The sequence below is a fragment of the Condylostylus longicornis genome, unplaced genomic scaffold, assembly GCF_029603195.1.
Source record: "Condylostylus longicornis isolate FDR11 unplaced genomic scaffold, ASM2960319v2 ptg000337l, whole genome shotgun sequence".
NCBI lineage: Eukaryota > Metazoa > Arthropoda > Insecta > Diptera > Dolichopodidae > Condylostylus > Condylostylus longicornis.
Genome location: NW_026578299.1, coordinates 5,001 through 120,000, shown reverse-complemented (window position 1 = coordinate 120,000; position 115,000 = coordinate 5,001). Strand labels below are relative to the sequence as shown.

At 29.7% G+C, this 115,000-nt stretch overlaps 1 long non-coding RNA gene across 2 annotated transcripts; it reads left to right on the top strand.

Moving 5' to 3' along the window:
• Positions 1-35,498: 35,498 nt before the first annotated feature.
• LOC129616955 (uncharacterized) lies at positions 35,499-95,769 on the top strand. Of its 2 annotated transcripts, none has more exons than XR_008697658.1 (3): positions 35,499-36,280; positions 90,790-92,419; positions 92,769-95,769. It is a non-coding gene; the product is annotated as an uncharacterized LOC129616955 (long non-coding RNA). The 2 variants fall into 2 exon arrangements; XR_008697659.1 differs by having other exon boundaries at positions 35,501-36,280; positions 90,790-92,256.
• The last annotated feature ends 19,231 nt before the right edge of the window (positions 95,770-115,000 follow it).

Genomic DNA, 115,000 nt, shown 5'->3' with positions numbered 1-115,000 from the left:
AAACCGATCATGCTCGGTTGGAATGATCGCCTCATGTTTAGTATAAGCATTTAGTTCAAGCATAATCACATGGTCATTAATTGTGTATTAATCTAATATAACACTTCCCTCCCTAGAGATTTCCGTCCCGGAAATCTTAGGTGTATGCATTTTATTTTTTTTTTGTTATTAGTTTTTAAATTTTTATTACATTTAGTTTTAATTAAAATTATTGAAATTACAATTAGAATCATTATGATTAATACGGTAAGAGTAGAGAAGGTTATAATAGAGGAGTTGTTTTTCAATTCTACATAATCAATTATTTTTCTATTTTATATATTTTAAATGTTCAAATTTTCTAGTGTTATGTTATCAATATTTTTTATAAGTGCTAAATTTTTAATAGGCATGATAATATGACTTTTAAACTCCTGTATATTATTAGAAAACGTGTATTTATATATTGTAAATAAGCATTTTGAAAATTTTATTACATTATTTCCTTTTATTACAAGTTTATGATTTGAACAGTTATTAGTTAAATTATCTAAATCTAGATTTCTTATAACAAGTATTCCTTGTTCCATTTCTTCAACAGTTTTTACTTTATTCAATTCAAAATGACATGTTAAATTATTTGATAAAATATTTCTAATACATTCTTCTTTAGGATATTTCAAATCTTTTTTAGTAACAATTTTAGTATTATAATCAAAAACTTTATTATTATTCATAAGAATTTTAACTATTCCAGTGTTAATTTGTTCATATTTTGAATTTGGGAAGGACAGTACAATGGCTTGGAAATATTTTTCTTTTCAAAAGGTTCCTATTGAAAGCACAACAATTACACTATCATCGTTTTGTAGTACGTCACTTTTTATAAATTGTAATGTATTTGCTGTGACATTTAGTGTTTCGATTTCCTCAATAGTCAAAATGTCATGTGGCAAAATATTCTGCCAACTGAATATAATTTTATCCTTTATTTGATCTATAAAGTCGTTTAAATATGAAATATCAACATAATTATGGAAAATAGTTTTCCGTTGGGTTAATTTGTCTAAAATTTCTGTTTCCCTGTTGATAAAATTGTTAAGGAATTTATCAATATTTTTGATTTTTGTTTATTTATATGATTAGTGATATTCTGAAGAGCAGACGACAGTTCTTTGTTGATGATTATTTGTTTGTTTGATTGTTCCACGAGTTGTTTAGAGTTCGTATCGAGATTCGTTAGATGATCATATATTTCTTGAGCATCTTCGGAATCTATGTTTCAAGTTACGAATTTAACAGTGCTACCGAGAAAGTTAATAAGCCCTCTTTTAATTCTATGTAAATGTGGTTTTATAGTCTTTATATTGCGATGTAAAACTGTCAGTTCTCTTTCAAGTAAGGTAAAATTAGGATTGTCTAATAAAAATAAAAATAAATAATTATAAAGTTGGTTGACATCTTGTTTATGTTTTCTATGAGGATTGTGTAAACATCATCAATTTATAAGCTTATAACATACAAAATTATAACAAAATTATTACAGGTTGCTCTTCCAACTTTAGTAGGGCAAAACCATGTTCTGTATAAATAGGGGTAACTTCTAGGTTTTGTGTTACCCCGCCGTATATAATTGCCAAAAGTATAATCAATATCGCCGTTACTTTCATGGTTTCTGAAAATAGAATTTATTTGATGATATTATGATATTTTATATTTCGTTTATTACTGGTGTTTATCACGTAATTACTTTCTTTAGTGAAATTTTTTAATTTTTTTTATTTTGGGGAACATTTTGCTATCTGTCTATTCTTAACTATGTTGTTTGTCAGTTGGAATTGCTGGTTCTTTTTTGCATTGAATTTTTCTAGCCTAGTTAATTTTTCATTTTCATATTTAGCTTTTAAATTTTGAATGTCAGTTGTATCAAAATTGTAAAGTCTATTGGTCTCAGTTTTGTTGTTGAATGTATCGTATTGTTGTAATAGGTGATTATTTTGTAAAGACGATAATCTAGATTATCTTTACTACGTTCGGCATTCATGATCCTTAGATGCTCGTTAAGGGTACTATGAAGCCGTTCGATATCACTATTACCCGTTTTTTTGCCTGGTGTTGTTTGGTGGAAGTCAATATCGTTTTCTTTCAAAAATAATATGACTGCCCTATATATAATACACGTGTCGCCGTCTGACACTAGTTTTTTAATTTTTCCCAAATTTTGTATCCTTTCTTTAGTATAGTCCAATATTGAGATTCAATTTCTGTCGTTCAGTTTATGTAAAGTCGCGTATTTTGAGAATTTGTCAATAGTTGTTATATACATTTTATTTCTTTCAGCATACCTAATGTCCATGTGAACTATATCATTGAAATTATGTGGTGTTTCGGAAATTTCAAAGGGTATTTTAGGAGGGTTTCAATCATGTTTCGCTATTTGATATACATCACAGTTATTAATTACTTTTGTGATTTCTACTAAAAGGTTTGGGTAATAATATTTATTTTTTATTTCGGAAAATACATCTGTTACACCCCTATGGTTTTTACTTAAGTGTTCAGATGAAATAATATTTAAAAGTTTTTCTTTCTCAGTGATGTCAATTAATTTAATTGAAGACTTTAAAGGTTTCAAATTTCTATTAGACGAAAAATATTTTACATATAAATCTTGAAAGTCGATAAAAAGTGAATTATCTTAACTATATACGCACATTAGGCCTTTGTCTAAAAGTACTTTTCTCATTTGTTCTAGTAAATTTCACTTGTTGTTTTTAACGGTTATAAAATTTTTTACTTTTTTATCAATAATTTTCATTGAAAAATTTTGGGTTTTTCCCCTGCTTAGAAATATTTGATTTTTAAATAAATTGGTAGGTTTCTCGGATATATAAATGTAATCTATTGGATCTTCATTCGCGCTATGGATTGTAGCACCAGTTGATATTACTTCTTCCTTGTCTTCTCAGTAAATCTCTGGCTTCTCCAATTATTTTATCTCTTAAATAATTCAGGAGAATCCCTTTATCGAGCATTCAGTGGCTCCATAATTTCTATTAATTTGTCAGCCCTGTTAATAAATTCGGGGAGATAGTTTTGGCCATTTCCATCGAAAGGAACGATCTTGTCTATAAAGTTTAAAATTAAGGTAATTTTTTGTTCTGCCATTTCCAAATTCAAAATTAATATTTTAAATCAAAACTGAATTATTAATCGAAAATTATACAGAATTGTTTTTAATATTAAGAATTTGTAATAGTATTAAATTATTAAATGGTTTACTAAAAGAAATGAAAGTATGTCAATATTTTATAACAATATTCAAATGTAATATTAAAACGAGTTATTCATTTTTACACACCATAAAATTATAATTTTTTTTGAAAATATCAAAAGTAATATTTTGTGCTTGTCTAAAAAAAAACTTTATGCTAAATTTTACTTATTTTATGCTAAATGTCTAAAGAAAATATTTTTTTTGTGTTTCAAGTCGATTATATAATATTTAATATTTATTGGATAAATTCGAAAATTTTAATTCATTATTTTATTCCTATTCTAACAACAATATTTTTATTAAAAGCAATATGTAATATTAATGTACGTACTTATATTTTATATATAAACAAGTAAAAACGTTTCAGTCGGTATGAACCGATTGAATTATACCCTGCACCTTTCATTGTTGTATAGCAATTACTCAAACCTGTGAAACAATTCTATAGAAACTTCACGGATATGTCTGATCTATAATTGGACACAAAACTGCCAAGTTTCATGAATCTAACTTTATTACTTTTCCAAATATTCAAAATAAGCTTTTGGACTTCTATGGGAGCCACTCGAACCTGTCAAGCAATTCCACCAAAACTTCAGAAATATCTTTGACCTATAATTGGATACACAACTGCCAAGTTTCATGAATCTGTCTTTATTATTTTTCCAAATATTTAAAATTAGCTTTTGGAGTTGTATGGCAGGTACCCGAACCTGTCAAGCAATTCCACTAAAACTTCGCAAGTATATCTGATCTACAATTGGACACACAACTGCCAAGTTTCATGAATCTAACTTTTTTATTTTTTCAAATATTTAAAGTAAGCTTTTGGACTTGTATGGGAGCTACTCGAACCTGTCAAGCAATTCCACCAAAACTTCAGAAATATCTTTGACCTATAATTGGACACACAACTGCCAAGTTTAATGAATCTGACTTTATTATTTTTCCAAATATTTAAAATAAACTTTTGGACTTGTATGGGAGCCACTCGAACCTGTCAAGCAATTCCACCAAAACTTCAGAAATATCTTTGACCTATAATTGGACACACGACTGCCAAGTCTCATGAATCTGACTTTATTATTTTGCCGAATATAAAAAATTTGCTTTTAGAGTTGTATGGCAGCCACCCGAACCGGTACAGCTATCTCATTAAAATTTTTAGAGCATGTGTAGAATATAATTGGACACACGTATACAAAATTTTATATTTGTACTTTTATTAGTTTTTGAAATAATTAAAATAAACTCTTTGAGTTGTATGGCAGCTACCCGAACCCGTTGTCCGAAATGGTCCAATAACAATAGGGTTCGTCCTTGGCACAAAAGAAGCAACTTGTGAAAGTTTGGTGTCGATTGCATTATTCGTTTTTGAGTTATCGTGCGATCGGACGGACGGACGGACGGACGGACGGACGGACGGACGGACGGACGGACATGTCTAAATCAACGCAGAATTTTACGCTGAGCAAGAATATATATATATGTCCATACCGCAGATGACTCCTTCAAGTAGTTACAAACTCCATACCAAAGTTAATATACCCTTCACGAAGTGCAGGGTATAAAAATGTACCTATACAACTTGTTTTGTGAAAGTACAAAGAAATTTTATAATTATTGGATTTATTTTTTCAAAAAAATTATTTAGAAGGAAAAGAATTTTATTTACATGCGTGTGCAAGAGAAAATTTTAGGTATAAGTGTACATGTGTTTCACATTATATGTACAAAGAATTATTATTATTTCTTTTTTTTCCTTGCAAATAAAATAGTTTTTGTTTCAACTTCTCTTTGAATTATCTACGATTGACACACTTGTATTTCTCAAATTGTTAAAAAAAATTGTATACGATCGGAGTATACATAAATAACAATTGCTGTTTAAAAATCTAAATTTAATTGAATTAGAACTATCTTACTTTTTAGCACTTTTCCAAAAATTTTTTGAAAGAAAGTGCTTATTAGTTTCACTCTGTCCGTCCGTTCGTCTGTCCGTGTGTCTGTTTACAAAACTTCTACACCCTTAAAGATAGAAATCTGAAATTTTATATGTACATAGATCTTTACTGGAAACTAATTTTCGTTGAACATAATTTTTACCTATCTCCTCCCCTCTAAAAGTTATACCCCACCAAAACCATAAAAATGTAATTTTTCAACTGTTTACTGTAGTTGAACCATATGCGTTTTTCAAATTTTACAAACGCAGAAAAGCAGTGGGATGCTTCTTATATCTCGGTATATTATACTTGAACTTTAAAAAAACAAAATGGCCGTTAAAATTTACCGTTACATAAAATCCATTGTTTTCAAATTTTTGATGTTGTTTTTCTTCTAGACCCCAGGATGTGGGAGCCTGAAATTTTAGTAGCTTTTAGGCACTTACAAATAGTTCATTTCGTTAGAAGAAAATTTTTTTCCTTCTCCACTCGCTCTCAAGTTATCGCCTCTTGAAATTTGTAAAATTTGAATTTTTGACACCTTATATTTCCGAAACCGCAAGCTTTTTCAAATTTCTATAAACGTAAAAACCTAACGGTAAATTCCATGTCATTAACAGATATAATTATTTTTCTTAACTCACGCAATTAACCCTTAAAATCGAACATTATGTTAATCCCTCTTTATACAAATTTTTGCTTTATTTCAAAAACTGCATTAATCGTTCATCCTAAATATATGCAATCCTAGAAATAGTTTCGTATATGAATGAAAATAATTTTGATAGTGTAGTAGATTGTTTTTCAAGTAAACATCGATTGTTTTTCAAAGCAGTATTTTCACTTGTTGAAGGGAAAAGTGCTACAATACAAACCATTGGTTAGTTCCAACTTTATTTTTTTTTTTTATAATTATTGATTGATGTTTATGACTCTGGAATTGATCTACAGATTTCAGCTACTGGGCGGGTTGGGCTGGCTGAGCTGGCTAGGTTGCTAGTTGAATTTCTTTGATTCAAAACAATTTTTTTTTGATAATATTATGTATTTTTTTTTCACTTATAGTTCAATCTTTTTTTTGTTTTCATATATTTTTTATTTTGAGTGTATTTTGGAATTGATATTCTATTTTGAACTCAATATTTTTATTTTATTATTTCACAGACTATTTTTTTGTTTTTTATTGTTAAATCAAAAATTTGATTAATAATTAATTTTTAGTAGTTAATTATTTTAATCGCGTAATACTTATACACAATCAATTTTTTTTTGTTTTTTTACTTTTTTCGTGTAATTCTCATACATTTCAAAACGTTTTACAGTTTTGGTTGCAGTTTACGCGAACCGATTTCTGCGCCAGTTATCTATGATTTTACAATAAAACTTCCTCGTTTACGGTTGAATCTTTTATTTTAAATTATACATAGGGGGCAAAAGTTGGCATGGGTCCTAGTCAGTCTCACATTTTCCTAACATGTGAAACTGAAAATGCTAGGAAACGCCCTCTGAAAACATCAGCTCTGCCAAAAACATAGTAAGGCCAACTTTTTATGTAGGTAACATAGTTATCTGCCGGGTGTCTCCTGGGCAACTTACTTAGTAAGGCTGACGAGAGCGGGTGAAAGCGAGTACTTGGCGCTTAATCCGGGTATCGTTGGTTAGGAAGCGCGCGGCCGAGGCGTCTGACCTAGAATAGGCGGCTTCCTGGTCTGCGTCTGATCCCTGAGGGACGGCAGTTTTTGAATCCTGACAGTAGGTATAAAATGCAGAATTTAATCATTTGTGCAATGAACAAAACAAAATAATTTAGTACCCCAGGTGGTAATTCAACTACGTTGGAGAATCCACCCTCTTCGGAGGTCGGCTCTACGGATTCTGGGGAGAGCCATTTATTGCATTTGATTGATCCGTTCAGGAGGAACGCGAAAACCCGGCGTTTACCACCTACATCTGATGTGCGGATTTTAGAAAAGAATAGAAATATAGAAGGTGGACTACCGAACATTCAAGCTCCACAGACCAATAAGGATATAAACATGAGTGAAGCTCAAGACAAAGAAAGTGATGATCAGAATGCTGACATACACAAAAGGATTAGCCAACTGGAGCTCCATGTAGCTTTGAAAAGCGAGGTTCTTCAACTGAGGGCTGAAAATGAGAAGCTAAAGAAAGAGGCAGTCATAAAGAAAAAGACGCTGCACCACGAGCAAAACAGGTGAGGTCAGTCATGGACGCCTACTCAACAGATGAGGAGGAATTCGCCAGAGAAACGGATTCGGTCCTAAAGCAAAAGAGGTCCAGTAAAAAAAGAAAAGCGGAATCATCTTCGGAAGTGGTACAGGTGAAGACGCTGAAAAAGCGGATGTTCCTGATTCTAAAAGTCGAGGCAATGTCACGAAAAACTCACACTTAACATCAGATTGTAGTAAGCCAAAGGGTACTGCAGGAAAGTGTTCAAATTGGAGGCCCACCCAGCAAACTATAGGGGATGCCTTGTAGCTAAGGAACTACAAAAACGTAGAAATAAGAACAACAACAAAAACTTGAAGAATTCTGGACGGCCACCGAGGAAATTCACCTCGAGAATAGTCTCAAAAGATGTAACATATGAGGACGTTCTCCAAACGAAAACCGATGACGGTGGCTCGAGCAATAAAGAAAGGGCCAGTGACGTGAATGTTTTGTATAAAATGCAAAATATGATACAGAACATGCAAGATATGATGGACAAAATCTCTCAGAGATTGAGCATTTTAGAGAGCGAAGGGAAAAAATCGAGTACCAAAAGACTTGGTAAATGATGGCACGAAGTAATTTTAAAATGGCAACATAGAATTGCAATGGTATTGCAAATAAAAGGGACATGCTTGAAGTTTTTCTTCATGCACAGAATATAGAGGTGTGCCTCGTAACTGAAACACATATCACCTCAAGAAGCAGGATTCGGTTTCCAGGTTATAGAATTTACAACTCGGACCACCCTGGAAATATAGCGAAGGGCGGAACGGTGATAATTATAAAAGAAAATGTGGTGCATTGCGATCTGCACCAGATGCAAACCGAGGGAATGCAAACGACGGCGGTTCAGGCCACTTCGACTAAGCAAAAATTTAGAGTGGCTACATTGTATTGTCACCCCAGATTTAAAATTACGGCAGAAATGTTTCAAGGCGTTCTGACAGACCTAGGCGATAGATTTATATTGGGGGGTGACTTTAACGCCAAGCACACTGATTGGGGTTCAAGGCATACCTCAACTAGAGAAAGGCGTTTTCACTCTACTGTGAAGCCAACTTATTGGCCACCGATGTTAATAAGTGTTCAGATTTAATAGATTTCTTCATAACGAAACGGATTGCGAAAAATTACATGTACGAGGATTGCGAGGTACATGATAACTATGATCTTGATTCCGATCATTTGGTGGTTATTTTTGTACTTAAGGAAAATATAGTTATGAAAAGAGCGAAACCTGCGCTGACAAATGGAACTACAGATTGGTCAAGATTTCGCTTACAGATTGAACGGCAAATAGATCTAAGGAAAAGAATAAGAACGACCCAGCACATAGATGAGGAGGCCGAAAACTTTACTAAAATTATTCAAAATGCGGCTTGGAGTAGTTCCAAAATTAGTGCTATTAGAAGGGAGGGCATTAACTATCCCCCACATACACTAGCAAAACTAAGACGAAGCAGGCGGGCGAGAAAGAGGTGGCAGCAAACGCGTGATCCTACTGATAAAAACCAGATATAATCGTGAATCGCAGCAACTAAGACGCTGTATTAAGTCCAATTACTCACTGTGGAGGGCAACAAAGAAAATGAGGCAACCAATCAAACATCTCGCTCCTATCAAAAACAAAGATGGAACGTGTGCAAAAACTGACAAGGACAAGGCAAATGCGTTTGCGGATCATTTGGCCGATATATTCTGCCCGCATGACAGCCAGGGCGTGGATGATAATGAAGAGTATACTTTTGTTGGGGATAGCGTGACTATTCCAATTGTCAAGGAAAGAGAGGTCATAGAAGAAATCAGGACTATTAAACCTAAAAAGGCCCCAGGATTTGACCTAATATCGGCCGATATTTTGAAAGAATTACCCAAAAGGGGTATAACGATGCTTACGGGCCTAATAAATGCGTGTATAAGGTTCAATTACGTGCCTGAAATTTGGAAAGTTGCAGAGATAATCATGCTGCACAAACCTGGCAAACCTGTAGAGCTGGCGACTTCTTATAGACCAATCTCATTGTTGCCTATGATTTCAAAACTGCTAGAGAAACTTTTAGTGAGAAGACTTCAGCCTATAATTGAAAGTAAAAGGTTAATCCCGAATCATCAATTTGGTTTTCGCCGGAGCCACTCAACCATAAATCAGATTCATAGAATAACTGACCTAATAGAAAATTCACTGGAAGAAAAAACAATATGTTCTATCATATTTTTGGACGTAGCCCAGGCCTTCGATAAGGTTTGGCATTGTGGATTAATAAAAAAACTTAGGCGATTACTACCAAGGCAGTATGTTGACCTGCTCGAATCTCACCTGACTAATAGGGTATTTTGAGTTAAACAGGAAGAGGAGTTCTCTTCGCTTAGGGATATCAGGTCGGGGGTACCACAGGGGGGTACCCCCGATACTATACTTGCTATACACGTGTGATATTCCTGAATCGGAAGGTATCGTCAGCTACATTTGACGACACAGCAGTAATCGCAATAGGACGAAATGAAAATGAATCTACACAAAAATTGCAAAGGGCCAGTGATGAGATCTCAAAATGGACTAGAAAGAGGAATATAAAACTTAACGAGGTGAAATCAATACACGTAAATTTCACTAATAGGAAAATTGACAATTCATTTTCAGTTCGAATAAATGGCGTCTTGACTCCGTGCGCAAGCACGGCGAAGTATTTGGGAATGACGTTGGACGCGAAGCTCAGATGGGAGGAGCACATAAAGAAAACTAGAGGAGGAATACAGAAAGTTTGAATGGCTTTTGGGGAGGCGTTCCAAATTGACAATATACAACAAAGTTTTGATATATAATCAAATATTTAAGCCTGTCTGGGCTTACGATATTCAGTTATGGGGCTGCGCTGCGCAGACTCATATCCAATCTATACAAAGATTTCAAAATAGGGTATTACGAGACATTGTAAACGCCCCTTGGTATGTCCGTAATGCCAATATACACAGGGATTTCACGATCCTAAGTGTCACAGACGAAATTAAAAAGCAAGCAGCTAATCATAAAATGCGTTTATCCAATCATGTTGTTTATCGAGGCGGCTCGATTGGTTGACAATCAAAACTTTGTTAGGAGACTTAAACGTACGAGACCTCTCGAGTTAGTTTAGAGTTTTTTATCTGGAACAATCAGTACTTAGTACGCTATTGTGCCAGATCAAAAGCTTGTAAATAATCAAAAAGGTTAGAGCAAAATTAATGGTTAGTCGTTTTCGACTAGTTTTATACTTTATTTTGAGGAGGGTGTTTTTTAGTGGATTAAAGTTTCACACTACTGCTTTTCGTCTGGCAGTGTCTTTCGAGATTTTTCACCCTTCCTCTCGGTAAAAAAAAAAAAAAAAAAAAATTACAATTACTACAAAATTACAGTTACTCACAATAATTTCGCTTATTCTACATTAATTTATAATAAAAACAAAAACAACAAACAAAAATAAAGAAATGAATGTACAAATAAAGTACAGGTGTTATTTTCAAAAAAAAAAAGGTAATTATAATATGCTCTGAGACTATGTGGAAAGCTTTACCGTGTGAATGCAAAAACCTTTATTCAGCAAAAACCGATCATGCTCCTTTGGAATGATCGCCTCATGTTTAGTATAAGCATTTAGGGCAAGCATAATCACATGGTCATTAATTGTGTATTAATCGAATATAACAATATGCTTTTTTCTGGACACAGTAAGATATAGAAAAAAAGTTCCGTATAAAATTACAATTTTAGGCAAACGCTTTTGAAGAGAATATTTTCCCACAAAAACTGTTATATTATTCCATTTTACCGACCGCAATTGCATACAAAAAGAGAGGTTATGTGATTGCAACAAATTTTGCATATCGAGTTTTCGATGGGAATGTACTTCTCCAAAGAAGGGAAGTGTAAATAAACTGTTTTCAGAGAGGTGTCGGTTTGTCGGTCTGTCTGTGTGTGAACGAGTTACGTACACTTCACAATATAAACTCTTATAAAGTATAACTTTCCTACACTATTAGCATATAATATAAATGTCTTATACTATAATCAATCATATTAAATCATATTACAATTATTTTCCCTGACTATGTACTTTCACAGCCAATTAAAGTCACATGTTCTAAATATATGTATTTAAAAGAAATAATTATATTCCCATAAATACTTTAAGTTATATATCAAATTGCAATGTTGTTTCTCTTACAATGTTCGCATTCAATAAGTATACAACGGTTTATTGTATAATTTATTTAATTCGGTTTGCGGTAGCAATTTAAAATTTTAAAAATAAATTATTTAAAAACATAAAAATCACAAATTAAATCTATGTCAATTTAAAACTTTGAACTTATTCAGTGAATGTTGTTTTAAAACTCAAAGTGTGATACAAACTTAAAGAATTTATTTTAAAGTGTGTTGTGTGTTGCGCTATAAATCAACGGATTACTGACTATTGAACTACAGTGTCAAGGGCATATAGATGCTGGTTCTGGTAACAACACTGCGGATTGCGGACTTCAACTTGGATTTCAATTCTTCATATACTGATCTAATGGACCTATCGAAATTAATGCTGGTAGAGTTAATGTAAGTGAATTTATTATCATTGATATAATTTCACATAAATTTTTACACAATATTGTATACAAAATTTAAGCAAAAAAAAAAAGAAAAAAAAAAGAAGAAAGAGATAAAAAAATAAAACATATAAATTTTTAAATTAAAACTAGAAATATATTTTCAATTAAAATAAAAAGTAAAATCAAGATAACTCTTTACGAGTACCTGATGCCATTAAGGATCTGCCACAGTTTCAAGGCGATTCCAAACTTTTATTCGATTTTATTAATAATGTAGAAGAAATCCTTCAACTAATTTCAAGTACACAAGGTACACCGTACTTCAAACTTACTTAGAGCAATTGGAAACAAAATAGTTGGTTCAGCCAATGAAGTTTTATATATGTATGGAACTTCTCTAGATTGGTATAGTATAAAACGATATCTAATATTACATTACTCTGATAAAAGAAATAAGACTATTTTCATTGGAGATCTGCATAGCTTAAAACAAGGAAATAAGACAGTTGAAAGTTTTTATAGTGAAATAATAGAAATCCTTGCTACCATAACGGCGCATGTACAAATGCATGAAGACGATTCAAATGTTATCAAATCGCAAAGGGATCTTTATACAGAAATGTATCTGAAAACATTCTTGGCGGGACTAAGAGAACAACTTGGGTCCGCAGTGAGAGCCATGAGACCTGAAAGCTTAGCAGTGGCTTTTTCATACTGCATTAGGGAAATATTTCATACTAGGGGCCCTTGTGGTTTGCCTATAAGCTGCATTATCTGTTGTAAAAACAGGATTGTGGCCATCAATTGAAAAGATAAATGAGATAGTTTACCGTTGTGACAGCACATGCTTTTTAATTCATCTTTAAAATGAACAGCTTGGCAGTGCTCACACTCAATGTCGAGAGGACCAAGATTATGGGGAGTTGGATAAAAGAAATTTGGAGCACTGAAAATAGCTGATTTAAAATGATTGTTTAAAATCCTTCTATGTCGGTTGTTAATAACTCGATCATTAATAACTTGATTATTTTCATTATAGTTTCTGAATTTATAATTTAGTATATCATTTCGATTTTGCATATAATATTCATGATTCCGAGTTGAAGTCGCTTCTGTATTTTGACTTTTTCGTTCGAGAATTGCTTCACGATTTGCTGCATAATAAGATTGCATTTGAATTTTAATTTTTTTAGAATTTTCTGTACGATATGCTTTCATATATTCTTTACGTTTGTTTTGTTTGTTATCCATTTTTTAAAAAGGAAAGAATCCGCAATTGGATATAGCACCTTTCACGTTAAACTTTAAAACCAAAGTGAATGTGAATTAATAAAAAATCAATGCCTCTTTTCTTTATACAGACCTGGCTTGGCTACTTACTCAACTGAAATTTCGCAAGCACACGAAGAATAATTGCCTTAGTACGTAACGTAACGTTATTCGTGTTCTTATATCTCTCAAAATTTTTAGTTTTATTTTTTTTTAATTCCATTCCATGTTAAATACAACAACAAAAAATTATTTTACTCTTACTTAACTCATTTAAATTTTTCGCTTCCTTTTGCTTTTTATTTTTGTTTATGGTAGTAAAGCAAAAAAACAAAAAAAATATTACTACTCTTTTTTTATTCTCTTTCGCTTTTCGCTTTTAATTTTTTGTTTTTGTTTTACAGTATGTATAATCAATTGAGTAATGTATCTACCCACTATTCTCTTTTGCTATTTTCATTTTTTTGTTTTTGTTATTTATTAGATTATATGTATACCTGTTCATGAACTGGAAAAATCTTGTAAAATATAATATAGATAGTCGACTGCAAGCACATCATCCTAGATCAGCTTCCACACATAAAACCCACACACTCATACAGAGATTTAATATATCTACAAATAACAGAAACAATTTTCAAAAATTTCATTCGTCAAACAGTGGAAATTTTAGCAGTAGAAATTTCAGTAATAATCAAGTTGATAGAAACCATAATTTCCATAATAATCAACCTAGTTCAATAAATCAATTCTCTAAACCAAATCAATTTTCAAGACCAACTAATCAATTTTCTAAACCCGAACCAATTTTAAATTTCTAAGCCACTAACTTGGCTGATGAGTTTGAAGGATCCTAACTCAAAGCTTGTTCCTTGGAAGCACAAAACGCTAACGCTGATGTACTTAGTACTAAAATTCAAGAGAAACTTGAAGAAAAAATTGAAGTCAATAATTCTGAAACTACTAACACGTCCTTTTCGGAGCCAGAAAACGTTTCTACCATTTACTCTGCTCAGGAAAAATATAATTACGGTATTTTGGAAAGAACATTAAACGAATTTAACCTTCAAATCATTAGACAAAACGAATAAAAAACCATTCACATCCCTTTCGAAATAAATTAAGTAAAACATTCAGAATTTTGAACCCAACAATAGATAACATAACAAAAATTTTTAAAGAACACTTAGCACCTAATAAACTTTCCGCAATATTTGCAGACGATGAAACATTTAATATAGTCCAATCAGTTTATTCTCAAGACTTTTCACATAGTAAAATATTTAAAGCAGTTCTGAAATTTTAACAGAGATTAAAGAAGGTTATGAAACATTTATAAGCCTACATTTCGATTAAACATTTTAAAAGCCTACACGGCGTCCTATCAAAAATTGCATGTGATCAAGGTACAGAATTTACCGCAAATATATTTAAAGACTTTTGTAGTCAATATAATATAAAATTGTATTATACATCCTTCCAACAATTTAGTAAAAATTTTCCAGTAGAAATATTTCTCTCTAGTTTAACTGAAATCTAGAGAATAATTCTGTACAAGTTCAAATATGCAAAAATGGAACATAGTCATGAAGACATTTTAACTCAAGCAATTATAACTTATAACAATGCCATTCATAGTAAAAAGGAAACTTAAATTTCAGAAAACTACCACTAATAATAACCCAGAGAATCGAAATTCCTTTTTCTTTTCTACTAGGTTAAAAAATCTCGAAAAACGAAGAAGGATGGCGCTATCTGCGTTTTTGCTCCAACAGAGGAGAAGCGTGACTCCTACCCTAAAAAATCACTTAAACTCTGAACGGATAAAATTAGTGCTACAGACCATGTATTACCTCTGCGCTAACTTAGTTTTTCCGTACAGGAATTAAATTTAATTCTAGCAGCCGATGTTTACATGCTGCTTCCATATTTACATGCTGTTCTAGACGAGTTTTTTGCAGCAAAACTCCTAATTTCATCCACAACCAAAGGAATTCCTTAGTCCCTGTGGATATCACTGTTACGTATATACCATGGCGCATTTACCCTGTCCCGTAGAACCTTATCCTGGAAGGTTTGAATTTTGTTAATGTGAGTCTTCTTGGCACAACCCCACAGTTGAATGCCATATCGCCATATGGGTTTAATGATTTGGTTATAAACTAATATCTTATTATCAATTGCCAAATTGGACTTACGACCTAGGAGCCAATAATTTTCTCTATATTTATTTTCTAATTCTATGTGTTTCTTCTTTATATGCTCTTTCCACCTTAGCTTGACATCTAAAGTCATTCCTAGGTACTGAGTTATGGATCGCTACGTTCGTTCCATTTACGTTAATTTGTGGTGGATTCATTATTTTCCGATTGGTGAAGTTTATGTGGACCGATTTTGCTTCATTCAACCTCACCCCCCAATCTCTAGTCCACTGGCTTATTTTGTTAATTGCCTTCTGTAATTTTTTTGTCGAATCGTCAATGTTCGCTCCTGCCAATATTGCAGTATCGTCAGCAAAAGTGGCTATCGTAGCATTTTCTATTTGTGGCAAATCACTCGTGTAAAGCTGGTACAACGTTGGGCCCAATATACTGCCTTGAGGCACAACCGCCTTTATTTCTCTTAACGTGGAGTATTCAGCGTCTTCTTTAATTCTAAATAATCTATCAGCTAAGTAAGACTTCAAAATTTTTACAAATGGCGATGGTAACATTTGCCCTAACTTAAACATAAGGCCCTTGTGCTATTCCTTGTCGAATGCCTGTGCTACGTCTAGAAATATAGAAGAGCAGATTTCCTTATTCTCCAAGTTTTTTTTTCTATAATACTCGTTATGCTATAGACCTGGTCTCGCCCAACTGCCATTTGCTTTCATCAGTGGCGGAACGTACCTAATCGGTATCTCTTTGCCGCCTTCCATAAGGAATAATTAGTTTCCTTCGTAGCTGGCAAATTCTTTATAAAATTTTTGTATGTTGCCGATTTAAATTCCTCTACTAAATCAGTTATTTCTCCAAGATTTGCTTTACTTTAACATTTTTGTATTGTTCTATGCAGCTTTTTGTATGATTTTAATAAATCCTTCTAACTCCAGATCTAATTGTTCTCTTGATTGTATATTAACGTCAATATTGTTTATTATTTAAAGCTCGCCCAATCTATAGTGCTATTTGTCAAACTGGGCCTAAATAATGTTTTATTTTCACTTAGTTTTAATATGAAAGCAGAGTGATCCGAATTAAACTCATAATTATCTTCAAGGCTTAGAAAGTTTTCTGATATTTTTTTTGTTATAAAGAAGTCAATGACATCAGGAATCTTGTTAGTGTCAGTAAGCCAATAAGTTGGAGTGCCAGTGGAGTGATAGCAACAACCCAGCTCTGGAATAGCTTTTCTTAGCTCTCCAGTAGAGGTGATTCTAGAACCCCAATCTGTATGTTTGGCATTATAGTCACCTTTTATTTGATATCTGTGTTCATGCTTATACAGAGATCCTTAAAAGTATTTTCCTTAATGCTGCAATTTGGTGCACAGTATACAGCACCAACATAAAGTCCTGTTTAGTCGATTTAATTTTTATCCAAAATAAGCTTAATTTCAGCCGTTTCTATCTTGAATTCTTCATTATGTTCTATACTTTCTTTTATTAGTATTGCACTACCTCCTCTTGGCTGATTGCTGAGATGTACCGCTTTATAGCAATCACAGCCTTTTATTTTAAGGGTCGTATAATATGTCAAATGAGCCTACGACAGCAAACAAATATCTATATTTTTCGTTTTGAGAAAACTCTTCAATTCTTGTTTCTTATTAAGAACACCATTAGCATACCAAGTTACTATACGTACCTCATTTACGTACATCTTTTCTTAGGAAATCCTTAACCTGTCAAATAATAATGGTATACTCCCACTGCGGTTAGGTTCAGCTAGAATAATTCAAAATCACATAAATTTCTTACACATAATAAAATTAGATCAATATAAACGGAACATAATTGAATTACAAGAATCTGTATACACCTTTAACACAGAAGACTCACTTAACCCTTCTCTTTTTTTTTTTTTTTTCCTTTGTTCACTCCTAGAAGGAGCATAGGGCTAGTGCATGATTTCACATGCACTAGTTTCATAGCGTCATAGGGTTTAACTAGTTAGGTGACTAGCCTGCCATAGTTTTTATTTATATATTAATTATTTGGGGTTATTAATATTTACTATTTATTTTTCTTAGTTTTTTTTTTTAATATCGAATATTAGGAATATTTGAAAATTACTTGTAATTTAATATTTTTTTTAGTATTGTATATTAAGTTATAATAATATTGAATATAATTTTTATAGTGACCTGACCGGGGTTTGAACCCGAGACCCTTCGGTTAAAGGACCGGTGCCATAACCACTGCACCAATGGTCAGATATTACAAACATACCCTTCTCTTAGTATTACAAAATTAAAAATTCAAAAATTACAAGATAAACTTCAAACATTAATGCCAACATCTAGAATAAAAAGAGGTTTTATAAACGGCCTAGGTACAATAGTTAAAAGCATTACTGGTAACGTGGATGCCAATTATGCTCAAAAATTAAATGAGGGGATTGAAGCCATAATCAAAAACGAAAACGATCTAAATAAAAATCAATAGTCTCGAAACTTAATTAATAATAATATGATAAAAAGATTTTAAAATATAACTGACCATATTAATGACCAAGATGTTTTAATGGAATACATAAGTAAATTTCAAAATCAATTGAAAAACTATATCAGATCGGAAGAAGCTAAATTTAAACTTATTCAATATCTCAATCACTAACAAAATGTAACTCTTAATTCTGATGAATTATTATAACGGCAATATATACATAATATTTATAACATACAAATTCCTATATTTTCCCCGGGAATCCTATTCCTTATTTTATTTAATTACACTACCAATCAATAAACACAAAACAATAATCATTGTTCATCCTGCAATATTCGACGTATTAAGTATCACATACACAAATAGTAACACAACATTCAAAAAACTAGAAAACTATCAATTTACAAAAAGAGAATCATTCAACAAAATTGAGTTTTACGATAACAAATTATGTTCAAAATTTAACATACTCGTAACTACAATTGGATTCAACATAATCTTGGTAATTTCAATAATCATTGCTTTAACTTTATATTTACATCATAACCGAAAAGTATATTTCTTCTTGAAATTTCTTGAAATTTCATATTTGAGTTCTAGTTGTTATCGAAACTTACCGGCGAGCTTTTCAGGGAGTAACCGACCGCAATGTATATTGTCTAGTTAAGTATGAGTATTGCAGAAGATTCTAAATATGCCTTTTAAACACTTCCCTCTAATTTTTAGGGCGTTAGTAAGGTTTTAGTTAGCATACCTAGAAAAATGTAAATTTGGCTCTTAGTAGAGTTTCGCTTTGTGCCATCCGAATTCCCTGAAAAGCTCACTAGGTTATATCGGTAACAACCAGAGCTCGAATATGAATTTTCAAAAGATGTACAGGTTCTTTGTTTTAGTACTCCAAATTTATATATTAAATTTCAACAAAATTGGTTGATTAATTCTCCTTATATACGCATAAATGTAAAATTGGAGCGCAAAAGCGTTCAGTTCCCGTGGTCTGATATATCCCAAAAGTTGACCAATCCGTGCCATAGTTGAAATAAACTTACATATAAAATTTCATCAAAATCGGTTCAGCCGAACTTGAGACTACCGCGTGCACACACAAACAAACAGACAGATAGACCGACAAACCGGTAGACGGACACCTTTCTAAAAACAGTTTATTTACACTTTCCTACTATGGAGAAATACGTTTCCACCAAAAACTCGATATGCAAAATTTGTTGCCATCTTATAACCTCCCTTATTGTATGGAATTGCGATCCGTAAAAATGTTATTGAAGTTGATTCCACAATATAAACAGGAAATCAAAATAACCTAATTTATAATATTAAATTATTAGACCCGTCACATGTCATAAAAAAAATATTGGCAAATTCTATAAATAAACAACTCGAACTAATAAAATTACTCATAAATAATTGAAGTTCTGCTAAATAAAATTAATTTTTTTTATAATGTGCTTTCGGTCGGTATAAGCCGATTGAATTATACCCTGCACCTTTCGTTATTGTGTAGCAATTACCTGTGAAATCATTCTATAGAAACTTCACAGACATGTCTGACCTATAATTGGATATAATCGGACACACAACTGCGAAGTTTCATGAATCTGACTTTATTATTTTTTCAAATATTAAGAATATTAGACTTGTATGTTAAGCAATTCCACTAAAACTTCAAAAATATATGTGACCTACAACTCGACATACAACTGCCAAGTTTCATGATTCAGACTTTATTATTTTTCCAAATATGTAAAATAAGCTTTTGGAGTTGTATAGCAAGTACCCGAACCTGTCAAGCAATTCCACTAAAACTTCACCAATATATCTGATCCATAATCGGACACACAACTGCCGAGTTTCATGAATCTGACTTTATTATTTTTCCAAATATTAAGAATAAGTTTTTAGACTTGTATGGGAGCTACGCGAACCTGTCAAGCAATCCCACCAAAACTTTAGAAATATATTAGACCTATAATTGGACACATGACTGCCAAGTTTCATAAATCTGACTTTATTATTTTTCCAAATATTTAAAATTAGCTTCTGGAGTTGTATGACAGGTACCCGAACCTGTCAAGCAATTCCGCTAAAACTTCACAAATATATTTGACCTATAATTGGCCACATAACTGCCAAGTTTCATGAATCTAACTTTATTATTTTGCCGAATATAAAAAATTTGCTGTATGACAGCCATCCGAACCGGTGCAGCTACCCCATTATAATTTTTAGAGCACGTGTAGAATATAATTGGACACATGTACACAAAATTTTATATTTATAGCTTTATTAGTTTTTGAAATATTTAAAATAAACTCTTTGAGTTGTATGGCAGCTACCCGAACACGTTGTCCGAATTAGTCCAATAACAATAGGGTTCATCCTTGGCACAAAAGAAAAACTTGTGAAAGTTTGGTGTCGATTGCATTATTCGTTTTTGAGTTATCGTGTGACCGGACGGACGGGCAGACATGTCTAAATCGACGCAGAATTTTACGCTCAGCAAGAATATATATATATGTCCATACCGCAGATGACTCCTTCAAGTAGTTACAAACTCCATACCAAAGTTAATATACCCTTCACGAAGTGCAGGGTATAAAAACCTACTCTAACATTTTAGGAACAAAAGTAAACAAAATAAATTTTGTAATACATCAGTACACAGGGTAACATTAGCATATTAAATTAACATGTGTATATAATACATAAAATATAAAATATGTACATAGTTCTTTGCATATGGACATTTAATACAAAAAAATATATTTTTCTTACTAAACAATTTTTCTAAATTGAAAGGATAATAAAATTCAAAATTTTAAGAATATTAAGCAAAATAAAAATTGACTTTTCTTTACTTGATTGACATAACTCTTGGCTAAGTGTCAATGCACGGCGAAGACTAAACTAATAAGAGGTTAAAAAGCTCTTACACATATAAGATGATGCTTAAAAGCTTTTTCCCAAGCCGTATAACTTTAAAGAAATTTCCTGAATTTATTGCGGCAGATGGAATTTCCTTTTTACATTGAAAAGTTTTGCTTTCAATCTAATAATTATAACTTAGAATTTGCATGCAAATCAATATTTCATTTATAAAAAACTCCTCCTAAATTTAAAACTAAACAATTTTTCACAACTTAAATAAGTAACTTTTGTTCTTTCAATATATTAACCATTTTCATATTGTTACATAGCAACAACAATTTTACTTACAAGTACTTGCAACAATTAAAAAGCTTTAGGTGTTTATTTTAAATGTAATAAAGTTGAAATATTTTTGTTTTGTTGAATAAACGAAGTTGTTTATTTTGACTTTTCTATTAATTATTGAAAAAAATTTTTATTGTATATTTCTAAGGTTTTGAGTCAGAAAATGATATCTACATTTTTGCTATTTCGAGTAAAACGCCGTGGAATTTTTTTTGGCGTTATTTTTGTTTTACTAAGACATTAACTAGTGAAAATTTAGTGAAGATCATTAAAAAGGTTAGTATTTTAAAATGTTGCTACTAAATACTACATAAATGTTGCTACTAAATGTTCTTCTTCTTCTTTGCTTTACAGCCCGGGGTGGGCCAATGCATCCTCCGAAATACGATGCCAATCGGACCTGTTGTGAGCAGCTCTGTTGTAATGAGCTACACCCATCCTAACCAGATCCTCTTCCACGGAGTCAAGCCATCTTTTTCTAGGACGTCCACGTTTTCTCTTTCCAACTGGATTACCTTTGAATATTTTATTTACTACTGCGTCGTCTGACATCCTTATTACATGACCTAACCATTTGATTCTTTGAGCCTTCACGAATTTTATTATGTTGCAGTTTTGACTCAACGACTCAAGTTCATGATTATATCTTATGCGATATCTCCCATTTTCTTGTACTGGTCCATATATTTTCCTTAAAACTTTTCTTTCGAAGATTGCAAGTTGATTCACTTCTGACGCTTTCAGTGTCCAGACCTCACAACCGAAACTAAGAACGGGTCTTACTAAAGTTTTGTATAGTTTTAGTTTTACATTTCTTGATAAGAGACCGGACTTAAGCAGTTTGATATTTGAGTAGAATGCACGGTTTGCTGCGTGTATTCGTTCTTGTATTGCAACTTCTGTGTCCTTATATTTATCAAATTTTACTCCCAAATAGGTAAAACTGTCAACACATTCGAAACTATGATTTCCAATGATAAGTCTTTGACTTCTGCTTTCTGAGGTAGAGCTTGATTTTAATAAATATTTTGTTTTCTCTTCATTAATTGCTAGACCTATTTTTTCTGCCAATTTTTCCATTTTGATAAATGTTTGCTCCAATTCAAAGACATTTCTCGCCAGTATTACCACGTCGTCAGCATATGCACATATTTGTACCGATTTGTTTAGTATGGTACCTCCAGGGTTCACTTCCTTGATGACATAGTTTAAAACCAAGTTGAACACAGTTGTGGAAAGTGCATCACCTTGTTTCACACCAGATATAATTTCAAAGGTATCGGTTACCTTACCCTGTACTGTTACCTTAGCATTCGTGCCTCTTAGCGTCATGAGGACTAGGTTAACCAATTTCTTTGGCAAACCCTGCATTAAAAGAATGTTTTCAATTTTACTTCTATTAACACTGTCGAAGGCTTGCTTAAAATCTACGAACAGGCAGTGTAAATTTAATCTAAATTCATGGAATTTTTCAAATATTTGACTGAGAACAAAGCATTGATCGGTGGTCGATTTGCTTCTTCTGAAACCACACTGATAGTTAGCAATTATTTCTTCAGCATAAATTTGTACTCTTTCGTACAAAATATTTGTAAAAGTTTTGTACACCGTGCTAAGAAGAGAAATGCCGCGATAGTTTTCACATCGGGTTTTATCCCCTTTTTTATGGATTGGGACTATGATGCTTGACATCCATTCATCAGGAATAATTTCTTGCTCCCAAATCTTTCTCATGAGCAAATGCACTTCTTGTATTAATGTATCTCCTCCATATTTAATCATTTCAGCAGTGATAGAATCTTCTCCACTTGATTTGCCATTTTTCAACTTTTTGATTGCATTTCTTGTTTCAATCAGTGTTACAGGTGTGACTAAATTATCAACTAGATGAAGTGGTTGTTCTTCTTCCGCTGGCGAGCCCGCGCCTTTGTTAAGAAGTTCCTTAAAAAATTCTCTCCATCTATCTAAAATTTTCTTTTCTTCAGTGATAACCTGACCTTGTTTATTTTTGCATATATTTAATCTGGGTTGAAAAGATTTTGTTTGCTGCTTTACCAGATACATTTCTCTGGGTTTTTGTTGCACGGATTTCTCTTCGATTAGTTTTATCTTGTCTTTCAGAAAAAGGGTTTTTTTTCTTTTCATAAATTTTTTTGCCACTTTACGTTTTTCTTTGTATTCATAATAGTTTTGGCGGGTAGAGCTATTCATGAATTTTTTCCAAGCTTCGTTTTTGCTGTTGTTTAATTCTCTGCATTGATTATCATACCATTCGTTTTCCCGACTCTGCTTTTTTCCGACTGTTTCGGTTGCAGCTTGTGTTATGGCTGATTTTATGTTCTCCCAATGAGATGATACATTCAACTCACTTTGCGGATCCAGCCGCAATTTTTGGGCGACACTCTCACCGTATCGCTTGGCAACAATTTCATTTTGGGCCAGTTTCTCAGAGTCCCATCTTACTTTTCTATATCCATTTGTGCTAGAAATTTTAGACAATCGCTGTCTGAGTTTTGCTGTAACCATATAATGATCCGAATCGCAATTTGCACCTCTATGACTTCTAACATCTACTATGGAAGTCGCATGCCTTTTGCTTACCAGCACGTGATCGATCTGATTAGCTACTAAATGTTACATATTATAAAAATTATATATTTTTCTGTATGAAATAAGATACCCTTTTTCCAATTGGCCTTCTTAGAAAATTTGATAAGATATACACTTTTTCACAGGCCTTCTTAGAAAATTTGATGATCTCGAGAAGTAAATTACTGTTGAAATTTAATTTTGTCAGAAAAATTTTTGGAATACGATTGGTTAGTTATAACGTTTTTCAAGAATTTTTTTTTAAAACAACTGGGAAAATTAAATTTTTTTATTCATCACTTTTGCTTGTGAAAAATATAGATATCATGTTCTGATAGAAAACCCCAGATTTATTAAATTGTGGGCTCATGGATATGCGTATTTTTGTAATGAATTTTCCAATAGCATTGAACTCTATGTGCGATACATTTTTCTTCAAAACAAAAAAAAAACAAATATTTTTATTTTTTTTGGTTTTGAATTAACTCCCATACATGCAAATTAATCAGAAAGTGATTTTAAAAGCTCTTGAAATATAATTCTTAGCATTTTTTTTTCCTTAATGACACTGAATTAATAAAATATAATATTAAAAGCTCGCGCTTACTCTCTCATAAAATTCCAAAATTTGTATATGTACATGTTTATTTGCATCTTTTAAATGAATTTATATACTTATAAATGTATTAATATATATATATTCTTACATAAATAACGTATTGTAGTAAAACAACATATAACATAAATACTTGAAATTTTAACAATATATTAATATAATGTATTTAAATATATGCATGTGAAATATACAGCATACACCTAATATATGTGTATATAAAATAATTAAAAAGCCCTATAAAATGAAAACTTGATCTAATTGCATCTCATATATACAAGTATACATAATATATAAATTTGGAAATATGAAAAGTACAATATTATTCAACGTTTGTAATGTATATGAGTATATATACATGTACGTTCGTTTACTGTTACTGCTAAATAAAAAAATCTTATTACCAGTAAATAGCAAACAGAGCCCAAACATCAAATTTCAGGAAATTCCATAGATAAACGTTATAGATATGGTAAAAAGTGTAAAATCGTCGATTAGTTTTCCGAGTCCTGATAATCCCAAAAAATCTTATAAGTTCCTTGTTTTAGCACCCTGAATTTGAATATTATATTTCAAGCAAATTAATTTATTATTTCTCTTTATACATACATATGTCCAGTTAATGATACCTGGTTTCTTAAAATTAGGTGGTTTTTCGCACCGTCAAACGAAGCTTATGTATAAAATTTCAAGTTAATATGTTAAATATTTATTGAAAATGGTCAAAAATGCAAAATTGGCCTGTTAAAAGGTTTACTTCTTGCCATTTTACTTCATCCCAAAAGTTAATTAATCCATGGCATAGCCAAAGTATATATAAATACACGTGTACGGTTCGCTGAACTTTGGTGCCATCGCGTCACCTTCCTTATTGTTCGCAATGCAGTCTCTAAATATTAAGTAAGTCATAATAATTATGTCTAACAACATAGTACCAATTTTTAAAACAAGGATATTTTTATTGATATACATATGCATTCATAACCAAAAGCCTATAATATGTATTATTGTAATAAATCATAATATTTTATATATAAATAGATTTATATAGGAATATATATATGTATTTAAATATTACTACAATATGTTTATACACACTAAGATAAATATGACATAAAATTTGCGCATGAGGAAAATCAAAAGTAATAGAATCGCAGAGTATAGCAATTAATATAAAGTTAAAGTACTACACATAACATACATATGTACATATGTTTAAACAAACATACTTATGTAAAGTGAAGAAGCAAAGTATAGTATAGTTATATAGGTAATTATATACTTACATACATACAAACACTTAATATATTTATTTTCCTTTACGTGTTTATATAAGTTTATTAAGTCTGCATTGAATGGAAATATATATGTATACATATATAAATATGTGTAAGTAAATATCTTCCCATGAACAGACTAATCTAACTTCTGCACATTTCTGTGTACTTCAAATCCATAATTGAAGGAAATATATATAAATACAAGTATACATACTTATGTAAATTTTATAAGGCTGCGTATAAGTAGAGGAGAATTTTACTTTTCATTATGAACCCCCATATTTTTTCTTTTCTTTCAAAAGAGCAAAAAAAAAAATAAAAAAAGAAACACCTTGCTATTAACGATACATTATATCACAGGCATTTTTATATATTACATTATAGGAGTTTAAGATTATATATATACAACTACATTATTCAAAAAAAAACATTTATATGTATATACGTTCATGTTTTGTAGTATGTTTAATTTAAAAAAATTGAGAGTTGATGCGTGGGAAGAAAGTTTGACAAAAATTGAATACTATAGATATTTTATGAAGAATTTTCGTGTTTTTTTTTCTTTGTATACGGCTCTGGAAAAAACTGAACAAAGAAAATATAAAAAAAGAGAGCATTGAAAGCATATAAAAATGTATGTATTCATAGTAGATTTTTTTGGTTTTTTTTGTTATAGTTTCAAACTTCTGTTAACTGATGATGATGATGATGTTGGTCCATGACCAGAGAAATAAATTTGCTAAGCTCATAAAGTTGCTAGGACATCTAGAAGTAAGACGGTTTTTTTTGTAAAACATGGTGTGTGTAAAAATATAAAAAAATTACAAAAGTTAATATTAAATATAAAAGAAAGAAAAGATATATGTATAAGAAGATCAATAAAAGAAAAAAAATTGATAAAATAAATAAATAAAAACAAAATATTAAAGAATTTTCTAAATCACAGAAAATAATTAAAATATTTTTTTTTTTGGAAAAATTTTTGAAATACATTTAATTTCTCTATCGTGCTTATGTCTATATACATAAAAAACGTATATACATATAGTATACATAAAATTATTAATATACATATATGTATATATAAAATATATTTTTTTGATTAAAATAAAATTTTTACAATAAAATTTGTCAAATTATAACAAAAATGCTTTGATACGATAATAAGTTGTATACATAAATTTGTTGAACAAAATAAAAGTTGATTAAAAAAAAAGACAACAGCTAAAGTAAGAAAAGAAAATAAGTCTTTTTTCTCTATTGAAATGAAACCAAATTAACAAAAAAAAAGTTAAATATGAATAAAACTACATATAAAAAAAAATAAAATATAAAAAAATAATTTCAAGGCTACAAAGAAAAAGAAAAAGAGTTTTAAATATTTTCCTTGTATAAATTTTTTTCCTTTTAAAAAAATTCACGATCCTTTCTTCTTTTTCATAATTTTTTCTTTTCTAAATGTAATTTTGAAGTAATATTTTGCTATATGCACTAAAAAACTAAAAATATATATAAATATGTTTTGTTATATTAAATAAATATATTTTTTTTAAATTTCGTTGATAATTAATTAATTTGGGTATATTTTTTTAAATTAATTTTCATTGTACAATATCTATTTATTTTATTAAAAAATATAAAACAAAATGTAGATAAAATATTTAATTGGATTTTGTTTTTTAAATCTGCATAATTTTTACATATATACCGTTATATAGGGTTCTATTGTCATACATATAAAAATCCCAAACTTTACCATATACATATAATATGTATACCTACATATCTATTAGATTGATGAAAATTACATATGTAAATAGTTTATTTAATGTAGTATATAATATATTTGTGAAATTCGTACAAGGACAACCCATAGTCAGGCAAAAAAAATAATTTACCATAAAAGAGAAAAAGGAAAAGTAACGATATTATATATAGCAATTACATATTATTTTTCACTAATTTCTTAATTTCATACTTGTGCACATGTATATATATGTATAAAACATTATTGTATTTCTGCGAAGTTCTTTTCTACACGTTTATAAATATAGTATATACATTAAAAAAAACAGTAAAATAAAAAAGATATTATGTTCAATTATATTGTTTTGGAAAATATCTCATTAAATTCTATATACAATTCTGAATTTTCTTTCAATAAATCGTTGGTATGTACATATAGGTACTTATTGTAATATATAATAAAAATACATATAGGTATATAAATACATATAATTTGTAGTTGTACATATTAATATGTAATTACAACAAATATTAAAAAGTTTTAAAATATTATATAATTTCTATAAAAATATAATTTATTTTTTTTTTTTTTGGAAAATTTTTTTCCAAAAAAATTAATGGAAACCTGTTGTACGAATGCAATAATTGAAAATGTAAATAATAAAACAAATTTAAAACCAAATTACTATACTAAATATGTTATGTGTTTATATAGACTTTACATTATTCCAGATAGTACCATAATTTCACTATATATGTATATATGTATATTTATATAGGTGTATATATGTAAGTTTGTGAAAAAATTAAAAGATATATTAAAATTTTAATAAGTTTTATGTTAATAATAATACAGTTAGTTATTCGTATGTTTATTAATATTAATATTAGCATATTAATGTGCTTTACATACGATTCTGGTGTATTATTATTTTATAATTTCTGTTTTTATTCTGTATAAGAATTTTTTTTCATAATCACAAAGACATTTTCATTACAGCAATGTGATTCATGTTACGTTATTCAAATAATGTCTACATTGCACAGCTTTATAGTTTGGAGAATACATAAGAATATTTTATTATTGTGTGAGGTTAGAATATTTTTTTAATATAAAATGTATGCATATGCACATTCATATTATACCTAAACATATTATACCTAAAATATTTTAAAAATCATAATTATATTGATTTCTTAATATGTTGGAATTTTTAAATTAAGGAAAAATATAACAGCACTATTAATAAAAATATAATTAGAAAACTTAAGTTATAAGAAAAGTATATAACAAAACATAAGTTATGCAATATTGAATTAAAAAGTGTTCTTTGAAAACAAAAAAAAGGATAATAAGGTTGAGTCAAACAAATGGTTTGTGATACTGCACTTTTCGCTTAATGTAATTGAAAATACTGCTTTTAAAAACAATCTGTGTTTTCACTTTACTTTATTAAAATTAGTTTGATTTATACACGAATATATATCGAAAATTTCATACACTTAGGATGAGCAATTTTTGCACTATTGATAATTAATATTTGATTGAAATAAAGTAAATTAAAGAGATGTTAACTTAATGCTCGATTTTAAGAGTTTATTACGTGAGTTAAGAAAAATAATTTTATTTTTTAGTGGCATGGAATTTATCGTTAGATTTCTGCATTTATAGAAATTTAAAAAAGGTCGATGTTGAGGTAATATTAGGTGAAAAAATTCAAATTTTGCAAATTTCGAGAGGTGATAACTTGAGGTGGGGACTTTTGAAAAATTTGTTAAAAAAGGATTTTAGATTACGGTAAATTTTAATGGCCATTTTTTTTTTGTAAAGTTCAAATATGGTATGCCGCGATAGAAGAAGTCAATCACTATCTTTCTGCATTTGCAGAATTTAAAAAATGTTTCTGCTTTTGCTACAACAATTACTTAAAAAATGGCATTTTTAATGACGGACGGAAATTACTTTCTTATTTGTTTTTTTAACTTTGAAAATTTTATACTAGCATATATAAGAATAAGTACGTAGTCTTCATATTTCTCTCAATATAAAAATTTTCATATTTCTCTCAATATAACAAAGAAAATTTAGTGGGAATTGAGGCACAAAATCTGAAACAAAAAAAAATATACATCTATATTTTATACGAAATTTTTTAAGTATAGTAAGTGTGCATATATTGACATGTACATATATTTTTACATACGTTATAATAAATGGTAGTTCATGCTTATAAATATATGAATAATATGTCCTAAATTTATATGTATATTCATACTACTTGCACCTGTTAAATATTTATGTAAGTCTTTTCAATACATTCATGTATTTGAAGTAAACAACATATTTTGAATCTTAAAGTTAAACAAATATTTATTATATATATTTTACGTATTTTTTTAATTATTAATTTATATACGATATACACCACATATAAAATATATATGTCTATGAATGTGTATTATTGAAGCATTTCCTTCATATACGTTACATTCATAAATATGAATCTATGGTTAATGACATGTGTTCAAGTATATTTGAAAAAGCATCTATGTATAAGAAAAAGATAAACTGTACAGCAAAACTAGCATTATTTTGTTAGTTTTCATTTAATTCTTTTATTCAATTTGTTTGTTTAAATTACTTTCTCTTCTTTTTAAATTCAACTATCATTAATGTTTTTCCATCAATTTAATGTGAGTAGATATTTAAATAAAATATTAATCCTAACATATTAACTATATATAACTAAGTTTGTTGCTTTTTTATTACATTCTTATTTAAAGGAGTGAACAGATCCTGTTGTTTTCGATTAAAATATATATAACAGAACATTGTATATGCACATTATCTGGTACTTAGAAATATAAATGAAGGTATATTTCATTTCTCCTTTCACTTTTTCTACAAAATTTGTGTAAAAAAGTACTTTTTATTATCACTTTGTTCGTCTGCCGCGTATGTGTTTGCAAAACTTCTAGATTCTTTAAGATAATAAAGTTGCGTCAAACCAATGATTTGTATTGTAGCACTTTTCCCTTCAACAAATGAAAATACTTCTTTTAAATACAGTCTACGTATACATACCACACCATTAAAATTATTTTCTTTCATATACGAAACTATTTCTAGGATTGCATATATTCAGGATGAAAAATTTATGCAGTCTTTGAAATACGAGTATACAAAGACGGACAGAGTGAAACTAATAAGCACTTTTTTCAAAAATTTTTGGAAAAGTGCTTAAAAGATGAAATTTGAAGCACAAATGGAAATATTTACTAAAAACTGATTTCTGTAGTACTTTAGACTTCATACTAGATGGAAAGATGGTGACGTCTGAAATTTTAGCAGCTTCTAAATACTAATAAATTGTGTAATGTCGTGTCTCAAAATTTATAAAATTTGAATTTCCCACTTCTTACATATCCGAACATGGAAGCTTTTTCAAATCTCTATAGAATCAGGAAGTTAACAGTGAATTCCACATCATCAAAAAAATATCATTATTTATTATAACTCGCTTAGTTAACCTTCGAATTCACTTTCTTCTTTCTTTTTTTTTCTTGCTCATCCTGTATATATGCAGTCATTTAATATATTCTTCGTATTCAGGAAGTACAAAATTTAAAAAACCAGTAGATATTTCGAAATTTTAGAAAGTCTTCTGTTTCTTAAAATTTACATTTTGTAAAAAAAGTGCTTTTAAAAGTTAACAATGTATTTGGTCTCCGAAAATAAACACTTTTCTTCTATATTGCATAACAGTCCAAAATATATGTATAAAGAATTGAAAATTTAATTCCGGTTAATTTGTTAAATGAAATATCACTTGTTAGATATTAACAATAATTTTTTAACTCATATTAATGTTTTCTAGCTTATTTAATAAAAAATGGATTTCATTTTTACCGTTTAAGCCTATAACTTCTGTTTTTTAATCCGTATAGTTTTATGCATGAAATTAGTGAAAATGTTCTTTCGAGATAAGAAATTCTTTTTTACAATCTAACTCACCATACATTTAGGAGAAATTACAAATAAAATGCTCACCGATCTCTTTTAATTATTGTCAAAATTTTAAATTTCCGAATTTCAGTTTTGTTTATTAAATGATGTAGAGAAATTGCGAAGAGACAGACAGATAAAGTAAGCCCAGTTTTCAATCACCTTATTAATAATTTAGTGCCTGATCGAGAGTATTGACTTTTTTGTACATATATAGATACACAAATTCAATTAATATTCATATAATGTATTAGATTACAAAATATGACTATATAATGTAGTCATAAATAAAATAAGATTATTTAAAGTGAACCATTTCAAAACGAAATTGACACAAAGACACTATGAAAATGTCTTTGTGTCAATTTAATTATGAAATGAAAAAAAATTAAATAACTTTAATTAAAAACCTTACGAAAGACATAATTTATAGCAAATATATTTCGTAATAAATTAATATAGAGGAAAATGGTTTATTAGAATCGAATAATTCTAAAAAATTTAATATATCAAAAAAATAAAAATGTTTGCGGTTATAAAACTAAAATGTAGGTGGTTATAAAAATACATTTCAGAATACTAAGTTTCGAAAATGCCAACTGATAATTTGTTCTTAGCTCTTGAATTTCTGTAAATTGTTAGAAATTATTTACATTTTATAAAGGATCTTATTTACCTGACAAAACATACATATTTGTAAAATATGGTACATATTTATGTACTTATGTATTTTTGATTTATAATTTTAAAAATTCAAACCATTAAGAATTAGAATTACTTATTCTATTTATATTTATTCTATTATTATTCATATCATTTATTTTACGTTGATTACCAGCTCAAATTTATTCATAAAGTAAGTTAACAAACTAGATAATATAAAGAACTTCAAAATATAATGTTAAAACCCAAGTTACGAGTATAGTGATAAAATACTCAAAAAAGGAAGATCTTGAGATTAATTTATTTAGAATTTGTTTAAAATTCTTTAAGTCACAATAACACGACCCAAATCATTAATTACCAGATTATACGGAAGTGACAAATTTGTAAGCAAGGGATCAAACCTAATGAAAAATTGTTATTGAGTTTGGAAAACCTATACAAATGGCGAAAAGTATAGAATGTCAAAGCTTTTAAATAAAGGCAGGGTATCCTTGAAGGATCGACCGATATTTCCTTGTTATAATTCTTGCAAATGTTTTTTTGAGCAACAAGAAGAGGATAACATTTATTAAATTAATCACCTCCAATTAATTTTACTAAACTAGTCATCTCCAATTAAGTTTCTAAAAGTTATAGCGAACACCTCGTACTGTTTAAATGATAAGCTTGGCTTATGACATTTTGGAAACAAGTTTTAGGATAATTGCAATGTGCATTACCACCAAAAATACCCGAATATATAAATTTATCAACAATTTTATTTTAAAACAGATAATGTCATAGGGAGAAGAGTAGTGAAATAAAATATAGGAAATATGACTTAAAATAAACCTAGATCAAACAGACGGTTTGAAAAGTCGCACCGTTTCCTTTAAAAATTGATAATACTGCTCTTAAAAACAATTTACATTTAAACTTTATTTCATTGATACGAGTATACAAAAGTATAAAGAACTTAGCAAAAAAATATAAGAATTGTTAACATAGTGGTTCAATTTAATTGTTACTTATTTAAGGAAAAGGTAAATAACTTCATTTTTCATGGCATGACTTTATTTTTATTTTTATCGAAGTTTCAAAAAGTTAACAGTTTCGGATATACGAGTATAAAGCGCTAAAAATTGAAATTTTACCAATTTCGAGAGGTCAAAACTTAGAATGGAGGGTGAAAAGATATTTTCTTTTAGCAAAACAAACTATTTACCAGCTTCTAAAACCTGCTACAGCTTTAGACTTCTACAACTACAAAAAAACGGGACGAAAAACCGGATTAAAGCAGAAAATCTGCTGCAATTTGGGACATATGAAACAATTTTAAAATTTAAATAAGGTTGGGTTAAACCAATGGTTTGTATTGTAGCACTTTTCCCTTCAACAAGTGAAAATACTGCTTTCAAATACAGTCTATGTATACCTACCGCATTACTAAAATTATTTTCATTGAAATACAAAACTATTTATAGGATTGCATATATTTAGGATGAACGATTTATGCATTCTTTGAAATAAAGCAGCAATAACTTTAAAGAAGGGTAATGCTCGATATAATTATGTTTTTTAATTGCATGAAATTTACCGTTAGCTTTCAGCGTTTATTCAAATTTGAAAAAACTTGTGCTTGCGGAAATAAAGGATGCCAAATATTCAAATTTTACAAATTTCAAGAGCTTATAATTTGAGATGGGTCGGAGTTAGCAAAAAAAAATCCAGGAATTTCTTCTAACGAAATAATATATTTATGAATATCTAAGAGCTGCTAAAATTTCAGACTCCTGTAAAGTACGGTGTAGAAGAGAAACGGTATTAAAAATTTGGAAAAAACGGCTTTTAATAGTGGTAAATTTTAACGGTCATTTTGTTTTTTTAAAGTTCAAAAATGGTATGCTGCAATAGAGGAAGCCTGCCACTATTTTTCTGCTTTTAAATAATTTGAAAAATGCTTATGGTTTCACTGCAATAAATGGTTAAAATATACCATTTTTAGAGTATTAAGGGGGTAGAACCTTTAGAGGGGGAGAGATAGGTGAAAATTTTGTTCTACGGAAATAAATTTCTAGTAAAGATTATATAAAATTTTAGCTTTCTATCTTCAGAGATGTAGAAGGTTTGTAAACAGACACACGGACGGACGGACGAACGGACAGACGGACAGAGTGAAATGAGCACTTTTTTTCAAAAATTTTTTTGGAAAAGTGCTAAAAAAATGATCAACAAAACCCAAACCAATTGACTTAGCACCATTTTATTTTTGTATTTGTAAATTTTAACTGTGTACATATTGTAGATTTGTAGATTTGTACAACGAGAGCAACAGCGCACTGAGACCACGCATAAGGATCTATTGTGCGCTACCACCCGAGAACGGGGCATGCCCTACAACACACGCTCGTAATCCTCCTTCCTGATGAACTCAAGCAACTTGTGAGGACCAGAAAAATGTAACTCCGCCACTGTTAGAGCAAAGCCCACCAGCACCTCCCCCCTTCCTATGAACAAGAGCATCACACTTTCCCAGGAGGCACACATCTCAAATATGTATACATATTGTATTTATACATATATATTAAAAGTTAAGAGATCAAGCCTGTTATCTGTACAGTCTTATATGCAAATATCATATATAAAATCTGATGCACAGAAATACTACAGAATATTTTAATTATTGTATTTAATTTATTAATATTGTGCATTTATTGTATTTAATTTATTAATATTGTGCACGTATATTTTGAAAAAAAAAATTATGTATGTACAGCATCCGTGTGTACAGGATTTATCGTCATTTAATATTGTGCTTCTTATTTAGTTTTTTCAGTTTTGTTATTTATATCTCTTTTTTTAGACTAACACAAAATTTAGATATTATTACGTTTTACACACACACACACAAAAAAATATAAGCAATCATTAAAAATAGTAAAGCAGAACTATCGAAAAAAATAAAGAGTTTTAAAATCGAAAAACAAAAAATCTTTCACTTGTATGTAAAAACAAAAAATGCATGTGAAATGAATATCCCAAGTTAAAAAACACTTAATTAAAACAATTTTGTTCAAAAATTTTGAAATAAAGAACGGGAACCTAAGCTTATACTGGAAAAAATATTTTTTTGGACTTAACATAATGAGTTTATATTATAAAGCATTTCACTATTCTTTATTATACAATTTTTTAATTGGTACAAAATCATGAAGTTGAATTCGAAATATATTTAATGTTTGGTTTTTAAGTTTTAATTTAAAAAAAAAATTATTATGATTTTTTACAATGATTAGACTAATTTTAAAAACTAAAAAAAAAATGTTAAAAAATATATTAATAATATTCATAAACTCCTAAAATTAATACATAAAATAAAATAAAAATTAAGAAAATTAAAAATAAAAACTAAAAATTAAGAAAAAAATATTTTAAAACTAAAATTTCTCAATACATTTTTATTAGGAATTTAATTTTAATTGAAAACTAAATAATTTTTCTGAATATAATGGTTTTTTCTTAAATACTTATTTAATATAAAAAACTAAAAAAACTAATAAAGCAGAAATCGAATAAAATCATTGTTGAGATCTTTTTTATTTCGTTACAAAAAAAAAATTAAAATAACAGTATAATACATTCTTTATGCACTTGTATATAAACATACATTGCATGTCATTATTGGTTACGTTCTATACATACCTCCATAAGTTTAATATGGTCGAATATCATACCCTTTTGCGTAAAGAAATTTTTACCATATTTATTTCTTAATGTGAATTATTATTTTCAAATTAAAATTGTGAACATGAAAAATAATTAAAAAAAAAAATTAAAAACGCTCAACGAAAAAAAATTAAAATAAAAAAAATTAAGTTAAAATTTATGATTTGCACGTAAAATTTTAAATCAAATTAATATAATAAAATAATTGAAATAATTGATTAAAAAGAAAAATAGTATCAAATTATAAATGTTTTTAACAAATAAAATATATATAATAAATTTAAAATGAAATAACACATTTACAAAAAAAAAAACAAAAAATTATATTTAGAATTGTCAAAAGAGTTTAAATAAATTGCATTTACTAGCATAAAGAAAAAGTGACTTAATTCTAAATTTAAATAATCAAAAACGATTAAAACAAAAAAAAATTTGTTACACATACGTTCATACCATAGTGGTTTTAAGAGAACTTTTAAAAAAATTAGGAGAAAAAGGATTATATAAAGGTATTAAACATATTTAACAAAAAAGAATTTCTAATGTATTATGAATTTACAACTAAATAATATGGAAAATTTTTAAATATTAAATTGTAAATAATTTCTTTTTAATTTATACACATATTTAAATATATAATATATACATAAATATAATAAAAATCAGTTAATCAATCATTCTTTTAATTTTAATGTATGACATTTTCAACCTCATTCCGCTACCAATCAAAGAGTCGATGCAAAAAATGACTACATTACTTTACGTTAACTTACCTATTTTATCAAGCATGTGATTATAGCACTAAAACTTTCACAAATTGTTTATTTTTTTTCCAGTACGCTTGCTATTATAATCGGATTTATTCTAACAACAAGTTCGAGTAACTGTCATAAAAGTCCAAAACCTAATTGGGAATATTTTACAAAGAAAAAAAATTGATATAATTACCGACCGTATTGTGTAAACAATAGGTAGGTTATGTGATGGCAACAAATTTTGCATATCGAGTTTTCGGTGGGAACGTACTTCTCCATAGTAGGGAAGTGTAAATAAACGATTTTTAGCAACCTGTCGGTCTGTCCGTCTGTCGGTCTGTGTGTGCACGCGTGTATCTCAAGTTCGGCTGAACCGATTTTGATGAAATTTTATATGTAAGTTTGTTTCCACCATGGCACGGATCGATCTTTTGGTATATATCAGGCCTCGGGAACTGCACCTTTTAGCGGGCCTGTTTTACATTTTTTGAAGAAAATATTCAACCATAATCTAAAAATATTAATCATAATCAGGTATATTAAATCATAATCTGATAAGAAATTTCTTTGCAAGGCCAGTTTATCTGTGATCTTAAGATCACAGGCATCTTAGTGATGAAATGTTATGGTGATGAAATTCAATAATGATGAATTGCTATAATGTTGAAATGTGCAATGATGAACTGCTATAATGATGAAATGTTACAATGATGAAATGTCTCGTATGATGAGATGTCAGGGAATCATTTACAACACTTCTATAACCTTGAAGATAAAAAGCTGAAATTGAATGTGAACATAGATCTTTACTAGAAACTTATTTTCGTAGAATTTTTACCTATCTCCCCCCCCCCCCCCCTCTAGAATTTATACCCCCCTAAAACAATAAAAAATACCATTTTTAACCATTTGTTGCAGTGGAACCATAAGCATTTTTCAAATTTTGCAAACACAGAAAGACAGTGGCTTGCTTCTCCTATAGCGGCATACTATAGCTAAAATTTAAAGAAACAAAATAGCCGTTCAAATTTACCGTTACCTAAAATCCGTTTGCTCAAAATTTTTGACCGCAGGTTGTGAGAGCCTCAAACTTTAACAGCTTTTAGACACTAACAAATAGTTCATTTCGTTGGAAGAAAATTTTTTTCCATCTCCACCCCTTCTAAAGTTATCGCCTCTTGAAATTTGTAAAATTTGAGTTTTTGGCGCCTTATATTTCCGAAACCGCAAGCTTTTAGAAATTTCTACAAACGCAAAAAGCTAATGGTAAATTCCATGACATTAAGAAATATAATTATTTTTCTTAACTCACACAACTAACCCTTAAAATCGAGCATGTTCACCCCTCTTCAAATTAATTTTTGCTTTATTTCAAAGACTGCATAAATTTTTCATCCGGAATATATGCAATCTTAGAAATAGTTTCGTTTAGAAATGAAAATAATTTTAATAGTGCGGCAGGTATACATAAATGGTATTTAAAAGCAGTATTTTCAATTGTTGAAGGGAAAAGTGCTACAGTACAAACAATTTGTTTGACCCAACTTTATTAAGAATAACATAATGAAAATTATAATATATGTATATGAAAATATTCAAGTAACTACAAAAAGCAGTAAAATTACAATTTCTGACTTGAACCAGTATTCCTTTTAAAAAACTGAAAAATAGAAATTTTCCATAAAAAAAATTATAAAAAGAGTTCTTATGTGTGCGTATATTTATGAAAAATACAAACACAAATACAAATTTATTTGTTAGAAATAAACTTCACCACGTACTAAAAATAATAATTTTTTTTAATATTGTTTTTTTTTTATAATAAAAAAATTATTCAAAAATTTTAGAAAAATTTAAAAATTTTTTATGTGATTTAATTTTTAACCCTTTTTTCCAAAAGAAGACTATGCTTTTTTTTATTATTAAAAGTACTGACTGTGTTAATATGCATGCATTTTGTCATGCTGTAGACACTGACACATAGATATTCGTTTTTTGTGAACAAAACAAATTATTTACAAATCGAAAAGATTTCTTATTAAAAGTAGCGAATAAAATTAATAAAGTTAGTTTAAACTTTAAATGGTTTGTAAAGCAACAATTTTCCAAGTGAGAATACTACTTTTAAAAAAACTAGATGCGTTAAGATAATGCTCGAAGTCAAAGGTTGATTACATCATTTATTGTTAGCTTTAATTTATAGAAATTTGAAAAAGATTAAAGTTTCGGAAGTATATGCCAAAAATGCGAGGGGGTGAAGTTTGGAAGAAATTTTTTTAAAGTTTCAGACTTTTACAACTGTTTTATAGAAGAAAACCGATATCAAAAATTTTAAAAAGAACGGGCTTTAGGTAACGGTTAATTTTAGCACACTTGTTTTAATATGAGGGTAAATCCACTGAAGATGCGATTTTAAAACTTTGTTCAGAATTATACTCCAGTTTAAATAATAGCAATAACACTGCAGCTCTATTTATTGATATAAAAAAGGCTTTTGACATCATTAACCCTGAAATTCTTTTAGATAAATTAGAAGCTGCTGGTTGTAGAGAAAATATTTTAAGATTCTTGGGCTCTTAGCTGGAGGATAGAATACAAAGAGTGAAAGTAGATAAATTTCGCAGTGGTCGAGCTTATTTAAATATAGAGGTGCCTCAAGGCTCCGTTTTGGGACCGCTACTTTTTTTAATTTACATCAACTCACTATTTTTGCAGCCCTTCAGGGGGAAAATCACGGGATTCGCGGATGATTGTTCTATTTCTTATAGTGAAAAAACTACATTTTCCCTAAAGGAAAATATAGATTAGGATTTAAAGTTATTTAAAAGATGATTTTTCTTACATAAACTTATAATAAGTAGTAAAACTAAACTTATGATATTCCAACTGAGGCATTCTCGTAATGAGAATCTAAATTTTCAATTTCACGCTGCTGATTGCCAGAATTCCATATGCGAAAAATGTGATCTTACATCTATGTCATCAATTAACGATTGTTCGAGGAATTGCTTTGGTATTGAAATAGTAGATAATTATAAATATTTAGGAATAACTATATACAACAATTTGAACTGGAAAGCTCATATTAATAATATTCATAAATATTTGTTATTATGCATCCGTAAATTCTTTGTACTTAGGAACTTTTGTTCTAAAAGCTTATATAATTAAATTTCACTATGCGGTGGTCCAATCCAAACTGCAATATGGGATTTTAGGTTTGGGAGGAACATATTTTAACACAATAGAAACCATTGTAATTGCTCAAAAAAACGTTATGAAAATTATCTACCATAAAACTAAAACATATAGTAGTTGGTCATTATTCCAGGAATCGTTTGTACTCCCGCTTAGACATCTCTATGCTTATAAATATTTTAAAAATATTTTTAAATCAGGAACTTCATTACGTATACGTTGTTGCAATTATTATAATCTTAGAACAAAAAAACTTAATCTAGCTAGTATTCCATTTAAATCGAAAACTCATTATAAAAAATTCTTTGAAATTTGAGCGCCAATTTATTTTAATAATCTTCCTCTTCACATTAGAAATGAAACTGTTTCTCATAAATATTTAAAATTATGCAAAGCTTGGCTATTATCAATTAATTATTACGACTTTGAAAAACTTAATTAATTGTGGAATTTACTTGTTGTTGGTAATGGAAATTTTCCTAAAGTATTCTGCAAATAAATTCATTCCGTGAACGTTTCCTTTTCACTCTTTGTATTTCTTCTCTTATTCTTTTCAATTTTGAAAAGTTATATTGGGCTGAAAAAACTCAGAAGAGGGAAAGTCCTCGGGTCACTTCATTAATTTGAAATGACCTATGAGATAATTTAAATAAAGATTTAAAATTCTGATTTTTAATAATTTTAGATGCGCCTAACATAACACCTACAAATTGCTTGGGGGATGTCGCGGTGGTTTACAATAAAAAATTTATCAAATCAATTAGTATTCATGGCAGATCTGTTGTTGATATAAGACCCGACATTGATAAAGGGTTCTTACCTTCTGCACAGCACTTTTTCGAACAAAATCCTGCTGTCAGTTGGAAAACATATTATTAAATGCTGATAATCTTCAGTTGTCTTTCCTTAAACCTGTGGACATTCCTCCTCAAGCTTCCTCAAAAAAAAATTATAATGCAGTATCATTTCACTATAAAGAAGAATCCAGCTCTTCAGAGATAAATGATTATAATGTCTTGTCAGAAAACTATGATAGAATTAGTCCTGCAATGCTCAAAATTCCATATTTCGTTGTTAAAATGCATTGGAAAGAATTAGTGATAAAGAAAATATTACCCTTTTTAAAGAACGTATTGCTAAGAAGTACTTTAAATGCGACTATCAAACTTTGTGAAGAATAAAGAAATTTAGCAAATGATATTAAATTACTTATGTTGTTCTTTCTATCCAATGTGTAAATGCATGTTTAAAAAATAGTATCTGATTTGTTATGTAAGAATAGATATATAAAAATTGATATAAATATAAAAAAAAAATTTTTCTTAAATCCCACATTTACTTTTTACTATCTATATATAAATTGTATTAAGATACAGCTATGGAACACTAGTGAATTTCTCACTACTGCATAGTTTATATTTTTGTTTTGTATTTTATTTTAATTTTCATTCAGATTTTAATATTTTGTGTAACAATATAATATTGTGTAATTTTAAATTTTGTATTAATTAAGTTTTGAAATAATTATAAGTTAATAATAAATTGTTATATTATAGCGTACTTTTATTAGACCTAAAATATTATAATCTTGAATACACATTGTAAATTTGAAAAAAAAAAAATATTCAGTTATGCCTTGCCGCTGCAAAAAATGTCAGCCGCTTCTTTTTAGCGTTTGTAAAATTTTAAAAATGGTTTCTTTGCCATAGGTCTTTGAGAGGTTAAAATGTTTAGAGGAAGGAGGGAGATAGCTAAAACTTTGTCCACGGACAGAGGAAAATTATGAGCAATTATTTTCAAAATTTTTATAGAGTCCTAAAAAAGTGAAATAGATATAAGTAAAAGACTAAATAATCAATATCATTAATATCGAATTTGTCGAGATCATTTTTAAAATTATTAAAATATTAAAATTTAAATTTTTTTTGCATTTTGTTTTTGTGAATTTTTGTTGTTATTAATTTTTGGAAAATTAAATTGGAAAAAATATAAAATTTAATTGATAATTTATACATTAATCGTATTTATTGAGTGTATAATTGATTATCGGTCTACATTGGACAGAACTTATGGAATGTATAACTACCAAAGGAATCGCGACACTGCACTCTGTAGTTTAACCATTTTGTAGAAAGAGTTTTTCAGGATTTTTATTTTAGCAAATTCAACTTCAGTATTTATTTAAGAAATTTAAACACAATATAGACAAACAGTTATTTTAATTTTTAACTATTATGGTTTATTATTTTGATGAAAAAACTCTTGCCACATAGCGGTATAAATATTTTTTGTATGTAAAAAGAGGTGAATTTGGCTTTTTAAGTTTTGAATGCATTAATAAATGGCATGGTTGAATAGAAACTAAAAGACAATTCAAAATAAAAAATTGACCACACTCTTGTGGGCTTTAAGCGTACTGAGCTTTTCCTCTTGAAAATTACATATTAGTATTTTTTAAAAAAAAATTTTTTTTTGGAAAAATTTCTTTTCTTTTTTCACATTTTTTTTACTTTAAATATATTATTTTCTCGATATATATTATTTTCTTTTGCAATAATCAATCATTTGATTAACGAACTATGCATAATTATTAAAGTTTTTGTTTTAATATGATTTTGGCGAGCTTCATTTTATTTTCGCCTTTGTGATGACTTTTCCATTTATTTTAAATTCATCTATTATCTAATAATTTAACATCCTGCTGCAGAGAACAGCTTTATCGCTCTTTTCTAAATTTGATGCTAATGTATGTATGTGATGATGATTTTAGTTATGGCTTTGTTAAATCAATTAAAGAAAATAAGAATAACAAATACAGCAACAACAAAAAAGTTTGCGTCAAATTTGATAAAATATATACCAAAATAAGAATTACGAATAAAGACAACGAATTAAAACATGTATCGTTAGTCCTAAGTTCAGCAATAGTGTATATATTAACAACACTCTTACTTCTCATATGCGAGCCTCAATTTTAAAAGGCTAATTATTTGAAAAAGAATAAAAAAATTAATTTTGTATGGATTGAAAATTCAACTTTGTTTAATTTGTGGTTTTTTAATTTTATTCCATTATTATGATGTCCACTAATGCCTTTAACAGTATTTGAAAATAGCTTTGTTTTTCTTTTAAACTTTGTCTTCAGATCCTCGTTACTTGATTCATATTCTGACAACAACTTTTATTGTTTTTTCTGCATGTTGTAATGAAACCTACTCTGCGGGTGGAGTTGCAGTTTAATTCATAATATACCTATTATACTTTTGGTACTGTAAAATATAATCTTAATTATGTTAAAATGTGAAACTGGTTATTATTATTGGAAAAATTGAATATAAATTTTTAAGGTGTCTATCGCTTTCACTTCCATAATGTTCATGATTTTATTTACAATTTTAGGTATTTTAGTGTTACTTTTAACATTGATTAGTGAATATTGATAAATTGACAAACAAACTTACTTTTGAATTCTGGAATAATGTTTACTTTGTTTCTAATCCATGTATGGCATGTTACAATTTTTATTAGATTCTAAAGAGTCATATTATTAGCTCTATTTATATAAAGAGGAACCGCAACTCTAATAGAAAATTAAATAGGAAATTGTATTATTTATAGAAATCGTCGTAATTTATTTTGATGGGTTTTTATCTAATCATATCCTTAAGCAAATTTGCTTTCTTTAGTGTGATGTACTTAGTTTTATTTTTAATTTTACTATATTTCAAGGTGTCTTTTCGTATGAGTTAAATATTGCTATATTTCAATGTTTTCTCTTTTCTCCAAAATATCCAAAAAAGCTTTAAAATCTAGAATTTTTAGGCACCTCTCCAATATTGATTTTTTTGGTCCTTGTCAATATGGTGTTTCCAAGCGTAAGTGCACATAAGACGCTCTACTTAAATTTTTTATTGAAGTATACGATGGTGTAACTACAGCTGATTTCAATTCTGTTTTGTTTATTGATATTACTAGAGAATTTGACACAGTCTACTTGAATTTATTAGTGACCAGGCTTTACGATGTAGGCTTGCGCGGGTTTTTCTATTACTGTCGTAAGTCGTTTTTATCTAAAAGAATTAGTGTGTAAGGGTAGGTGAGTCTTTTATCAATTTAACTATTTTACTTTCAGATGCGCCGTTGGGTTCTATTCGGGGACCGTATTTTGCTTTCATGCAAATATCTAAATGGTATAAATCATCAATGCAATTGAGTCTGCTAAATGCCTCCCAATTTCTGAGGATGGGATTTCTGATTTCTTTTCAATTGAAATTATTAAAACTTTTAAACACTTGGATATTACAATTTGAGTTGAAAGGTTTATATAGATAATTTGAAAAAGCATTTATTCATTTAAAATTATATTATTCTCTCAGATGTTTGAGGAGTGTTTATTTCGCACTACTTAATTTAAAAAATCTAATATCACAAAAATACGTAATTTAAATAATCTGTGGGACAAATGGGTATTTTTCAAGTTTTCCTTTATTTGCAAATCTAAATATTCTCCCTCTAACACGTTTGTATTTTTACAAAACACTGAGCATTTTCTTTATCAGATAGGGTTATTCTAGTTTTGCAAATGTATCCAATTTTAATCTTATGGTTAATGATGGTTTCCTTGCTTCCGTACCTAGAAACCGATTAGCAACTTTTGATCTCCAGAACTTAGTAGAGTTAGGGTTTTGCTCTTTGACCTTAATTTAGACGAGATTGAAGAATTTGGGAATGTTATGTTATTACTCATTTATATGAATATCTTTTTTGGCTTCTTACCTTATTTTCCCACTTTTTTAAATTTATCATTTATTTTAAACCTTTCGAATTTTATTGTAGCACATTTTGTTATTCGAGATATATCAGAATATATAAGTTCGGCGTCTTAAATTTGGTGTTGGTAAGAAATATTATATATAAGAAGATTTTGAAAATAGCTATTTTGAAATATATTTATTATCAACAATTTTAATATAAAATTAAAATTATAGTTCTAATATTGCAGTTTCTCCACTCGTAAAAATTGCTACCGGTTCGTTATTTTATCTACTTGTTTCAGAAAAAAGTATATACTTGGTTCCCTTAAAATCAATAAAGTTGGGTCAAGTCAATGGGTGATTCAACGAGTGAAAATATTGCTTTTATAAACAACCTAGCGTTGCACTACATTATCAAAAAAAAAATAAAGTTGGGTTAAACAAATGGTTTGTATTGCAGCACTTTTCCCTTCAACAATTCGTGAAAATACTGCTTTTAAACACAGTCTAGTATATCTACCCCACTATTAAAAATATTTTCATTCATATACGAAACTATTTCTAGGATTGCATACATTCAGGATGAGAAATTAATGCAGTCTTTGAAATAAAGCAAAAATTAATTTAAAGAGGGCCTAACATAATGCTCGATTTTAAGGATTAAATGCGTGATTTACTGTTAGATTTTTGCGTTTATATAAATTTGAAAAAGCTTATGGTTTCGGAAATACAAAGCGTCAAATATTCAAATTTTACAAATTTCAAAAGGTGATAAGTTAAGAAGGGATGGAGATGGAAAAAAATTTTTTTCTAACGAAATAAACTATTTATTAGTATCTAAATTTCAGGCTCCTGCAACCTGGGGTCTAATAAGCACTTTTTTTCAAAAAAATTTTGGGAAAGTGCTAATTACTTTCATTCATTTATGACTATATTTCAAAAATTGTATACTTTTAGGTTTTTTGAAATAAAGAGAAATATTGAAAGAGACATTAAGATAATGCTCGTATTTAAGGGTTAATTGCTTTATTTAAGAAAAATAACTATAGTTGTTAAAGCTATGGCATTTACCGTTAGGTTTTTGCATTTATAGAAATTTGCGAAAACTTGCAATTTTAGAAAGTCAAAAATTCGAATTTTACAAATTTCGAAAGGCATTAGCCTGAGAGGGGATGGAGGTGGAAAAAAATTTTCTTTCAACGAAATGAACTTGTTAAAATTCGAGACTTTTACAACGAGTGGTCTAGCAAAAAAAGGACGCCAAAAATTTTTAAAAAGCAAACTTTAGATATCGTTAAATTTTAACGGGCATTTTGTTTTTTTAAAGTTCAAATATAGTATGCCGTAGTAGAAGAAGCAACTCACTATATTGCCGCGTTTGCAAAGTTTGGAAAATGCTTTTGGTACATAATACATATAAAATTTCAGCTTTTTATATTCAAGGAAATTTTGTAAACATAGTGAAAGTTTCTTGGAAAAGTGCTTAAAAACGGTAGCACAAGAATTGAAAAATTGTTTATTATATATAGCTACTTCCCAGTTGGCAAAAAGTACGGGCATGGAATAAAAGACATTGGATAGGGTTTTGCCTCTAGGGTCCCAGAAAAATCTGACATTGGAACTTTTAAGCCCCGAAATAGCTCTATTTTAAGGTTTTCTGAAAAATTTTTTGTATAACAAAAGCACCTATTACTTTTATACTTTATAACACAAGAAACATATTTACATATTTTTGGTTCGAAAAAATTACATATACATATTACATATTTTTGGTTCGAAAATAATTAAAATAATTTTAACGTAAATAAATGTCAGCTTTTATCAAAGACATCAGATGTTTTGTGGCAACTGAATATTAATTCTTCATTTGTTATTGTTTTGAATATTATGTTTCGTCAGCAAGCTTTAAAAAAGTATAGATACACAATTTATGTACATATGTACTTAAAATTTCATTTTAATTATTCATATGTACATACGTTCATATGTTCGAGCGAAAAACTCTAAAATCCTAAATTTTAATACAATAATATATACATAGGTATATTTAAATAAAATTATAATTTTGTTTTTGCCTAAACCTTTTCTTTATTTGAAAAATTTAATTTTATATGTTCACCCACAGTTTTAAGAAAATAGGTATCCATTCATAATTATGTATGCTGGTACTTACAATTTTGTTTCTAATTGCTGGAACGAAAAATTTTAAAATGTTCATTTCCAATACATTCATGTGTACATACATACGTTCATATGTTCGAGCGAAAAACTAAAATCCTGAATTCTAATACATTCATATATACATACATATATTTGAATAAAAATATTATTTTATTTATACCTAAACCGTTTCTTTATTTGAAAAATTTATTTCTCTATGTTACCCCTATGATTTAACAATTATGTGTTTAAAATTTATTTCTATATGCCAAACCACAGTTTTGTATATTATTCAATTCATATAGAAAGCTTAAAAAAATTAGTTAGGAAGCTTTAAAAATAGTATACATACATGCTTATATACTTAAAATTTTCGTGAATTTTTCCAAACTATTATAACAATATTTTTTTGGAAATTTTCTTTAAACTATTATAATAATATTAATTTGTTATATATTAAAAAAATGAAACTAAAAATTTAAACAAAATAAAAAAAAAATTTTAAAATAATCCAAAAAAAGAAAAATACGACAATATCCAGACAAGCATCGATCCGATAACCTTCTGGTTATCAGATTACCATGCTACCCACCAGGCTACGGAGTAGCTTGAATTTCTCTTTATAATTCTATATTTTATTTATATTTCGTATTACTCTTCAAAAACCATCCTATTTACATTATATATATAGCTACTTCTCAGGTGGCAAAAAGTACGGGTACTTCTAGAAGGGCTAGAGACATGGAACAAAAGGCATTAGATAGGGTTTTGCCTCTAGGGTCCCAACCTCCTCTTTCACCCCCATCAAAAATGCTTTGTGACCGCTTTTTACAAAATGTTACTACATCCTGTGGGGGTAATTTTTATTTACTTTTGGAGGTATAAATATTGTATGTAAATTCACATTTGGAAGTATGAGTTATGACAAAAAGTGAACACTTTCTTAAGAAAATTGTAAAGATTTAATAAAATCTACATTGTTTTATAACAAGTATTTACGCACGTATTTATTAAATTTCTTGACAATATATTATTGGAGCAAAATTTTATAAGAAAATGTTATTATGCAGTATAAACTTCTTATAAATAGAAAATGTGATTATACTGCATTAAACTTCTTATAAATAGGGTATTTTCAAAAAAATATTTAGAATGGAAACTCGCTGATATTGATTTGTAAGGGTAAAGCTTTTTTAATTTCATTTAAAAAAAATAAATGATTAATAAAGATTCATTTTTGAGAATTCGAACCTGAGGGTTTTTGCATAGAAATCGTATGCTGTACGCATTACCATGCATATTATATAGTATTTATATTAACTTATACAATCACGCGTTTTATTCACGCATTATATTGTAAAATTCAAATACATACGTGCATGCATTTTAGTAGCAAATTATTTTATGCGTATACAGTTATTGATCGCTTAAAGTGCTTTTTGCCAAAATTTTTTATTAATTTATGACTTTATGCGACTTAACTCAAAGCAAGGTTTTGTAATAAATTACTCAAAAGATATTAGATCTCAAAGGAACTAATTATTTGTTTAATTATGTATTTTTTGGTAATTATTTTTAAGAACTTTTCTTATATTAAGTTTTATTTTATAAAATATTAAGGAAAATACATATCCATATATATATCACGGGTGTGTTTTTGAAGAAAAAAAGTAAACTTAAAATATCTCACACAGAAACTTGCAAGGCTTGCAATGCAAGCACACAGGATTAGTTACAGTAATAACTTTATATTAAAAACTAGAAAAAGTAGAGTTGATCTTGTCAACTCTGTGATACCCATACGAATTTGTTATCCTAAATGCGAATAAAGATGACATAACTGACTATGGGACAGACTATGACTTTAAATTGTCGTACTACCATATTAATTTATGCAAAATTTCAATACTATGCGTTTTTCAAAATACTGTGTGTGCCAAACTACTATCGAGGTTCTATGGCAGATACCAGAAAGAGCCAAGAAATTTTAACGAATTTTATCAAGCACATCGGCCCCTACTAATATATTTGCTTGTGTGAAATTTCAATACCACAACTTTTAAAGTTTCTGAGATATGGCTAAATAACTTTTAAAGTTATACGACAGCTGCCAGAAGGAAATAAGCAATTTCAACAACTTTTATCAAACAAATTGGCCCTATTAATATATTCGCTTGTGTGAAATTTCAATACCTTAGCTTCTATAGTTTCTGAGATATAGCAAAAAAACTTTTGAAGTTGTATGGCAGCTACCCGAACCGGTACCCCGATCATGTCCAATTTAAATACGGTTCTGGCATTTACTACAGTAAATCATTTGTGAAAATTTGGTGAACTTAGCTCAATTATAATAGTTTTTGAGTTATCGTTAGGACGGACTGATGGACAGACAAAGCTAAATCAACTTAGAATTTGACGCTGATCAAGAACATACACTTGAGTCTATATCTAAGACCGTTATTTCTTAGCGTTACAAACGGTAAGGCAAATTTAGTATACCCTTCGAACATACGTTGGTACGGGTATATTGACTAAAATTTTTGAAGAACTTTATGTCAAAACTCAACGGTTGCCAAGGTACAGGAATTTTAAAGCTTTTTCAGGAAGTTTCTGTTAGCCCAAATTTTTTTACTTATAACTTTCTTTCAACAACATCTAAAAATCGGAGCATGGAATGTGAATATGCCTGATGTAGGTGAATTGAACTGCGAAAAGTCAAAGTTTTTTATTCCAGGAACAACACAATACTCCACAGAAACGGTGTCGTAATAATAATTACAGAAAAATGTAAAAACTGTCGACCCAATGTCAGATAGAGCAATGCTGCTGAAATCTAATTCTAAATCTATTAGTGTCAACATATTTTAAGTGTTTGCACCAACAGCAGGAAAAACGATAACAAGGTAAACAAATTCTATGAAGAAATCTCAGAACTGCTTAAGTACACCAAACCCCATGAAATTAACATTATATTGGGAGACTTTAATGCAAAAGTTCAAATACGAACAGTTGAACAGTTTAAAGAAGTGATCGATGGGTACAGTTCTGTCAAGAAGACAACCTCACGAGAAAATTGAGATGGCCGAAGAAGTTGTATACATGAAAATTCCCACAAGATATACCTGGAAACATAGTTAGTCAGGAATCGATTTCGTACCAATAAATAGTAAATTTAAAACTTCCATTACTAGAGTTTCTATTAATATCGAAATTGAAAATCATATTGACCAAAATGCAATGCAGAAAACATCCACAGCGTCTTGATTTGGACAAACTTAAAAATAGTGAGATTAAAACGCAACTTTCGTTTGACCTTAACACAGGTCTCCGTCCTCTAAACGTAGAGTTGGATCTAAACGGACTATCGAATCAATTGAAAACTTCCGTGAACAGCATATCTAGAAGAATATTAGGTACCGCAAAAGTTGAGGTGAGGCAAAAGTGGATGACAGAAGAAATTTTAAGATTAATGGAAGACAGAAGGTATAAGGGGAAAATGCATTGGAATATAGACGACTTCAGCTCGTCATACGGTCTAAGATTAGACAAGCAAAAACTGTATGGTTGACGCGTGAGGAAATTGAGAAAGTTGATCGCAGTAACGACACTTTCTTTTTCCATAAGAAAATTAAGGAAATTTTTGGTACATATAAAAACCACAGAAATCCTGCTTTAAAAAAATAACAAAATCAAAGTGTAACAGATTCTGCTGAAAAGAAACAAATATGGGAAAAATATATCGAAATTTTATATTGTTGTTCCAACACTACAAAGTTCTTTAACTGGACCATCAATTACAAGAGATGAGATTAGGAAAGCAGTGTAATTAAAAAAAATAGAGAAGGCTGTTATGACCTGCTGTTCATAAAATTTTTAGATGAAAATGTTATAATCCATTCAGAAAGAATTTTTAACATTATATATGAAACTGGCAAACATCCGAATGATTTTCTAAAATCTAACTTCTTTGCCCTTCCGCGGAAAAAAAATCTCGACAATGTAAGGATCATAGGCTAATTAGTATTATGAATCACGCCTTGAAAATCGTTCTCAAAATATTGCATAATCGAATCGATAAAAAGTGCAAAGTAAACATTTGACGTGAACAATTTGGATTCAAACGATAATGTATAAAGCGCAGACGACAATGTAATACTGGCCGACAATATAGTAGACTTGCAGCAGCTTGTAAACGCAGTAAACCTTTACAATTGGGGCTTGAAAATCTCATCAATATCTTGGATGTTGGTTGCAAGATAAGTGGAATGCTGACATGGAAATTAATTATCGCATCAAATCGGCCAGTGCAGTCTTCACAAAATTCAAGAAAGTTCTTACGAAAAGGGAACTCTATTTGAATTTATTTCATTTACGTTTCATGAAATTTCGAGATGTGGTGCTACAGACGTATGTTAAAAATATCTTGGGTAGATCACATTACCAACTGAGAAGTTTTAAATCGAATGCAAACGGATTTGGAACTGCTTCTAACTATAAAACGCCGAAAATATCCTATTTTGGCCACATAATGAGAGGGGAAAGGTATAAATTTCTGCAACTAATTATTCAGGGAGAAATTGAAAGCAGACGTAATGTCGGTAGAAAGCAGATGTCTTGGCTCAAAAACATCCGAAATTGCAAGGGTTGGTGAATCGGTGTGCCGCAAATCACCAACCGGTTATAGCATTGCATAGGGAGCAGTTTGCGAGCATAATTAGGAACATCACATAAATATATCTCTTGTACATTCCAGCATATTATACATTCAGATTGTACATTATATTTTGTAACACTATTTTAACACGCTAACATCCAGCAGTGGATACGCAAATAAAGAAGACGAACTTTTTTCCGACAGTGATAGAAGCTTCAAACAAACAATTTCTGAAAGGGCTAGTAAAGGGCATGAAAGCAATATAGTAGACGATTTTATATTTTATGTACTTTCGGAATATCAAGTATTCGAAATTTTTGCTTTTTTAATTTTCTCTATGTTTTTACATTTTTCCAAAATTAAGCTGGAGATAAGCATCCAGAAGACAAATAAGTTGCATAAAATTAAATATGCTGGGCTTGCTGATTAAGAGGCTACCCCCAGAAGTAATCCTTTGAGTAATACGGCAATCTACTTATTCCGCAGGACCGCTGAAAAAGTTTATTTGTAGAGAAAAACTTTAAAAAAAGTTCAATAGGCTATTTTACAAATTCATAGCAGTTTTATTTTGGATACCACAACCATCCAAAAAATTATTTGATAAAAATATTTTCTTTTTTTCCAATGACGTAACATGGCAGCTTGAAATTTTTATGCCTCTGCCCATATTTTTTTTAAAACAGTAATTTTACCAAAATAAAAATACACTAGTAACACAATAATATAACGATTTTTCATATTAATAAAAAAAAAATTTTAACAACTCTGAATCCTCTGAATTTTTGAAATACCACACTGTATGAAAACTTTTTTGATCAAAAATTATGCCAAAATTCTGTTTGATGCGTAGATTTCTCTGTTTCGTTCAAGAATTTTTTAGGGGAAAGTTTAGGTGTCTGAAATTTTAGCAGCTTTTAGACACTAATAACCAGTTCATTTCGTTGGAAGAAAATTTTTTCCACCTCCACCCTCCTCAAGCTATTGCCTTTTAAAATTTGTAAAATTCGAATTTTTGGCAACTTATATTTCCAAAATTGCAAGTTTTCTCCAATTTCTATAAATGCAAAAATATAACGGTAAATTCCAAAGGTTGTTTTTAATAGCAGTATTTTCACTTGTTGAATTTGTTTTCTTTGACGTAGCGCCCAAAATTTTTTGTTTTTTTTTTTTTATGGCAACGTATCCCGTTTTTCTGTGTGTTTTTTTACGCTCAAGAACAAGTCAAATCATTATGAAAAAGTAGTTCATATTTATTATCTTATTACAATTCATCTTATTTTTCTTTAGATTCAAATTAATTTAATTGTTGCAAATAAAGTTTTCTAAAAATTTGTAATAAAAAATTAATACCCTAAACATTGTCTTGTTACTTGTAATCATTGCAACTCTAGCTAATATCTTTCGCAGATATAAAGTTTCTCATTTATTTTTGGCACATTTTCAACAACAGTTGTAAATATGTGTTTATTATTTTCATTCTGCATGTATTATTTGCATTCTGCAGCAAAAACGTTTACACCCTTTTAGATAGAACCCAAATATTTTGTACGCAAATGGACCCTCGCTACGAAAGTCCTAAAACTCTTTTTTTTTGGCAATCTATTGTTTCGAAACCATAAGTTTTTTTTTCAAACTCTACAATGAAAAAAACAGTTTTTTCTCTCAACTCGTTTTTAGCACTTTTTCAAAAATGATTTTGGAAAAAAGAGCTTATTACTTTCACTTTGTCCGTCTGTCCGTGTGTCTGTTTTTCTACATCCTTGAAGATAGGAAGCTAAAATTTTATATGTACATATCTATACTAGAAACTTATTTCCGTAGAACAAACTTTTCACCTATCTCTCCGCCTCTAAAAGTTATACCCGTCTAAAATCCTAAAAATGGTATATTTTAACCACTTATTGTAGTGAAACCATAAGTATTTTTCAAATTTTGTAAAAGCAGAAAAATAGTGGCTGGCTTCTTCTATTGCGGTATACAATTTCTGAACTTTTTTACCGGGAGGAAGGGGAAAAAATCTCGTAAGGCACTGCAAGACGAACGAAAAGCAGTAGTAATTTTGGTCAGACTTTTTTGATCATTTACCAGTTTTTGATCTGGCACAGTATCGTCCTAAGTACTTATTGTTCCAGATAAAAAACATTAAACTAACTCGAAGGGGCTCGTATGTTTAAGTCTCCTAACAAAGTTTTTATTGTCAACCAATCGAGCCGCCTCGATAAACGACATGATTGGATAAACGCATTTTATGATTGGCTGCTTGCTTTTTAATTTCGTCTATGACACTTAGGATCGTGAAATCCCTGTGTATATCGGCATTACGGACATACCAGGGGGCGTTTACAATGTCTCGTAATACCTTATTTTGAAGTCTTTGAATAGATTGAATATGAGTCTGCGCAGCGCAGACAAATAACTGAATACCGTAAGCCCAGATAGGCTTAAATATTTGATTATATATCAAAACTTTGTTGTATATTGATAAAGAAGAACGCCTTCCCAAAAGCTATTTAAACTTCCTGTATTCTTATTCGATTTGGGCTTTCTTTTTCTTTATGTGCTCCTTCCATCTGAGCTTTCCGTTCAATGTCATTCAAAAGTACTTTGCCGCATTTGCGAACGGTATTAAAACGCCATTTATCCGAACCATAAATGAATTGTCAATTTTCCTATTACTGATTTCACCTCGTTAAGTTTTATATTCCACTTTCTAGTCCATTTTCAGATCTCATCACTGCCCCTTTGCAATTTTTGTGTAGATTCATTTTCATTTCGTCTTATTGCAATAACTACTGTATCATCAGCAAATGTAGCTGTTGTCACTCCTTCCGACTCAGGAATGTCATATGTATTATATATAACAAGTATAATATCGGGCCCAACATACTTCTTTGTGGTACCCCTGACCTGATATCCCTAACAGAAGAGTACTTCTTTTTCTGTTTAATTCGAAATACCCTATTAGTCAGGTAAGATTCGAGCAGGTTAACATACTGCCTTGGTAGTAATTGTCAACTCTTCTAATAGCATTAATTTTCGAACTACTCCATGCCGCATTTTGAATAATTTTGCTAAAATTAGTTCTATTTGTCAGCAGAGATTTCGCTCTTTTCATTACAATATTTTCGTTAAGTTTAAGAGTAACCACCGAATGATCGGAGTTCAGATCGTAGTTGTTATGTAACTCAATGAAATTTTTCACAATCCATTTTGTTATAAAGAAATCTATTAAACCTGGACACTTATTAACATCGGTTGGCCAATACGTTGGCTTCATCATTTGCCAGTTTTTTTGGTATTCGACTTTTTCCCTCACTCTCCAAAATGCTCAACCTCTGAGAGATTTCGTCAATCATACCTAGCATGCTCTACATCATACTTTGCATTTTATAAAAAACACTCACGTCACTATCCCTTGCTTTATTGCTTGTTATATCTTTAGAAACTATTCTCGAACTGAATTGCCTCGATGGCTGGTCAGAATTTTTCTTCAAATTGTTGTTATTGTTATTCCAACGTTTTTGCAGTTGCTTAGCTACAAGGCATCCCATATAGTTTGCTGGGTGGGCCTCCAAACAATTGGGACACTTTGCTGCAGTACTCCTTGGCTTACTACAATCTGATGTTAAGTGCCTGCCTGCACATTTAACACAATTTGGTTTCCTCTGGCAAAATTTTTGTGTATGTCCATACCTTTAACACCTTTTACACTGCGGAATGGTCCTATCCTTTCGAAGTGCCTCTATCCTAACTTTCATCCAGTTTATGTGATCGATTTCATAAATTTTTTTCATCTCCTCGTCATTTGAGACGTTAACATAAAAAGCGGTAGAGGTACCATAATGTTTTTCCCATTCTCTTTTATTTTTTTAATTTTATTGATTACATCTAAGATCTTGTCACCTCTAGAGCATAAGTCTTATTTTATGTCTTCCGGTTTACAACTGGGGTGGAAATTTTTCTTACCATGACTTTTATTGGTCTGACCTGTTTGTTATCATAGGTATGCCATTCTAGTTCAGATCCATTAATGGCCCTAGTAAGATTCCTATGATCTATTTTGGAATTTACAATGAGCTTAAATTGATTGTTGTTCATCATTTACCTTATAGTTGATGTCTTTATTTTTTAATGTTGACTCTATTTGATTATAGTCAAACACATTACTTATGACTACTATAGGTGGCCTAGAGATTTTCGTGATATCGTCTCGATTTTTAGAATCAGGAACTTGCTTTTGTATCCAATCTCTTTCTCTGACGAGTTCTTCTTGATCTGTTGAGTAGGCGTCTAAGATTGACCTCACCTGCCTTGCTTGTGGTGTACCGTCTTTTTCTTTATGATACTTCATTAGACTTATTGCTTTTAATTTGCTCATGTTTCTCTTTCTTTAGCTTCTCATTCTCAGTCCTCAGTTAAAGAACCTAGTTTTTCAAAGCCTCACAGAGCTGTTCTAGTTGGCTAATCCTTTTATGTATGTCAGCATTCTTACCATCAGTTTTCCTGGCTTGAGCTTCACTCACGTTCGGTAGTGCACCTTCTATAGTTTTATTCTTATCTAAAATCCGTACATCAGATGTAGGTGGTGAACGCCGGGCTTTCGCGTTCCTCCTGAACGGATCAATCAAATGCAATAAACGGCTCTCCGCAGAATCCGTAGAGCCGACCTCCGAAGATAGTGGATTCTCCAACGTAGTTGGATCACCACCTGGGGTATTAAATCCTTTTGCTTTTTCCATGTTACAAATGATTAATGTTGCATTTTATACCTCCTGCCAGATTTCAAAAACTGCAGTCCCCCAGAGATCAGACGCAGACCAGGGAGTCGCCTATTCTAGGTCAGACGCTTCTGGATTTACCGCCAGCCTTATATAAAATATGTTATAAATAAAAATACAAGTTGTAATTGGAATTGCGATAATTTATAAAAACTGTCGAGTATGGAAGCGAAAATGGAAATCTTATTCTTAACTCTCCAATCAATGAAACTAATTTAAATAAGGTAGTATATTGTTTTTAAAAGCAGTATTTTCACTTTTTGAAGGGAAAAGTTCTACTTTACAAGCCATTAGTTTAACCCAACTTTATTTCTGATTCAAAACGAAACAATGCAGATAAATGTAAAAATAACGAGTGAAAATAATGGTCGTTGAAACTAACTGGAATCTTCAAGTGCTCTTTTCAAATTTTCAATATGATTTTTTTGAAATTTTAGGAGTTTTTAAATATTAATAAATTATTTATTTGGCTAAAAGAAATTTTTATATTTCCTTTCTTTAAATCAAAACACAAACTGTAAATATCTTATTATTATGTAATGATTTATCTTTCGTGATCTTGAAGTAACATTACACAGCATTCTGAATTGGGACTATGACTTCAACATAGTTGTTTCTTAGCTATTTCGTATTAGTTTCATTTTGTGTGTTCTCCTGTCGCTAGTTTTAAGAGAAATTTTGGTCTACACAGACACTGATGATAGATGAGATTGACTGAAAATCTTCATTTTCCTTGCGAAGTTTGGCAAATCACTAATGTAAATATATAAGTATATCGTAATTCAATTTTAGACTTGTATATAATTGGAATTATTCGAAATAAATTAAGAATTGGGAAGTATGAGGAAAATTAGAAAAAAAACCATAAAAGGTTAAAAAGAAAGAAAGTCCGAAGAAGACACCAAAAATAAAATCTCTGAACGTAACGTGTAAAGTGAGTAATATAACTAAGTACACGCAGTTAAACATGGTGAAGGATGGTCAACTAAAAATAAAAATCTTGAAAAATAATATCTATTCATAATACCTGAGATTCTAGTTGAAAACTGGAAATCCAGGTAGCTTAGTCTCAATACGATTCAACTAGAATTTAGTTTTACTAGAATTCAACTAAAATTCCAGTAGAACTTTTAATATAAACATATACAAATTGGAAAAACGAACGCTGTCCATTTTTGTTTTTATAGCATTCTAATTATTAATAATTCTCTCCAAGTTCTCAAAAAGAGAGAATTTTTTGTTATAGTTACAGAAAATATTTTGCGTTTTCTTTTTCTAATGAAATTTCATAATTGATCAATCGTAATAATATTATCATTTGGTTTAAGTTGTACAATTTTTGTGAACCATTTTTGTTGTGAAAAAGAAATTATTGAAGTGTATTAATAAAAAAATATGAAAAGTGTTATAAATTATAAATTTAAAAAAAATATATCATAATATGGATGACATTACCAATTATTTAAATTTTTTATAAGAAATGGAGCAGATGAAGGATCTGCAACGTTATTCAAAGGCAAGTAAGTTAATCTTCTATTTTGGGTCAGGCTTGCCTGCCTACTCGCGGCGGAATGCGGCCGTCACTGGCGGGACACGAAAGGGTGCCGTATGCGAAGGTGTTTCTTCCGGCGTGCTCCGGCGGATTCGCCGCGGGGTTGCTGGGGATGAGCAGGAGCCGGGTTCCCACTATTGCGAATTTCTTCACGGGGCACTGCCCGGTGAAGTACCACCTGCATAGGCTGGGGAAGTCGGGCTCCCCCCTTTGCAGATTTTGTGGCTCTGCGACTGTCCAGCACTGGCTGTTCGGCGCTGCAATTGTCTTGGACATGGGTCCCTAAGTGTTCGGGAACTGTTGTCCAACTCCCTTAGGGATATCTCCGGCTTTGTGATTGGGACGGGGATATTATAAACGGGAGAGTGGGGTGGCTACAATAAGTCAAAAATGGCTGCGGTGGCTTGGGGGATGCTCCTGTCCCATTCGGATCCCTTGGAATCTACAATCTACAATCTAATCTTCTATTTATTTCTATCAATTTTCTAAAGAAAACAACATTTTATTGCCATATTTTATAATTTTATTGAAAGTTGTGAAGTAAACTGAATATTAAAACCACAACCTGAATATACAACAACAATTAACAACTAACAGCTAGGTTTCAAGTATTGGTTACTAGATTTTCATCTGTTGTAACTATTTTTCTACTTAGTTTAACTGTTTACCTAGTTTATTCAACGAGACAAAAATTATTCACAACCGTTAATCTAGTAGCACACAATGGGAGCACTGTTGACGTTTCATAATTGACTTGATCCGACTATTAGTGATAATTTGGTCATAGAATGTCAATTAATAGTAACTTTAAATATAAAATGAAATTTAAATAATTTTAAGCATAATTATGCTCTTTTTTTTAGTTATTCTTGCAAAAATAAGCTATATTTAGCTAGAAGTATTGTCATGTCGTGTCCTCAGGTTGGTTGCACTGATAATAAAGAAAAAATCTTTGAAGTTACGGAAAGAACTCGAGATAAAAGAAACCAGTTTATGAACTCGAAAACAACGTTAGATTTATATCCTCATTTTGGATTTTTATGAATGTGAAATAAAATTTTTGAATATTAAAAAATAATTTAAAATAGTAAAAATTTTTTTTAAAAATCATTTTTTTTTCAGGTACTACTTCAGGCTATAATGACCATATTTCAAAGTAAAAATTAGCCATGCCTAAATAAAATCCAGCCATTCTAGCTAACAACATCTAACCCTCTTGCACTCGAATCTCAGTTGTAAGAGACATGAACTCTAGTTGAATACCGCGCTAGATCCCAGTTATGCCACAATATTTCAACTAGTTGTAATCGACAAATTTCTAGAACCCAAGCCTAGTTTTTTCTGGTATGACGAACTAGTTTTTTCAAGTTGTTTTGACTAGAATAAACATTTACGACAGTCGTTATTCTAGTAAAAAATTCTTCTAGTAATAATATCTAGATTATCTAGTTAAGCGAACTAGGATATAACTAGAAGCTTAGTAAGGAAATTTTACTATAATCTAGTTACTTTTTTCTAACTAGATTGAGAACTAGACTCCCAGTGGCTTCAATCTATTGACTCAATCTAGTTATGACTACCCGCTTTCTAGTCGATTTTGGTTTGGAGAGAATGTCTTCCTACTTCTGGGGTGCCTTTCCTCAAAGAAAAATTGGTCGGCGCAGTTTGATAGTAAGTAAGTAGGTGATAGTAGTTCATTTGTATGTCTTAAGGAAGCAAAAAGGTAATTGGCCTGCTGAGTAATTGGGGGAGTTTGGGCAGGAAATATATTGTAATTATAAATGTTTTTTTGTATAGCTATTTTTTAGTTGACCATATTTGCATGTAAGTTAAACATATGCATTATATAGCATAGTTAAACTATGTATGTATTATAAGAATTCAAAATAATGTGTAAAACGTTAAATTAATAAACTCTAGGTACCTAAAGATGAGTAAAAATATACTAGCCAGAGACAATCTGAAAACTTGAAAATTACGTAAATAAAAAAAAACCTAATTATTTTTTTTTAATAATTTTATTTGTAGATAATATGTATATTTGTTATAAGAACCTATCTTTAAAGATTTTTTTACGATGATTGCATGTTAAAATTGTAGATTTGATGGGTTAAATTTTTTCTACACGCCTTTTAAACCGGCTTCAATCACGTGCGTATGGTTGGTATATTTCTTACCGCGCAACTCTATAAGCGAAATCCCTTACAAACATTTTGTTTGTTGATATCATGATGCAGTAAATTTAATTTAAAATATTTCTCTTTAGCAAATACATATAAATATTTAAAAAAATTTTGAAATAGCATACAAACATTCGAATTTTTGTATTTTTAATAATGACGGCATACGTGCAGTTAAATCTTCTATTTTAGAGACATCAATGTAGTGCCGCATTTTATTCCATTTAGAACAATTGAACAAACACTGTTCCATTTTAAACAATTGATCTAACTTGCACAATATTGTACATAATATTTTGTATCCAAGTAAAGCTCTTCTTTAGGGCATGAGAATTAAAATAGTATACAAAATAAATTAAACTTCCTGGTTCAAGTATTACCAATTCTTTAACAAAATATTGTTTTTCGTTTGCTCGAACAAATTGTAGGTCAACAATGTATATTTTTTCACACATTACAAAGCGGTTTGAAATAAAATGTTTATATCTGACTGATGAATGGGGTTGAACATTGTGCTACTATTCCAGATATAAGTGGCAATCAAAACTCATTGTTAATTGTTCTATACGATATGATGTTAAATTCTCAGGAAAAAATGGTGTGTGAACTATTTACCAGAGGCTCGCATCACAGAAATTTGTTTGTAATATTTGTAACACAAAATTTATTCCATCAAGGAAAGGTTTCGAGAGATATATCATTAAATTGCAAATATTCAGTACTTTTTAAAAATTGTTGAAATAAATCACAAATACTACCATTAGCCAGAGAAATATCCAAATCAGGTTAAAGAATTCGAAAAGGTAGCATGACAACCATATGGCTAGATATTAATAGATCTTACTCAAGAAGTCAATGATTTTTTTAGATTAAGAAGTGATTCATTTTGACAAAATTTATGCTTTTGTGTAAAAGATCAGTTGAAGCAATTAGCGCAGGAATATGAGACGTTTCAAAACCAATCAACATATATCGCACTTATTAAAAAATTCTAGCCGAGGATTCATAAAATATTAATAAAACAATGTGAACAAGAAGTAATAAAAACATTTTGTGAAATAGCTTTTGTGAAAATCTAATGTGATCAGCATGTGGCAATGTGTATTGTCTAGTTAAGTGAAAGTGTTACAGAATATTATACAGAAATGAAAGTGTTGAAGAATAAATGTCTGCTAAATACTTCTTTCCAATTTTTAGGACATCAATAAGCTTATAGTTAACATATCTAGAAAAATGTAGATTTGACTCTTAGTAGAGTTTCGCTTTGTGTTACCCAAATCACCTGAAATGCTCGCAGGTTAGTTTCGGTAACAACCAGAACTCAAATATCAAATTACAAAAATTTCCATCAATTTGTTCCGTAGATATGATGAAAAATATAAAATCGGCCCGCAGATCTTTCCAAAAAATTGATATTTTCATTATTTTAATACGAAGAATTTAAATATTGTAATACATTTTTATATTATTATATAATTTCAATAAAATCGGTTGACTATTTCTCTTTGCATACGCAAAAATGTATATTTGGCCTGTAGTAAACGTCCACTTGCTGCTGCCTGATTTCTTCCAAAAGCTAGGAGGTTTTGCGGACGGTCGAGCGAAGCTTATATATGAAATTTTAAGTAAATCGGTTGAATATTTTCTTCAAAGTGGTCAAAAATGTAAAACAGGCGCGCTAAAAAGTGCAGTTCCCGAGGCCTGGCATATGCAAAAAGTTGATCAATCCGTGCCATGGTCGAAATAAACTTAAATATAAATTTTTTTCAAAATCGGTTCAGCCGAACTTGAGATATAAGCGTGCATAGATAGACTGGCAGACCGAGGTTGCTAAAAATAGTTTACTTACACTTTTTTTTTTTTTTTTTTATTGGTATGAATAGAAAACTTCCTTTTATTCGGAATAAAATACTTTTTTTTTATTTTTCGCTAATATAGTTCGTGCGCTACATACGCACCTTATCAAGGCTGATTTTCTTCTAATTAAGACAACAAACAATAAAAATTGAAATATATTAAAATTAGGAATATTATACCTGACTTGATATAATCTTAAGATTATAAACTTGTTTAAGATTAGAAACAAAACTTGTTTAAGATTAGAAACAAAAGTAGAACCGTACCCCAAAACCATACAGCGGCGTATGAACAAAAACTTTTGGAAACAAAAAGGACGCAAACTCGCCCAAAAGCTTCTTTTAGACATTCGGAAACCCAAACAAATTTTGTTAAGTTTAAAGATGCTAAAATGCAATTTCCGGAGGAGAAAATTATTGAAAAAGACCCGGATGATGTGTTCGATGATGAATCGCATGAAAATGTTTTACTAACAGTACTATTTGCCACATCACCTGGGGAATGTCTTAGAAAACGTAAGTCCATCAGAAATCAAAATTTTCAAATGTATGAAACTGATACTGAAGATATTATAACAGTTCCTTTAGACAATCCAAGTCCTCTTACGAAAAAAGAAAAGACTAAAAATAGCAAAAATTTAGTAAATCCGCAAAGACGTATCTTACGTTTTGCTAAAGCATATGATACACAAATAGAGCTTAGTTTTCCCATACGTAAAAGTAAATCAAAAAGTACATGGACAACATAAGGTAAATGATGAATTTTATGTAACTTTATTAGATGACTCCTCTATACATTGGCAGCTTCTACTAATAAATTGAGTAAACAATTTGCACTAGATGAAACATTCAAAGTTGGAATTTCAGAAGTGTATGTAAATGAATATGTACCAATTATATATGGAGAAAATGAAGAAAAAAGAATTGCAATTACGATTAGTAGCACGGAAAATAAATATAGAAACATAGGTACAACTTATATTTCATATAGGAAAGAATAAATCAACTGTGATTGTAAAACTTTTATTTTACCTGCAAAAAAAAGAATGTAAACGTCAACTTATCTGGAAATTTTTGACTATATTTCAAGGAATTCAAGTTATGCAAAATGGGGAGAACCAACTAAATACACTGGTGAAGTGTTAAAAATATTATATGTGTCAGCAATCCAGAAATACACATAAAGATAGGTTCAAAAACCAATTGGTCAATTGATGTTTTTATAATAAAGTGTTTCAATCAAATTTTAGCAAAATATTCAGATTTTAAAAACATAGAGACTGGAATTATGCAAGTCTTACTTAGAAACACTATATTTTATACCCATAAAAAAATCAGACGTTATGTTTGCATATACTGATATTATTGAACCACAAATTGTTGATGATAGTACTATAAGATGCTTAAGAACAATGATAATAAAAAATACATATGAAAATAATCATGTATAATTTAAGAATGTTCAGTATCTTAAGGTTGAAAAAAAAATTTTTGACAATATTTCTGTTTTGTTTTGCTTTGCGATAAATATGGTAATCAAATAAATTTTTCTAATAGTAATATTCCCACAAAAATTGTATTACATTTTAAAAAGGTATAAATAAAAGCTTTTTAACAAAATGATTTATTGTTTTTACATTTTATTTTAGTTATGGAACAAGTATATTATAGATAATATTTGCTCCAATCTGGTAAAGATCTAGACGATATTGGCCACCTATTACATTTCCCTTTATCATATAAAAGAGGTTGAAGGCTGGTGAGCTTTTTTGGAGGGCTTTATAGATATTTAAAACCAATATTTGCATCAGGGGCTAATATTTTAAAAAAGGAAGTTATTAACTCTAGTCTTAATGTTTTATTTGATATCGCATCTGGTGCAAATGTAAAAGAAGCTGTAAAATATCGAAATAAAAAGGTTTAAAAAAATGTAAGGCGTGGAAACTAAAAAAGAAAACTATAAAAAGGCCCCATGCTAAAATGTAAAGGTATTTTACGCCAAAACGACGAAGAGTTAACAACACAAAGAAACATAAAGATATTTTTGATTAATTATGATTGAATGTATGAAGTCTGAGATGCACATTTTTAAAACACAGCCAATTCAGTCTAGTATTTTAAGATCTGAAGTCTCATACAATCTATTGCGTCTTTAGATAACCCATCAACTACTGAATTTCTTTCACCATCATTGGGACACGGTGATACATACAAAGATTTATCTTCAACATATCTCAGACTAAAGGTACAAGTTGTAAAAAAAAGATGAAAGTCATTGGAGTAATAATGATAAAAACACTGATGGAAAACCCAGCCGAGTGTAGTGAATAATTTATTACATTACCTAGTAAAATGGTGTAACGTTCAATTTAGTGGAAGAAGTATTACACCATCAGATGGAAACTACCATTTACCATTGAATTGTTACTAAATTACGATAATAGATAAACGGAATATAGCAAAACCCGACAATAACGGGTCAAAAGAACGTCAAAAACTTTATCACAATAGTAACGTTGTAGAGTTGATGGGTAAACTTTATCTAGGTATGTTTAATTAATCTATCTTATTGATGAATAATGTTGATGTACGAATAACTTTAATTTTACATTTTTGCACTGACGCTGATGAGTTTCAATTAAAAATTTTAGAGGCTACTTTATTTGTTAGACATGTAACTGTAAATCCCAGCATGCTGTTAGCACATAACGCAGTATTGGAAAAAGCCTCTGCTAAGCATAATTATAAACGTGTAAACCTTCAACTATTTCTCTCTATAATATCTTCATTAAGTAGTTACCAAATATAATTATTTTTTGCTTAACAGAAAACGTTGGTTATTCGGGAAAGAAGTCAAAGAATCCATATAACTTCAAATATTTTTATATTTGTCAATTTGCGTGGTACGTAACGGATGCGCCAGTACCTATAATACAGCAATCGAAACGAGCTTCACTGATGAAAATATTATAATTGTCTTACCCGTGCATATCACATACACTTTTCCGGTACAGGAATACATCATAATGACAGTTAATGTCATTATGATGTATTCCTAATTTATGTTTGGTAGTGGATTTCTCATATTAGCGTTTGATTTAACTCTAGACGCATCAGAAAAAGAAGTGTGTCAATGCTTAAGCATTGCAAAAGATCCTGACCAATATTGGTTAGCTGTATATATTCCAAAATATAGTTGTGCAGAATACTTTGATTTTTATGGGGGGTTGCCAAAAAAAAAAGAAATTTTAAATTTTTAAAATGTATTGTTTTTAACGACAAACGACTACAAAGTACATTTTCGGAAGTGTGTGGGGAGTACTGCTGGGTGTATGCTTGGTATAGATGTTCTGGTATAAGTATGAACATTTTTTTATACGAGTTTGAGGAGGGTAATTATGTTAAAAACGATCAATCTACATATTTAAAAAAAATTTCATCATTTATTTGTGAAGCAGAATATTCAGACGGGCGTTTCTACAAATAATATTATATAATAGGTGCGAATTTTTCATTTCAAATACAGTTAAAGAATAGGTACCTAGAACAACATTGCTTAATTTATCTTTGAAATTCATCTTAATTTTTAACAAACTTTTGTGTTAAAAATCGAAGAAAAAGATGAATTTCGTAACCTAATTGATTTAATTAATTTGATTATGGATTACAACCACAAGGCTGAAGAAGGTGTAAAAGACTATGCCAGGAAATATATAAGAAAATGTGTAGAAAATAATCAAAAAATTACTAAAAAGTTAAATTTATAAACCGTTAGATCGGTTTAACTATCAATGAAATTATTCTAGATTGTTTTATGAAACACCATTTTTACTTAAAAATAAGATTGAAAAGTATTTAGAAATAAATAAACACAATCTATTACTTGACTAAAAAATTTGTTTTATTTTCTTTTCGCTTTATTTACATTATTTTTTTACGTTTAGAATATGAATAACGGTGAAAATAATGGAAAGAACACATAAAATTAGCATATGCAAAATAAGACATTTACAACAATTCTAGCAAAATGAATTTAGTTCGGAAATGGGCTCTTCAACATTTAACCTAATTGAAACCCCATCTCTATCTTTACAAGACAGTTACAAATGGATTAAGATATTACAACCTTTATCAAAAATATACAATTCAACCATACATAGAAAAACTAAGTTGCCGCCAAATAAAATTTCAAAAAATACTGAAAAATCTATTTCAAAAAAAAATTTATACAGAGCCAAAAATTTTTCTAAAACATAAATATAAAGTAGGACGATTTTGTAAGAATAAGCAAATACCAAGGAGTGTTTGAAAAGGGTTACCACCCAAACTGGTCTACGGAAATCTTTAAAGTATAAATAAAGTAAATAATATCAAATCATCAAGTAAATCATCATCAAAATTTAGTACAGCATTTTTTATTGTGTCAAAATAAATATTTTGTGAAGTTGAATAATTTAAAGAAATCCCTTTTACCTTACACACAATTTTTTCTCCATGTCTAGAAGTAAAAATTACGCATACAAAGTCTGCTATGATCTATGTATGCATTATTTTTTTTGGGTCTCCACTAACAAATTCGGTAATATAACTTCCAGCACCTTAACTTTTCAGCTCATCTGTTATCTCACCTGTACAAATTTCAGTTTCAGGCTCATATTTTCTTTTTTGGCAGATATATATTATAGAATCTGTATCATAATATAAAACTCTGTTATCAATTTGCTCCAAATAGCTATACAGTTTTAGACGAGCTTGAGTAGTATACTACTATAAGACTGTGCTATGTATGCTTCTATACAAACGTTTACTGTAGCTAACGGATCTAAAGCTTCTATTTTATGTTGCCAACTTACAATGACATTGTCCTCGTTAATTGAATTTACATGACATACTTCTGGTGATGGGTTGATTAATAAGCTATACAAATCAGGTGGTTTGTTTACTATTGATGTTTGCTGGCGATTTTCTTTTTGCCCCAATTTGTTCCAAAAAGAATTCAATATTAATTTAGCCCTTAAGAGGTCCTTATACCTAGATCATTAGTAATTTCATTAGAATTTAAAAGAATTTTTTTACTATTCAAAAAGACTTGTATATATTTTTCTTTTTCTTCCTTCGATTGACATTTGATAGGCCAGCCTGATGCTTCTTGTTTAATTTTTATAAATTTATCCATCATTTAATTGAAAAGACTGTTTTTGTTTTGTATATTATCATATTGCTTAATACGTCCATATCCCATAAATTTTTTAAAATTATGCAACCTTTGTAAAACCCGAGCAGAAATAGTTATTGACAAAAAAATATTGAAAAACGATAACAGTAGCGAAACATCTTTACAAGAACAAAATATGTCAAAAATGTGGATTTAGGGCATTCTGCAGCAGTTAGCGAGGAAATAACATTGAAATGATTGTTATGATAGATTAAGTTCAGTCGCATTCCAGAGTTAGTACCTGCAAAAAAATATCTCTCCCTCTTGTTGTTCCATATTGATATACGAAAATTCGGTAATCTTTCAAATATTTTTGAAACTGTTCCAGTTCTCGTAGACCGCAACATTCAGCACGAATATTTACTTATATTTTTCAATCAAATCTAATGCTTCTTTGATTTGCTGTTTGCCTACATTTTGTAAAATTTTCTTATAATCAAGATCTTTATCAGTGTGAGCAATTTCAATCACGAATGTTTGCGGTAAACACAAATTATCAGGGTTTTTAATCGTAATTATTCCTTTCCGTTGAGCTCATTCTTCTTCAAAATTTGTACATATATTTTCTTTATCTACCTTTTCCAGCAGGAAGCCTCATATATGCAGCAGTAAGACAAAATATATCCGTGCTTAGACCTATATCAAAAATTAAATATACATATATGAACATAAACCAGTGACAAAATAATTTAAAAAAAAGCTTTTCGTAGAAATATTAAAATATATTTACTTTCGGAATTACTTTGGAAAATGCTTGATATCATTGCAAAAACTTTTTTAGTATAATTTTTTAGGCATTTTGCTTTTTCCTATTGATTGAAAGATCATACTGATGAAAATTCTACTCTTTCATTTTACTTACAACTTTATTTTTAACTATTAAAAATCTAGAAACTTTTAAAACGATACTTGCTAAACATAAGACTCAACTAATGTTAACGTAATTAATACCTAAAGATATAAATAATCGTAATTCATTTGTAAGAATATATATGTATATAAATATTCATAATATATACACAATAGTTCATAAAGGTTAATTTTTAAAAATTGCCTGTAAATATCAATTAAAATTACTTTTTCAATTATTTAAAGATTTTATTTAATACTAAAAGTTTTGTAAGTTACAACTTTGCCTGAAGATTTTTTATAAATACTAAAAGGCTTTCTATCACTATCAACCGTACAAATGGAATCATCAGAAACGGATATTATTTTGAACGGAATTTTGACTCCACAAAATGCGATGGTAACAGACCGCCAAAAAGTCGCGCCACCAAAACGAATGAAGATGAAATTGCCCCATGATCAGGTGCTGTATCATATTTATCATCAAAAACAACAACAACACCAACAAGAACAACAACCGTCGCAACAGCACCATCAACATCAACTCCAGCAATAGAAACAACAGCAAAAACAACAACAACAATTCCAGCAACAACTGCAATAAGAAGAATCTAGCGTTTTTCTATTCATAAATACGTTCGTAATAGGGAATTTTAAAAAATTCAATTGATGCAAAATTAAAAATGGAAGCTTAGAAATAAGTTTAAAATAATATAGACTTATGTTTTCAATTTTATTATAGGAAAAATTACTTATGCTTCTTATGGGTACAGTTATACTATTAAACAGAGGTTTATATAACACTTATGTGCGATTCTTAAATACACGTTATTTTTTGTTGTTCTTTTTTTTCTCGAAGCAGGCTCAAAACGCGTATAGAAAAAATTGTACCCATCATATCTACAATTTTAACATACAATCATCGTAAAAAAATCTTTACAGATTTTTCCTATAACAATACAGAATTTTATTTGTATATGTACAAATAAAATTATTAAAAAAACTCGTAATTACGTTTTTTTTACTTACGTAATTTTCAAGTTTTTATATTGTCTCGGGCTAATATATTTTCACTTATCTTTAGGTACCTAGGGTTTAATAATATAACGTTTTACACAGTATTTTGAATTCTTATAATACATACATAGTTTAACCTGTATTATGCATATAGTATGCTAACTTAGTATGCTATATAATATATTACATACTTATATGTTTAACTTACATGCAAATATGGTCAACTAAAAATTGTTGACTATACCAAAAAAATAAACAATATGTACAATATAATTAAAAACAAGTAAAAACGTTTCAAGCGGTATAAACCGACCAAATTATACTCTGCACGTTAGCAACCTGAGTTTTAAATTTATTTTTGAAATATCTAGAATTAGCTCTCATTGTTATATACCAAGTATTCGAATCTGACAAACCAATATATGGAAACTGCATGGATATGTCTGACCTATAATTGTACACGCAACTGCCAAGTTCCATGAATCTAACTCTATTAGTTTTTTGAATATTTAAAATTAGCTTTAGGAGTTCCATGGCAGTTACTCAAACCTGTTAGGCCATTCCATCAAAATTCCAGGGATATGGGTGGACTGATATTGGACACACGACTGCCAAATTTCATGAATCTAACTCTATTATTTTTCCAAATAGCTAAAATTTGCTGTTGGAGTTGTATAGCAGCGACCCGAACCTGTCAAGCCATTCCACCAAAACTTCAGGGATGTATGTGACCTATAATTGGACATACGACTGCCAAGTTTCAGGAAGATAACTTTATTATTTTCCCAAATATTTAAAATTAGCTTTTGGAATTGTATGGCAGCTACCCGAACCAGTGCAACTATTCCATTAAAATTTTCAGAACATTTGTAGAGTGTAATTGGGCATATCTTTGCAAAATTTGATATTAATATCTTTATTAGTTTTTTAAATATTTAAAAAAACTTCTTTGAGTTGTACGACAGCTACCCGAACCCGTTATCCGAATTGACCCAATTACAATAGCAGCCATCGCTTGCGCAAAATAAACAACTTGTGAAAGTTTGGTGCTGATTGCTTTATTCGTTTTTGAGTTATCGTGCGATCGGATGGACGGACGGAGATGTCTAAGTCAAAGCAGAATTTTACGCTGATCAAGAATGTATATATGTCCATACCGGAGACGACTCCTTCAAGTGGTTACAAACTCAATACCAAAGTGAATACACCCTTCACGAGGTGCAGGATATAAAAAAGCAGTCATATTATTCAAATCTTCATCTCTTCAGATTTTAAAAATAAAAGTTAGCATGGTATATGTTTACAAATGTACTTTGTATTATTATAAAAGGAATTCTATACGCTACTCGTATATGCACATTTTCAATCTTTTTCTTTACATTTTCTTATGCGGGGTTGTATTTCTAACGCGCAGTTCTTACATGCACGTTATTTTTTGTTCTTGTTTTTTCTCTTTGTTTTGTCTTACTCTGAGGGTTATCAACATTTATACTACATTTTATTTCCTGCAAAAAAAAAATCGTTTTCTACTCTTTGCTGATATCCCATTATGTTAAATTTATTTTCATCATATTAAAGTCTAGCAATACAAATAAACCCGGAGACCAATAAATGATCTCTGCAGGTAAACAACCCCAAACGTCCCCAATTACCTAGCATAACTCTTCAGCAGGTCAAATAACTCTCGCTTTTTACTTCCCTAAGATATACAAATGAACCACTATCACCTACTTAATAACGGTTATCAAACCACACCGACCTATTTTTGTTTGAGGTAAGTCACCCCAGTAGGAAGACATTAATTTAATTGATATCAATAAACCCATTAACCTACTTAATTCTTTCCCACGCCAGAGTGTCAGAATACCTGTAATTACTATTACTAATGTAATTAAAAAATTACATAATAGATAAAATTAAAAAAAAAAAATGACGTGCATACTATCAAAAAGTAGTCTCTTTTATATGAAAAGAGTCTGTTTTTGCCGAAGGCGTAAATAGAAAATCTGATGCGTTCATCATATAACCGACCGCAATGTATATTGTCTAGTTAAGTGAAAGTGTAACAGAATATTATAAAAATGCCCGTTAAATACTTCTTTCCAATTTTTAAGGCATTGGTAAGCTTATAGTTAACATTTCTAGAAAAATGTAACTTTGGCTCTTAGTACAGTTTCGCTTTGTTCTATCCGATTTTCCTTATACGCGTTAGCTTCGGTAACAACCAGAACTCAAATATCAAATTTCAAGAAATTCCATCAATTCGTTCCGTAGATATGGCAAAAAATGTTAAATTGGCCCTTAGATCAGTTTCCGAGCCCTGATTTTTCCAAAAAATTTATATCTTCATTGTTCTAATGCGAAAAATTTAAATATTAAATTTCAATGAAATCGGTTGGTTATTTCTCTTTATATACGCAAAAATGTATTTTTGGCGAAATTAACTGGATAAAATGTACCTGCATACAAACATAAATTATATTTTAGGAATATTTTATTCCTAATAATATAAAAAATGTGAATGAAAAAAAAATCAGTTACGCAAAACACTTGTTATCTTCCTTTCTACCATACTTACATATATATATTCCTTTCTACTTACATATATGTGTCTTCCTACAACAAAAATGTTCATAGAATTAAAGTTATTCATACATTTTGTTACTCTACACTACTCTTTCATTTCTATTATTATATATATATAGCTCCTTCTCAGGTGTCAAAAAGTACGGGCACTTCTAGAGGGCTAGAGACATTGGACAAAATTTCTAGGGTCCCACAAAAAGAAGGAATTCCACCCATCCTCCCCCTTCACTTCCACCCAAGATGTTATGTGACCGCTTTTTACAAAATGGTACTACATCCTGTAGGGATCCTCTAGGAATTTTTATTTACTTTTGGAGGTATAAATATTGTATGTAAATTCATATTTGGAAGTGTGAGTTATAACAAAAAGTGAACACTTTCTTAAGAAAATTGTAAAGATTTAATAAAATCTACATTGTTTTATAATAAGTATGTACGTACGCATTTAGTTATGTATACTTTTCGTGATCTGCTGCAAAATGTATTAGTACGCAAAACATAAGTGTACATTAAATTTCTTGACAATATATTTTTAGGACAAAATTTTATAAGAAAATGTTATTTTATTGCATTAAACTTTTTACAAAAAGGGTTTTTAAAAAAAATATTTAGAACAAAAACTCACTGATATTGATTTGTAAGGGTAAAGCTTTTTTAATTTCATTTTAAAAAAATGAAATTATCAATAAAAAAAAAAGTGTATCTGGCAAATCGCATTTTTCAGGGTTCGAACCAGGGACTCTTTGCATAGAAATCGTATCCTATACGCATTACCCTATATATGTTAGTATTAGTGTTAACTCATTATAAATTCACGCGTTTTATTCGCATATATTATAAACTCCAAACATACGTGCATGCATTTTAGTAGCGAATTATTTTATGCATATACAGTAATTTATCGCTTAAAGTGTTATTGTCAAAGGTATTTTGCGATTTTATGCGACATAACTCACAGCGAGGTTCTAAAATAAATTACTCAAAAGATATTAGATCTCAAAGAACTAATAATTATTTGTTTAACTATGCACCCTTTTGTAATTGTTTTTAAAAACTTTTCTTATTTTAAGTTTTATCTTACTATTTATTAGCAAAAAACGTACGCATATTACGGGTGTGTTTTTGAAGAAAAAAAGTAAACTTAAAATATCTCACACACAGAATAGAACACAATTTCAAAACTACAGACATAATACTTGCAAGGCTTGCTATGCAAGCACACACCACTAGTTTATTATACAAATATACTAAATATTGTTATGAATATATGAATCATTAGAATTACAATTGTTATAATTTTTTTTTTTAAATACGTACCAGAATAAATTTGTATAAATGCCTATACACGGAGCCTTGAGAATAAAAATGTCTCTAGCTGTATACATTCAATCCTACATATACATAAGTGAAGTCGTCTCATATAATATACATAGAAGCAAATACGCAAAAACATTCAAAAATACATTTGTCAATACATATAATTGTCTAATATGTATAAGATCAACACTCATGCGTACACATTTAATTATCCTCACACATCTTAATTCTCAAGACTGCATAATACATAATTTACTAATACATACATACGGTGTATTCAAAGTTGGTCATTACACATTTTGTCACACAAATCACTCATGGTGATTTGCGATGTTTGAAAAATAAACAAGTAAAAACGTTTCAGTCAGTATAAACCGATTGAATTATATTGAATTATGAAACCGATAACACCTTTCGTTATTGTATAGCAATTACTCGAAACTGTGAAATCATTCTATAGACACTTCAAGGACATGTTTGACCTATAATTGGACATCTGACTGCCAAGTTCCATGAATCTGACTTTATTATTTTTCCAAATATTTAAAATTAGCTTTTGGAGTACGACAAGCACCCGAACCTGTCAAGCAATTCCACTAAAACTTCACAAATATATCTGATCTATAATCGGACACACAACTGCCAAGTTTCATGAATCTGACTTTATTATTTTTCCAAATATTAAGAATAAGCTTTTAGACTTGTATGGGAGCTACTCGAACCTGTCAAGCAATCCCACCAAAACTTTAGTAATATGTTTGACCTATAATTGGACACACGACTGCCAAGTGTCATGAATTTGACTATTTTATTTTTCCAAATATTTAAAATAAGCTTTTAGACTTGTATGGGAGCTACTGGAACCTATCAAGCAATTCCAACAAAACTTCAGAAATATATCTGACCTATAACTTGACACACAACTGCCAAGTTTCATGAATCTGACTTTATTATTTTTCTAAATATTTAAAATTAGCTTCTGGAGTTATATGGCAGGTACCCGAACCTGTCAAGCAATTCCTCTAAAACTTTAGAAATATATTTGACCTATAATTGGACACATGACTGCCAAGTTTTATGAATCTGACTTTATTATTTTGCGGAATATAAAAAGTTTGCTGTTGGAGCTGTATGGCAGCCACCCGAACCGGTGCAGCTATCCTATTATAATTTTTAGAGCACGTGTAGAATATAATTGGACACATATATACAAAATTTTATATTTATATCTTTATTAGTTTTTGAAATATTTAAAATAAACTCTTTAACTTGTATGGCAGCTACCCGAACCCGTTGTCCGAATTAATCCAACTACAACAGGGTTCGTCCTTGGCACAAAAGAAAAAACTTGTGAAAGTTTGGTGTAGATGGCATTTTTTGTTTTTGAGTTATCGTGCGGTCGGTTCCGATTTCATTGAAATTTAATATTTGAATTCCTCGTATTAAAACAATGAACACGTAAATTTTTTGGAAAGATCAGGCATCGGCAACTAGACGTTTACTACGGGCCAAACATACACTTTTGTGTATATAAAGAGAAATAATCGACCGATTTCATTGAAATTTAATATTTAAATTTCTCGTATTAAAACAATGAACATGTAAATTTTTTGGAAAGATCAGGGCTCGAAAACTGATCTGCGGGCCGATTTTACATTTTTCACCATATCTGCGGAATGAATTGATGGAATTTCTTGAAATTTGATATTTGAGTTCTGGTTGTTACCGAAACTAACTGGCGAATATTTCAGGGAATTCGGGTAGCACAAAGCGAAACTCTACTAAGAGTCAAATTTACATTTTTCTAGGTATGTTAACTATAAGCTTACTAATGTCCTAAAAATTGGAAAGAAATATTTAACAGACATTTTTATAATATTCTGTAACACTTTCATTTAACTAGACAATACACAATGCGGTCGGTTATGTGCTGACCACATCAGATTTTGTTTTTTTATATTCAAACAAGCTTTGAAAAAGTTCATTTTTTAGAACCGTTTTTTAGTTTAGTTTCATTTAAGCCAAAAAGTGAATTTTTTGTTGTTAACCAAAAGAGGATGAACGAAGCAAAGGAGGGGGGGGAGATTTTAGAAACCGCTTAGGGCGTCGAATTAATTAGGTCCGCGGCTACATTGTAACAAGACACACCCTGCTAAACGAGTCCTGAGTATAATTATGAAAGGGCCCTAAGAACGATTAATGCTTTTGCATCAAATAAAGTAAAAAGGGTGTCACATGCTCAGAAGTAGCTTCCAAAATTCCAAAAGTTTCTATAGAAAAAAGAACATAAAAAGGCATGAAAACTAAAGAAATTGGCAATAATACAATGCACAAACCTAAAAAAATTTACGGTAGCATAATGCGAATGATGCGAGACATGCTACAGAGAATAGACAAAATCTCAATGAGATTACATTAGTGCTATTTAAATTAAAGAAACCATAAAGCATAATGAAGAATCCAAAATAGATATGGAGAAGATTCAACTTATGTAGAAATTTGAATTTATCAAGCAGAACTTCAATGTTGGTTCAGTATATTGTCTACCAAAAAAAAGGATATTTTTAAGGATTTCTCATACGCGGAAGAAATAGATTTTTCTTGAATGTATTGCGAAACATGTGAAAAGTTCTCTAGGTTGACCGCAATTAGAGCTAGAGAATTAAGGAAAGCTATTCGGGAGTATGAATGTCCCTAGCAATTTAGTGCCAGTCTTAATATTGTTCTACCGATGCCAACCATGTTCCGGATTTTATAGACTTTTTTATATCTAAAACGATGCCAAAATTTCTGAATTTAAAAGACGATTTTAATTTGATCACTGTGCTGTAGTATTAACCCTTGGTGGAAAGATAGCTACCAGGAGCGGGCCTACTTTATTCTAATGCTACAACTGATCTGATCTGATACAAAAAATTAAGGCAGTCTAGACGTAAATAAAAGGAGTCGCGTCCCCCAGACGATAAAACGATTGTTAATAGACTTTCACAAGCACTCAAAAGAAAAATATAAGAAATATAAGAATTATACACAAGGCTTATCAGCAACTAAAGAAACGGATTATTTGATGTGTAAAGCAACAAAGAATACTAAGAAACCGATATCAAAGAGAACAGAGTACTGATATCAAAACGCGTTAGAAGAAAACCAAATATGTTCTATATTATTGTGGATGTCGCCCAGGCGTTCGTTAAAGTTTGACACGACGGTTTATTATGTAAGCTAAGGAAGTTGTTGCTTTTTCAATTCGTAGAGTTTTTGACTGATATTTATCTGACGGGCATTTGCGAATCAAACAGGGGCAGGTGTACTCCAGGCTTGGAAAAATTAGGACTGGTGTGACTCAGGGAAGTATTCAAGGTCATATATTTACGCGCTTTATTCAAGCGATTTACCAGTATTAGAAGGGGTTCCTGTTGTTACATTTGCCGACGGCATGACAATATTGGCAGTAGGATCAAATGTCGAAGAATCGACAAAAAATTACAGGAACCAAGTAACAATATAAGTAAGTGAATAAATACTTGAAAAATTAAAGTTACATGAAAGTAAATCTGTGCAGTGATTTTATATATACATAAACATATTGTAGAAAGATTAGCCATAAAAAGAAATAACGTATACAAAGAGAAAACAAAAAAAAACATGAGAAAGGAAACGAAAAAAGAAATGTTTTCTCAATGCTCATACAATTTATGTTATGTACTCCCAAATTGAATAAGGTCCAATCATTTGCGATCGAAATTACAAATCACAATTTTTTAACATTTCAAATAAGAAAATACAGGGTGACTCGTTAGCTCTCAATTAAAGCTCTCAGGACGTGATTCGTTTAAGTATTTTTAAGGAAAGAGAGGGAGGGGGATATGGGAGTTGATTGGGTACTGTTGCAGCGAGCAAAGTTGTGTTCGCAAACTTTTTGTTAATTATATAAATTATCACTTTGGCTGCAAAAAAGCACGCGTGTCCTGAAAATTATGTATAGCAAAGTTGTAAAAGCTGATGTAGCGCATCAAGAAAAAAATAACAGGCTTTTCTGAGATATTTAGTGTTTTTTTTAAATTTTCAGTTTTCCAATTCAAAATTTTTTGTTTTGGCAGCTATTACTTGAAAGTAATTCACCTATCATCGTTATACTGATATGCAGGTACATACAAATTTTTTACGTGATTTTAATATTTTGTGATGTAAAATTCAAGATCATTTCAAACCAACTACTATGACTATTGTTGGGTCGGTATATGTATAAAAATAGATATATTTTTATATTTTTATAGATTTTTATATGTTTGATTTTACATTTTCCTTCTTTATTTAACAATTTAATGAAAAATTGATCAATCATATAGTGTGATATATACATTCATGTCTCAATTTTATTTCAATATTTTCGAACATATTTGCCTTCAGCGCGATTTGCGCTAGAAGCATTTAGTTAAATTTCAATGGTGTTAAAGTATAAATCCAAAACACAGCGAAATACCTGAAAATGATTTTGGATGTCAAGCTCAGATGGAAAGAAATGTAAAGAAGAAAAGAATAGAATAAGAAAACAAATGGGGAGAAAAGTTCTAGGTCTTAGGTCTAGATTGGAAACATACAATAAAGTGTTGGTATATAACCATAACGTAACATAACATAACGTAATATAACATAACATAAATGATAAGAGCAGGATCCTTAGGAACATATTGGGTGCCCCCTGGTATTCATAGGAATCTGGGTGTCGCCCAAGTAAGGAAATAAGTAACTGTGGTATGAAACATGGGGTGCATGTCGAACAGCATGTAAGGGACATCTCAACTTATAGGGGATTTGACCTCTCAACTTTTAAGAACCAAAAAGCTAAAACGAAAGAGATCTCTCGATTTACATTCCTTCCTTCATGAAATGTAGACACAAAAACACGATAGAGCAAAACTAATGGTTAATCATTTTACCAGTTTTGGGAGTTTACGACCATACAGGTGCGTTTTAGGTTGGGTTAAAATCCACCTTTGTCTTTCTTAGTCCTTGTCTTTCGATCATTTTTAACATCTGTATTAAAAAAAAAAATTATTTTGTTATAATAAATATACAGTGTACATGTAGGTACATATTTAAGATAAACAAACTCATATTTATTTTTACCGATCGCATTGCATACGATAAGGGAGGTTATGTGATATTACCAAATTTCGGGTGTCGAATTTTCAAGGGAGCACTCTTCTCCATACTAGAGAAACGTAAATAAACTGCTTTTAGAGAGATTTCGGTCGCCTGTCTGTCGGTCTGTGTATGAACGCATGTATCTCAAATTCGGCTGAGCCGATTTGGATAAAATTTTATATGTGAGTTTATTTGATAAATTTTATATAAGTATAATTGCGGGGTTATAAAACAACGAACCTATAAATTTAAAATATAAGTGGTCGGAAACCGAACTACGGACCGATTTTAAAGTTTTTATTTGAGTAGAGGTAAACTTGTGTATATCAAAACTGTTTTTATTCAGCAACATTTTATTTTAAAAAACAAAAAAGGGCTATTGCCAAAAGAGGTATTTACATTCCTTTATTACAACTTTCATATATCAAAATTGGATTATCTACAAAATTGGTACACATTGTATCCCTTTAAGTTTTAATAAAAGTTATTGTACGAACGTATGTTCGAATGGTGTACTAAATTTGCCTTACTTATACCCGCACGAACGTATACCGTATATCGTATTGTCTTACCGTTTGCAGCGCTAAGAACTAATGGTCTGAGATATACACTCAAGTGTATGTTTTTGATCAGCGTCGAATTCTGAGTCGATTTAACTTTGTCTAAGATTGGGGTACTGGTTCGGGTAGCTGTCATATAACTTCAAAATTTTTTTGGCTATATCTCAGAAACTATAAAAGCTTGGTAGGGCAATCCCAAGTAACAATTTCCAAGAGTAATACCCTAAAAAATTGACCAAAATTCTCATAAAATTCTCATACTACACCCCAAAACTCTCATAACTTTTTTTTCTTTTTTTCTTTTTATGCAACTCTCATAATGTTCTTATAATAAGACTTAGCACTTGTAGTGTTAAAAATTCTGTTACTCTCATAGCAAAACTACTTTCAGCAAGCCACACAAATTTTAGTTCTCATAAAGTATTTTTTATAAGATGTCAACTCTTATAGAATTTTCTTCTTAAAAGAATTCCTTTATAAATCTAGTTGTTAAGCACGGCCATTTTGGTATTGTCATTTTTCCTTATCTAAATTTTAACCGTAATGAGACTGAGAATTCTTTTTTTTGGAAAGAAGTCCGAAAAATATTTATTGTGCAGAAATTATTAAATTAAAGTTAATGAAATGCAAAATTACAGTTTTATTTGAATATAATAAAGTTTTAATTGGAATTTATGCACATTAGTATATTTATTTTTTGCTTAACAATTCTTAAATTTTCAAATTTATGTAAGAAAAGAAATAAGATATTATAAAATTTTTTAAATTTTAATTATTTTTAGCAACTTTTTGATTTATAATCTTGGCAAAAGAATTATTCTAATTTCCCATATTTATAATTTTATAATATTAAGTTTTTGAATACAAATATTTATTGATTACATATCATATGCGTAAACATATGTATATTTTGTTTCATTTTTGTTAAAACAATAATTATTAAAAACGGAATAGATACATTTTTTATAAAATTCTAAGTAAGACCGATAAATTTATTCTATAATGTATTGCTTCCTCTTTCTAGTATTTTTTGTTCTGATAAAGATGTCACTAGGGTCTTTTAATGTTCTACAAGACTGAAATAATAAGAGTAATATTCTTAAAGAATTCTTAATATAGCTCTTTTTCTCGTTTTGATTGAAATTTGAAATCACTTTGTGAGACAAAGGAACTTGCCTCTTTCTTAAATAGGAATTGACACGAAAATTTTTAATAACGAATTTAAGTGCAGAAATTTTAAGAGAAATTTTTAAGTGAAACCGATCAAAACTATCTAAAATATTGGGTATCTTCGGAATTGCATCTACCACGGATCAGACACATTGTATCATCCTCTAAAATATCAACAAAAAAATTTGACGATGTGTTATGTTCACAATTTATTGTTTATGACGTTGTTAATTTGTGTCTGAGACGTTGTTAACACTGAAATATTTGTCAAATTGTGTATCCAACATTTTTTCGATACTTACATATATGTATGTTTTTTATATGTTTTTTATTTAAAATAAATTGAAACAAAAAATTTTCTTATTAAAGTAAGCAATGGAATGAAATAATACAAAGCATCAAGATTTTTAAGTTTTGAAATGTAAAGTAATAAAATGTGTTTGAAAAAAAAGGATACATTATAGTTAATTTAAATTAAAATTTTTTACCGACCGTATTGCGTAAACAATAGGTAGGTTATGTGATGGCAACAAATTTTGCATATCGAGTTTTCGGTGGGAATGCACTTCTCCATAGTAGGGAAGTGTAAGTAAACTATTTTTAACAACCCGTCGGTCCGTCGGTCTGTCGGTCTGTCGGAATGTCGGTCTGTCGGTCTGGCGGTCTGTGTGGGCACGCGTGTATCTCAAGTTCTGTTGAACCGATTTTGATGAAATTTTATATGTAAGTTTATTTCCACCATGGCACGGATTGATCAACTTTTGGTAAATATTAGGCCTCGGGAACTGTACTTTTTAGCGGGCCTGTTTTACATTTTTGAACATTTTGAAGAAAGTATTCAACCGATTTACTTCAAATTTCATACATAAGCTTTGCTCGACCGTTCGCGAAAATTCCTATGTTTTGGAAGAAATCAGGCATCAGCAACTGGACGTTTACTACAGGCCAAATAACTTTCTTTCATAAGAAAGAAGTTTTTACATTTTTCACTATTTTTAAGAAAATATTCAACCGATTTACTTGAAATTACATATTTGAGCTTTGCTTGACCTTCCGCGAAACCTCCTAGCTTTTGGAACAAATCAGGCATCAGCAACTGGACGTTTACAACGGGCCAAATATATATTTTTGTGTATATAAAGAGAAATAATCAACCGATTTCATTGAAATTTAATATTTGAATTCCTCGTATTAAAACAATGAATATGTAAATTTTTTGGAAAGATCAGGCAACGGCAACTAGACGTTTATTACGGGCCAAACATACATTTTTGTATATATAAAGAGAAAAAAACAACCGATTTCATTGAAATCTAATATATGAATTCCTCATACTAAAGCAATGAACATATAAATTTTTTGAAAAGATCAGGGCTCGAAAACTGATTTGCGGGCCGTTTTTACATTTTTCACCATTTTTAAGAAAATATTCAACCGATTTACTTGAAATTACATATTTTAGCTTTGCTTGACCTTCCGCGAAAATTCCTAACTTTTGGAAGAAATCAGGCATCAGCAACTGGACGTTTACTACAGGCCAAATATATATTTTTGTGTATATAAAGAGAAATAACCGATTTCATTGAAATTTAATATTTGAATTCCTCGTATTAAAACAATGAACATGTAAATTTTTTGGAAAGATCAGGCATCGGCAACTAGACGTTTACTACGGGCCAAATATACATTTTTGTGTATATAAAGAGAAATAATCTAACCGATTTCATTGAAATTTAATATTTGAATTCCTCGTATTAAAACAATGAACATGTAAATTTTTTGAAAAAATAAGGGCTCGAAAACTGATCTGCGGGCCGATTTTACATTTTTCACCATATCTACGGAATGAATTGATGGAATTTCTTGAAATTTGATATTTGAGTTCTGGTTGTTACCGAAACTAACTGGCGAACATTTCAGGGAATTCGGGTAGCACAAAGCGAAACTCTACTAAGAGCCAAATTTCCATTTCTCGAGGTATGTTAACTATAAGCTTACTAATGTCTTAAAAATTGGAAAGAAGTATTTAACAGATATTTATATAATATTCTGTAACACTTTCATTTAACTAGACAATACACAATGCGGTCGGTTATGTGCTGGTCACATCAGATTTTTTTTTTTGATTTTGACAAAATCGTACAACTTTTATTTGATGATTCCGAGCAAACCCCTTATTTTAATAGTATTAAGGTCTGAAAAATATTTTTCTTTATTTGCTGATGTAATAAACTAATGTATAAACTAACACATTAGTTTATTTGGTGCAATTACACCCAATAAACTAATCGTATTTTTGTATTAAATTGGTTTTTAAGAAGCGTAAGTTTTTTAAATAAATGTAATACTTAAACAGCACTTTGAAAAAATATCACATAAAAGATTTATATAATAAACTTATATTACCTATTAAACTATTTTTAATCAATGCTATTAGAATTAGCCTAAATAAATAACTTTAATATCAGAAATATGACACCAAGTGCACATCATACATGAATCATAACGTATCAATATCTTAAGTCACTAATAAATTCGATGACATTCTAAAAAATATCTTATCTCCACTTAAGAAAACTTAAACATCTTAAGTAGACTTAAGGTAACTATTGTTAAAAATAGTTACCATATAAATGATTTTTTTAAATTATTTGACACACACTTAGATTCACTAAATAATAAAAAAGCTATAATTATCGGTGATTTTAATTTTAACTTGTTAGATAAAAATAATGCAAATGTAAAAAATTATAAAAGTATAATAAAATCAAACCAAATATAAATACTGGTTAAACAGATGAACTAATTTGAAAAGAAGGAAGAAAAAAAATTCTAAGAAAGTAAATGTAAAGAGTCCTGTAAAAATGATGCAAAAAAAACCTGGAAAAATATTCAAAATATGATAATGCCGAATAAAAAACATAGACAACATATTTTTTAGTGATTGTATCACTAAAAAACAAAAAATTGGAAAATTAAATGCATTTAATGAATATTACAGCACTATAGGTGAAATTCTATCTGCAAAAATAGAACACAAAGTATTTTTTTTTAAAGATAGAAAAAAATGCTAGATTTAAATTTGATCAAGTAACATTAAATCATTGCATAAAAAACTTGAAAAATACTAATTCTGCTGGTGAAAATAATATTACTAACTCAAAAATTTTAAAAGAATCTATAAATGAATTCTTACACTACATTAGAGACTTGATTAACACGTGTTTTGAACTTTCAATTTTTCGCAAAGCAAGTAAAAAATGTATCGATATATAACAAGGGTGATGTAAGTTATATTGACAACTTCAGACTCATATATGTATCATCAGTTATAAGTAAAACTATCGAATCTAGTCCAAATAAGCAAATAACCTTGTTAAAAATAAACTAATTAGTAACAGACAATACGCATTTAGGGAAAATCTAATACAACAACCACTTTGTTTGATGTTGTTTCCTATATAGAGCAACAAATATTGTGAAAAAAGTTGACAGAAATATACTATTAAAAGTTTTGCGAAGTTATGGTATATTGGAACTGGCTTAAAAGCTACTCTTAAGGAAGGACCCAACCCAAGTAACAATTTTCAAGAGTAATACCCTAAAAAATTGACCAAAATTCTCATAAAATTCTCATACTACACCCAAAAACTCTCATAGCTTTCTTTCTTTTTTTATTTTTATGCAACTCTTATAATGTTCTTATAATAAGACTTAGCACTTGCAGTGTTAAAAATTCTGTTACTCTCATAGCAAAACTACTTTCAGCAAGCCACAAAAATTTTAATTCTCATAAAGTATTTTTTACAAGATGCCAACTCTTATAGAATTTTGTTCTTAAAAGAATTCCTTTATAAATCTAGTTGTTAAGCACGGCCATTTTGGTATTGTCATTTTTCCTTATCTAAATTTTAACCGTAATGAGACTGAGAATTCTGTTTTTTGGAAAGAAGTCCGAAAAATATTTATTGTACAGAAATTATTAAATTAAAGTTAATGAAATGCAAAATTACAGTTTTATTTGAATATAATAAAGCTTTAGTTGGAATTTATGCACATAAGTATATTTATTTTTTGCTTAACAATTCTTAAATTTTAAAATTTATGTGAAAAGAATAAAGTTGGGTCAATCCAATGGCTTGTATTGTAGCACTTTTCCCTTCAACAAGTGAAAATTCTGCTTTTAAATACAGTCTATGTGTACCTATCACACTATTAAAATTATTTTCATTCATTTAGAAAACTATTTCTAGGATTGCATATATTTAGGATGAACGATTTATGCAGTCTTTGGAATAAAGCAAAAATTATAATAAAGTGGGGTTAACATAATGCTCGATTTTAAGGTTTAATTGCGTCAGTTAAGAAAAAAATTTATATTTTTTAATGTCATGGAATTTACCGTTAGCTTTCTGCGTTTATAGGAACGGCCATTTTGTTTTTCTAAAATTTAACTATAGTAATCCGGGCTAGGGGAAGCAAGCTTCTGCCTTTCTGTGTTTGCAAAACTTCAAAAATGCTTATAGTTTCATTCAACAACAAATTTTTAAAAAAGGCCATTTTTAGTGTTTTAGGGGGTAAGTTTTGGTAACAAAAAAAGTGTCCACGGACGGATGGATGGACGGACAGAGTGAAACTAATAAGCATTTTTTTTCAAAAAATTTTTGGAAAAGTGCTAAAAAGGAAATAAGATAGTATAGGGATAAAAAATATGTATAAAATTTTTTTAAATTTTAATTATTTTTAGTTGGCGTTGTCTTTGTCGAAGTACAATATCAACTTTTGTCAATAAAATTTTACTGCCAGCAACTTTTTGATTTATAATCATGGCAAAAAAATTATTTTAAATTCCCATATTTATAATTTTATGATATTAAGTTTTTGAGTACAAATATTTATAGATTACCTATCATATACGTAAACATATATATATTTTATTTCATATTTGTTAAAAAAAAAGCAAAATAGATAATTTTTTATAAAGTTCGAAGTAAGGCCGATATATTTATTCTATAATGTATTGCTTTCTCTTTCTAGTAACACTATTATAAATAGCTTGTGAGAGTTTTCGTATACCAAAACTAGTATGAGAGTTATATGCTTTAAAAACTCTTTTAATAGGAGCTTAACTCTCATAACAAGAATTAATAACTCTAGTAATTGCGCTCTTTTGTTCTTATAAAGATCTCATTAGGGTCTTTTAGTATTCTACAAGACTGAAATTATAAGAGTAATATTTTTAAAGAATTTTTAATATAGCTCTACAAGAGTCTTATGAGATAAAAATTGTTACTTGGGAATTCACTGAAACAAGAAAAAATCAGTTCTAGTGGGAATTCTGTGAACTGTGGTATAGTGCAGGGTACTTCACTAGGACCAACTTTGTTTCTTTGTTACATAAATGAAATAGCAAACTTAAAACTATAAGGGAAAGTATTTACGTATACAGATGATCTACTAATAGTATATTCAGCGAATACATTTAAAAGTGTGGAATATGAAATAAATTATGATAATAAAATAATATACAAGACGCTTTGTAAGTACAAATTGACAATAAGTATAGACAAAACCAAATACATGCTACTAAAAAATAAAGACAAAGAAAATATTAATTTAATATTCAATGGTAACAAAATTGAAAGAGTAAAGACATATAAATATCTCGGTATAACCTTAGATAGCGAACTCACCTGGAATCACCATTCTGATGAATTAATGAAAACTTGTAGGAGAGTAGCGGCCATTTTTCGCGAAATATCTGGCCTAATTTCCGAAAAACAAAAAATCTGATGTGGTCAGCACATAACCGACCGCATTGTGTATTGTCTAGTTAAATGAAAGTGTTACAGAATATTATAAAAATGTCTGTTAAATACTTCTTTCCAATTTTTGGGACATTAGTAAGCTTATAGTTAACATACCTAGAAAAATGTAAATTTGGCTCTTAGTAGAGTTTCGCTTTGTGCTACCCGAATTCCTTGAAATGCTCACCAGTTAGTTTCGGTAACAACCAGAACTCAAATATCAAATTTCAAGAAATTCCATCAATTTGTTCTGTGGATATGGTGAAAAATGTAAAATCGGCCCGCACATCAGTTCTCGAGCCCTGATCTTTCCAAAAAGTTATATGTTCATTGCTTTAATATGAGGAATTCATATATTAAATTTCAATGAAATCGGTTGATTATTTCTCTTTATATACACAAAAGTGTATGTTTGGCCCGTAGTAAACGTCTAGTTGCCGATGCCTGATCTTTCCAAAAAATTTACATGTTCATTGTTTTAATACGGGGAGTTCATATATTAAATTTCAATGAAATCGGTTGATTATTTCTCTTTATATACACAAAACTGTATATTTGGCCCGTAGTAAACGTCTAGTTGCCGATGCCTGATTTCTTCCAAAACATACGAATTTTTGCGGATGGTCGAGCTGAGCTTATATATAAAATTTCAAGTAAATCGGTTGAATACTTTCTTCAAAATGTTCAAAAATGTAAAACAGGCCCGCTAAAAAGTGCAGTTCCCGAGGCCTGATATATACCAAAAGTTGATCGATCCGTGCCATGGTGGAAACAAACTTACATATAAAATTTCATCAAAATCGGTTCAACCGAACTTGAGATACACGCGTGCACACACAGACCGACAGACCGACAGACCGACAGACCGACAGACCGACAGACCGACAGACCGACAGGTTGCTAAAAATAGTTTATTTACACTTCCCTACTATGGAGAAGTACGTTCCCACCGAAAACTCGATATGCAAAATTTGTTGCCATCACATAACCTACCTATTGTTTACACAATACGGTCGGTAAAAAGAGCACTATACTATAGTTTATTTCATGGTTATATAGCATATGCCATAATAATCTGGGGAAATAAGAGCAATAAAAATTTGAAAAAAATCCAAAAATTGCAAAATAAAGCCATAAAAAACCTATATGGACTTGAAATAAGAACACCAACGAATAACATATACGCAAATTATAACATTTCAAATATAAGACAACGGCTAAAAGCAAAGCAAATTCAACACATACATAAAATAAAACACGGAAATATATCATGAAATATTAGCTTCACACAAGGAGTAATCATATATTATCACAACACAAGAACAGCAAACGACGTAAGAACTGGCAGAACTGGGTCAAGTAACGTTTTCAACAATGCTGTTCGGGAATTTAACAATATTCCCGAATGGCTCAGATATGCAAACACAAATACATTAAAAAGGAATATAAACAAATTAGTTTGAACCAAAACTCATTTCAAGAACATTTTTTGATTATACTCGTTTATTGCTAAAGCCTTTTGTATGTATATGTAAATTTATAATGGTTAAAAGAAAAAACAACATACTATATAAATAAATAATAACACTCTGTACGGCTGAGGCTCTTTTTGAGATAAATTTGAAACTAAATAAATAAAAAAATATAGTAGCCAAATTCCTGATACAATAGCTCAAATATCCATGTAAAAATGTACATGTGTATTTATGATTATTCTCTACATACAATTAGTAGTTAAATTTTATTAAGGCCCGATATTTAGTTCCAAAAACACTTCAAACTTTCTCAATAATATAGAATTTTTAAGCAAAATTGAGTAGAGTTGTTGGTAATGCTGAAAATAATGAATTTTAGAAGAGCCTAAATAGTAAGACTGCTGATTTTATTTACACACTTTAATTTCAGTCATTTTTTATTTAATATGAAACGTGCTTGCCCGACTTTAAGCCCAATTTGTCGCGAACTACTTTTTTTAAATTCTTGAAGCGAATTTTTGGAAAAGTGAGCTTAATTCGACAAGTAGCCCAATCTGGGCATTCTGCTGTACTTCAAATTTTGTTCATTACGTTTTATTGTAACTGAACGAGGTAAATTGGTTTTTTCTTGTTGTATCTTTACATACATCAGCAAAAAAACGTTAGCATAAAAAAAAGCTGACATTTATACAAGTGCACCTAGCCAATAGCAAACAGAAATAAACCAATCATTCTATTATGTCGTAATTCAAGATACAACATACTAGATGCGACTTGCGATACAAACATATATATGTATATACTTTTTTGTTTTCTTAATGTAATGGATTGCTAACTAATTTTTCCTTCAATGTAATTATTTATCCTAATTTTTAAAAATTATATATTTTGTTATGCAAACGTGCAGATAGGTTTTTATAAAAGAATTAAAGGAAAAAAAATAACTTTGTATAACAATTTCAAAAAATTAGCTATATAATGTACATACATATGTATGTAAGTTTCGAATAATTTTTTTAAATACGAACATGATATCAGTTCAATTTTACAAAATGTAAGTAATAACAAGTAAAAGCGTTTCAGTCGGTATGAACCGATTGAATTATACCCTGCACCTTTCATTGTTGTATATCAATTACTCAAACCTGTGAAACCATTCTATAGAAACTTCACGGATATGTCTGACCTATAACTGAACACACAACTACCAAGTTTCATGAATCTGACTTTATTATTTTTCCAAATATTTAAAATAAGCTTTTGGACTTGTATGGGAGCCTGTCAAGCAATTCCACGAAAACTTCAGAAATATCTTTTACCTATAATTGGACACATGACTGAAAAGTTTCATGAATCTGACTTTATTATTTTGCCGAATATAAAAAATTTGCTGTTGGAGTTGTATGGCAGCCACCCGAACCGGTGCAGCTATCCCATTATCATTTTTAGAGCATGTGTAGAATATAATTGGACACATGTATACAAAATTTCATATTTATAGCTTTATTAGTTTTTGAAATAATTAAAATAAACTCTTTGAGTTGTATGGCAGCTACCCGAACCCGTTGTCCGAATTGGTCCAATAACAATAGGGTTCGTCCTTGGCACAAAAGAAGCAACTTGTGAAAGTTTGGTGTCGATTGCATTATTCGTTTTTGAGTTATCGTGCGATCGGACGGACGGACGGACGGACGGACGGACGGACGAAGAATATATATATATGTCCATACCGCAGATGACTCCTTCAAGTAGTTACAAACTCCATACCAAAGTTAATATACCCTTCACGAAGTGCAGGGTATAAAAAAGTAAAAACGTTTTAGTCAGTATAAACCGACAGAATAATACCCTGCATTTTGACGATCTGAGTTTAAAAATTTGTTTTTGAATTATCTAGAATTAGCTCTCATTGTTGTATACCCAGTATTCGAACTTGACAAACCATACTGTAGAAACTGCATGAATATGTCTGACCTAAAATTGGACACACAACTGCCAAATTTCATGAACCCAACTTTATTCAAAAATCCATTTTTCCAAATATTCAAAATTAGCTTTAGGAGTTGTGTGGCAGCTACCTAAACCTGTCAAGTCAGTGCAGCCATTCCATTAAAATTTTCAGAACATATGAAGAGTATAATTGTTTTTGAAATATTTAAAAAAACCTCTTTGAGTTGTATGGTAGCTTTACATGTACTGGAGACGACAAAAAGAAAAAACATAACTGAATTTAGTACGAAGCTTGAAATACACTGTATTACCACACCAACAGTTGCATTATTGTAAAAAGTTTAGGCTTTTATTAAAAAAAATGCAAGTGATAAACAAACTAAAATAATTCTTTCTGAAAATGTTTAATTCCACGCGTACCATAGAAAATTCGAAACGTGTCAAGTTTGGCATGCGTGCCAATAATTTGCCATCTAGATTATATAATATATAAATAATCAAAGTGTTTCAGGTATTCATATATTGTACTTTTTTAAACATTGAAGTACGTATTATACTTAATTGTTCTGATGTTATAATTTCGCATTATTTAGAAACAAAATTGGAACTTTAAATTTTCAATTGGATAATTCACTTTAGATAAATTGCAAAAATTTCGATACCCAATCTTTTGCTATATTATGTATATATGGAAAGATCAAGTATCGAAAGACATTAAAAATTTAAAAAATCTGATGTGGTCAGCACATAACCGACCACAATGTATATTGTCTAGTTTAGTGAAAGTGTTACAGAAGATTATGAAAATGCATTTTGAATACATCATTTCAATTCCAAGGAAGTTAGCAAGCTTTTAGCTAACATACCTAGAAAAGTGTAAACTTGGCTATTAGTAGAATTTCTCTTTATGCCACTGAGTCCCCTAAAAAGTCAGTAACAACCAGAACTCAAATATAAAATTTCAAGAAATTACATCAATCCGTTCCGCAGATATGGTTCAAAATGTGAAATCGGCCTCAATTTGGTTTCAAAGCCATGATCTTTTTAAAAATTTGCAAATTCATGGTCTTATAACTCGAATTTAAATATTAAATTTCAAGAAAATTGGTTGATTATTTCGTTTTCTATCCGGAAAAATGTAAAATTAGCTCGCAAAAAGGTCCAGTTACCGAGGTCTGATATATCCTAAGAGATGATCAATCCGTGCAATAGCCAAAGTACTCTCACAAATAAAATTTCTTTAAAATCGGTTCAGCCGACTTTGAGATACACGCGTGCACACAGAGAGCGACAGACTGACATCTCTCTAAAAGTGGTGTATTTACGTTTCCCTATTATGGGAAGTGCGTTCCCATCTAAAATTCGACATCCAAAATTTTGTGCCCTCACATAACAAACCTCATTGTAAAAATGATAATCTTCATATTTAGTTTTGTTCTTAATTCCTTTTCTATTTGCACTTTTATTTGAAAGTATTATTTTCCTTTGCAATGTAATAATTTGTCTGATTTACTTTCAACAGAAGTTTAAAATAGTTTGTAGAAATTTTTTCAAACTTTTATTATTATGTAAATATATATTCTATGGCGTCCAGCCCAGCCGATTATTAACCTGGAAGATTAATAAAAGAATTTAAAATTTTATCGAATTTTAACAAGAAACACTATTTTAAATTTTAATAACAAAATTTTATTGGTTTTCTCTTCTTGGGGTGTGAAATAGTAATGATCATAATTTTATAAATTTTTGATTAAATTTGCGATCGCTCTACTTGCATTGTCAGCATAAGTATTACAGACAATTAATTAAATTTTCCATTGACTCCAGCAGACCATTAATTAAATTTTTATGTGGACTAATATTAAGCACACCTAAATCTGCTGTGTTAGCAATTTTGTATTTTTTACCCTATATGAAGACATTTCTTTTTAGTATATTTAAATTAGAAAAATTTATGCATCATGATTTTATTATAACGCTCATTTATTACTTATTTTTTCTTTCCATGTTCATATTTAAATTTTCTTTTTGTTCCAGAATTCTACCATTTATTGACAAGGATCTTATAAAAGATGTAGTTAGTTGGAAATATAAAGATAGAACATTTGATGAAATGTAAGTTTTCTGGCCACAAAATTTAAAACCAATGAAATTTAAAAGATAGGTCGAAGCAGAAAAGTTAGATGAAGCAAGTGTGTAAATAATTTAGAAAAGATAAATTTGTAAAAGATAAAACCCCAAAGACAAACATGTAACAAACAGAAAGCAGTTTTTAATTAAAACAGGTATAGTCGTAAGAATATTTCAGCAAGTTATAAAAATACGTAATAATAAGTATAAATACACATGCAATTAATAAAAATATAAACTATTAACCATTACATGAGCATTTTCAAAAATCTTTTGACCTGTATTCTCAAAAACATCATAAATTTATACTTTGTTCATTATCAAAAAGCGGCATAAAATTATTAGTTTTCAGTAAAAAATGTCAATGAATAAAATATCAGATCAGTATCGGATGCTCATTTTATTATCAATATAAAAATGTTTCAAATAATTTAATTCAAGATTATATTTGAAATTTTAAAATGTGATGAAAATTGAAAACACTGCGCAAATACACTGATGGAAGTGGTCTACTATAAGAAACATTAAAGTTTGATATTTTTAAAAATTATAATCAGGAGTAAAATTAATGTGTTCTGTTATAAATTTTAAAATATTTTTTTGTTATTTTTCTGCTTTCTATATGATAAAATGCAATAAAAACATTCCTATAATGTTAAAATTATATTACGAGGAGAAAAGATAAATAATAAAATTAATGCATATCTTGCAGAACGTTTGCGTTGTGTACATCTCATTTCCAGTGTTTATCAATATATTATGAAAGTACAAAAGCACGGAAATAAAGATTTTTTGCCGTCAATTTGTTTCCAAAAGAATTACAAGTACAAAAAGTAGTAAACAGTAAATGAACAGTTGAACTAAAGATATCACAAAAAAAGTTGTATTTTCCATATCAGAATTTTAGTTTTTCCCCAAGAGAAGGTGGAAAATGTGTTTTTTGTTTTTTTTTCAATTTATTGAATACAGAAAAAAAAATTTTAATTTTTTTCATAAATTTTTTCACAATATTTTAAGATTAAGGTGAACAATTGCACGAAAAAATTTTTAAATGCTTTGAAAATACATTCAAATGTAAAAAGAAAACAAAAAACAAAGTGCGTTAGCAATAATGGGCATATTCATTCACCAACACGTAAGAATAAAATAAGATTTAAAGGTCAAAGGTCAAAAGAAATTACAACCAAAAGAAATAGAAAGAAATCCTTTTTAAATCTCCAGATTTAACTCTCTCTCTTAAAATAGCATTGAAAAAAACAAGTTTAAAATAATATATACATGTACATAACATAATATAACATAGTAGAACTTATAAGATAATAAAAAAGCATAAAATGTGGAGTAGAAAATAAGGATAACAAAACTTTTTAAAAAGTAATTTGAATAGATAAAAAGAATATTTTTTCATATGTTTATAAGTGAAAAAATTATTTGAAATATAACTAGTTTTCTTTTTTAATTTTTTTATAAAAACATGCAAAAATGTATCAGCTAATGATTTTAGCTAGTAATTATTATTGATCAATTGGAAGTAAATGTAAGAAAAAGCATAGCAGAAAGAGAAAAAAGGAATTTATAATTCACACACAGCAAAAGTGGAAATTCCCGCTTTTGCTATGTGTGATATCAATCAAAATAATATTGAATTTTAACTGTTGATTATGCAGTCCAAAAGTAGTCCAAAAGTTTTATTTTAAAAACAGAAAAAGTCCAAAAGTTTTATTTTAAAAACTTAATACATATGTTTATTTTTATGTATTTATATAATATTATAACATATTGTAATATATTATATATTTAAAAAAATACATAATATATTATAATGTATTATCTTATATACTAAAAAGTGCTTTTTATATTTTTTTAATTTACATAATATATTTAAGAAATAAATGTTAAAGAATTCAAATAAATAAAAAAAGGAAAATTCAAATTAAAGTTGGCTTAAAGTTACAAAAGTAAGGAAAAATAATATTTTAATTAAATAAAAAAAAGTGAAATATTTCAATATAAAGAAGGAAACAAAGGGAATAAAAAAAAAGAACAAGTAAACATATTAAAGAAAAGACAAAAATATTTTTATTTGGAATACAATACAAAGAAAAGAAACATCTGAAGGCGAATTACGAACGCCCTAGAAATCAAGAGGAAATGGGCACTATTTTGCTCACATTGTTATTAATTTTTCTAATTGAAATTAGAGGTAAGTAGTTTTTTATTAAATATATCCCGTTTTAAGATATATATGTCAGATTTTATATATATATAACACATACATATACTTTTTTCAAGAAAACGATTTACTAGCTATTTGATTATTTTCAATATAGAAAAATATATTGAAGGTCGAAAAACTTTTTCTTCTAACGAAATAAATTTAGTAGATTTCAAAAGTTGCTAAAATTTCAGGTTTCCATAACTTGTTGTCTTCTTTAAGAAAACCGATGTCAAAACTTTGAACTCGTTTAAATAACGGTTAATTTAAAGGCCATTTGGTTATTGTAACAATTCAATATTTTATTTCGCGTTAGAAGTAGGTACTCGTTCAATGTTATTGAAAATGGAACGGAATGGTTAAAATCGGCGGTAGAAAGGTATATGTAAACATGAATAAATATCAGTATTCATTTTATTAACAATTATCTCAGTCTACAATCTTCTTTGTAAAAAGCACACAGCCATCGGGCATAAAAATATCAAATAGGTTGGCCAGTGCTCCTACTCGGTAAAAACAAAATGTATCCATCTTCGGAATGTATAAAGCTATTATACTACGTGCTATGAATAAAGAACACGCGTGCTATGAAAACTATAAAAATAAGTAGTTGAGCATCAAGAAAATAAAGGGCATTTGTTAGATATTTGGCGTTTTTAGAAAATATTCAGTTTTTCAATTCAAAATTTTGTTTTTGAGCAGCTATTACTTGAATATGGTAACTCTTACAACTATTATTGATATAGTGTTATGTAGGTCTATCTTATGCCTAATATATCAGGCCACCCAACAGAAATTATTTTCCAAAATTTTGCAATCGGAAAAAATTACAAAAACAATTCTTAATGTTTTATGTTTTCGAAGTATTTCGATTGAATTATATTTCGAAAACATAATTGGTGGGAAAGCTTCTCCATAGTAGCAAAGTGTAAATAAACTACATTTAAAAAACTGTCAGTCCGTCGGACTGTTGGTCTGTCTGCCTGTGTGTGCACGGGTGTATGTCAAGATTAGCTGAACCGATTTAGATTTTATATGAAAATTTTATATGAAAGTTTATTTTGACTATGGCACAGATTGATCAGTTTTTAAAACATATCAGGCCTCGGGAACTGGACCTCTTAATGGGCCTGTTTTACATTTTTGATCATTTTGAAGAAACTCTTCAACCTATTTACTTGAAATTTCATATATAAGCTTCATTTAACCAGACGCGAACCCTCCTAACTTTGTATATTTGGCTCATATTAAACGTCCTAGCAACTGGACGTTTAATATGGGTCAAATATACATTTTTGCGTACATAAAGAGAAATAATCAACTGATTTCATTGAAAATTAATATTATAACAATGAATCTATAAATTTTAAGGGAAGACCCGTGTTCGGAAACTGATCTTCGGGCTGTTTTTACATATTTTACAATATATACGGAACGAATTGATGGAATTTTTTAAAATTTAATATTTGGGTTCTGATTGTTACAGAAGTAATGTCTTTACATTTAACAAGTCCCAATACTCAATATTTTTTGCGAGATATTACGAATTTTTGGCTTCGTTGCTGTTTTTTTCTTTAAATGCCACTGATCGTGTCATATGTCTTATTATTTTTTTTTTTTTTTTACATAAAAAAGAGTTTAATATTTTAAAAAATCTCAGGATATTATACATATTTTTTAAAAAGCTTCCCATTTAAATTCTATTGTACGAAAAAGAAAGGAAGGTAGGAGGAAAGAAAAAATTAAAAAAAAAATTTCAAATTCATATTTCAGTATGGTTTTAAATGTTAATAAGGAAGGGTGTATTATTTTTTCATTTATATTTTGTATTTCTCAATAAGATAAGTTGAGTAGTGTCGGTAAAGTAATATAATGTCATACACTAACAATCTTAGCTACTATCTCATTTCGGTTAATTAAAAGATACTTATAGAATTGTTTCAAATAATTCCTATTACTTTTTAAGTTATTAAAAATAAATATGTATGTACCTACTTCCAATCAACTTTTTTTTGTACATAATTATTTAAAATTTGGTTGAAACATGTTATATTGAGTGCTTGTAAATTAATTTTTGCTCTTCTTTCATATTTTAATAGCAGGTAAACAAGAGTAATCTATTTATAAAATGGTGCTGGCAGTGTAAAATAAGTTCGTGCTTTCAAGTTTCTCTCTTAGCATTGGGACTTGTTAGATATAAAGACATTACCAGAAGTTACTAATGAGCTTTTCTTATAAGTCGAACGGCACAAAATGAAACTCTACTAAGAACCAAATTCACATTTTTCTAACTAAGAGATTATAAATGTCCTTAAAACTGTAAAGAAGTGTTTAAAACGCATTTTCATAATCTTTTGGAATACCTTTTCTAATCTAGACGATATACATTGCGGTTGGTTATGTGCAGACCACATCAATTTTTTTTATTTTTCTTTTCTTTCAATTTCTTTTTAAATTCAATTTCTTATTCAAAAACTTTACTCCATAATTCAGTACCCTTCCATTTGGAAGACAAGAAGTCTGCACTAAAAATTGCAATTTTTTTAAAGGCATCTTGCAGATGGAATTTGCCAATTGATTTTTTTGAAATTTAAATTTAAAAAAATATGTAGAATCAGTAGAGCTGGAAATATTGATCAATTTTCTTCACACAAATAATTTCCAACACCCCTCCCATTTGAATTCCATATATACATATTTTGAATTTATTTTTGATTTATTTTCCAAACTCAAAAATCAAAAAAAAAAGTGGAAAGCAACTGTTTTGTAAATCAAATACTTATATATTTGAACTGGTTTTTCCGAATATTCTAATTAGAATAAATTATTTAAAACCGAATTTGAAAGAAGATTTTTAGATTTAAATAGATATCAAAATGAATTTAACCTTTCCATTTTCTGTTGATATTAAAACACTAGATTCAAATTTACAATTGAAATCGAAGTGCTGTGCGATTCTGTATTAAAACAAAAATCTAAAGAAGTGGAAGTTACTAAATTTTATAATTATTTACCTATGAATCAATTAAGCGTGTTTTTGCCATGTTCGGAAGCACATATTTGTGTGAACAATTGTTTTCGATATTAAAAAATAATAAAACGACTGAAAGATCAAGATTAACAGATCAACATGTTCAATCAATAAAAAATAAAAAAGCTAACTGAATTAAATTCAACGAAATTTCGAAGATTTAGTAAGAGAAAAAATAAATTTCTTTAAAAAACTGATTTTACATTTTTACCGATCGCATTGCATACCATAAGAGAGGTTGTGTGATTTCAACAAATTTCGCATATCGAGTTTTCGGTGGAAACGCACTTCTCCATAGTAAGAAAGTGTAAAAAAACTATTTTTAGAGAGTCGGTTTGTCTTTCTGTCTGTGCACGCGTGTATTTCAAGTTCGGTTTCGGTTGATTTATATGAAATTTTATATGTGAGTTTGTTTTAAGTATGTCACGGATTGATTAACTTTTGAGATGTATTAGGCCTTCAGACTTGTAGGACTTGAGATTTTTTTGCGGGGCAATTTTACATTCTCGCCCATATAAAAGAAATAATCAACCAATTTCCTTGAAATTTAATATTTAAATTTAGAGTGATAAAAAAATGAACATATAAATTTTTTGGAACAATCGGAGCGCGGAAACCAAACGAGGACCGATTTTACATTTTTGATCATATCTACGAAACGGATTGATGGAATTTCTTGAAACTTGATACTTCAGCTCTCGAAATTAACTGGCGAGCTTTTCAGGGAATCCGGATGGCACAAAGTGAAACTCTACTAAGAGCCAAATTTACATTTTTCTAAGTATGCTAATTAAAAGCTAAGTATGCCTAAAAATTGGAATAAAAGATTATAAAAGATATTTTTATAATCTTTAGTAATATTTTCACTTAACTAGATAATACATATTGAGGTCGGTTATGCGCTTACTATACATGAAATTTTTTTGTATGACTGTATTATTTGTATGTTTTAAATTTTTTTATGTTGACAATAAAAATCAAAAATTGAGTATAATGTAGTAGTTTAAGTTTTTTATTTTGCAGCCCTAAGCAATGTGCGGAAACCATAAAATGGCCCGTGATGATAAATGAGTTTGACTTGTCTGGTCTATATAAACGTTACCTCACATGAAGTCGACTTCACTCAAGTCGATAAAAGATTTTGCTCATTTGCCTTGAAATATAATAACTAAACATCATTTTAATTAGTTGACGCTTTCTGTTGTATGTGAATGAACACTATCGCTTTTCAGAATGTCCTGACTCCATAAAATTTGGTACATTATTTTTACATGTAGAAGGGAAACAGCTCAAAGAACATTACATTTAATGAGTTTCTATTTTATCTAGAACTACGAGTCAAAATGAAAGGTAATTTCTTATGTGGTAAAAGTTGATATAATATCTAAAAAAATTGTAAAAATCTGGGATTTCGTAATTCATACATTTAGAGTAACGAAAATTGACTATCGGAATTGATTTTATGTGATGAAGAATTATGCTTTTTCCTTTTCAGTTTTCTTTTGAGCTCCAACTTACTTACATCGTTAATTTAAATTACAGCGTTAATTTAAATAAACTAAGATCGTTATTTATTTTCTAACACTGTTTTATGGCGCGTCATATCATTAAACATCTCCATATATATATATCTATATATATATATATATATATATATATACTATTGTAAAAATTGTGAAGTCGAGCCATTTATATTAACACCGAATCGTTTTGTTATAAATATGGTGGCTATATGATGATTATTTTGTATTATGCTGAATGGTGCATTCTGCATAATACAAAATAATTGTAGCTTAGAACCATTCAGCATAATAGAATATAAAGTCATCGTTGTAAATAAAATAATGGTAAAAATCCTAAATTCCTTAGCTATATTCACTTTAACAGATGGTTGCTGGTAATTATTGCCAAATAGTATGGAACTCAACTGAAATCTTAAATTGGAGGCCTAAGCTTTTACCATATTTCAAAATTTCAACATTTTAATACTGAATAAAACTAAAATAACCAAAAACTTCATTTTTTGTAGGTTAGAATCATTCACAAGCACAACAACGAAAACATAGGTGTATAATGTGAATCTATAATGTATAATTAGTGAATGAACTTATGGATGTGCACAAAAATAACTGGAAAATTTTATAAATGTTTTTTAGCAAAACGATTAATTAGTAAAACAAAGTTTATGGTTTTTAGTAAATTAAATGCTGTTCTTTACCTTCAAAGAAAATTAAATTCAATATTAGTTGAAAACGTTTGTTGTAAAACGAATGAATCAGATTGTTGTAAAACGAGTATCAAATTCTAGTTTATGCATATCTCAAAAATTTTCTTCAGCTAGTTCGCTGGGATTTGATTTTATAATCCAATTGTCAAGATATATTTACAAAATATATCTGTAAAGGTTGACTGAAACATTTTTATTTATTTTTAAAAGATTCGAACATTAAAGTAAGGCAATGCTCAGGCGTTTTGAAAAGTATATTTTAACGAAGGCTATGAATGTTTTGAATTTGTCAGCGAAAGGCTTATACTGGCGTATAATAGTCAATTATACCTGTTCAAAAAATGTTTAAAACAGTGTTAAATATTAAGAGGATAAATAAACTCAAAAAGATCCATGTCGTACAAAAATTTTTTTTTGTATGAGATGGGTAATTATAGCACTCAAAAGTTTTTTGAAAAATATATATGAAAATTTGATTCATACGCCTACGATTTTGGATATGCATCAAAGTACGTCCCAAATCGAATTTGAGGTGGATCAAAATGACATCGGTGTATCTACGAAACTAAATGAGATAGCGGCAAACTGATCACTTATACTGAAAGATCATCTTCGAAAACCTATGAAAGTGGTCTTAAGTCAGAAAGTGGCGTATGGATCAAAATATTTTGATATAAAACTTTAAGAATAAAAAAATCAGTTTACAACCAGGCTATATGGATACATCTCATACATAGAGAGTTCTGTTTGAGCTTTAAATGGAAAAGGTTGACTTAGTCAGAGTAATTAAAATTAAAAAACAAAAATTCAAATATTTTATTTTATAAAATAACACTTAAAATTAAATGTAGTTTATCCTCTCGTGTTAATTAAGAATAAAATAAAAAATATCTCTTTAAACACAACACGGTAGTTGGGTTGATTGCATCCTGCAAGGATTGCGATCATGGGTGATGAAGAGGAGTCATCTATAGATCCTAATCTAAAACAAAATATAAACTCAATTATTGCTGGCCTCACCAATAATAAAAACATTACCTGCACTGAATTGAAACGAAGTGTAATGACGAAATCCAGAAATAATGATGAAATTACTGCATTGAAAAGACAACTAGCCAAGCTTACAAAGGATAACCAAAAGTTGAGAGCTCAAATTGAAAAACAAAACACGTCATCAAATAAACCACGTGTCTCAGAAAATTTTTATAGTGCCTTAATGGATATAACGGAAGAATCCGATGATCCACAGGTAGATAGTGCACAGCCAAATCGTTCCGAGAATAATGATCTTCAAAATGATGATCTTGAATTGGAAATCAAAATACAGGAACTTGCTAAAAAAACAAAAGAAAAAAAATCAAAAGAAATAAAAGAAAAAAACGAAATTACCAACCAAAAAACTAACGCTGAAGATGAAATACTTATGAAGAAAACTCCCAGCGGTACCAAAAACTCCAGCAGCAGCAAAAGAATGCCTCCTATCAATTTCGGTAAGACAGATGTTAAATTGTTGAAACAACAACTTAGCAGTGACCTAAAAATAAAAGACTTTCTGATCAAACAAATCAACCAAAATAATAACGTGCTATTTACATATTTACATAGATGACTTCAAAAAAGCTCGTGGTGTTTTAGAAAAATCTGGTATAAATTACTATACATTGACACCAAAAGCAGAAAAAAGGTTGTTTCTGGTTCTGAAAGTACTGAACAGCTCTCATTCGTGTGATGAGGTGCTAGAGAGTCTAAAAAAACATCAAAATGAAAATATAAAATTTGAAAAAGTTACAAGACTTACCACAAAGCATTCAACATCACAAGGTAAAATATTGCCATTTTTCATTGTTCAAGCCGCACCACGAAGTTCACTAAGCGACATTATGAAAATAAAAGCAATTGACCATCTGATAATCCACTGGGAACGTATTAATAAGCCCAATATTATGCAGTGCACACGTCGCCAGCGATTTGGCCATCATTCGTCAAACTGCAATATGGATTATAGATGCGTAAAATTCATCATTTTAAATTCATCATTCATACAGTATAGACGTGTTCGCTTTTACTTTTAATTTTCTTTTCATTTAATTTATTTTGCTTTTTATTTTCGTGCTTTTCTTTTTGTTTTTTGTGAATCATACTCGTTATTAATTTGTAATAGTAATATTGTAACTGTAATCGCGTCTTGTAATAATTAAATTATACACTTATTAGTAAATAATACAGTGACACCAGTCTAAGTGACACTTCATTTTTTTTTTTTTTTCAATATTTTATTAACGAGTTTTAATATAACGTAACAATGTCCTTTAAATGCAATATGGTTAATTGTACAGCTACTGACAGTAAAACTAAGTCGGTTGTCTGTAAAGGCTTTTGTCACCGGACTCTTCATGGTGCCTGCATTGGAGCTTCAAGGGATTTATATCACCATTCCTTGAAAGAGTTCTTCGTTTGCACTGATTGCCAACAAGTGCACTCTCTTTTAAGGGCAATGTACGACAACATTGATAAAAAAATTACATCGTTTCATGAAGAAAAAGACGGGATGATTCAAAAACTATCGTCTATAATACAACTGAATAGCGATAATTTTCTTGAGACGGCAAAAAATATTGAAAGTCTCTCGCAATCAGTTTTTGATGAGAAGCCGAAAAAGCAAAGTCCGATCCAGAATACGCACGCAGAACAATATCCGCGTCTGGAGAAAAGCATTTTATCCTTATCTGACTTTATGGTATCAAAATGTGAGAAAATGATTGACTCAATTATCTGTCTAACCGAGAACCATTCTGTCATATCTAATAATTTAAAGTTACTCAGCACGAACCAGTCCAGTATATCAATGTCTATAAATAATATATATAACAAGATGGATGCGCAAACTACAAAGGAACCTGACTCTGCTGGTGTACTTGAAGCTGTAATGAAACGACTGGATAGCATAGAAAGCAATCTATGTGACATAAGCAACTCGATTTCATTGAAATTCTGTAAACCACCTTCGCCAAAGAATAATGAAGCTACTCAAAAGGCAGTTGAGTCTCTTCAGGATGAGATCGAGGATTGCAAAAAAGTACCTTTTCAAAAATTATTAAGGAATTCCAATCATAACTCTATGATTGAAACGAGTGACCACAGCACAACCTACTTCGTAAAAGGAGCGCCAGTTTACGCTGATAAAATGTGGATTTTAAAATTCTTTTGTCATCGATGATTTTGATAACCAACTTCTTCCTATCAATTTCATGGATGACATAGATTTTGACCTTATTAGTACTTTTTATGGGAACGACTTACAGCAGGTTTTTCGTTACCCCAACAGTAGAGGTAATTGGTTGGATTTAGCATTTTCTAATGCTTATGACACCATTAACGTTCGTTCTGCCACTGACGAAGAAAATCTTTTCCGAAACTCAATCCATCACAACGCGTTGGTTTTAGAACTACCCTATTCCAACCATAAATTCTCAAATACTTACAATAACGAAATTGTATATGATTTTATGAACGCTGATTACCACGGTATCAATTATGCCCTTAATATAATTGATTGGGAAACGTTGTTGGAGCAGCATAATTTAGATAATATTATCTATGATTTTTATTCCATTATCTTTGAAATAATTGACAACCATATTCCGAAAATCCGTAGAAAAGACAAATTAAAAGAACCTTGGTTAGACCGTAATTTAAGACATTTACGCAACCGGAGAAATAAATTGTACCATAAAATTAAGCACTCTGGTAATGACAACAACTCACTTATAAATGATTATAATGAGTTGGCGAATGAATTTAAGATTAAGGCAAACGAGGCATATGATAATTATGTCCAAAATATCGGTAACTCAATAATGAGCAACCCTAAAAAGTTTTTCGACTTCGTTAATACTAAACGTAAATCATCAGGTTACCCGATTTCGATGTGTATGAATGGCAGAATGTCTTCATCTCCCACGGAAATTTGTAACTTTTTTGCTGACAACTTCCAACAAATTTATCGCCCTGAGTTACCCTCTAATAATGTTAATTTCAATCCTGCACCCCTTGTTAATAATACCAACCCGCTTTTCGAATACTTTAATTTATCGGTAGAAAATGTTTTTCAGGGCATCAGTAGTCTAGACGTTAAGAAGGGATCTGGTCCTGACCTTCTGCCACCAATATTTCTTTACAATTGTCGCTACACCTTGTCAAACCCTCTTACTTCAATATTTAACAGATCTATATCCACTGGAGTTTTTCCATCAGCTTGGAAAAATTCGTATCTGATACCAATTCACAAAAAAGGTGACAAAACAGCGATAGAAAACTGCAGAGGTATTGCTATTTAGTCTGCTATCCCAAAATTATTTGAAAAATTAGTTACTAATATACTTGCACCGGTCATCAATCCATTACTAAATAACGAGCAACATGGTTTTAGAACTGGTCGCTCGACAACCTCAAATCTTACATTTTCACATCTGACGTTCTTTCATTAATGGAAAAAGGTTTTCAAGTTGATACAATATATACGGATTTCAGTAAAGCTTTTGACCGCATCGATCACAATACCTTGGAGCGTAAACTAGTTAATTTTGGTTTTAAGTTCCCTCTATTAGGTTGGCTCAAATCGTACTTCTCGGGGAGAACCCAATTCGTTAAATTCCAGGGGATTAAATCTAAACCTATTCGCGTTCATTCCGGTGTTCCTCAAGGAAGTCATCTAGGCCCTATTCTTTTCAATGTCTTTATTTCTGACCTCTCTCATTGTCTATCGGGTATTTCTCATCTAACCTACGCTGATGATTTAAAAATGTACCACGTTATAAATGATATATCTGATACTAACTACCTACAAACGAAATTAGTACTTCTTGATAACTGGTGCAGTGCTAATAAATTAGACCTTAATGTTAAAAAATGTTATATTATCAGCTTTTCACGAAAGCGTTCAATCGTTTGCCAAAATTATTCTCTTCAAAACTCCACCTTAGAACGCGTCGACCACATAACTGACTTAGGTATCATTCTAGATAGCAAATTAAATTTTAATGCACATTATGATTATATGATTTCCAAAGCAAACAAGATGCTGGGATTCATAAAGCGTAGAGCCAGAGAATTTGACAATATCTGTGTTACAAAATCACTTTATTGTTCTCTGGTTCGCTCTATTTTAGAATACGGCAGTATTTGGGATCCCGCTTTTGTAACACATAGTAATAGAATTGAATCCGTCCAAAAACAATTTCTCCTTTTTGCTTTAGGAAATCTTTACGATCCACATGACTTTCACAGTATCCCTTCCTACAAAGTTAGGCTGCAGTCCCTAAATATGATTAGCCTTGAATCTCGCCGTTCTATGCTTTCTTCGTGTTTCACGTTTGACGTTATAACTGGCGTTATAAATGTCGAATTCATTAAAAGAAAAATGATTATCAATAATGACGTCAGGCCTACTAGACGCACTAAATTTCTAAAAGAACAGACACATAGAACTGAATATGGTAAAAATGAGCCCATTAATAGGTGTTGTACTGTATTCAATCGTTTTAGCTATCTTTTTTCACCTACATATTCCAAGAACACTTTCAAAAAAAAAATTCTTGACACTTTATACTAACTATAACCTACCACAATTTTTAAGTAATTCATTGACCTAATTATAGTTTTTTTTATTGTCATAAGTAGAAACATTTTTGACTTTTTTTAGTAAATTTTTTATAATATCATATTACACTATATTGTACTTTGTTATAATTTGTGTTTCTTCTTTTGATTCACTTTTGTTTGTTATACTTAAAATTTCTAATTTTGCTGCATCAGCAGTTATGTATTTATTGTTTGTAGGTTAAATATTAGTAATATTTTTTTTTTTCTTGTTTCCTGTATTAAGCATAAGCAATTTTTTTTTTGTATTTTGTATGTAATAAGTTTCTTTTTTGTAAATTAATATAAATTATGTTATGTTTGTTTGGTGTAAATAAATAAAATAAAAAAAAAATAAAGTTGGGTCAAACCAATGGTTTGTATTGTAGCACTTTTCCCTTCAACAAGTGAAAATTCTGCTTTTAAATACAGTCTACGAGTATATATACCTATCACACTATTAAAATTTTTTTCATTCATATACAAAACTATTTCTAGGATTGCATATATTTAGGATGAACGATTTATGCAGTCTTTGAAATAAAGCAAAAATTAATATAAGCAGAGGCTAACATAATGCTCGATTTTAAGGGTTACTTGTGTGAGTTAAGAAAAATAATTATATTTTTTAATATCATGGAATTTACCGTTAACTTTTTGCGTTTATAGAAATTTGAAAAAGCTTGCGGTTTCAGAAATATAAGGTGTCGAAAATGCAAATTTTACAAATTTCAAGAGGCCATAACTTGAGAGGGGGTGGAGATGGAAAAAAATTTTCTTCTAACGAAATGAACTACATGTTAATGTCTAAAAGCCCCTAAATTTCAAGCTTCTACAGACTGGAGTCTAGAAGAAAAACTACATCAAAAATTTGGTAAAAAAGGACTGTAGATAACGGTAAATTTGAATGGCCATTTTGTTTTTCTAAAAATTAACTATAGTATACCGCGGTAGGGGAAGCAAGCCACAGTCTTTCTGCGTTTGCAAAATTTCCAAAATGCTTATGGTTTCATTGCAACAAATAGTTAAAATTGGCCATTTTTAGTGCTTTTGGGGGGTATAACTTCTAGAGGGGGGGAGATAGGTAAAAATTTTGTTCTACAAAAATAAGTTTCTAGTAAAGATCTATGTACGTATTAAATTTCAGCTTTCTATCTTTAAAAATGTAGAAGTTTTGTAAACAGACACACGGACAGACGGACGGACGGACGGACGGACGGACGGACGGACGGACGGACAGAGTGAAACTAATAAGCACTTTTTTTCAAAAAATTTTTGGAAAAGTGCTAATGAATGCGAAAATCACTTACCTGGAAATTGCAATATTAAGCCGGAGGACCCAAAGGAAAAATTATTTTGCACACTTTGTAAAAATCATGGTTACCTAGCCTCATATCGGAACTGCCCAGAGTTCAAGGCAAAAATCTCTAAACGTCTGGAAGCAGCGGAAGTGACGAAACAAAAAATCCAAAACAAACACTTGCCTTTAGCATTACTCGACCTAATACGTATGCTAGTATTGTAAGTAATAATAATATTAATAAAATTAATACCGATAATAGTATTAGTAACAATACTAACAATATCTTAATTGAAATAAGGAATTGCATCCATGAAATGCAAAAAAAATTTATTAACATTGAAAAAAATATAAATACTAACACTGATAGAATAAACATACTATTTGACTGTATGAGTATTGAAACTAGCCACCAGGCACCAATATGAATAGATTTGACAATGACATACGATATAATCTGATTTCGATTAATGTCAACTCATTAATCTCGTATAATAAAAAATTCTCTTTTATGCATTTTCTGGAGAACTATAGGCCTGATATTGTTTGTATGTGTGAGACAAAACTTAAATCAACTGACCGCCTCATGGTAAATAATTACAAAATAATCAGGTGAGATCGTAAAAATGGTCTCGAAGGCGGAGGTGTTGCCATAGGAATTAAAAAACATTTCCAGTTTAGCATTGTGAATAATGACATTTTTAATGACTTTCAATGCATTGAACCGATCATTATAGCACTACAATTAAAACAAGGAAAACAATTATATATAGTTTCTATGTATGCAACAAATAGAAACTCACATATGTTTTTAACAGAAATGGAAAAAATATTCGAAGTATTGAATCTGAGCGGCCTGAACAATTACTAAATTTTGGCAGGTGATTTTAACGCTAAACACACTTCATGGCTAAATTTGACAAATAATGCTAGGGGAACGCAATTACATAAATGGTTACAAGAAAATAATATAAAATACAGGTACAATTTACTGCTAACAGACGCGCCAACTTAACCTCGTGAAAATTCCTACATTGACCTGGCGATAGTGGATGTCAGACTCAAAATAACTTTTTCTCAGACTTATAACAAAATTTCCACGCTTCCTTATGACAGTGACCACAACGCTATACTCGTACCGTTCACAATTAATAACAACGACCTTGAAATCCAACTCGAAGTGCTGGCTGATAATAATAATTTCAACTTTTTAAAAGCAAACTGGAAAGCATTTCAAACTAAACTGGACGGTAACTATACTAACAAATACATAGCTGACAGTAACAAGATAGTGGATAGTAGTAACATTTCGACTGAAAATATAGACTACCACCTTAAACAACTGAATGAAATAATATTAGAAACGATGCACGAAACCATACCAAAAAATAAAAGAAATCATAATAATTTACAAAAATTTTATTCCTCAAAATTGAAGATACTTCTAAAAAAAAAGTAGTTTATTAAAAGACATTTACAAAATCAACAGACAAAGGTACAACCTTCCTACTTACAACTTACGACTGCTTAAAAGCCTGTTAAATAATATCAAGACTTTGATTAAGCAACAAATCGCCGTTGAAATTGACAAATACTGGCAACGACGTCTGCAAAAAATCGAACCAAATAACAATATGTTCCCACAGCTAAACAAGTTATTCAAAAAAAATAAACTTAATAAAATACAAAGCATATACATTGAACCGAATGACGTACAATTACTTATACATAATAATATTGATATCACAACATTAAAGCAAACAAACACAAATAAATACATATTAGAAGATGAAAAACAAATTCCTAATGTGCTTGGTACTTACTTACAAAATACATATAAAATTCGGCTACCTACCACCAGTAGAATACATAACAAAATAACAGAGAAAATAAATCAATTCAGACACAACTTAAACCAAATACACACCAACAACAAGACACTTTGTAACTTCACTAACTCAAACAAATCAACGGAACAGTATGGTGAAAATAGCCAATTCACGAACCAAACTGAACTTGAAACTAAATTTAGGACATTAACCAACAAGACATCTTCTGGTGTAGATAAGATCCCAAACCTGGTGTTGAAAAACTTAACTAGGCTAGTGATTTCGAAATATGTTATACTTTTTAATAATGCAATTAACAATTTGTATTTTCCAAAAATATGGAAGATATCTAAAACAGTACTGCTAAAAAAACCAGGCAAAGACCCGTCTAATCCAAGTATTTATAGACCAATAAGTTTGATGCCTAACATCAGCAAGGTTTTCGAAACACTTATAAATGACCGAATTACTAAATATTCAATAGCGAAAGACATAATACCACAAAATCAGTTTGGTTTTAAATTCAGACATAGTACTGTTCATGCTGTAACTAAACTGACTTCTGCCATCTGCTGGTTTGTCAACAAGGGCTTTGGTGTGGGTGCCTGTTTAATAGACCTTGAAAAGGCCTTTAATTCGGTCTGGTTGGATGGACTAATTTATAAGTTATTGCATGAATACAAATTTCCTCATCATTTAACTGCACTGATATGTAGTATGTTGGGAATTATTATAGGAATGAATTTATGATACAGATGTCGCAGGATTGCCAAAGTGGAAATTTCGTAATTGAGAATGGATTGCAACAGGGAACGGTTAATGCACCGATCCTTTTTTCAATCTACGTTTCTGAATTGCTGAAGTTGTTGGATCGTGTAAAAGGTAATTCATACTGCCTCGCCTTTGCAGATGATCTGATAGTATATGCCGCAGATAATACTGTATCCAGCATACAGCACAGAGTTCAAAAAATGTTTAATATCAATTTGGACTACTACAAAGTATGGATATTGAAAGTGAACTACAATAAATGTGAAACCGTGCTATTTCGTAACACGGTTGACAAAGTAAGTTCTGACATAAGAAAAAACTGGAAAAGCTTCATTATAAAGACTCCTGAAAACACACCTCTTGCCAACAAAAAATTTGTTAAATATCTTGGAATATTTTTACATCGCAACTTAAACTATTCCGAGCATATCAAATATACAATATCTAAAGGTAACAAACTCTTTATGATGGCAAAAAAAATTTTTTACAATAAAAACATTAGTAACAGAGTGAAAATAATTTGCTACCAATCATTAATAAGGCCTACGCTTGCATATGGTGCACCAATATGGTACAACATAAGTGCAAGTTTAATGGAAAAACTACGAAAGTTTGAGAGAAAATGCATAAGAGTCTGCACCGGAATATATAGAAAATCAGATACCGGTTATAAACTATTCTAACAAACACTTGTACAAAGAAGTAAACATAATCAGAATCGACAATTTTGTAGTAAAATTGATTCGAAATCATTATGATAAAGAACAAAACACCCCTGAAAATGGTCTGATATCACATATATTCTACCACAATGGGGAGTACACTAGAAAGACGTTGCTCACAGGATTCATAGCCCCTGAGCATTTTGTCTTTTTAGACCAAAATGGTTATATTCAGGGCCAAGGTCACGTCCCCCTATTATATCACTATAATAGACGGGCTACGTGCAAGGCCATTGAATATAACCCAGATGACATAAACAGGGAAAATTTAAAATATGAAATGTCCACTTCAGATAGGGACAAATGTATACATAACAAGTAAAAACGTTTCAGTCGGTATAAACCGATTGAATTATACCCTGCAGCTTTCGTTATTGTGTAGCAATTACTCGAACCCGTGAAGTCATTCTATAAAAACTTCACGGATATGTCTGACTTATAATTGGACATCCGACTGCCAAGTTTCATGAACCTGACTTTATTATTTTTCCAAATATTTAAAATAAGCTTTTGGAGTTGTATGGCAAGTACCCGAACCTGTCAAGCAATTCCACTAAAACTTCACAAATATATCTGATCTACAATCGGACACACAACTGCCAAGTTTCATGAATCTGCCTTTATTATTTTTCCAAATATTTAAAATTAGCTTCTGGAGTTGTATGGCAGGTACCAGGACCTGTCAAGCAATTCTTCTAAAACTTCAGAAATATATTTGACCTATAATTGGACACATGACTGCCAAGTTTCATGAATCTGGGTTTATTATTTTGACAAATATAAAAAATTTGCTGTTGGAGTTGTATGGCAGCCACACGAACCGGTACAGCTATTCCATTATAATTTTTGGAGCATGTGTAGAATATAATTGGACACATGTATACAAAATTTTACATTTATAGCTTTATTAGTTTTCGAAATAATTAAAATAAACTCTTTGAGTTGTATGGCAGCTAACCGAACCCGTTGTCCGAATTAGTCCAATAACAATAGGGTTCGTCCTTGACACAAAAGAAAAAACTTGTGAAAGTTTGGTGTCGATAGCATTATTCGTTTTTGAGTTATCGTGCGATCGGACGGACGGACGGACGGACGGACGGACGGACATGTCTAAATCGACGCAGAATTTTACGCTGAGCAAGAATATATATATATGTCCATACCGCAGATGACTCCTTCAAGTAGTTACAAACTCCATACCAAAGTTAATATACCCTTCACGAAGTGCAGGGTATAAAAAATATTGGTGGTTGGACAATAGTTAGTGAGAAGCAAGTACTATGTAGTAGTACAAATAGTTTTAATTAGGATGTAAGTTAGGTTAGGGTAGGTTAAGTTTTATTTTTCTTTACGAAATAATTATTGGTTTTTTATTCCCGGATTTTCCAATAAAATCATTTGAAAAAAAAATAAAAAATTAATACCAAAATAGTGTAATAAATATAGAATTACCATAAGTACATCAACATAAAAATTTAGTTTTGAATTTAGATGTTGTTAAAAAAAAATACAAGCTATAGAGCCGTTTTTGTAAACTTTTCTAGGCTAAGTAAAGTATAATTGTTTTAAGGATAAAATAAAGTTTAAAATAAAAAAAAAAAAAACATCACATACATAAAAGAAGGTAAAGGTATAAATTATGTACCTAGTGGAAATATGAAAGGTATTTTAATATAGAAAAATTTTCGAAATCTATATAGGATATTAAAAAAATTGATTTTAACATTGTACATTTGCATATTCATATATGTCTACGAATTTATAACTACACCGTATATGTCAATACATTTACTTCGGTGCACACAATAAAAATATATTTTAGGGTATTTTAAAAACTGTAGATATATTTTAGATATTTCTAAGAAAGTAATATTATTTCTCATAGAAGAGAAAAAATTTATTCTATAAAAATTATTATTTTTTGAAATGATTTTTAATACCCTGGGTGATTCACGTTATTACGATGTTTTCATGTGCGTATATTCATTTTTGTAAATCATGTATAGGTATAAAAATGTGTATGTACGCTTGTTTTTAAATGTGCAATTTCTTATATACTAAAGAAAAATTGTACATACATATATACATTGTAAAATAATGTAAAAGAAGATACCAATGTATATATACGTAAATATTGCATAATGTGTATTCATAAATATTAAAATCGAAAATTTTCTTAGTGGGTATACATGAACATTTACTATTTTCATTTCATTCCGGAAATCATTTCTGTTTATATGCTAAGGATGTCTTATATTATCCCTGACTGAAAAACTGATTTCTCTGAGGCAACCTACAACAAATTAAAAAAAATTAAAGAAAAACTCTGGAAAAACCATATTAAAAAAAAGAAAATTGTAAAAGCATTAAAAATAACATAAAAGCTTTTGAAAATTGAAATAAACCGAGCGAGATTAACCGAGAAAAAAAAAGCTTCATGCCAACTTCATTTTTAACACTTTTCCAAAAAATTAAAAAAAAAAAGTGCTCATTAGTTTCATACTGTATGTCCCTCCGTCCGTGGACATGTTTACAAAACTTTTACACCCTCGAAGATAGAAAGCTGAAATTTATTATGTACATAGATCTTTACTAGAAACTTATTTCCATAGAAGAAAATTTTTGCCTATATCTTGTAATCTTTATCTTCCTCCTATAATAGTTATACCCCCCTAAAACCATAAAAATGGTATTTTTTACCCATTTATTGCAGTGAAACCATAAGCATTTCTGAATTTTTTCAAACGCAAAAATATAGTGGCTGCCTTCTTCTACTAGGGCATACCATATTTGAACTTTAAAAAAACAAAATTACCGTTCAAATTTACCGTTATCTAAAATCCGTTCTTTCCAAATTTTTGATGTCGTTTTTCTTCTAAGCTCTCGGTTTCAAGACCCTGAAATTTTAGCAGCTTTTAAACAATAATAAATAGTTTATTTCGTTCGAAGAAAATTTTTTTCCATCTCCATCCTCCCTCAAGTTATCGCTTCTTGAAACTTATAAAATTTGAATTTTCGACACTTTATATTTCTGAAACCGCAAGTTTTTTCAAATTTCTATAAACGCAAAAAGCTAATGGTAAATTCCATGACATTAAATTGTACATGTATGTACAACGCCTTTATTGCAGCTAGATGACTGAGATAATACATATGTATTTGTTTAGTACGCCGTTAGGCATATACATCATAAAAGGTATGCGTTCTATTGTAATATATATGTTTGTGTAATATATATATGTTCTATTGTAATATATATGATGCGAATATATACATAAAGATATCTATGTATGCATATGTACACACGCATCTATCTTATAAATAGTAGATAACCAGCATACACACAAAAAAAACTTAAAAAAACTGTACTAACAAGTAAATTTGGTAAAAGCGACAAATCTTTTACCAAATATTTTGGTAAAAGTTTTAAAATTTAAACTTGACACTTATACTAATAAAAATCTGATGTGGTCAGCACATAACCGACCGCAATGTGTATTGCCTAGTTAAGTGAAAGTGTTACAGAATATTGTAAAAATATCTGTTAAATACTTCTTTCCAATTTTTAAGCTTATAGTTGACATACCTAGAAATATGTAAATTTGGCTTTTAGTAGAGTTTCGCTTTGCGCTACCCGAATATCCTGAAATGCTCGCCAGTTAGTTTTGGTAACAACCAGGACCCAAATATCAAATTTCAAGAAATTCCATCAATTCGTTCCGTAGATATGGTGAAAAATGTAAAATCGGCCCGCAGATCAGTTTTTGACCCCTGATCTTTCCAAAAAATTTATATGTTCATTGTTTCAATACGAAGAATTTAAATATTAAATTTCAATGAAAGCGCTCGATTATTTCTCTTTATATACGCAAAAATGTATATTTGGACCGTAGTAAATATCCAGTTGCTGATGCCTGATTTCTTCCAAAAGTCAGGAATTTTTGCATATAAAGCAAAGCTTATATATGAAATTTCAAGAAAATCGGTTGAATATTTTCTTCAAAATGTTCAAAAATGTAAAATAGGCCCGCTAAAAAAAGCAGTTCCCGAGGCCTGATATATGCCAAAAGTTGATCAATCCGTGCCATCGTGGAAATAAATATACATATAAAATTTCATCAAAATCGGTTCTGCAGAACTTGAGATACACGCGTGCACACACAGACAGACAGACCGACAGGTTGCTAAAAATAGTTTATTTACACTTCCCTACTATGGAGAACTGCATTCCCACCGAAAACTCGATATGCAAAATTTGTTGCCATCACATAACCTACCTATTGTATGCACAATACGGTCGGTAAAAATGGTAGGAATGACGAGCGTTCATGGCAAAAGTGACAAAAACAAATAGTAATAATTATCAATATACTTTGGCAGAAATAAAAAATGGCATTGGTAAATTTTACAAGTACATATGGTAACAATGACAAATAGAACTAGTAATTATTAAGAATATACTTTGGTAAAAATAAAGAAATGGCTTTGGTAAATTTTATAAAAACATATTGTAATAATGACAACTAAAAATTGTCATTATTACCAAACGGTAATTTGGTATAAGAATCGTCTTTTCTTATCTGATATTATAAAAAATTAAACTATGTTTTGTCATTTACAATTTAATAAATATTAACTACGATAATGATGACTATGAAATCTAAAAAATACTTAATTAAACATTTTAATTAGTTGTTTTTCTAAATGTTATTAAGTTTTGTAAAACAAGTTCTAATATTGCCCCTGGATTAGAAATGGAATCCTGAATAAACAGAGGTTGAATTCATTTTTGAATGAAATCATCAACGTTTTGGTCTGGTCTTCTAATTATCACGACTGTACTTTATGAATCTCTAAAAATCAGTATAAAATATTATACACTCATCACATAAAGAATTTAATATAAAAGAACAAATATTTTTGTATGATTACTTACAAGTTTATATCCCAATGGTTCTTTATATTATATTATATAATTTTCTTTATATTTTATAAGAAACTTATAAAAAACTTCTTCTTCTTTGAATATCGCTCACGAAATGACGTGTTATAACAAGCCGTTACTTTAAGGAACTAATTTGGATATTGTATTGTAATATTTACAAAGTTATTGTAAAATCTATTGAAAAACAATGTAAAACTTATAAAATTAGTGAAATTTACCACAGCAGATATGATAAGAATTATAAAGCAAGTAATTGTTACCAATTTTAATTGGAAATTTCATCAAAAATTTTGTCCTTCTAGTAAAAAAAAATTGTAATATTTTACTAAATTATTTTGTGGAAGCAACAAATTCGTTTGTAAGCACGTTGCCAATAATTTTTGTTCTTTATACTAAGAAATTTATTTCATTTACCAAAAAAAAATTTATTTTTACCTATTTTTTTTTGCATAATTTACTAAGCTAATCGTAAATTATATGTTTTATTTATTATATACCATGTTTTATTATCTTTCTTACCAAATTTTTTGGTTAATATAACTAAAATTTAGAAAAAATTTGGTAAATTTGACGAAAAAAATTGTAAATATTACCAAAAAATGATTAGACAGCGTTTTTTACCAAATACTTGGTAAAAATTACAATTATTTTTTTTGAGTGATATATTCATAATAGTATGAATATATTATATAATTATATAATTCACACTATTAAAATTAAAATCTCTATACTGAAGTAAAATAAAAACAGAGAGCACGATGGGAGAAAATAATAAAGTTGCTTTTAAATACAGTCTACGAGTATGTATACCTATCACACTATTAAAATTTTTTTCATTCATATACAAAACTATTTCTAGGATTGCATATATTTAGGATGAACGATTTATGCAGTCTTTGAAATAAAGCAAAAATTAATATAAGCAGGGGCTAACATAATGCTCGATTTTAAGGGTTACTTGTGTGAGTTAAGAAAAATAATTATATTTTTTAATATCATGGAATTTACCGTTAACTTTTTGCGTTTATAGAAATTTGAAAAAGCTTGCGGTTTCAGAAATATAAGGTGTCGAAAATGCAAATTTTACAAATTTCAAGAGGCCATAACCTGAGAGGGGGTGGAGATGGAAAAAAATTTTCTTCTAACGAAATGAACTACATGTTAATGTCTAAAAGCCCCTAAAATTTCAAGCTTCTACAGACTGGGGTCTAGAAGAAAAACTACATCAAAAATTTGGTAAAAAAGGACTGTAGATAACGGTAAATTTGAATGGCCATTTTGTTTTTCTAAAAATTAACTATAGTATACCGCGGTAGGGGAAGCAAGCCACAGCCTTTCTGCGTTTGCAAAATTTCCAAAATGCTTATGGTTTCATTGCAACAAATAGTTAAAATTGGCCATTTTTAGTGCTTTTGGGGGGTATAACTTCTAGAGGGGGGGA